Source organism: Enoplosus armatus, chromosome 24 (assembly GCF_043641665.1).
Source record: "Enoplosus armatus isolate fEnoArm2 chromosome 24, fEnoArm2.hap1, whole genome shotgun sequence".
NCBI lineage: Eukaryota > Metazoa > Chordata > Actinopteri > Centrarchiformes > Enoplosidae > Enoplosus > Enoplosus armatus.
In genome coordinates, this window is record NC_092203.1 from 1762482 (window position 1) to 1905510 (window position 143029).

Sequence of the window (143029 nt, forward strand, 5' to 3'; positions counted from 1 at the left end):
CCTGTGTCGTTATTTACAGTATGGTGCAGCCTTCAGTTTATGAGCAGCAAGACCTTTACATTTCGATGCTGCTGTTTGCGACTGGTTAAAAAAAAGCTGCGTGGTGATAAATTAATTGATTTTATATCTGACACTTGTTCTTCTTAAAGTTTGTAGGGTGGGGGGCAAAGCTCTCAGTGCTAGCTAGTCATCAGTTAGCAAGCTTCTGCCTTTAGCGGAAAGAACCAGACAGGCCGCTTGGTCAAGGCAGACTCACCTCCACTCTACAACTCAGGCAATGTGAAAAATAACTGCTGTTGCGACCCTAATGATCTGCTGCAGGACAGGTACACAGTCAGCAGACCCGCAGCAAATACACCGAGGACGTCTAGAGGGCAGAGGACACATGATCTAAATGATCTAAACACTAGACTGGACACTACACAACAAGCACACACACACACACACACACACACACACACATATGCAGAGAGACTGGATGGAGTCAGAGGAGGGAGAAGGTGATGGAGGAGGAGGAGGAGGAGGTGTCACCATGACAACTTTTTGTTCTGGTGTTCATGGCCTGGCGATATTGATGCGCAGCTCCCTGGGTAGCAAGGTTTTGAATTTGAGTACAACCACAGGAAGCCATCTCTCTCTCTCTCTCTCTCTCTCTCTCTCTCTATGCTAAAACTGTCAATATCGCTGTCCACCGGCTTAAACGATCATGACTGGACGCATGCAGCGTCATGTTATATGGCTTGAGGGCGTCTGTTCAAAAGAGCTAAGATAACTCTGATTGGTGCAGACATACAGACGTGTGGGCAAACGCCGTTGATTTTTACAGCACCAGAGCTGACCAGTTTTGCTGTGTGGCAGTGAACATTTTCATTTTGTCTGTCCCAGGATCAGATGATGATGCAAGTTTCCATCCCGGTGAAAGACAACACCTTGAATTACAAGCCAGTGTGTTTTTCATGAAATATTAAAAAGCAGAGTAAGCATTCAAAGGCCAGTCCCACTTTCATTTTTCAAGGTCAGAGCTGTTTATGACGCGGAATAACCAGGAAAGCACTATGTTGTGTCCATTAGCACCAGCCCTTGTTCCCTCCACTCTACGCATGCCAGCGTCTGCGGTTGCCCGAGAAATTTGTCTTGCCAGAGGTGTGGGGGCGGCGGGATTGAAGGCTCACTCACAATGATGCATTCTTGTTAAAAGCATGACTCAAAAACGGCGTAATCTGGCACTCAGCAGATGAGCGTAGCTTTTTCAAATTGTGATTGGCTGCCTTTCGTTGCCATGGTGACAGTCTGTGGAAGTTAGCCTTATAATGCTGAGTTTGTCTCTCTCTCTCTCGGTGTGTGTGTGTGTGTGTGTGTGTATTTATTTCAGGACACATCCTCCCACTAGGCAGGGGGTGTGTGTGTGCTCTCAGTGCACTCTTACGTAACAACTTGTAGCATTTAAATGAAATATGGATTTTTTTTTCTCCAGCGAGGACAGAAGGGGCTCCTTAGACGGACATGTGCCATTAAGACTGTCAAGTCTTAGAGATCAGCATCGGGGGAATGTGAAATGTACTTAGATTAATTATTAACACTGATTAAGTGGTGTCTTATGCGGCTCATGCATCACTTCATATCTTATCGTACGTGTCTGTGTGGGAGCCTGTATGAGAATGATATTAAAAATGTGGGTGTGTTTATACTCCTTGTCTGTGTGTGCCCCTTCTAGAGAACTGATGAGGAGGCAGTGGTGGACCGCGGGGGCACACGCTCCATGCTCAACACCAACTTTGAGAAGGAGGAACTAGAAGGTAACACCCATAAACGACGATTAACATTTACATTACACCTACACCTACATCCAGGGATTTAGTGTTTCACTTCCATAAAGTTAGGGCACTTGCAAGTGAAAACACTGGGTCCTACATTTCCCATAATGCAGCTCAACAGCATCCTTCATTAGACTCTTCCATGCCTGGTAAATGCTCCACACCCCCAGTTTGTAACACCGTCTTCCTGTTCTAAATGTTTAGACTCCAAGCCCAAGGTTATTTCCTCAGACTTTAGGAGCCCCCCCCCCCCGGTGTCTGTTTCTGTGTAGTGAAGCTTAACTGATAGGATGTCACAATATATTTCCAGCCGAGCAATAGCAGAAAACATATCTGATACAGGAGAATTACTGACAGCAGAGCTTCCTGATAGCAGAATGTGTGTCTGCCTAAATCATTACACATTTTGAGAGTGAGTGAGTGAACGCTTTGTTCTCTGCACGTTTGTTTGCATCTGCATTTGAAAGAGACAGAGATGCCCAGTTCTAGCAGCTTGTTCCTAAAACTAGGCTTACTGAGTTAAACCAAGGCAAGCTGAGGAAAATTGGGAACAATAAATCACAATGTTAGATTAGAAAATAACTCCAGGAAAGTGCTGAAGATGACAGATGTATCACTGATGGTGTATATAACTTGAAAGCATAATACGGGAGGAAGGAGAAAATAAAAAGAACCCTCTGGAGAAAACAACATACAAAACATAATCAAGGGGCAAAATGTAAAATAGATATCAAATAATAAAAAGGTGGTGAGTTATAACTTAAGCTTAAGTAGAACTGGTTCCTCCGTCAGAATCCGCTGTACTTGTTGTTGCCGGGCAACGCTTGCCAAGGCAGCAGAGATGTCACTCTTTGATTCTGACACTCTGCCGGTGAGACGGCGCTTTCATCTCAAGGACCCTCATCCTCGGATGGTGGTTGCCGCGATGACCAGCCCTCTGTCTGGCGCCGTGGCAACAGCTGACACAGCGTCAGCACCGCGCCGGAGAAGGAGATCCTCTGAAGTTTTCTCGCTTTAAAGCACACAGCCTCCTTTCAGCCCTGGCACTCACCTTCCTCCTCCTCATTCTCACACACTCTCACATTTCAGGTTGAAAGGGAAAGGTTAGCATGACATGACCTGTTTCCATTGTGATTCCATAGGACTTAAAGTCCCAATCCTTGATTGGTTTACAGTTTGAATTATGTTAGAAAAGAAACAGCGACAGGGGATTTAAAGGATTATTCTTTATTTTTCTGTTGACAAATCCCATGAAAAGACTATCACACTAACAAATGTCTGATTGTCTGTGGAGCCAAAGCCTTATTACATAATATATATGTTCAATATATCTGAAAGAATGATGCACCCTGATAAGTCTGGTGATATTGTAAAAAAACCCAAACAAAAACAATAATATATATGTGTGTATATATATATATATATATATATATATATATATATGTTTTTATTGACAACAAATCCTGTGAAAAGACAGAAACATGTTCTACTAACAAGTATTGTGGATTAATCCGCTGAAAATAGTCCCCAACAAAATGCACAATTTCCTCCTGTTTGGGTAACGTTTGATAAAAACTATAGTGACCAGCTGTAAAAATGAAATATATATATATTTGTGAGTAGTTTTTAAAGATGTATGTCTTCAGTTGGAAGCAATTGGCTTGGGGCTGAGAGACAGGGAAGGGGAGTCAAAAGACGGACTAGCACATTGTTAGTGTTGCTGTTTTCATAGGATTTGTTGACATGCAAAAAAATACAGAATATTGCTAGTCTTATCATCAGAAAATATCATCAGTGACCCCTGCAGTAAAATAAACAACATGGAGGCTAATAGCCTCATAGCCTAATCACACTGGTTTGTAGTTTTTACCTCAGCAGCTTTCAAGAGATCAAAATATGTGTAATGTATGATATTTTAATAGAAATTTTGTTTGGGAACCGTGGTTTTACATTTGACTTTACAACCCAGACAAGTAGGAGCAGCCATAGCCCAGTAACTGCAGCTTTGGGAATTATTTTAGAACAGGGGATTGTGCTGCAATGTCATAGCCAGTTGTGTGAAGAGAGTGCACAACCCCCAGCCAATCACAACCGCTGTGTTCACTTGCCATGGTAAGCGGTACATACATGAATAAGCGCACAAAGACTTTAAGGAACGTGGAGCGCCAAAAACTCAGCGTGCGAATTCAAGCCTTTGACTGACTGACTGACTGAAAGCCGTTGGGATGCGCCGACAGAAGAAACGAGAAAAGACATTCCTATGACATCAGCAGTAGTTGAGGCCTGGAGGAGGCGAGCTATTTTTGTCAAGTCCTCCCCTCACGAGTCTTGACTCATGAACTTTAAAGCTGTAGTGCTCCGTCCGTATGTTTTCCTCGGATACCTTATTGTTCCTGCCCGCTGGAATGTGCCGTTTATTGTGAAATCTTCTCTCTTCTCTCTTTCCTCTGCTCCTGACGTGCATAATTTACAGGACGCAAACAGCAATTTGCTCTGGATGGATGCATCCGCAGCAGCACATACACTCCCAAACGGCAAATGCATTTGGACATATATTTAGTTTTCTCATTACACTCGCCGAGACCTCACTTAACCTCTATCCTGGATTCCTATTGGTTGGGAGGTGTTGAGTGAGTGGCTCTGTTCAAACGCTGCGATGTCACTGTGCTCTTAGGTGATTCATGTCATGTCTGCGCTTTGCTTAAATCTGATTAATGCCCTGTAACGTGATTAGTCATGTCTCCAAGCAAGTGAAAACAATTTAAGACATTCACGTGGGATATTTCCCCCCCCTCAGACTAAAATGAAAGTATACTGAGATGTCTCGCCGTGAGTCTGACAATAATAAACAGAATAAGCTCATTTATTTCTGAACCTGCACAAATGGCTTAGCTTGAGCTAGGATTTAACTTTGAAGGCAAAAAGGGGGGTTCCCTAATGTTTTTTTCTTTCTATAATAAATTTGATTCAAGGGTGTATTTTTGGTTGTGCAGAAGTAATGGAGTAATATAAATGTTATTTTCTTTGTTTATATAAAACGTATATTATCTGATATGATATATAATGATAAATTATTATTAAATTGGCTATCATGCTTTCCATATTAATGTTGGTGTACAAAAAAAGCAAAGTGTCTGCAGTCTTCCCACAAGCTACATTTAGCCCCAGCACCCACTACTGCTTGCTAAGTTTAAAACGCTGTGAGCGCACGGGAATAATTGAAGGCGACTCAGATGAGCATTTCAACATTTTGATCAAGTCAGAGCTTCTCTCAACTGTATTTTGTCATTTGGACAGCAAGAGGAGACTGTTCAGTAATCCTGTTGCAACCTGTCATTGTGCTTTCTTCATGGTAAAAAAACCCCATCAAATTGCCCTCAGTGTCACGTTATGCTGGACAGCGTGGCGCCTCATACGGTGCAGGAGGCAGATAAAGAGAACAGGGTGTCCAATAGTCTTGTCCGTGTCCGGCCATTGAAGAATCGGCCGGGCAACTCGACCGCAATAAAGGAGGATAGAGTCGGCTCGGATTATCTTCACGCTGACCTCGTGTTGTGCACGCATGTGCACAGGCAGGAAACAGACAGACACACCAGATAGTGCTCACATTGTCCTTTCAGAATCCCAGTCTGGTTATTTTTCTATCGTCCTATATCTTTATTCAAGCGCAGACACAGGAGGGCCTGGAGATAGCAGTTGATTCGTTAAGTGCTTTTCTGGTTCCACTCTATCTAACTACATAGCGGGCTACTACCCATTGCTGGGTGTTTTGATAGCTGTTGTTTCACTGCATATTTTTTCCACCTTATTCCTAGCCCCACCTATTCATCGAACTTCTTTTGACTGACAAATAAGTTTTATAGAGCTCCAGAGGTCTCTGCAGTTGGTTAAGAGAAGCCTGTTGGGGAGTCCTTGATAGCTGCAGCACAGACCTTTGATGGGATGTTACGCTGCTTCCCTTTCTTTTGTATTAATCATTGGCACAAGCAGCAAGAACACAGCTGGGATCGGTTTTGTTTGCAATCACCTCCCATGCATATTCATTGTTTGCAATTTCCCGTTACAGCATATTTTCCCTGATGTTCTTCATCTACAAGCAGCACAAATGCGTCCCTGCTAGTTACTCTTATTGTTTCCATTTCCAACTATTTTCAATTATTTTACCCTATTTATATGTTTACATACAAGAAATATATTAGATTGTTGTTCCCTCAAAGCAGAAGCTTTCTATTCCGAGGTCATTAAGGCAAGAAGCATATACAATTCTAAAGAAGTACTCTTCAAACTGTTTTAGTCTTGAAGGACAGAGGATCTTACGTTGTCTGCTGCATGTTGTCTCCAGGTCACCGCACTCTCTACATCGGGGTTCACGTTCCCCTGGGCAGGAGGTCGCACAGGCGTCACCGTCACCACGGACACAGACACAGGAAGAGGTCCAAGGAGAGGGACTCGACAGCTGATGATGGAAGAGAATCCCCCTCACACAGTATGTCTTCAAAATGGACTGAAGCAAACCATATGCCTTTTTGTTTAATGGGAGATATGAGTTCACTCCAAGCCAGTCTCACCAATGCACATCACGTTCTATTTATTTATGTTTCAAATCTCCTTTCCTCTGTCTCCACTCCGTCCTCCGTCTGTCCCATTTGCTGCAGCAGACACACCAGCTCAGAGAGTGCAGTTTCTCTTGGGGACAGAGGATGGCGACGAGGAACACATCCCCCATGCCCTGTTCACCGAGCTGGATGAAATCTGCCTCAGGGAGGGCGAGGACGCGGAATGGAAAGAGACAGCCAGGTAACACCGCTGCAGTCGGCCACATGGGCTGGGTCTGGCCAGCTGTGGTGTCTTTTTTCTCCTGTTGCACCTGAGAGTTTGATGCGGTTCGTGTCTGACTGTAAGCATTTGTGACAGGGGTGTTGTATACTGTTGAACCTCATCATAATTTGCAGCTTTTTTTAGTTTGTTGCATTATTTCTTTATGTATTTATCGAGTTGTGTTTTTAATGTGTGCAGGTGGCTTAAGTTTGAGGAGGATGTTGAGGACGGCGGGGAGCGGTGGAGTAAACCCTACGTAGCCACTTTGTCTCTACACAGTCTTTTCGAGCTTCGCAGCTGCATCATGAACGGCACCGTGATGCTGGACATGAGGGCCAACTCGCTGGAGGAGATCGCAGGTGAACACTAAGGGCTGAAATGTGCCCCGTGGTCTTGCGTAGCTCAGTGGCGGAGTTCCCCAGGGCTCCATTCTCGGGTCTCTTCTTTTCAACATCTGTCATCAGCATCTATGGATGTGCTAAAATCTCCTCCCGATTCAGTGCTCACCTTCAAATGCTAACATTAAAGACCACATGAACTTAGACCTACATCCGCATTAAGACAATGATAAAATCGGGGTGCATTCATCCTAAGAATCAAGGATTAAAGAACTTGTGTGTCAGCAAGACTTAGAAAACCTTTTTTATTTAGTAGGCTCAATCAAGAAAGTCGATCACATCACTCCCGTTCCCAGATCTTTGCACAAGAATTGACTTTAAAATGCTGCTATTAGTTTATAAAGCACTCAATGCTACAACATTCTGAACCATCCAGACCTCTCAGATCATCTGGGGCAGGTCTGCACACTGTCAGCCTCTGTAAACTTGAGGTCAAGGCTTTAATCTCTCACTGCACTGTAACTGTAGTCATTTTAATTCTCCTGTTTAATTTGTTTTATTACACTTTAGCCGATTTTTACCTTCTATTTTATTTGACTCTTTCATGTGCGTGCCTTGTTGTTGAAAAGTGCCATACAAATAAACCTGCCTTTCCTTACCTGTTACTATGAATGAACATGGCTACTTAAAGTGACCATTTCAAATATTTGTAACAGGGCAGAGGCCAGGTCAACGAGGCTCACATCAGAACAGAAGTTCACCCAGAAATCTGGTTTAAAATAGTCTGCTTCTTCATGTACAAGCTCATTTGACCTTGTCGAGGAAAGAATAAGGGATGTGTGTTTTAGCTTTTGAGGGGCAGCTAAGAGTGTTTATCTGATTGTGGGAAACAAAAACTGTGCTGCTGAAGAAGATCCTGTTGAACTTAACCTGGTTTTGTTGCGATTAAATCAGCAGCAGTGGGGCGCTTTTTTCTTTTTTCTTTTTTTTTGTCGGAATAATCAGCTTAGCATCGCTGGCGCGCCACACAGGGACAGACACTATCAGGGGGCAGCCTTTGTGACTTTAAAATGAATTGTTCAAAGAGTAACGTGGAAACCTACATTTGTGTGTGTCGCCCCTTGTTGTGTGTGTGTGTGTGCTTTTACTTCTCAGACATGGTTCTGGATCAACACGAGGTCTCGGGCCCTGTGGGTCAGGATGCCAGGAAGAGGATCCGCGAGGCCCTGCTCAAACAGCACCACCACCAAAACCACAAGAAGCTGGCCAACCGCATACCTATTGTACGCTCCTTCGCTGATATTGGCAAGAAGCAGTCGGAGCCTCATTCCATGGACAAGAATGGTGAGCAAATGGTCTGAACACACACACACACACACACACACCTGTCAATTGACTGCAGCTGTGTATTACTCTCTGCTTTTTCTATGGGGACTGTATATTGTCTTGTATCTTGTATGTAAATGTGTACAGTATGTTTTTATGTATAATCTTGTAATCCTTTGCATGTTTTTTTCCAAAGTGTGTCCATCAGTTGACTTGCTGTTTTACCGCTGTTTGACATCTCATTTTCTCCTCTTGTTTGTGTCTCTCCGTGTTTGTGTGTGTGTGTTTGTTCTCGTCTGCTGTATTCTGCATGTGTGTGATTCACTCAACCAGTAAATGGCCTCTGTTATCAAGCAATAAAATCTCCCAAGTGTTTGCCTGAAAAAACGCTCACCACAATTGCTCCACCCCAAAAGGCCTTTTCCCGCGTGGCATGGCCGCGGTGTGCGTGTTGCGTGTCATGTCCGTCCACCCCTCCGTCACCTTTGAGCTCCTCCGGGCTCATGACCACAGACACGCCCTTTGGCAAAACCAAGGCCAAGCGTCTTAGTGCCCTTCAGGCAGTTGCTGAAGGCTACTGTCCCATCGTTCAGGAAGACGCAGAGCAGGAAATCTGCACAGGCAAACCAGAGCGTCTAAGCTGCTGCTAACCACTAAAAGCCTAGAGTATAGTAGTAGTAACAGTGTAAAAAGGAACACATTAAGGCGGAGAGTATCATCATGAGAGGTTAGAAATGGGTTAGGTGCAGTCAGGAAGAGAGAGAGAGAAAAGAAAACCCTCTGCATTCTTAAACTCATGCAGCTTTCTCTCCACGCAAAGCTCACAGTTGTGATGAAGTGAGGCAATAAAAAGGAAAGTAGATGGTTTTACTGCACTTTTAACATCTTAGAAAAACTTTGGGTAAGTGGTTTCCTGCCAAATTATTCATGTATGTGGATAAACAGTGCAAGTACAGTGTGCCAGTTTTCATGATAATGCTCTCCACTTCTTGTCATTGTTTTGGATGGATAGAAACCACAGGAGGATTTGTGACTGATATTCTGCACTCATAACAGTCACTAATTACTAATAGCGGTAGCCCCTCGCTTTAACTCCATGGTTTAACACAAAATATAATCTTCATTTTGTTGCCTTTGGGATTGTTATTTAAAGAAGTAGTTCAACACTTCAGGAAATACGCTTATTCCCTTTCTTGCAGAGAGTTAGTTATAACACCCTTATGTTTTTACGGTAAATGTGAAGCCAATTAGCTTAGCTTAGCATAAAGTCCGGAAACAGGGTGCAAACGGCTAGCCTGGCTTTGTCCGAGGTTACCAAAATTAGACTTGGAACTAGTTTGTGTAGTATTGTATAGTAGGAGTATTTATGGTAAGCTAAGCCAACTGGCCACTGGCTCCAGCTTCATTACTGTAGCTTCATACTGAACGGACAGCTGTGACAGTGGTATCAATCTTCTCATCTCACTCTCGGCAAGAAAGCGTATACAAGTATTTCCGAAAGTGTTGAGCAATCCCTTTAATGGTAGTCGCGCCACACCTTCACTTTTAGCGTTCCCCCTGTGCTGTGATTTGCTCAAGCAGCTGCAACTGGTGCATTAACATCACAAATTGCTTGAAATTTCAGTTCAAAAAGGAGCAATCTTTGACTTTGTTTCAGCAACAAAAAAGAAAGCTTTTTAAATGAGCACCTACATACATTGATACACCTGAAATTGAAATGGAAGTTAAAGATTGTGCCTCATTTAGTTTACTACTCTTGATTTGGAAAGATTGAGCCTGAGGTCTAACTAAAATCACTATCTCCACTGCATCACTGAGCCTCAGATCATCTCTTAATATTAAGCTTACTCACCGGGTACGCTCTGAAACAAGGTGCAATATTGTATCTTTTGTCGCCAGGGCTGAACCTTTTAAATAAAGGTACGGCACCTAAAAACAAAAGGGTCCACTGTTGTATCATATTTTTCAGAGGATGTAACTGTACCCTGCAGTCACTCACTGGAGACCTTTGTCTGTGTGTGGGAATATTGTGATAGTCCGAGCCTCCGTGAAAATTGACATGATGTTGGTTTCCCCCGCTCTGCCCGACAGGCCAAACGGTCTCACCTCAGTCCCAGCCGGCTAACAATGAGGGCAAACAGGACGTCAGCCGAGAAAACAGCGCTGTTGACTTCAGCAAGGTGAGCAACCCGGACCCACCGCTGATCCCGCTGTTTACCTACGGGCACTGATAGCTGGACACATAACTAGCGCTGTATATTTAACCAAGATTAGGTTACGTGTGAAATGGTCACCGTAAGCCTCTTGCCCTGGGAAATTGACTGGAATTTAACAGGAGCAAAGTTTGTTTTCTTTTGTTGTGTGGACTGTCAGAGTCCGATCCAGCCATTATTTTGGATCTTTATTTAGGTGATTTACTGTACTAACCACATTCGATCCATTGACTTCAAACCATATTTGACTGAACAAAACAGTGACAGTTACTGATTTTTTTTTGTTTTGTTTTTGGTTTCTTTCGGTCTGACAGATCGACCTCCACTTCATGAAGAAGATCCCTCCGGGTGCTGAGGCGTCCAACGTCCTGGTGGGAGAGCTGGAATTCCTAGACCGCCCTGTGGTGGCCTTCATCCGCCTGGCTCCTGCTGTGCTGCTCAACGGCCTGGCTGAGGTTCCCATCACCACCAGGTTATACAAGAACTGCTTGTCTCTGCCTCTCTTTCTCTCTCTTTTTCTCTCTGGATCGATTAGCCGATAATTCCCTGAATGCTTCATTAGAAAAGGATTTTCACTGTTGCCCAAAACCTCTCGTCCTTTGCGTTACACAGGTTTCTTTTCATCCTGCTTGGCCCTCTGGGAAAAGGTCCACAGTACCATGAAATTGGCCGGTCCATCGCCACCCTGATGACTGATGAGGTGAGGCCCCAGTACAGAATTATCAAGGTTCAAATTCTGGCTGTAGTAATGATACAAGGACGAAGCATTCAGATCTCTAATACAACAGTGTAAAGATGCTCCATTGGAAGTCCTGCATTCAAAATATTAGTTAAAAGTACAGAAAAATGTCTTAAAGTCTTAAAAGTGAAAGTACTTGTTATGCCAACTGGATAAATGATTATTATCACTGATGCGTTAATGTGAGAGCAACATTTTAGTTGTAGCCAGTGGAGGCAGAGCTGCAGACTTGAGGCTTGGACTCACTGTGAGACTTACTTTTATACCCGAAGATTCACCTTGACTGCAGACACGAAGGCAAAAGAGCTGACCAGACTTGACCTGGTGGCCCATAAATGTTAGAAGATGCTCTACAGAATGTAGATGTGCCTTTTGGAGCGCTGCCAAACTGTCGCGAATAATTGATAACCAGCAATGTGCCTTCAGTTACAGCTGCTGGCACCAGAATAAAATAGAGGAAACTCCAAATTCATGTAAGAGAAAGTAGCCTTTCAAAATAAAATGAATGAGCCTGTACTCTCTTCATATCCAGGATATCGCCTACTGTGAAAATTATTCAGATTTATTTATTTATGTATTTATTTGCTCGTGCCTCTTTTTAGTTATTAAAAGTTAAAAGATTACCATTTGTCTATTGTATTAATTATGAGAAATGAATAACCACGTCCTGTTTTAAACAAGACATCGGAGGGGGGCGGCCGCCTACTGCGTTAGGAATTTGTGATAAACATGTCTAATAAAATGTTTTTGTATAAATGCTCCCAATGGTGACTGCTGAATAGACCGTCCAACTGTCGCACGCTGCGCTTCATAATTAAAACGGAAGTGGAGCCTGTACAAGTACAAGTACCTCAAAACCATGCTTAAGTACACCACTTGAGTAAATGTACTTAGTTGCTTTCCACCACTGGATGCCGATTCCCTGATAAGTTTATTACTTACTGTAGAGCAAGAGAATCCTAGGATGGCTTCAAACCCAAGGCATCTTATTTTCTGAAATTTACAATCATGTATTCACGGCCAAGCACTCATAACTGTGTCTCAAAACTTGAATATTGAAGATATGAGATATATTTTGTATTTGTTTTTTATGGTTATATGTGGCATTAGTAGCTCTTTGATTCACAGAAACCCTCCTGTGAATCATAAGTCCGCCGACCAGCTCCAGAGTTGCTCTGCTATAACTGAACATGACCTTTTGAGCAGGAGAAGCCTCCGGGGATCAGCAGAGTACGGCGTGAAAACCGTGACAGGGCTTCCCACAGTGCAGCTGTGAGCTAATGTTACCGGCCATCATCAGAGCCAGATGTTGGTAGCGGTCCCCTGGGACGTATGAAAATAGAAGCGTATGGACGGCAACCTACTTCATCATATATGGGAATGAATCGTACCCATCACTCTGATTTGCTTTTCAGCCACCGTGTGCAGGAGTCCATATAACTAAACTGCTATTCTGTTTATCAGAAACAAATGGGATACTTAAGATAGAGCGACGTTTGCAGGGAAAATACAAATTCTTCTGTACATTCACTTTGTATGATAATGTTCTGAATATTTCCCATTGTCATTGTTGTTGTGTTCATGTTATAGATGGATATTTGTATGGAGATAAGAACAATCCTCAGCTGAATAAACCTTTTTATGGCACTGGTATTTGAATTTCTCCTTTGAACTGCTCTCACTGTAATAGAGAAGAGCAGACTATAAAAGAATATGATCATTTAAATCATATTTGTGCCACACACAAATCCTTTTACACATCTCTTTGGCCTCCCCTCATCTGTTCCGCAGATTTTCCATGATGTCGCCTACAAGGCCAAAGACAGGAACGACCTGGTGGCAGGCATCGACGAGTTTCTGGACCAGGTGACTGTGTTACCCCCTGGAGAGTGGGACCCCTCCATCCGAATAGAGCCTCCCAAAAACGTGCCCTCTCAGGTAAACGTCCTATTTTTTGTACCCAGTTCAATATGTTTTGCTTGTGACATGAGGTAAAATAGGAACACCGCTTCCATTTGTGAAGGAATCATCTCCATTGCTGCCACTCACCCACTGAACTAAACTATTTTAGAGACTGTTTGGAGTTTGAGAGTCGCCGTATATATTACCGCTCTTCCATAAAGCATCTGTGAGTCTCCCTCTGCTTCACAGTGCCTGCTGAGTCATATTCAAACATCTGCGTTCTCCTCTAATCTCAATGTGCGTTGTACTCTGCGCTTTGATGCCTCTCCCCGGGGTTCTGCTCTCAATCCTCTCCAAAACACTAGTTATTTTCCCTCCATTAGTTATTTCGGTCTACTTTGAAAAGTGATCAGCCATCTTTTTTAGGAGGGTAGAAATTTTGTTACCTAACAGAGAGCTGCTCCAGATGATTTAAAAAAAGAGACTCTCTCTTCGTCATTAGGCTCATGTGGTGAATTAATGACATACCCCTGTGCAATTAGGTTGCTATGCTGCAAAACTCTGTATACTCTAGATTCCTGCATAAGAGATCATCATTTGGCATTTAAGCTTGGTTAAAAAGTATGATGGAGGAACATCTTTTGACTGATGCTTGTTGGCCAGCAACAGACAGTTGACTGACGGTGATCTTAACCGCACAGGAAAAGCGGAAGATCCCCCCTGTTCCCAACGGAGTGACAGATCTTGGAGAGTCGGAGGAACATGGAGGGCACGGTGGCCCCGAGCTCCAGCGCACTGGGAGGTGAGTACGAGGGGGAAGCGGCGTGATTTGCGATGCGCAGCCCTGAGCTCTCTGAGCTCGTCTTTGTCCCCTGTCTTCACTGTCGCTCGGCTAGCTGCCTCGCTGTCCCCAAACTGTAAATTTAGCTCTCTTAAGAGGCAGACTACCCTACTGGCCCATTATCATTCCTCACACTTCAACTCCACAAAGGCCTTTTCTTTGAGTTTGAATTCATTAGAGATGTCCCGGCACTCCATCCCACACATAAAGTCACATTCTTCAATATTGCAGCATTTATATTATGTAACAACAGCCTCGTGAGTATACTCGCAAATAATGCACACTGCTCCTCACACTGCATATTGCATTCTCTCAGTGGGAGAAAGTAATTAATGCTTTACTTGAGTACTTCCATCGTATGCTTGACAGCTCTGACAGCTAAAGTTACTACATACTTTTCAGATTATGATTTTTACATTAAAAAACTCAAGACAAGCACATAAAATACAATGCATTGTTCAAGATGAAATCAGTGGTTTCATCTCAAAAAAGCAGTGTCTAGTTTGGTCCCATTGTCATGTGTCTATAATCGCACTGGAGCGTCACCAACTGTTTATCTTGATGAGCCCAGTTCCTAATAGTAGTTGATGGGAGCATGCATATTTATTTGTGAGCTGATTTTCTGGAAATTCAGCTAAAACTGACTCAACATTTGGATGGAAACTTGACGTACGAGTTGTTAGCACTTACACCAAAAGAGACATTCTCACATGATTTCATTTAAATAACTGCTGGAGGCCCAAACAGGTCAAATTATCCAATATTTCACACAAAAAATAGAGAAAGGTCCAAAAAAAAAAAGAAGAGATTTGTGTGTCAGAACTTTTTTTTAATTCTTTCCTCCTCTCTCATTAACCACCTCACGACCCCCTACTCCATATTTAATTGAATTTTGTTTAAACATGACACACATTATCACTGCGTGTTGTGTATTTGCAGACACTTTGCTCCTGCTTCCCTCATTAGAATAATCGTGTCACCAGTGCTAATAACAAGGCGACTTCTGTGCTCTAAAAATTAGTCTCTAACATTTCTCCTTGATAAATAAACAGTAGACTTAATTGCATTGATTCATGACAAGACAGACCTAATGAGGCCACTGCTATGCCGTCATTAGACTGTTGGCTCTTTTAATATTGTCTGGTCTCTCTGGTCTGGTCGGGAACCACATTACACTATTTGTTTATTTTATTTTATTAAGCCCTCTTTTTAACAGCTTTCTGGTTTCTTTATTTTAGCTTATTATCAGGGTAACATCCTCTGCAGAGCTAGCACCTTTGATGTTGTGGGGGGGGGTTGGTGACAGTAACTCTGACAAAGATGAAGTCACTGAAGCAGCTGATAATGACGATTCTATTTTGGTGCCCAGTGATCAATCATTTAGAGAGCAGAGCCGTGGACTACCGGTGAAAACACCCATGTTACTATAACACAAGGGACAGTGACTATGATTTGTGATTACTGTGCTGACTAATTAGTGTAATCATTGAGCAGCTATGTGTAACACAGTACAACATAATCATCAATTCAACATCAAGCAGGGCGTGTGCAAAAATATCAATACATTGTGAAAGCAATCGAAATCTGACATTGTACGTTTTTCAAAAAGATTCACAGAAGGGATTAAAAATTAAAACATATCATATCAAGTTGTCATCACCCAGAAATCACCTAAAGGGATCTTTGAACCAATGGGACGACGGGTGTTTTTCGTGCACGTCTCTGTGGTTTAATAGCAGAGGAGTGAGTGATGTGCTGCTGCTGAGCGGTGCTGAGCGGTGCAGGCTCTCTTATCCCAGCTGAGATTGGCCGGAAGCCCAGTCTCAGCTATCCCCCTTCTCTACCACCACCACCTCCCGGGACATCATGGCATCGCTGCCTCCTGCTAGAACTGAAATAAGCATAACGTCCCGCCCACTGTTGCCATAGCAACCCCCTTCCAGCTAGCTCACCACTGTCCCGGCATGCCGCAGCAGGAGAGCCTTTTTTTTTTTTTCCCCCTCCTGTGGCTGAGAGCGGCTCAAAGATGAGATGCATGAGTCAACAAATGTACTCACACGCAACACAAAGGCAGGCTCAGCGTGGGGGCCACTTTTTAATATTTTGTCTTGTGGGTCACATGGGCAACACTGTAACTACACTGAAAATACAGGAGCTAGTACTCGTCCATGCCACTAATCCAGGGATGTCCATGCAAAATGTCCCAGTTAAAATCTTTCTGTTGAGCTGCTGTTCAGGCACATTCACAAGTCCGACAAAGCCAAGTAGAGTTCATGTGTTCATTAGCGTGTGTACACCCTCTGTTTGCGTGCGATTCTGTCATAAATTCCTTGTTTTCGCCGCAGGATATTTGGCGGGCTCATCTTGGACATCAAGCGGAAGGCTCCTCACTACCTTTCCGACTACACCGACGCCCTCAGTCTGCAGTGTCTGGCCTCCTTCCTCTTCCTCTACTGCGCCTGCATGTCGCCTGTCATCACCTTCGGAGGACTCCTGGGCGAGGCCACAGAGGGACGTGTGGTAAGACGTTCACACCTTTACTGCTCCCAAGAGACTCTATGATCTCTATGAGGTTTTGTCTTAAACCTGCAATAACTGATTTTTTTAGGCCACTTAGGGCAGAGCAAAATTAATTTTGCAGTAATGGTTGTGTCCACCTGTAAGTCCAATATTCACTCAGAGCATTGTTTCCTGTGTTTCCAGAGTGCTATTGAGTCCCTGTTTGGCGCCTCCATGACTGGCATAGCCTACTCTCTTTTTGCCGGTCAGCCCCTCACCATCCTGGGCAGCACGGGGCCTGTTCTTGTCTTTGAGAAAATCCTCTTCAAGTTCTGCAAGTACGTTCAATTCTTTTTCTTCTTTTGTTTTTTGTTTTTTTTTCGTACAAATTGTGTTTTTGTTATAGTCGAATATTTCAGTGTTGGTGATGGTGGCTGTGTGTACTTTCTGCCTGAGTGGGGATGCCATAAGTAATTGCTGATCCCTTCACTCCTGTGTGTATGTGTGTGTGTGTGTGTGTGTGTGTCCTGTCTCTCTTCAGGGACTATGGCCTCTCCTACCTCTCCCTGAGGGCCTGTATCGGCCTGTGGACGGCCTTCTTCTGTCTACTGCTGGTGGCCACGGATGCCAGCTCGCTTGTCTGTTACATCACACGCTTCACTGAGGAAGCTTTCGCCGCGCTGATCTGCATCATCTTCATCTACGAGGCTCTGGAGAAGCTGATGCACCTTGGGGTCCACTACCCCATCAATAAACACAACAACCTTCAGAAACTCACACAGTACTCGTAAGTGCTCCTTTTGAAATCCCGAAGTGCTTCTCTTTTTTTTTGTTTGTCTGTTTGGCATTTTGAACTACTTGCTGCCCAAATTGAAAAAATAAAAAATGTATAAAATTGTAAGGGGATTTCTGCTTTGAAGCATAGAACTAGATTATGGTTACAGAAAAATCTGTTGTCGTTGCAGGTTATGTTGAAGTCTACCAAACTTAGCACATTTGCAACACACACGCTCAAGTGTTTTGCTGCATCACCAAACGACAGATGGTGCAAGTGCTATAGTGCTATAGTAAACACACTGTCCACTTATTTCTGTCATGGCTTTTGCTTTATGGTGAATAATCCCGTGTGTGTGTGTGTGTGTGTCATGCATCGTCCATTATCCCGGTACGTACGCTGGCTAGTGGCTACGTTAAGCCAAGAGCTCCTTTTGTGGTTTTCTGGTCTGGTGGAGTGGACAGCAGGGGATGCTGACATTTCGTCTCATAAAATGTCAAGTCATTTCATGTTGATGGCTGAACGTTTTGGAAGTGGTGTGTAATGTTGAGTGGAACATTGCCGGGCTGCAGCTAATCATAATGCCGAATAATAACCTCAATGAATTGTTTGGTCTATGAAATGTCAGCTTGTTCTGGTCTGATTATTTAAGAAAACGAAATAAGGATATCCTCCACAGGTGTGCGTGTGTGGAGCCCAGGGACCCCAGCAATGAGACTCTGCGGTACTGGGAGGAGAGGAACATCACGGCCTCCCAGGTCAACTGGACCATGCTGGAGGTCAAGGTAAGGAACCCCTGACATTTGGAGTCAATTATAGCAAAACAAACGCACGTTAAGTTACATGGGAATAAGGGTTATCTGTGGCCCAGAGATCTGGGGATGAAACTGGCTTTCTTGGGCTCAAGTGGACTTCTAATGATGGATAAAGTATCCAAAGAAGATCTGGATCTGTAAGCTGTTAAGAAATCAGCAGTCCAAGTGTGATCTAGAGGCTAACGCAGACAGAAATAGCACACTTGATTACAGTCGGACTTAACACGCAAACAACATACCCCGGAACGTTTGGGTGATATTTCCTACAGTCTCTGGCACCTCGTTGTGTCTCGCTTACCCCCCCCCCCACCCACCCACTTTGTTTTGTCAAGAAGTGTCATAAGTCTAGGCGGGGATTAAGAGCATGTGGGCAGGATTTCGCAGGATTTAACTGTGTAGAATGAGCGTGGAGATGCAGCGTGGAGGGTGAATTTCTCTCGCTGTCAGACACAAATCAGTCACGCCAGCGGCGGCATGCTTGCGTCACTCCTACACACGTTTGGTAAATATTAGGTAGTTTGGGAAGCATTCTGCAAATGAATGAATCATGCACTATGTCGATATTTAAAGCATAGTACTGAAGAGTACTGAAGAAGCCAATACTGAATGTACCAGATTATTGGTATTCTCTAATTCACTAATGGCGTCATTACCCCTGTCCTCCCCATCATCCTGATTATTATCATCATTGCCATCATCCTCACCGTGTCCTCTGGTGCCAGTAGGAGTGCGAGATGTTGCACGGGGAGTTCGAGGGCAGCGCCTGTGGCCCCCACGGCCCCTACATCCCAGACGTCCTCTTCTGGTGCGTGGTGCTCTTCTTCTCCACCGTCTTCATGTCCGCCTTCCTCAAGGAGTTCAAGACGAGCCGCTACTTCCCCACCAAGGTGCATAAACACACATACACCCACTTATTGCCATCTTTATTTTTTGAAACAATCTTTGTATCAAGTGTTCTTTTGCAGCACACGCACTTAGTGTCCGCAAAACTGAATCTGCTTCATTAATTTTACAGTGTTCCATTTGCTTTTTGTTTTGCCAGTGGGGCTGAAATTACACATTGGTTTGCACGCCACGGCTAAGCCTCCGCCTGTGTCTTAATAATTTGACATCATGCTGCCATCTATTGGCTGTTTTGAGGCACAGCAAACAAATCCTGCAGTCTGTGTGGCCGTTCTGTGTGTGCAATTTCTGTGATTTATCATTGAGATGACACCCACGAGCGTAATGTGTGGCGTGATGCTGGCACACTAAACTATAGTATAGGGGCGCCACCTTGTGGCGATGAAAGCTACACTGCTGTCTGGCTGTGGTACAATATTTAGATGTCAAAATTCAGACCAAAAAAAAGACTTCAGTTCGAATAGCTCCAAGTCAGTTTTATTCAACAGAGCAATCTTTAGCCGGCAGACACAAAGAGGAGTCAATCTCCTCTCAGGCTGGTCCAATCAGAGCCGAGCCTGATAACACTGACTGATGCTCCCACGTAGAAAGTTTTCTTTTGTCTGACTTTTGCCGTCAGCTTGCTTTTCGACATAGCGCATGTAGACGTGGACTCTGTCTGAGGTGTGTGTCTCTTTGCTCCCTCCAGGTGCGGGCCATCATCAGTGACTTTGCCGTCTTCATCACCATCCTCACCATGGTTTTTGTAGATTATGCCTTGGGGATCCCCTCGCCTAAGCTTCAGGTCCCCAACAAGTTCAAAGTGAGTTCCACACTGTGTGCCATGTAAAAAAGCTGCTGTATGCAGCTGTTGTATTCAGAACATTTCTAAATACTCTATTTTACTTTGGATCTTTACATTAAAAAAGGCATAGGGAAAAGAATGTCATTTAGATTTGATGTATTTAATATTGCAATCATTTCTACTTTACTTTTCGCTCTCCCCAGCCCACCAGGGATGATCGTGGCTGGCTTATAAATCCGGTGGGGCCCAACCCCTGGTGGACCACCATCATCACCTTCCTCCCTGCTCTGCTCTGCACCATCCTCATCTTCATGGATCAGCAGATCACGGCCGTCATCATCAACCGGAAGGAGCACAAACTGAAGGTAATTTAAATCATCTTCCTCTAGAAATCACATATTAATAAATCTATTGTATCTAAAATCCCTGCTGTCCCTCGTCTGCCCCCCTTTGCAGAAAGGCTGCGGCTACCACCTGGACCTGTTCGTGGTGGGGGTGATGCTTGGCGTGTGCTCGGTGATGGGCCTGCCGTGGTTCGTGGCCGCCACCGTGCTCTCCATCTCCCACGTGAACAGCCTGAAGCTGGAGTCGGAGTGCTCGGCCCCCGGGGAGCAGCCCAAGTTCCTGGGCATCCGAGAGCAGCGCTTCACGGGCCTCATGATCTTCACCCTGATGGGCTGCTCCGTCTTCATGACCTCTATGCTAAAGGTCGGCAAAATATCCACCCACACTCACACAGGAATCATACACAGAGTTATGGAGAGGATGGGATGAAAACTTTGCCTCATGTAGTCTTATATTTAGTTTTTTGGGAAAGAAAGAAATATATATTGTAAAGCATTTACCATTATCCTGTTTTAGGTTTGCTATATGTATGTTGTGAATATATGTTTTATGTGTATAAATATGAGGGCTATCACTTTTTCAAAACGTCAAGTTTGAACAAATTGGAACAAGCACATTCGTTCGAATTAATTTAACACATATGGCGTAACGTGTCGTAAGTAGTGTCCTAATGTCCTCCTCTTCTGGACCACGAGGACAACTACTTCAAATGGTCTGTATCAAATTCTGAGTCTTTACAATTCGAACCAGTTCAAGTTCAAATTTTAAAGAGAAAGTGACATACTTGTATTATTATATATATAATCAGTTGCCAGTTTATTAGGGCCCCCTAACTAAAACCAGTGCAGTCTAATACAATAGTCCTGCAATACATCCTCCAGTCATGAAGTCCCTCAGTTGTCTTTCTTCCTTAAGGTCATCTTTGAACTTGCTTATACTTATTAATACAAATTTCGTATTGCAGTTCTTTTTTTTCTTCAGTTTGTTTTCAAGCATACGTGTATAAAGAATTATACACATCATATACACCCAATCCTGAATATGTATCTGTCTGTCTCCAGTTCATCCCCATGCCTGTGCTGTACGGAGTCTTTCTCTACATGGGGGCCTCCTCACTCAGAGGCATTCAGGTGAGCTCGGACGCTGCCTGCCTGCTGGATATTTGATTCGAAGCACTAACCGAGAAGACTCTTGAACAGAATGTCTGTTTGTATCCGCGCAGTTCTTCGACCGTCTGCGGCTGTTCAGCATGCCGGCCAAACATCAGCCCGACTTCATCTACCTTCGCCACGTCCCGCTGAGGAAGGTGCACCTCTTCACCATCGTCCAGCTCAGCTGCTTGGTCCTGCTCTGGGTCATCAAGACCTCTAAGGCTGCCATCGTCTTCCCCATGATGGTAACCGGAGTGTATTTGTGTATTCATTATGCTCCTGTGTGCTTAATGCATGCGATTGGTTGATATCTGTCTGTTTCCTGCTGTATCAGGTCTTGGCTCTGGTGTTCATTCGTAAGCTGCTGGACTTCATCTTCACCAAGAGGGAACTGAGCTGGCTGGACGACCTGATGCCAGAGTGGAAGAAGAAGAAACTGGAGGACGCAGAGCAAGAGGTGCAGTGACAGACTTGTAGCGTAGATGACCAAACGGCAACTCTGGTGACTTTAAATGTCCGCCACTCCATGCAGTGTTTTAGATTTCCTCTTTTGTCTCTCTCTTCAGGAGGAGCACAGTATTATTGCAGAGGAAGAAGGCATTGTACAAGTGCCACTGGAGGGAAACTTTAAGTAAGTAGTTTTCCTCTATAATCCTTCTGCATTTTACATGCCCAAGCCTCAAAAAAGCAATTTTGTTAGTGGTGGAAGAAGTATTCAAATCCTTTACTTAAGTAAATACCACAGAGTGAAAACACTCAAGTAGTCACAAGTGGGAGTCCTGCAATTCCTCAAAACCATACGTTCAGTTCACCCTTTATGCTAAGCTAAGCTAACAGTCTCCTGTTGCTTGATATTTACTGTACAGATATGAGAGTGGTATCAATCTCCTCATCTAACTCTCAGCAAGAAAGCAGATATGTGTATTTGAATGTTGAACTATTGCTTCAAAAGCCCTCCAACAGGTAGTTTGGTGCTTTCTCCTCCCCTTTATCCTTGAGCGTGCATGTTTCTCCACGTGGAACTAACACTTTTGTGTCCCCCTGTGTTTGAAGGTGTGACCCAGCCACAGTGAACATCACTGATGAGATGTCCAAAGGTTCTTTCGGGAATGTGTGGAAGAGCGTCAGCCCCTCTGAGAGCACAAAGAAGGAGCCAAGCGCCAAAAGGTTAGCCTCCTTATCCACACCAACCCTCGGCATCTCTGATACATCAGAGGGCTTTAACGCCAAATTCTGCATAGAGACTTACTGATTCCAAATCCTGTGTATTTCTGCAGGGTCAGAAAAATGTCAGTTTCAAGGGGGAAAGTGGTATCTTTGGGTGTTTAAAGCAAGCAGTGGCAGGTGTTTATTATTGAAAAGTTATGGAACATTTATTTTATATTCTTTCCAGGAAACTGAGGAGCTAGCGTGTTTAGATAAGAAGGGTTTATCTAAGAGCAGCCCTGCCCTCGCAGGTTTCCCACAGAGTAGACTAACATAGTGTCTCCTGCCTGCCTTCTCTCATTCCATTCCACCCCTAAGCTCCCCTTCCTAACCTCTCAGAAGCTGATATATAATCCCAAAGGTAAGTTGTTCCCAGTCCCTGTCAGCATGGAGAGTCTTGTCTCGTGTTTACTGCTGTTGACCGTTGCATGATGAAAAACGGTGTTGCAAGTTGTGATTCGATGACGGGCGTTGGACTCAATAAATAGAGAGATAAATCAGTAATAAATGGATGTTGGTGCATGGCCTGGGCGTGCATGTTACCTCAAGGACACATTTTATGATGTCCTTTGCATGAACGTTGTAAAATGAATATCTCTCTCATTAGTAGCCCTATTGTATATTTCAATGTCATGGTATGTCAAGATATTGACGTGTTAGGGCATAATGCTATTAAGCTTCGTGAGACTTTGCATGCCGTGTGATCTGGATCGATTGGCGCTGCATCACAAATTTGCTTTTTAAAGATATTTTGCTCGGTTCATGTTTTCTTTTGGGTTGCTTTCCGTGCAGTTGTTCCAGTGGCGGCGAAAAGCGACACAAGCGCCGGAGGCATGACAAGAGCTTGGACAGGGAGACAAGTTTGTGATGACACATACTGGCGGCGCCGCTGTGCTGTCAATCAGTAGATCAAAAAAGAAAAAAAAGAAAAAAAAACTATACCGTGCCACACTCAACCACCTTTGTACTGTGCTACACTGTGTTTTTTGTCATGTAAGTCTGTGTGCAAGTTGTGTAAAACAAAGAATAAATGTGTTAGAATCAGTATTTACACGAGGAACCGGGACACATTTTGGGTTCTTTTTTTCTATGTATATCAGTGTTTGGTGATACCAGCAACAGAAGGAAGCCAGAATTACATGACACTTACAGTAACTGCTGTGTCAGTGGGCCAATTAAGTAAACATTTTAAACAATTTTTAAATCTACTTTATTTGTATTTTGTATGTTTTTATATTTTTCCAACAATTGCGACTTGTCCTTTTAAAAGAACCTGCCACAGCAAACCGATTTGCAAACCAACGATTCTGTGCGCAGTATTTAATGCCGCTGTTGACTCCATGCGCCTCACAATAGAACAGAGTAGATATTTGCCAATGCTAATCTGTTTCACTGGTATCTAAAAGAGTTGGCTCTATAGCGATTCTAGTCATTTTTTTGGAGGTATTAAATATACATTTTCTATATTCTGTATATCTAAATGTTTTTGTGACAGTGCCAGCTCATATCACTCCAGCGTCTTCTCCATTGCTATTTTACAAATGTCTCTCATCCAGTAACGTTAAAGCACTTCCCCCAAAAAGAGTTAAAGGAATAGTTTGATACTCGGGGGAAATACTCATTTTCTTGCTGAGAGTTAGACAAGAAGATCGATACCACTCCCAAAAAGACACCTTGTGGTTCAATATTTCCTCCTCGGGAGCTAGCGATAGCTTCATATTTAGCGTACAGAGCTGAGGGAGGTATCAGTCTTCTCGTCAAACTTTCGCCAAGAAAGGGAAAACACATATTTCTCAAAATAAACTAATCCTATGAGTGTGCTTTTGGGCGGAAGCTTATTGGAAAATGACATTTTCGAGCTAGCATGGCAACACAGTTCGGGAACTTTCGGCGTCTCTTGCTACTCGGCCTTGGCTTTAAAAAAAAAAAAAAAAAAACTCATCGAATCTGCAAATGCTGAACTTTAGGGCGACTGTACAGAAAGCTCTATGTTTTCCACCTACATACTCTTTGTCATCTTGTCAGTAAGTGTCATCCATGGACATGTGATCTCCTATCCAAATGACCCTCAATGTGTTAGCATCTGAAGCTAATTGTTTAAATAAAAAAAACACAAAAAAAAAAACTACAAAACGCCTGCATGGCGGTGAAACAGACTTGACTGTCTCGCTGCAGGACCACCATGGTTACTTCTAGAGATGCAATAATACCCTTTTCCTGGGAAGGGCAACATGTAATAAACGGTAAAGAGTCTTAACAATGTACAATACATAGTATATTTTATTCATGTAAAATGTTACTAATATATTACTAACATGAAGTCAGTGTTGAAGGCAGGTTTTTGTTGTAGATGTTCTTTTCCCATTGTCTAATTGATGGTTCTTAGTTGATTAGAGAAACTAATAATGGGTCAAAATTATATCAATATCAAATGTTTTGACCACTTCTGTGTGGAACTCTGCCTTAAATTTGGTAGTGATAGCTGTACACTTTCTGTTTAATAATTTAAGTCACCTGTATAGAGATCAGTTCCGATCTGTTGTTACGTTGTGATTTGTTTCATGAGAATGAGCGAGTGAGCGAATGAGAGCATAAATAAAGATGTTAAACAAACTCGATGTGGTACATTATTGATCCCTATGCTTGTCCACAGGGAGGTCAGAGGTCAGCTACTGAGCAGCACCTCAAGGACATGTGAACTCATCTTGTGCTTTCTGACATGGGATAGGCCATTCCATGGGCGTAATTTATGGCAGGGACTGTGGGCGTCGAGAAAAAGAGACAAAAGGTCTTATTTTTTAGTAAATATAAGTAGCTATGTATGTGGTAAAAGGCTGAGTCAGCACACTTGCTTTACATATATCGGCAAATAACATTTGCCAGTAAGCACATGCTTGGTGAGCTGCCTTATTAGTGTTGTTTTGCTAACTGAGAGTTACATTCATTTTCATTTATCTTTGTCGTTAACACAGACATCAGAGAGAGAGAGACAGGAAAGGAAAGAGAGAAAGCCCCGGTCAGGCAGGTTAAAGGAAAGAGGAGTGGACAGGTAAGAATTTTCACTGTGAGCTGTACTGTTCCCTCAAAGGGCACATCCTTCTGATTTGAGCAATGTTTTAAAACACTTTCTACCATTCTGAGTGCATGAACAGAGCGGCCATTTTTTCTTTTTTAAGTTGAGGCGTATCACTTTGTGGTCGTCAGTACAGGTATCAGAGAGAGACGGACCTGTGTGCACATCCTTCTGATGTAACTGGTAAAAAAAACTAAATAATTAATCCCAAGTGAAAGACCAACGCTAGACAAATATAGTCATCATATATTGTGTAGAATTCTAGGAAATCTATATTGTGGCCTCCTTGTCTCCACCTTTGACCCCTGGACTTCCATGTCTTTGGCCTCATGGGAGATACAGAGCAGAGAGCACCCTGCGCCCCCAGGCTGAAGCTCCTCTAGCCTCCGTATGGCAGAGATACAGGAGGTGACTTGTATCTGTGACCCGTGATGCTGCTGTTGATGCTCCCAGCCAGTCCACCGTCCCGCTTTAAAATGGCTGCATAACTCAGAAATCGTGGGAGGAATCTTAAAAGGCCGCTGCGGGCCTGTTTTGAATTGTGCCGTGGCCTTGCCTGGCTCCTGATCCCATGAGAGGTGGGAGACTAGAACAGACTTGGATTACATGAAATGACATTTCAAACTGTAGCTCTGTTAACTTACTTTATTTTGACTCCCACATACACCGTCCCGCTGCAAGAAATAATCTCTAGAGCACCAAATATGGATTAATCCGCAGCTGAAAATAGTCCCCCACAAAATGCAGAATTTCACTACAGTGACCAGCTGTTTTAGGGAATAACTGAGCCTTTTTTTTCTTCAAATAAAACTATAGGGTGCCCTGATGAGGTTTGAGTCCGGCTAGACATCTTTGTTAAAAGACAAAAGATATAAAAACTGCTCAAAAAAAGATTTATCAAAATAATGCCACAAACGCACAATGAAAAACTTTATTTTGCAGAGCGGATTAATAATATGCATTGACAAACCAACTACCACCACATGTGTTTTCTATAGGCCTACCTGAGATTTCACTTTTTGTGTTCTTGTTTTCACCTTAAAAATATAGAAAATAATTTAGATTTGTAGAAAAAATACACCCTCAATTTCGTTTCCTCTCTCTGGTGCACCATAAAAAACGATGGAAGAGTGGTCGTTTGTTTTTTTGCGTCTTTGCATCACACACAGTAAGTACAAAAGACTTCATTTAAATATGGCGTTGACATTACGACATGCGAAGCGGTATGGCTTTCTGTTCCTCCTGGATATATGGCTTTGTGTGCAGCGCACAGAGGGAGTCCCTTGAGGAGCGTCTCACTGGTCCTCTCGTCTTTTCTTGCTGCAACAGAGAGAGAGAGAGAAAATCACAGTCATGCCAAGCCCGGCGTTTCTGGCGCTGATCGGTTCGGTCATTGTGACTCTTTTTTTTTTTTACCTCTCCCCTGACGGCTTGGAGGTCATGACCCAGAGTAAATATTCCTTCGCAGCCATGGAGTCCAGCACCTTGTTCACATCGCTGGTGAAGCTCCCATCTACATGCCTCCTGCTGAACGCTTCACCCCGCCTGTCCGATTCAGATCTGAGTACACAGGCACAAATGTAAACACTGCCCGCTCAGGGGTCAGTAACCCCACCACGTGGAAACCTTTTTATTAGCATTATTCCTCTAATAAGTGAAGACGTCGCGGCGCTGTGATCAGTTCATGATTTGGTTCATTGTCTGCTTGCGTGTTCGTGTCAATAATCATCTCACAGTGTAGTCACATATCAATCAATCAACGCAGTGCAAAAAGTTCAGGTGATTTATTTTCAGCACGGCACACACGAGGGACATCAAGGGGGGGAAAAAAGCAAAGAGGGGAAAAGGGGAAGCAGCTGATTGGCTCTCTCTGTCTCTCTCGTCATGGTAGAATCAGACACGGGTGGGCAGGCGGGCTGGATTTTTGGCACTGTAGGAGGAGGAGGAGGAGGAGGAAGGGGGGGAGGCAGCCTACTCTCTTCTGACTTGTCCAGACTTGAGCCTGTCAACAAAGTCTTTGATTGCCTGGTCCTTGAGGTAGGAGCTCACGTCGCTGGTGAAGGTCCCATCTGCGTGGCGCTTTTCTGCAGCACTGAAAACACACAGGAAGTTAGTAGTTACTTTTAAGATGAATATTTACATTAAAAACACATGATAAGCTTGTAAAATACTATGCATTAAAGGCCCTTAAAACACATTTTCTCAATAAGTGATAGGATCCTGCATGGCCATTTCCTTTCTCTCTGCTTCTTCCCCTCACTGGTTTGAAGTGGGCGGGGCTTAGTTCAAAAACAGGTGATGTCACGTTCTTCAGGGCACCAATCAGACTTCGTTTTTTTCTTCTGTCCTCATTAATCATCTCATGACCCCTCAGATGTATCTTGTGACCTTTTGGAGGGAACCGACCCCTAGGTTGGGAACCTATCTAAAGTAGATTAACTAGCTCCACCTACAGTCGTAAAATGTTGCTTATCCGTGGATTCAACAGTGTCAGCGATCTAATAATGTCATATATGATTACATATCAGTCACGGTATATTTTACTGCAGAATAAGTACTTTTACTTTTGTTACTTTAAGAATATTTAGCTGATAATACTGATAATATGACATCATCTAAGTACTTCTTCCACCACGGCTGTTTAGCCCCTTAAAGGTTCATTCATGAATCCTGATCTTGAACATAACTAGTGTTTCTTTGTCCTAGAAATAGGGCCAAACAAGTCAAAGCTTTTTCGCAGTATGTTCATTCTTTGCGTGGACCGCACACTGACCCGCTCCTCTTGTTGCTCATCAGCCACTGAATGAAGACCTGCGCCTTCCTGTCCTCCAGGTATTTGCTGTAGTCATTGGAGAAAGTCCCCTCCGAGTGTCTCTTCACGCTCGACAGCTCCCCCGGCTCGTCCGCTAACGTGTCGTCTGCCTCGAAGCTACAGGAGGGTGGGGTGACATAGTTTGACGATCACACTCACTTTAAAAATGTTAGATTGCCCCTTTTTTTGGCTACTACAAATTCACATACAATTCCTTAACAGTTACTATATGCTCTCTCTCCTGCACCAACAAATAAGATAAATCAAATCATATCTGGAGCCATAGAAATGTCCATTCTGTTTCCCTTTCGACCTGACCAAAAACATATGTGTTAAGTTTGCACATACACGTAAGAGGATGCAGAAGAGTCATATTTAGCGCATTTATTTTGCAGCATCTGTGTTTTCCAAGCATGTTTGCAGCATCAATGTGGAATTTATTTAGAGAGAAGCTGAATGACCGGATGTGCGGTACATCAGGGAGACATCTCTAGTTTTTCAAATCACGTTATAGCTCTATTATCTTTAGGTTTTTAGAAAAGACCTAACCCTCAGCTGACATGTGTTAGCCTCTTTATTTGGGATATGTTAGATTTCCCCATCATTTTGCAGATTTTGGATCAACGTGCCACTCATGATTTGGCTTCTTTGGGGACTCTCACATCAAACTATGCTGACCCTCAGACTCTCATCACATAAGTGTTGCTGTTTGGAAACCTAAAATCACCTACCTATGCCACAGTTTGAACTGTGATGCAGTCCGAATCACATCCTTTTTTTTTGTCACTACTCCTGAAACATTTGTTCAGATGGGGTTCCTGTACCTTGAGCTGTCATCAGCCTCGTGCAGAGGAACCTGCCAGCTGCTCTGGACGAAGCCGAGGACCAGGAGGAGACCAGCCAGGGAGTGGATGAGTTTCATGGTTATAACCTACGCCACAGAATGGCACACACACACACACACACACACACACACACACACATACACACAGAGACACAAAGAGAAAGTTTGCATATTGGATGAGAAAGTGGTTTCACCATTGCAACAAAACACAACTCACCTTCTTCTGGTGTTCTTCCCAAAGACTGTTAGTGCTGTTAGTTCCTCTGCTTGTCGCTGGTGTCTGTATCTAACCCCCCTCCTTTACTTTGTGCTCTTAAATACTGTAATAGGAGGAGGAGGGACGGATGGATCTGCTCAGGTGGGGCCAATTTTACCACTCCGCCAGGTCCACCTGTTACTCTCAACCCATTAGACACATCAGCCGGATCAACGAGTCGAGCATTGCGCTCAGAAAGGAAAGGTGCCGTTCATGCGTGAGGCCGGCTGGTACTTAGGTGTTAAGATCAAACAACCTGGGCTCATCCTGTTAAACAGAAAGTAAGGGGAGGACGCTTTAATGTGCCACTGTGTCATCATGATGGGAAGTGATACGTGTGCTGCCATATCTGGAGGGTGAATCAGTATTTGTGGATTCCTTCCGATCAAATTTAAAAGATGGGAAATATTGAGCATCAGTGGCAGTTATCTTCATTTTACAGGGGCCATTGTTCAATAAAGGTCGGTGCTCTGTAAAAGGTAATGCCCATATATTGCTGTGTGACGCTCACACGTGTTTTATTTGTTGAAAAAGACAAAGCACGGGTGCGTCAGCATAGTGTCGAGGCTGAATAACAGAATATTTCTCAGTTATTATTTCCAAAAATTCCCATCTATATGATTGCCCTCTCTTGGGAAAATAACAGACCTCGAATAGGGCAATGGCTGAGAGAAAGGTGATGCTGTCTTTCAGTGGAATCCTCACTGCCTGTGTTTCGGCACAGTGGTGTTTTTGAGCTAAATACTAGCGTGCTCACAATGACTGGAATGGAAACACAGTGATTTTACAGGTATAATGTTTACCATGTTAACCACCTTAGTTTAGTGCAAACAATAATATCAATAATATGTGGCATTCCTGTTCCTAGTAATCCAGGAACCCCCCCCCCTCAGACTTTAGTGAATCCCAGATGATGTGTCCCATTGACTTTGGTGATCCCCTGACTTTCCCTCCAGCGCCACCATGAGGTTCACATTTGTGGTTTTGAGTGAAATGTCTCATGCTGGATGGACTGCAGAGATTTATGCCCCCCACCCCCCACCCCTAATTATAATAACTTCCCTCAATAGCATTTGTCCCATACTTTGGTTTATGACCAAATATACTTGAAAAACCGATGACATTCCCGTCAGCCTCAGCTGTACTCTGTGTTTATTGCTAATTAGCATTAACATTAGCATGCTAACACGCTAAACTAAGACGTGCTAAACATCAGCATGTTAACACTGTCATTGTGAACATGGTAGCATAGTGACATCAGCATTTTGCTCAAAGCACCACTGTTAGCACTGTTAGACTCTCAGTTACCTCTTAAAACCACATGAAGCACATGATATTTCAAGCTCATTATTTAATCCTTTTATTATTTTACAAAACAATTATTACATCAAACAGTCAACGATCTCATAAACGTAGTAAAACTGTATAAAATCACTGGTGCGTTACGTTTCTGTGCATAATTTAATACAATACTGTGAATATTCTTCATGTACAAGTAGTACAAGTACACTTATCAACCTTCACATTATTCTATGTATATTCCTCCCCAGGTCAAGACCTCATTAAACAAACATTAAAAAACAAACTAACATTTTAAATGTAGATGTGTTACAAGTAAAAATATCAATTATAATTTAAAAGTCTTTCATTTTTCTGAGTGAAACTAAGGGAACATTTCACAGACACAGAATGACAGTATGACTTTACTCATTAAGGTTAAGCTCAGGGCTTTTTTTTTCCTGACAGCTGGAGCACTAATAATCAAGCAATGTTTGTGTTCACATGAGACAATGAAAAGAGATCTTGGCGATCCAGTGGACTTCACGCAAAGCACCTCTGTAGGAAGTGACTCATGTGGGTGTAGACGTGCTGATAGGCCTGGCCGCCGAGCCCGTGGTCCTTGTCTGTGTACCACTGAAAAGAAGAAGGCAACATGGTCTTATCTCTTCTCTATATAATGACTAAAAAAAGTCTTTTTTGATTTCCAGATTCCTCACCATCGCCTCGAAGTCCACCTGCTCGTCCACGAGAGCTTCAGAGATCTCTGCTGCCTGCTGGAAGTGAACGTTGTCTAGAAAATGCAACAAGCAAATTCAATTAACAGGTCTGTCGAGGCGGTTTGCCCATTTTGGTGTGAAGGTGAGATGAAAGGTCTGGGGGTGGGGGTCACCAAGAATCTTAGATATTGTTGTACCCTGTGAACGATGTAGTTGTATAGTTTCAAGAAACTGCATAACTCACCGTCAGCTGTTCCGTGAACCAGAAGGTACTGCACTGAATGGAAGTTCTTGGCCCTGGCGGTTACTGTCGAGTTCTGCACACAATCAGATATATATATATTAATATATATATATAATGAGACGAGGGTTTAGTTTGGTCACGATATCACTGAGCGTTACACTCACAGCGTAGGCGTGAGAATTCTCCGAAGGCTCCATCATGTAACGCTCCGTGTAGATGGAGTCTGGAACAAACAGACATAGACGATTGCATTTAATTGTGTGTCCTTAAAGTGAGCGGGCCGGGTGTGGGAAAGGTCGCTAATGTGAAGAAGGTACCGTAATATTCCCATTTGGAGACCGGAGCAACCGCCATCCCACATTTGAAAACTCCACTTCCAGATCCCAGGGCCATGGACGTCACGTATCCTCCGTAAGACTGTGAAAGATAACGCAGCTCGTTACTGCAGCTCATCTTAACCCGATAACCCTTATGCAAAGACCACGCACGCTGACACTAGGGTGAAACATTAACTCACTTTCAGAGCCATTTATTGCCCTCTGGGCTATGAAATAACACACTGCGTATTGCTTCAGCAACATGAGAACTGCATCAGTACGTTTCATCTTGGAACATTTGTTGACAACTTACCCAGCCCCAAATAGCAACTCTGTTTTTGTCAACGAAGCCCATTTTGATGAATTCCCTAAAATACAAAAAAAAAAGAGACAATTGTCTTAATTGAGGGCAGTAAATTAAAAGGATCTAAACTGGACAAAGTTCTCATCATCGCTTGGTGATGCTTATGACATTTCCTGTGTGCATGTGTCCACTTTCAACTATAGAAACGAGTCAAATCCAGTTTTATCAAGCCTGTTGACTTGTCCGAGCTGCCCCTCGCCCTCCTTTACCTGGCAGCTGTTATCTGATCTTCCACCTCATGGGTTCCCAGGCCTTTGTAGATTGCGTGCATTAACTTGTCGCCTTGGTAACCGCTTCCTCTGCCGTCGAAGCTGGCGACAATGATTTCCTCCGTGCTGGCCAAGTAGGTGGACCAGCTCACCCTGTAGATGAAGTCGGCTTTCTGACTGCAGGGGCCGGCATACCTGGAGGGTCGGGGCGACATTCACTCATCAGTGTATGAGCCCTCTTTTGAAAAGCATTTACACTTTTTATGATTTCAGTTTGTTCTTACACATCTATCAGCAGAGGGTACTTCTTGGATTCATCAAAGCCTGGAGGCAAAAACATCTGGTACCAGAGATCTGTCAAAAATAATAAATAAACATCCATAGAAAGATGTGAGTTAGCTTTATTAAAAACAGTGGTGGAAGAAATACTCTTTTTTTTTATTTTTTTACTTAAGCAGCTCACTTACTGTATCCGTAAAGTTTAATGCTGCCTCGACGCATGGAGGGCATTCGGACATCAGATATCAGGCTGCTAAACGCAACATTGTCCTCCAAAACATGTAGCTCTACAAATGTAAAAAGTAAAGAAAGTTCATTAGAATTGAAAAAAACATTTTCTCCTGCTTGATATTATTTCACATGTAATTTCACATTTTGTGGATTACCTTTTTTATTCCTGTTATCCATGAGAGAATGGTAAGGAATGCCAGGACCTTTGCGTAAAAAATGACAATAACATGAGTTTATTTGTTATATTTTTAATAAAATAAATACTTATTTTATTATATATATATATATATATATTGCACAGATAGTGGTATATTGCAGAAATCAGAGAGGAAAGGACAAAAAAAGAAAGTATAACTGACCACTGCAGCTCATCCGGTAGAAGGAGGCATTGTGGCTGAAGTAGGCTGAGTTATATTGACATTTTTCCTCATGTAATGCACAAGTCAGACACTCGGTCCCTTGTTCGGTCCACCTGACATACACACACACACAGTAAGTGTGAAGACGTGCTTTTTTTTATCAAAAATGATATAACGGTAAAATAAAGACCCTTACTTGTAAACATTCCTTCCTCCTGGCTTACCGCCCTTTTGGTTGCTTGAATAATATCTGTGGAACAATTGGTATGAATGAGTGGGGAGAAAGACTACCAACCCAACGTTTCTGGAGACGCCAAATACGTCAGACAAAATACTGGGGAAAGTACATATGTCAGAGGGATCCAGAATATTTCCATGTGAGAAACTGTGTGCCTGACACAAAATTCCAACTTACATGCTATCTGCAGTCACTTTGAGGATGTCAATGACTTCCCATTCTCCAGAGGTGATTGCTGTGGCTGTGCCCTGCATGAATGAGTGAGAACAGAATGTGTGTGGGTGGTGATGTGTTACAGAAAAATATTCATGAAGAATAATGTGCAATGTGTGTGTGATATTGCGCAAGACTTTAAAAAAAAAAGAAAAAAAAAGTGTTTTTTTTTGCCAGTGTGATACTGGACTACTGACTAAAATAAATCATTCTACCTACCCCGACCACATGATGGATGTGCTTGTACCCGTTGGTGTCGCTCATCAGCAGGTAAAAGCTGTTCTTGTCTGCGGCAAAAACTGGTTCCGTTGGAGAGAACTGTGAAGAACAAGTTTATTAGCATATACTCTGCCTGTGGCGCCCCGAGCCCTTTGGTTCCTGCTGAGGACTTTAAAATCTTTTAAAAAAAAACAGCTAATAAATATATAGTTTGATTTTTAAAAAAAAAAAAAAAAAAAAGGCCAAATCATTTCCTAAAACAGCTGGTCACTGTAGTTTTTAGAAAATGTTACTCAAACGGGGGGAAATAGTGCACTTGTTGGGGACTATTTTCAGCGGCGGATTAATCCACACTTGGTACTCATGAGCATTTCTAACAGCAGGACGGTGTGTGTGTGTGTGGGATTGAGTCAGAATAATAATAAAAAAGTAAACTATAGAATGTCGCCAGACTTGTCAGCGCGCTGGACATACCCGTCCTATCCAACCGCTGGTACTCTTCACCTCCAGATGCTGTAAGAAATAAATAGAATAGTTTTTTTATGAAATGCTGCATGAACCAATAACTACAATGATAAAACCACTACCTTGTGTTGCTCATAACATCATGTTTTACCTCAACAGGTTCCCATTTGGATCCGCTAAAGTTGTAGATCTGAAGGATGAGGTGGTTTTGTACTCTCTTCAGCCACTGGACAGCGAGACGCTCATCGGTCACCCAAGTCACCGTGGCCAAGTAGTGGTCACTGAGGGCGAGAAAAAAAAGAAAACAAATGATGACGCTCTGGTAAGTTCCTGTTTGTTTCTGATTTCCTTCCCTGATAGTGGGAGAGAACAGCCTGACACACAGTTCAGCGGTCTTATAGGAGCTTTTTCATTACCTCGAGCTGAACGAGGCTGGAACAACAACCTCTGTGATTTTGGTCGTGTTGTCAGTGTCCACAACAAACAGTTTCACGACAGGGTTGGGAGTACCTGGCTGCACAAGAAAAGAATGTGAGATACACCAGATAATAAATGGCGACAATGATCCCAGTCGGACGAGCCCTGAATGCTCCCACCTTTGGATATGGAATGGAAACGGTGCCGGGGTACTGGTTCTCGCCGTACCAGGAGTACTCTATGGTGTGGACCTCGGTGTCATTGAACTCAGCGTAAGCCACGTACTTCCCGCCAGGTGACCACCAGAGGCCCTGATTGGATGAGAACATCTCCTCTGGAAGGTGGGGGAAAGTGTGAAGGTGAGTTATTTCATTCAGGACTTCCTTAACTAATTTGCAAGATCCAATCACAGTGTAGGCAGAATAGAGCTAAGAAGAACTCTTGTTAATAGCAGGTGTAAATGGGACCTTATATTTTTGACACGAATCCCGTACATCATGTGCCTCTTACCCTCATACACCCAGTCCGGGACCCCGTTCAAAATGTGATTCTCGTTGCCACTGAAAGTGACTTGATGTGGCGGCGACCCGGGGCTTGTCTTTATATACACGTCATTCTCCCAAACATAGGCCTGCAAATGCAATAAAAGCATACATAGACATAAGTTCAGGTAAGACAGTCTGCTTTGTCTTCTGAACTCATTTTGAACCCTCTTTGCTCCACTGGAGTGTTTGGGAAAGGCTGTCATCCATCACCCACATCAAAGCCGAACCGTCACTCAAACCTGTGCGCACACAGCCGATCATTTGTCCGTCCGAGCTTACCAGTTTGTTCCCCTCGGGAGCCCAGGCAAAGTACTGGACTTCGTCAGGAATGTTGGAGGGTGCGACAAATGTGCTGAAATGAAGACAAAAAATATATATAAATATTCTAAGATCATCTACTTTGCATGCGTAACATAAGACAGTCCGGTGAATGCTTTTAACTGGAATACATTGCATTATCATAAGTGCGTGAATATAACTGTCCATAGGTAGCCAAATACTTTTCATGGGCGTAAAAACTAAAGAGATTAAAATTCATAATATGGGTACTTACCCTAATTTGTGGTCATAAAGTGAATATGAAGCAGTAAATGAATGCCTCCACAGCTAAAGGGACAAAAACAAACACTTTGATGTACTCTCTCTTCAGGAGCTTTAAATGTGGATCCGATTCATTTGAATAAAAGCTTGGCATACCTTGGAATGGTTGCTCATGAATGCGACATATTTGCGGTCAGCAGACAGCTGGTAATCGTAAGCATCTTTTTCGTTCTGTGTCAAGGGGGGGGGGGGGGGAGGAAACTGTTGTAAGAGCTTCACAGTTCCCCCTGCTCGCCACCTCGCAGACAACACCGCGTTTGTTTGGACGGGCATGCAGTTTATGTTGCTTACACAAAAGAAGCACACATGGGGGAAAGGCGACTTACAAACTTGTCTCTGCTCAAGAACTCTGAGACCGTGTCCGCGGCCACGTTGACGAGGAGGACCGAACCCTGGGACTTGTGCAGATACTCGTGATCTGTGGAGGAAGATGAGGGAAAAATGAATGAAAATAAGAACAGAGTTCTCTTATTCTTTAAAAAAAAAAATGGAGCACGCAACTAAACCGGAACACAGTAGGATGAGGGTTCACAACACATGCTCGAGGTCCTCTGAGGCTCTGAGGGGCTCTGTTAAGTCGGACCCGGATGGTGTCATGTCATCAGGGACTAAAGGTCAGGGTGTCTCGGCCTCTGCCGCGCAGATTTTGACCATTCTCCCTTGAATCCATCTCATGTGAGTCCACTGTACCATCCTAACTTACATTGCCATGATTCTGGATTCTCAGCTAAGTGGCATACAAATTAATAAAGATATAGATTCAAGTATCAAGCAGCTGCCACTAACTGATCTATTAATTAATCACATAAACTCGTCTGTACCAAATCATCACAAGTCTTGGGGATCAATCTGAGTGAATTAGTGACTAGAACTGATGGACAATAAAGCATCCTTAGTGACACATTTACAGATCCGAAGCCAGTGCACGCTTGGCTGTAATCAGTGTCATCACGTCCCACCTCCACCGCCACCATCGCTTCCTTTTTCGAACTCCGATGATAAACAGTCTGCCCACCTGAGATCCACCTCATGTTGTAGGACTTTGGTTTCAGTGAGCTGTTGAAGACGTCCTCCAGGGCGAACGACCTGCGGTTCTTGTTGCCCCCCTGCTCCTCTGAAAACCCCATGTTTAGAGAGTTAGAACGTGAAGGTCACAGGTGACAGATATGATATCACACACACACACATATCATAATCATCATCATCATCATCATAAAAGAAGGCGAGTGCTGTAAAGGCTGTAACTGATAATGGCATGTGGGTGTGTGTTTGGGGGGGGGGGGGTTATTATGGGGACTGTCAACACGTTTGTTTTATTCTAAATATAAATCCCAAGAGTTCAGCTGCTTCACATTTCCCGTCAGCGTTCTGAAGAGGTGCCACCTAAACAGCGGCCCGGACAGGGTCGTGCGTAATGACGCGTGCGTAATGCGCCGTCACTCAGATGCGCGTCCGGCCGCAGGTGATCCAAATCCAACGCCAACAATACAGCACAGGCTCACCTTTCAAATGTATCGCCGTGGGCACCGCGATCAAAACGACGACCACCGCCACCCCAAAGACCCCGAGGAGCACCTTGGCGACGGAAACCTGTTCAGAAGGGAACGGGAAGTCAGAAAAACCGCCCCCCCCCCTCAAAAAAACAAACAAACAAACAAGAAAGAAAGAAAAAAAGGCAACATAACATCGATATGTGAGTATTAAAAAGCAGACCGACCATTGTTCCTGCGCTTCGGCGAAGTGTTGACTATCCCGTCCAGATCACAACTCCATCGATCCGGACCGCGCGGTGAACACCGGAGTTATGCGACACGCGGGGCTTGCGCTGTTAAATATTACCTTAAAGTTTCAAAGGTGGGACAATAAACGGTGCGGCGGTGTAAAGTTCGTCAGGTCTGTGAGGAAGTGCGCGGCTGGCTGCTCGTCGGCGCCGCTCCCCATACTGCCTGTCCACTCTCCGACACATCTACAGGTCCTGCGTCCACACGTGGATGGGAACCCCCCCCCCCCCTCCTGCCATCTCCCTGGACCTGTAAACTGCCGTCCATGTAGAATCCGTTTGTTCACAGCTGCAACACGCAGGCTGCCTGCTGATTGTACTGCGCATTAACAAACACTGTAGAGTTAGTTATGCTGTGTACTGAGTAGTGGTGGGTTTGCACAGCGACTCTGTTTGCTTACTGTCATCCAGCTGTTTCTACAGGGACACACAAAAACAAACAAAAACAACAACACTTGGATATGCAGAAGGAATGTTCAGGAAGTGCGGAAAATACATCTTTAGAATATACAGTGAATACACAAAATATTGTGTATTATATTATTATGATATTAACACCCTAACCCTAACCCTAGGCTGAGAAATGAATGACTAAATTAACTAATAATAAACTAAAAAAAATGACATTAGATTGTTATGAAAATGTACAAATAATTGCAGAAGCAGCGAGGAATAGAATGTGCCTATTGGTGCCTGTTGGTAGGCTATCATAATATAATGATAATGAGGATAATTTAGTATGAATCACATTATTATTATTACTATTATTATTATTATTCCCCTCATCAGTCTACTTCATGAGAATATTATGTGTCCCAGTGCGTTTTCTAAATTCAGTGTACTGACATATTTATGATTTGGGGGGGGGGGGGGGGGGGGGGAGCCCCAAGCTGCCTCAGATGACTTTACACCAACAGCTGGGACGAAGGCTGATAAATCAAGTCTCATAAATGCCAGGCAATGCACACACTGTATTTACATAATCATTAATATCCTTCCCGTTTCAGACCAGCTCCTGAAGGCAGCGTGAGAACTATGTCACTGGCTGTGGGATGAAAGGGCGGCGAGAGGTAAAAACCTTCCAAACAATATTAACATTTTGTAAGAATAACGTAATGTATATTATGGATTTTTACGTGACAGCGTCCAGCACAAATGAATGTCCGTTTTAGTCCACAGACTGTGGAAGTTCTCCTGTTTGTGCATACTCTTAAGTGCTGACCAGCCACAGTAAATGCTAAAAGCCTGTTAAAAGCTTAACAAATATAAAGCCGGGCCTTTATGAGGAATAGACTTCGTATTCTGCACTCGGGCCCTCCCGCCTCCCTCACACCGGACATCCTCGGCAAACACAACAGACAGTGGATGTCTCCCCTAATTGTGGCTTGTTTGAAGAGCGTTACTTCACAGATGCCTCCATTTAGCTGACACTGAGCGCGACTAAAACCCGTTTATAGGTGTCACTTTGGACACATTTGCTCTTATTGGACAGATATGGCGACAGAGAGGGCGAGACGGAGCAGAGGAAAAGACCAGAGAAAGGCCATTTATTGCTGTGACTGAACGGCCAGTTAAACACCGTCTACAATTGTTTCTTGGCAGGTTATTTCTAGTCTGTAAAATTATACCATTTTTAACTCTTCCTGTCCTATGTTACCCTTTGCATCAATGTTATTGTCATTAGTAACTCAAAAAATGAGGGAACACGTCACAAGTGTAGAAGTAAAACACGTGAACAAACCAAAAGGATGAAACAATGGGCAAAAGGTCGTATTCCAAATGTTGCCCACACTAGAGTCAAATGTTGCGCAGTTAAAGCGCGCACCCCTTTGTCATTAGACGTGTTTACATCCTGCGGTGGATGCTGGGAGTTTGCGCTTGAAGGTCAGGAGGTCAGAATGTCCCGTGTTTATGCGCGGGGATAAACAGAGGAGCGGCGTTTGGTGATTTCAACAGATGTGGTGTGACTGTCCGTACTGTAATTGCATTCTTGGCTCGAGGCTGAGCGGCGCTTGGAGTTTGGAAGTTACTGTTTGGGGGGACTGTGAGGGAGTCGCTGCTGTTAGAAATGGGTCAGTGAAGCTGCTGTTAACATCCTTGTAGCACGGCGCGTTGCTGCTTAATGCGCTGTAGCAGCAGCTGACCTCGGCGCTGTCTCTACCTCTGCACAGGGGCACGTTAACCGCTGCACTAGTGTTACTTCTGCTATTTTAAACATATATTTCAGTTTGAAGTTGTGCCATTGAACGTACCCCTAGCAACAGAAGACATACAGATCCAACTGACCAGGCCTAAAAGTGCTTCACTTGTCACTTCATAATAATAATAATATATAATAAAATAATCATAATAAAAGTATGTAGGTGTTTCATTAAAAGCATTTTGTTGACATTTTATCTACCAGCTCTGGCATCCACATGTTATCAGGAGTGTTGCGGCGTACTTACCCTCATAGCTGCCAGCGTGTGCCCTCGTGAACCACCCCAGGGCCACTAATCTGACTGTTACAGCCGCATTTCAGCGGCCTGTGGTTAGAAAGTTACCCGCCACGGATGTTTGGTTAAGTCATGAGACACCACAGAGCTCAACAGGAAGCTTGTGGCACCCTCTGCACCTTTCAGCACCCACACGCTCCTCTGCCCAAATAACCCAACTCACCGCTTTCCTGTTGGGTTTTTACTGAAGGGTGAAATGCAGTGCAGGTGCTCCTCCACTTGCCTCTAGGGCTGTGGGTTCTCACCTTGTAACCTTGGATCAATTTCTCTCACAGATGACTGTCTCTGACATTGAAATCACACATGATTTGTGAGCATTTCATATTTTTGCAATGTGTTTTTTGCAATGTGTTTTTTTTCGTAAAGGTTAATAAAGTAGACAAATGACAGATGAAGAGAGGGAGATATTCCCTATAAAGGGCAGCTGAAAAATATAAATGTCCCCATAAGTTTATTTTATTCTATTCAATTTCATTCCACTTCTAATTTGCTTTATGTTCCTCTTCGTTGTTTTTGTATGTTTAAGGCATTTAAATGCCTCATGTGAAGCACTCTGAGTTCCCTCTGCTTTTTTCTGTGTATTTGGCATAAACAAAAGTCTCAAAAGCACCATCTAGTGGTGAGTGGGAGTCATGCAGGACAGCCAAATATTTTAAAAGGAGAATCACTTAAATATTTAAACTGTTTAAAATATTAAAATGTTTCCTAAAATTAAAAAGCTTTAGAAAGATGTCAACTAGATCTCAAAATATGTGAAAGCAAAAAAACATGCTACGTTACGGATTAGGAGCATTTGTACAGTCAACCTAAAAATACTAGGAAAGTGGAGAGTTGTAACTTTATGGCAAATAGGAACGTTATCTTAAGTTACCACAATATGACATTCAGGGACTAGTGTGCATATGTTTGCTTATCAGCTTTGATGAATTGATCGTTATTGTTTTTAATAACTTATTTATGTGTTCTTACTTTTAAGTTCACGCCCATTTCGACCGTCGTTTTAGGGTGGCTTGAATTTACGAGGAGGACCTAAAAGCCGCACGTAAAAGCAGCACACCGCTGGTAGGCGGATCTTTTTCTGCTCTCCCCTCACCCGTTGGTTGTCTGTGGTATCAGTCAACGCACTTCCGACAGCTCGGATATGATGTAACAAATGTTCAGACTTATCGGAAGTTGCAGCCGTTTAGCAGAGAGTGGCCCGTATTCAGCGTCAGTCACACTTTAAAGGTATTAAACTTGTGACATTTTGCCGCATTTCACCAATGGCCTATCCAGGATACGGCGGGGTGAGTCAATTACACGTAACCGTGACTTTACAGTGATAAACGAGCTGCGTTGGTTAGCATAAAAAGCTAGCCCGGGGCGCTTGTTTCAGTGAATTTCCTGTCATTTGTCACAAGATGTGCGGTTACAGGTTTTCCTGTCTTCCTGTAGCAAGGTAGATATCTACATGTAGCCCACTCTGCAATGTGTGACTTTTATTTCCAGTTTCGTTTGTGAGTTAGGAGCCATATCGGCATCCACAGCTTATTAGAAACTGACTCTTAACTCAGAAAAATGTCTTCCGGGATGTAAATTCCTCAGCATTCAGGGGGTACTCGTCAAAACCAGCAACAACCTTTAGCCTACTAACTGTGAATATGAGAGGAGGCGACAGTGTGACATTCTTAAAAGCCTGTATACTCTTATCTTAAACTGTAATTTCATTTGATAGAAAGCTTACAGAATCCTCTCCTTGTATGGTTAGATGTTTTGTGTTTGTAGGTTCATATTATTTATTTTCAAACTCATCAGAATTCTTGTATTTCACAGCTCAGCTAATGTAATATGTGTCAATATGTGTTTTGTTTTTTATGGCCGGTATAGTTGTATTTAAAAGTGTGTGCATTTTGATTTGTATTCATGATTCATCCTTTTTAATGGTGTATAAATCACAAACTGTCTTTCTCTGAGTGGCCTTACACATGGACCTGGTCTCCTCTCTGATCTCTTCCTCTGCCTCAGTATGGGGCTCCGATGCCAGGCATGCCAGCTCAGGGGATGCCGCCCCAGGGAATGCCAGGAGGGCCCATGGGAGGCCCCATGGTCGGGCACATGGGTGGGCCGATGGGAGGCGCACCACCCCAGGGAGGCTATGCCCCCTATGGAGGAGGCTATCCAGGCACGTACGGCGCCCCACCGCCAGCTGCCAACGATCCAATGTGGAGTTACTTTACGGCCATAGCAGGCCAGGTGAGTGTGGATCAACTATTGACCTCTCTTGAGTCATCAGAGGAGCACATATTACACACGTAGCCTGTATAAAAAAAAACCTTGTTCACTGCAGGCTTGCTTTCACTTTCAAGTGTGGACAAGACCACAAAATTCACTCTGCAGATATTTCAGGTTATATGACTCAGTTCCATAACTTCATGGTTGAGAGATGTTAGGGGCTCTGTCTTAACTTGATTCCACTGCTGCTGCTCACAAGTGTCATCAGCGCAAATTACAGTGAAAGACTTTGGAAGATTTAAAATGCCTAAATAAAAACAAAGTGAAACACAATGCACATTGTAATAATTCTTTCCTTTTTTAGCATATACAGGCTCATAATTACATGCAAAACATGTGTTAAAAGGACAGTTATTTAGCTTTTTAAATGACTTCATATATACAATGTGTGTTGTATTTCCCTTTGTTTCTTTTCTAATGGTTTCTATTTTAAATCTTCCATAGAAAACACGTCCAGGCTGGACTCTTTCCTTCTTGCTGTTTTCCCTCTTGACACTCAGCACAGTGTACACAGTACTTCAGTGGTAGCACATGCAGGGACATGGGTGTGGATGGATGGGTTTTTTTGTTGTCATGTGTCTCTGCTCTCACCACTTCACACTTGACCAGCAGAGCTGCTGCGTAATTCACACGTGACTGACCGTCACTTCCTGCTCTGTACAGGACGGCGAGATCGATGCAGAGGAGCTGCAGAGGTGTCTGACCCAGTCCGGTTTCACCGGCAGCTACTCTCGTGAGTTCACCACTCTCCCTTTCACAGAGGAGGGCGACTGACTCCTAGATAGACTCAGTCAATTGATTATGAGCAGGTCTTTCGTGACTTAAAGGTGGTCCGGACTGCCTCCAACTTCTCACAGGAGCAAATATTAGCTATATTGTACCTTTTCTTTAAATGACCTAAGTTCAGAAGTGACTTATCTGCCTCTGGGACCATCCTGGTAGTATTTTTATCTAGCTTTTAGAATAGAAATTGACTAATTCTCAACATGTGACATTATCTTCGCAGCATTCAGCCTGGAGACGTGCAGGATCATGATTGCAATGCTCGATGTATCCTTTCTGTACCACCAGGGGGAAAAAAAGACTGGAGACTCTGATTCATAATGTGCCCATCATCATCCCCTGCTCTATCCTTTCCATTCATACTCACTGTTGAAATATGCATACAGCAGGCGCGGTTCAACCTTGAACCAGCTCAACCAGCTGCTCTCTCTCCCGCCTCTCTCGCACCTCGCCGCCATGACCCGCGTGGCACAGCAGTTATTAAAGCTTAACCAGAGCTGCCCGCCAGCGGGACTTTACCGGCAAGATGGGTTTCAACGAGTTCAAGGAGCTGTTCGCCGCCCTGAGCGGCTGGAAGCAGAACTTCATGATGTTCGACCAGGACAGGAGCGGAACCGTCGAGCCTCACGAGATGACTCAGGCCATCAGCGCCATGGGTGAGAGTCTTTTCAACAGTCTGACATGATGGATGGTCAACGTGATAACACCTCTCACGCTAATTGGAATGTTTAATGACACTTAATTAGACTTAATAGAAGCCAGTTAGGCGTTGACCTGTGCTGATTGGTGCGATCGGTCTCTGATGTGATCACAGCAGAGCAATGAGGGGAGAGGAAAACATTCATGACTAAATGTGCTCCATACAGATATAAGATTTTCCCTTTATTCCACACTCAAATATTTCATTAGATCTATTCCTCTGCATGTACAATCACTGGTGTCGGTATCATATACACTCTGTTTAACCAAAGGAGGGAAAAGAGAAGACTGACATTTTGTTTCCCCCCACTCTTATCAGGCTGCCGCGTCAGTCCTCAGGCTCTAAATGCAATCATCAAGCGCTACAACAAAGGAGGGAGGATCTTCTTTGACGACTTCGTGGCCTGCTGCGTCAAACTGCGAGCTCTCACAGGTAGGAAGCACTAAAACCTGGATGGGTGTCAGATAGAAGTGTCCACCCTGTACTCCCGGCAGTGCTGCGGCGCTCTGCGAAACCAGTTGCATCTGAAATCGTGTGCGTTTCCTCTCCCTGTTGCAGAGAACTTCAGACGGAGGGACACCATGCAGCAGGGATCCGTCACCTTCCAGTATGACGACGTAAGTCCACCTCTCACACTGTCACATTTTTCCATTTTGCAGCTCTCCGTCAGATAGTTTGATTTTTAATCTATATCAAAGTGTCTTAAGGGACTGGGAGGGGAATGAACCTTTATTACTTATATTTATTACAATGTTCTTTGGGCCCGTCCTTTGAATTTTAACATTTATCATTTAACAGAAGGTTCATTTCCACAATGCTAAACCTCTCTTACTTATTTCTGTGAGGTTTGCTCAGTCAGATTCACCGAACTCTCTTAACTGTAAAACATTAACACAATCCAAGCCGCCTCCCCCCTCAAATTGCCGTCTAAGGCTACATGTCAGTCAGTAGTTTTGTCTCTTTTTTTTGTGGACACTGGTGAGTTTTTGTTATGAGCTCCAGTCTCAGCACGTCAAACATGAGCATGCTGCGCTTGCTGTGTCATTTTGCCTGCATCGGTGCAAGAGCGAGGTCCTGTGGTTGACCCCAAACCCCCCCCCCCTCCCCTGTCAACAGTTTATCCTGTGCACAATGGCCATCTAAGCGTCGTGTGTTGTGTCCCACACCACGAGGTCGCGGCGTCTTTAACGCACCAATCAGCGGTGGATCCTGGACCACCGCCTCACAGGAAGGCAAAAAAAAGGGAGGCCAGTATATTAGACGGAGCTGCCGTATGAGCCGCAACAGGAAAAGTACCCATTGCTTGTAACGCTTGCTGTAACGCTTTAGTCTTGTATGTCACACAGGGAGGTGCTGAAGATGTATCAGGTGTACACACACTTAGAGGGCAACACAATAATACAATACAGCACATTAGTGTCAGAGTAATTTAATAATAAAATGTCCACATTAGGGGCTTTAAAGAGGTTTCAGTGGACTGAATTTACCACATTATCTTATGCTAGTCTGAGTATCGAGCTTTGGGTCTCTTATTTTGAAATGAAACGCTGCCAGTGCAAAGTGAACTGATACTATGAGGATCATCTGACCTGTGAGACACCTATTGTGCCATTATAATCTCTGAATGTATTGTCTAATATATTAAAACCATATATATATATATATATAGAGATATATATATATCTCTATATATATATATATATAAAAAAACTACGTAGTAATGGCAGCATCATGATTTATGATTAAATGGTAGTATTTACAGATAACATGTTGATTTGCTTTTACACTGAACTTCATACAGTTATGGATTTTGTTAGTACATTTTCCTCACGTGCACTGTTTGTTGTGACGACATTTTATGTGCAGGAAATGACGTGCACGTCTGTTTTTTTTATAAGCCTGACTACCGTAGGTTATAGATGCATATTATCTAGCTCGATGTTGAACTTGATAACAAGCCAAAGTGACTGTGAGCTGATGCTGAATCCACACTGACAACCTGTTTATGAATGATCGTTGTGTTCTGAGATTCTGCAGCCTTTTTTGTTTTTGTTTTCCACGTTTCAGTCCAAACACAGCCGGGTTTTGCACTTGTAAAGACTGCAGTGAAGTCGACCTCTGCACACACCCAATGTTGTAGTAAAGATCATATTTTGTTACTCACAATAAACACTTTTTAATCAGTATGCATTCTTGTTTATTAATTTATACAATTGCGCATTGCTCCCCCCCCACCCCCTCCCTCCCCTCAGTCTATTTACACAATATATTTCATTTCTTTAAATATAGTCAAGAACGGAAACATTCAAATTAGCTGTTAAGTGTTGCATTGTATAAAATACAGTGGCAAACATTTAAAAAAATGCATAAAAACAATTGTGAACAGCACTAGATTTAAAAAGTGACATTTATATCCAGTACAGCAAGTTGTTTTTTTGTTGTTGTTTTTTGTTTTTTTGTTTTTTTTTCTCCTAATCTCTGTGCAAAAGTTTGCAAATCCCGTGAAAGTTCAGTGGACGACTCTTCAGGCGCCGGACGCGTCGAGTCCGGCTTTAGCAACTTTTGTTCTACATCTGTGCTCGAGAGAGAAAGCTTACCAAAAGAAAAACAACCCCCCCCGCGCTCGGCTGGGAACGCACCGTCCCGGAAAGCAAAGGTTCCCCTTTTATCTCGTCCGACTTCTCAGTTCTGCAGGAAACGAAATGAGCCTTTTTCATCGTGACCTCTGATGAGACCTCATCATTCCCCCTCCTTTTTTCGTCACTTCTACATGTTTGCGATGGTGTCGCCGGGGGGAGGGGGGGGGTGCATTTTTGGAGTGAGGATGCGAGGCAACACATCGCCCGTCTCAGTGTTGCTGGAGAAGTTCAGGGGGGGGGGGGGGGGGAGTCGATGCGGAATGACATCAAAATGAAGACAAACTACAGTAAATGCAGCACACGGCTGTAAGTGTCGCCTGTCACTGAAGTCTTGCTTGCTACATTGGGCGGCTATGCACTGCGTCCATGTTCCCATCAGCGCTTCTAACTAACAGCGGGGCCGAAAAAGGTACATAGAAAAATAATGACAAACGAAATCCTTTCTTAGAAAAATAGGTCTAACCGTTATTTCTAAATCTCTCTGGGTGAGTTATGTGCTGTACCTTGTTACGTTTCAATACATGTCACACACACAGTTGATTGAGACCTTTTTCTTTTTAATATAATTTAGTCAAGCGCAGGGTCTCCTGCAAGTCTCCATGCAATACATGAGCTCGTGTTTTTGAATTTGTGTTGGAAAACTAAAATGACTAATTCATTTGTTTCGTCATGCAGTTCAGTCTTTTAAAAAAAAAAAAAAAAAAAAATGGTTGTGTACATTTACATGTGTGGTCGGTGGAGAAGCAGGTGTGTGTGTGTGTGTGTGTGTTGCATTGGATTGGTGTTTGTAAAGGCTAGAGCAGGCTTATAAAGCTAAGGCTATTGAAGGCTGAGCTGTGTCCCCCGGCCTAAGACATGAAAAAAAACTTTTTTTTTAAAAATGTTTTTCTTTTTCTGAGGATTCTTTGTTAGCGAGTCTTTTTCTTTTATTATTATTTACGAAATTGTACTTTTTTTTTTTTAAAGAAGATAATGGAAGACCTAAAGCATGCAACCAAAAACTACCGTCAGTTTCCTCCAGCTGTGAACAAGAGTCGGGACTTCCTGTCCGGCAGTCTCACAGTTGCAGGCAAAAGTTTAGATACACTTGTACGGGACATTATGTCAAGGCAGTTTGGGGGTAAAAGAGAGGGGGAGGGGGGGGAAGGGGGTTCTTTGTAGGTCGTCTGAAAATCTGATTGGTCAAAAATATGCAACTTGCGCTGAAATTTCTAAGATGTCGTGAGCAAATTCAGGTGGTTTTGGGATGGCTAAAATCAACCCCACTGAATATACCATATGTGGACTGTCCTGAGTCCATGCAAGAAAACGACAAATTACATGTTGGTCAAAGTCAAAAGGCCCAATCAGAATTCTGCCAGAAGCTTGTTGATGACCACTGGAAGCGGCCGATTTCAGGTGACAAGGGCAACCAAGTACTAGCTGGACTGGATGTCCATTTCCCAATCATTCTGTCACAGTCAACTGTTGCAGAAGTCCCCAAACTGCCTGGGCTTAAATGTCCCTTACGAGTCTTGACTGCAGCTGCAAACCCCACCCCCCACCCCCCTACATGCTAATGTAATATCGATACGATGCAGGTGGTTATATGGTAATAATATGTTTTCAAATCTACTAAATCCACAACTTTAAGCATTCATTTTGTTGTCTTGAACGTTTACCAGTGCGCCACTGAAACGTTCTGCTGTTAGAAGTCACACACAGATCTTAACGTAGCAAGTGAAATGTCGTCATTTCTCTTTGTTCAGGTTGTATAAAATGATCTCCAGAGCGTATTAAACTAATATCAGTTCGTTTCCTGTACCGGCTCACCATTATTGCTCTCAAAGACAAGCGTCTTGTTGTGCTATGGGGTGTCCAGCCTCTATGCTGTGTTCAGAGCTGAACAACGAGTGGTTTTCATCCGCTTGTGGACGATGCTGTGTTCAGTAGGCACGCTAAATATACGGAGCAGATCTCCTCGGGGAGTTTGGAGCCGCGGCGGCCTGGTAAAAGATGAGGAACTTCAAAGCCGCGGAGTGAGAGTATAGAAATGCCTCGGAAAAGTAGTTTCAAGTAGCTTTGTCCCCGCGAGGAGGGAAAGGGCCGTGGAAAAACGAGACTTGATAGCTACAGTGGTCTGTGAGCAAGCCTAGGTCACACGTGATTGCCTGGCGAGTTGCGGTGTGTGTGTGTGTGTGTGTGTGAGGAACATGCGACAGAAAAGAAAAGGACAACATGAACAGAAACATGCATATCTCTTTCCTTTTTTAAGGAAAAGCACATTAGGTGCCTCGTGTTGCTGGCAGTGTTCTATTTGAAGTATGTACACGGTAGATGCTGACTTTACATACGTTAATAATATAGTGTATAAATACCTCTGTATAAATGGACTTTATACATCTAAATCAGAGTTGGTGGGCTGGGGGGGGGGGGGGGGCTGGGAGATTTTTCTGAAAAGAAATGGAAGAAAGTCTACAGTTTGTTTTCCTTTGCATATTCAGTCTCTTTCTTAGACCCTGAGTCAAGCTTGAGAAAAGACCTTCAGTCAAAGTCGAAGCGTGCGAAGGGTTGGGGCGGGGGAGGGGGGAGGGGGGAGGGGGAGGGGGGCCTACTTTCCTGGAAGCCCCGGGTCAGAAACTGGCCTGTGGAGTCCCAACATTCCTGAGCTGCTGGGGACATCAGGTAGGGAGGCTTGTCGGCCTGATGGGAACCTCGGTGGCTGCTGCTGCTGCTGCTGCTGCTGCTGCTGCTCTAGAGAGTCCGCGCTGCTCGGCGTGTGCCCCCGCTCCGTGTCTGCGTCGCGCTCCAGCAGTCCGGCAAAGTTCCCATCTGGAAGAGTCTCTGTGTGGAGGAGGACTGGGGAGGTTTCTTTGGATTTGTTCGGGGCCTTTTCTGGGCCGGGGCTCTGAGGGAGACACGAGGACACGATAGGAAACCTGAAACCTTTACTGTGTTATATGATGGCTTTGGCTCATAATAGAGTCAGTCTTTCTTACCAAGCACACAGATCAGTGAATGAGCAACATGCTTTTTTCCAAACGTGTTTTGGCTTCCCTGGACGCTGTTTCCTGTCTGCCACAGCTCACCGCGTCCTTGCTGAGCTCTGGCAGAGGGACAGTGACCTAGAGGGAGTGGTGTGCTGAAAGGCTTCGGAATACATCCGCTTGATTGGTCTAATTCGGACGGCTGAAGCTTCACAGCAGCCACAGCTGAACTTTGAAATGTATTTTAGCTCAAAATAAGGACTGTGGAAGTTTGGTGCGTTGAATGAAAACAAACTGGTTTTCTCTGGATACCACGCCCTGGATGAACCAGTGTTGTTTAGAAAGGGCAGGGCTGCTGTACCTGTGGCCGAGGCGGAGCCGGAGCGAGGCTGAGCTCCGTCTGGACGGCAGGCGCCGGCTGCACCCTGATGGCTGGCCTCTGGTACTCGGGGCTGGAGGTGACGGTGCTGTAGGCGGGGGGGCCCGCCGCCGTCTGCCTCTGGAGGAGCTGCAGGATGGCCTGGATGTCTGCCGTCATCTGGGACTCCAGTCTGACGGGGCAGACGAGGGACAAAACAAACAATGAGTTGGAATGTGGAATGAGTTGTGCGGCTCCTTGGTGGCGAGACACTTCCCCCGAATGTCGTGTGGATTTGTGGAGACGCTCTGTGCTCCTGATCAAAGCTGATGTACACACTGGTGACAACAGGTGGCGGGCATATGGAAGTGAGCAATGAGCCACCGTCACGCAGGGATACACCTGGATGGATAACGACCCCCGTGGTTTTTGATTGGTTGACAATTAATGATGCTGATCAATACCAATGATGACTGAACCAGGACTATGAAGACCCCAAAGCTCTGGCTGTGACGCCATCAGTGTCACATCAGCACAGTTATGTTTGGTGTTGAATCTGTCGCCAGGTTGTGTGTGTGTCTGCGCTCCGTTCGTCTTGCCTCTGCGGTGACCTGATTTCCCCACAGCGATCAATACTTTCATCTCGTCGCCGCCATCATTAATGCCACGACGGATATTACCTTCCGCCCTACTTCTCCAAGGAACAAAACGCAGGATGCAGACGGTGGATGGATCGATCTGATGCGTCAGTGTTGGGAGGCATGAACATGTATTTTATCTTATTATATCTGTTGAGACATTGTATGCCATTGTACCCCCCCACCCCCCTTATATATAGTAGTGTGAGACAGTGCTATAATTATGGGATGGTGGATGGGTGTCAGTACTAATACCAAACACTAGGGGGAGGCTCAAACCTGATAACTGCAGCTGGTTTCTATGGAGTGTTACAGAAGAATGGCCTGACAGTATCTTATAAGGTCTTTGCGCAAGATGTGTTGAACGAAATGTTCAATGTGCAAAGCACCTATAGCTGTCAAAAAAAAATGTAGTGAGAGTTAAAAAGTGCAATATTTCCCCCCAGAATGGAGCAGAGTAGAAGTATAAAGTAGCAGAAAGTTGAAATAGTCAAGGAAAGTACTGTAGAAGTACCTCAAAACTGTACTTAAGTGCAGAACTTTTTTTTTTTTATGGGATTTTGACCTGAGTGTTGACGTGTGTGTGTGTGTGTGTGTGTGAGAGAGATGATGGTTGGAAGGAACATTTCACTGAGAAGAGATAATAAAAATAAAAGTACTTGTGCCAAAGAGGTGAACTTGTGAATTGAAAGTAAGGCTTTGCTGGAGAGCGGGTATAAATACCAAACACCTGCACTGTGTGTCATCACCTAATGCAGCAAGTTACATCATGGAAGTGGAGTGTCTGAGATGGTGAATCACCTCTTTTCTCCACACACTCCTTTTTCTTTTTCAGCCCATCAGCAAAAATGAAACAAGTAAAAAGAGACTTCCCAGCGTGCAGGGGGAAGCCTCCTTGTCGTACTGCCAGGTGCCTGTTTTTCCCTCTTTAGAGGACAATAAGTGCAAATAAACACTTTGGCTGCGGCCCGCTTCTGTTAAATGAGGGCTGGTGGCGCAGTGGTCGTGACAAAACGCTTTGCCCGAGCCAGCGTAAATGGATGAATGATGACCAGACGAGGGGAGTCTCGCTGGGAGGAAAACGTATTAAGCGGTGAAGGACAGCGTCTTTGCATAAACACCTTTTCCTGCATAAACTTCACCATGACATCCACCATCCTCCGACTTCGCGGGATGACGTCAAGAGCCTTTGCAATGTGTCTGCGTCTCGCTGGCTGCGCGCTATAAATAGACGGCCGCTTGGCTGTCTGCCTGCCCCCCCTCATCTGTATCGGTGCACCAGCGGAGAATCACATGGGCTGCTCACAGCGCGGCTGCAGCGGGCGTCTGGCCTAAAATGTCTCCGCGCAACTTTTCAGCCAATTACAGGAAAGCTGAGGGAAAATAAAAGGCCTAGAAGGAGAGGGGGGGGGGGAGGGGGGGACTGAGCCAAACAGGATCCCAAAGGTGGCTTTAGTTATCTAAAAAGGTCAAGAGCCTCATCTCTAAAAGAAGACATTTTGTGCTTCCGACTGCAGCTCAAAGTTTGAAAATGTATTCCATTTTATCCGGAGTTACTTGATATTGAAAATGGCTAAAATATTATTCCTGTTCAAACGTGTGCGTGTCTATGCAGTAGCACTCCCCAACACCTGGCAAAACATTTAGATGTGTCAAACTGGTGGAGTATGTTACGGGTACAAGTACATGGAAAGTGTACTGGAATATAATCTCAGGGTTATTGTTGTGAAGCATATGTATAACCATGTAAGGGTGTGTGTGTGTGTGTGTGTGTGTGCATCATGACCTTGTAAGATAACCGCATGACAGGACGAAAAGTCTGCAGGTGGGAGGGTGGGGGGGGTGATCACAAGTGTCATCCATGTTGGATAAAGACGAGCACTGTGTCTAATGTATCACAAGGTGCAGGGCGTGCAGCGCAGAGCCTGTTGCCCTATTAGATAAGCAAGAAGGTGGGGTGATGACAGGAGGTGGTGGAGCTTGTGACTTGCTCATGACTTGTTTGTGATATGGTGTGTATATATATATATGTGTAATGTAGCGTTTGTCGGCAGTCTCGCCCATATACATGCGGGGTGACTCTTGATTGCAAGCAATAAAGAATTCTTGGGAAGACGGGTGTTGAATTATCAGGCTTTCCGATTGCCACGACAATGACAATGTATGATATATATACATATATATATATGTATGTATGTATATATATGTCTAAATGAAGCCAGATAAGGAGTACACACACACACACACACCTGTTGAGGTGCTGCTGCAGCAGGTCCAGCCGTTGCTCCACCTCCCCGTAGGTGAGGTCTGTGTCGCTGTCGTCCTCCCCGGCCGGCGCCTCTTGACACTGGGCCGACTCCTCCGCGGCCTCGTCGGGACGCTGACGCACCCACTCCTCTGCGTGGAGCTCTGGAGGGAGAGACGTGTGTGCAAACAGACGCCAACACACACACACACACACACACACACACACACACACACACACACACACACACACACACACACACACACACACACACACACACACTCAGGGTAAATGATCTGTGTTATTAGAACAGCGCCTCGGGGGAAGCATCTTCCTGTGTTGTGCTTTCTCATCATTTAGTTTTACTGAGCTCTGATCAGCTTACCGCCTCCTGAATCCTCGCATCTACCCTGCAGAGGAAAGCGCACGCCTGACCCCGGATGACATCACACCCTCAGTGGGATTCTTCCTTTTGGGTTTCGGCGAGCGATGGCTGGAGACTAATCTGACATTTCCTGTATGGTGTTATCGCCGGGATGTTTGCAGGAATCAATGTCGCCGCGCTCTCTGCTGTGGCAGGAATCCTCTTACGGCTGCGGCAGCTGAATTATGGGATATTACTATGTGACACAATTTCCCCGTCTAACGTGGCAGTTAAACGACAGGGAGGTCCTGCAGTAAAGGTTATTGTTTGTGTTACTTCGCTCGCGCTGGATGAGTTTACGGGGTGGGAAGGGTGGGGGTGGGGGGGGTTTAAGCCGACAGCACGGTTGCGTCCTCTGACAGGAGGTCGCGTGAGGTCAGGCCGCACACACAAACTGGTGTGTTTCCTCAACGCGTAGCAGACGGCAAGTGAAAGTGAGGGTTTCTCTCAGAGCTTGGGAGGGGGTGGGGTAGGGTGGGGGGGGTGCAGCTCTTCGTGTTGTGGAAGCTGCTCAGTCAAGCCCTCTGCTGCCTCTGTCTAAACTGCACTGGGATCCACGGGAGGACTTAGCAACCCTCAACTTGTTTTGCCTGGATCACTGCGCCGAGTCCGATTTCCACGGCCGCCGGGGGAAATAATTAAAACCGACAATTTTATCTCTCACATTTCCTAAAGCGATTGAAATGCGACCTCACTCACCAGATACAGTAATGTCAACAACATGATTTTACCTAATGTTTCCTGTAAATCCTTCATTTGGTCATGACCTACGATCAAGAGGGGTGACCCCGGGCCCGGCTGCTGGATATAATCCTCTTACGTTTTATTACTGAGTGGGTTTTAGGTTTCACCGTAATGACACATAATCCTTGTTTGGAGTTTTTAATAGGTGTGACATTCCTCTCCTCTGGGGCTTAGGGATTTTTTTTTTCGGGGGTTTTTCTAAATTAACTTCTGAGCCAATTACCATTCTGGAGGAAAACTTTAGAGGACAAGCTTGTAGATTTACAGGAAATTCCCCGTCCGTTTGAACAAGTCAGTGATGACGCTGAATGTAGATGTCTCCTCAGTGTTATTTTGCTTGTTTCAATACAGAAGTATACAATAATACATCCCGTGTTAGGTGATGTTTTGTCACCTTTGTACGTCTGGTTCTGCGTGTTGTCTCCGGCCTGTGCGTCTGGAGTCAGCCCGAGGCCCAGGGTGTGGTCCCTAACTACCGGGTAGCCCAGCACACCGGAACACAGGGGCCTCTGCTCCTCCTCCTCCTCCCTGCCTTCCTCCTCCTCCTCCTCGTCCTCGTCCTCCCCCTCCTCGGCGGACTCCCTCCTCTCCTCGGCTGCGGAGGAGGCGTAGATCTGCCTCACTTGCTTGGCGTCGCAGTAGGTGGCCACCGGCTCCTTGTTGTGGGAGCCTACAGGGAGAAATGGTAATCAGGGAGTCTGCTGGGGGAACGCCGACTCCTCTGCCTCGGCTTTCTCTGGGGGGGCGTCTCGGTAGTCTCATTATCTTTGACAACAGGTAGCGAGGGCTTTGCTTTGGGGTTGAAGTGAGGACAAACAATGTTAAAAAGGAGAATTTAGCGGCGAGCCTTTCATGTTCTAAACTGCTTGAGATGTGTGATGTTATTAGTCACTCTAAATGTGTGTATGATCAACAGTAAAAGAAGGAGCGCTCCTGTTCACCAGACTGAACTCTACATCTTCACACCTGATGGATGGAGGCAGGATACGCCGACTGCTGGACCGTGAAATGGACTGTTAGGTACATTCTCTGTCCTCGCTTGTGTTATATCAGGAGATGGTGATGCTGCAGTCAGACAGCCTGTAACCATGGCGACCAATCAGATTTGCCTGAATCGAAGCCAAACTGCTGAGTGCTGCTGTGCGGAGGCTACGTCTCCAAGTCCCAAGTCTCCAGGCTGTTAGAAGTCAAATTACAACTGTTTCCCACGGAGGAAAAAACACTGCGTACTGTCAAAAGAGGGTTTACTGGGCGGCGCCTGTGTTGAATGAGCCCCTGAAACTGAACCAGGATCAGCAGAACCACTGCAACAAACACAACTGGAGGGAATTCACGGCCACTCAGATGTGACGAAAAGTCAAGATGAACTTGAAAATGAAAGTTAAATGATGTGCCGTTTTTTTTTTTAGAAAGAGGAAAGCTCCTCTTTCCTTTTGGAGGATGTTACTTGTTTTGCACAAGTGACAAACAGCCTCCACATGGTGGAAACAACGGCTGAAACACCTTCGGATCGGCTGTCTTGCCCCTGCTGCATTTTTAATTGACTGATCTGTGTCTTTCACTTGATTTAAGGGCCAGAAAACAAATGGTGAAAATGCTGCTGCAGCACAGTCTGTGTGGCTTATCGGCTTTATTTTAGCTGCGGTGCTTTTAAAAGCAAGAACGAATGGAAAGAATGGAAAACGGCGCGACCTCTGAAGCCCAGATGTCCAAATTTGACATGCACTGCGAGTAGACTTGTGCTAACAGTGCAGCGGCGAAGAGGAACCATTGGGGAGATACGCCGCGTTTCAATTTGTCAGATTGATCGCGGCATTGTTTAGGCCTGAGGTGAGGCTGAGCCTGAAGAGGGGTACGTTTCCATGGTGACTTAGGCCCCGACATATTAATAGGCTTTTTGATAACTTGTAAAAAGGTAAATGAGCGACGGAATGAGCTGCTGACACCACGTCATTCATCGACATTTATCCCCATTTTACGCTCCACCTCTTTTTAAAACGTAGGCCCACGCTTACCTGCGGAGGACTTCCTCTTGTAGGACACTCGTCTTCGACACTCGCCGCCGTCCGCATTTGAATCAGCAGCTTGTGCGTCCGTCATCTGGAAGGCGTAGAAATATAATCACGCATACTGCAGTCATGCACATGGACAGAAAGCTGTTGGGTGTGTGGCTGACTTTGTCACCTCTGCTGGTCCGGGATCAAACCCTCATCCTAAGTGTGAAATGAATAGCTGCCACACTTTCTCCATGTAAAGGCAACGGAAACCGCCGCGTGTCGCCTGTTTTTGATGTTATCCTGTCTCCTCTCCTCTGTCTCTCCCTCTCTTCTTTCCAGTCGTCTAAATAAATAACAGAAGGCCAACGCAGAGTGCGCTTCCCGCTCGGTTCTGAGATAAATAAAACAGCCGACTGATGTGGATCCTCGCTCGCATTATGCCGCGGGCCTTACACATCTTTCCACTCCTCTCGATTCATCATAATTACGGCCTACATCATGTCCACCCCAGTAATACTCTCTATCTCTCACTCTTGGCAGATTAAAGAATTCATTCCCACGGCCGTGGATAAGTTGAAGCACTAAAGAGAATTAATATCAAAAAAGCCATTCATCCAATTGAAATGGACATGGCAGAGATATGGTACAAGGAATATATAGTTCCATTCAAGTTAATGGTCTCTACTGGGAGCTTTCTTATGTCCGTTTCACTGCTAGTTATGATCAGGGGCAGGGATCAGTGGTGGCACCTCCGTGCTGCTGACCTTTTCATCCCGGAGGTCAAACGTCAGCTCCAGGTTTCTGAGGAAGTGGTCGGCGAACTCCGGGTACATGTCCAGCACCTCCAGGATCTCCTCCCTCTGAATGGTGTGGAGGTCGCAGTAGCTCAGCGCCCGCACGTCGGCGCAAGACTTCCCCGGCTTGGCGTACATGTGGATCATCTCGCCGAAAATGTCGTTCTTGCCTGAGGGAGGGAAAGGAGCCGTCAGACATAAGTGAGGAGAACTCGTAGTCGGCCGGGCGGTTCGTGGTGCGGTACGTGGCGACCTGTAGGGAGACGGGCCACCTGGCAGAGGAGCGCGAGAATGTTGAAGAGCCTAAAGGCAGGCATCTAAAAGCTATGGAGGGGCCACAGGGTTTAATGAGCTACAACCACGTGTGGAAATTGTTGGTTCATTTACACATTTTACACAATTATCATATGGGGTATGGGGGAGAATCGAGGCATCAGCGGTTCTCTGGCCACCTCCAACTTCAACAGCCGTGCCTCTTGCTCATCGTGACCCTATTGTGTCGCCGGACCTCGCCCGCTGCGTGGGAGCCGTCATTAAAAAGGGAGGCTTAGTGGGATACACCTGCCGGCTGCTGGGGAGGAGAGGAGAGGAGAGGAGAGGAGAGGAGATGGGATTTACTGCGATTACACTTGGGTGCTGTCGACAATGCCGCCAATGACAATTAATGACAATCCTGTCATTAAAGCGCCGCTCTGGCAACCACACGAGACTCTCACCAACTTCCTTTCTCCCCTCAGTCGCTGCGTTTCTCTCCCGGATTCCTCAGTCTTCTACTCTCGCTTGTCTTTCCTTTCCACCCCGCCCACTCGTTCCGCTCCCCATCCCCTCCCCGCTTCTATTGTCATCTATCTCCATTTGAAAGCAATCATGCTCTCTCTCTCTCTCTCTCTCGCTCTCTCTCTCGCTCCATCCACACGGATCCTCTGTTACCCTCGTCCCACCACGTGTCCTCCCCCACTCTTCCCCGTCCTCTCCCTTCATCTGAGGCACGACTGTGAGGCGGCAGCAATCACAATGTTCTTTGAAGTAAGTTACTGCAACATACCCGACGGGGAACCGCAGCTGCCAACCCAGCCATAGCACAGCCCAGCGGAGCCGTCTTCATTTAGCGGGCCCACCCGCGTTTACACTGAGGGAGGTGGGTTCAGGCGAAGCTAACCAGGCTGGAATGACAGGACTATCAGACTTGCTCTTCTGTGGCTGGTCTTGGAAGTGTTTTTGAGCTCCGTAGTGACTCAGCAACAGAATTGACTGGGCTGATTAGAAATGCTGAATGAATGTCAGTATGTTTCTACATGGGGGGGGGGGGGGGGGGGGGGGGTCATACTCCGCACTGACATTCCTTGCATCCTCAGACCTGATATGCCACAGACAAAGTAATGGATGCCCTTTTTTTTTTTAAATGTCTGTGTGTGTAGTAGAAGATGTAGAGGGCCTAGCTTACAGTAGCTTGATTTGTGAGATCTAACGTCAGGGCTAAAAGGGGGGGGGGGGCATTAGCAGGCCTGGACACCCATATGAACCTGAGGCGTTCAAACCCACCCAGGATGGCCACTACGACGTCGTCTTTCAGGATCTCAATGGAGCCGCGGGAGACAAAGTAGAGCGCGGTCAGCACGTCTCCGCTGTGGACCAGGGTGTCACCGGGGGGCGCGTGGGTAGTCTTGAACCTCATGGCCAGGGCCCGGAGGCAGCCCTTGGTGGCTCCGCGGAACGCCTTGCAGCCCTCCAGGAGGACCTTGTTGAGGTGGAGGCAGATGTCTGCCTGCAGGCACTCTGGGAAACCCTTGAGGACCTGCGCGTGAAACACGGGTTAAAGCAGACACGATGGTGGTCAGATGTGACGTGGAAGTGGTCGCTGACGTGCAGAGATTTAGAATGTGTGTTGAATGTTCGGTTTTGGGGGTGAAGTTGCAGGCCGAATGGAGTGGATTTCCAGAGGAATTTGATACAATTGCCACGTGTGTTCTTTCCTTCTTCTCAAAACGTATGAAACCCTGCAGTGGAAATATTCTGCGGTAGAGCTACAGTTGACTGTTTTACTGAGCCTTACTGCAGCTTTAGCGGCAGATGAGAGACAAGACAGAACATTTAGAGACTGAGAAGCTGCAGATCAATGACAGCACAAAGACACGTCCAATACTTGTTATGTCTTATCTCTAGTTTCACTGCCTTTATGTACTGCGATGATGAAACTACTCTGTGAACCACCAACGATATTCAATCTTGTCTCAAAGAATGTCTGTCTATAGAGACATTCTTCAATCCTCTGACCCATAATCTGCAAAAAGAAAAAACTAAAATGAATATTACGAATGTTGAAACTTGACGGTGATCGGCCAAGCATCCCTACACCCCCGAGTTAGCCTGGGAGACTGTTGAAAATACAATGAAAAATATTTTAACATTAAATTTAACATTTTCTATAAATTTGAGGGTTTTCTGATGCAAAAAAAAAAAAATAGACTTATAATACACTTACCCTTTAAAGACAAAGATACAGTGACCACTGACAAAACAACTAATGATCCCCGGACAACGTGAACTGACTGTTAAGGACCACATTTTCAAACTTTAACACCGTAACAGACACTGGAAGGCAAGGGAAGGGGCTTCGAGGACACATAAGGGACAGTCGAAACAAGAGAACACATGTCTTATCTTTGTCATTTACACATAAAAAAAAAAAATACAATGTGCTAATGACACGAGCACAGCGAAAGAAATGTAGCCTGAACTGGGTTATTTCTTTTTTTTTGGTTGTTGCTCGGAACAAAAACTGATCGGCAGATTTGGAAAGGAAAGACTGAACAACATTTGGCAAGCGCAGGTGCCACCGCGGAGCGTGCAGCCAAGCCTCCCACAGTGGGAGGGAAACCTGGCAGTGCCTGGCGAGGCTGTGCCCACTCTCACAGGCGTGATTCACTCTGTCTCTGGTACCAGATTCATATCATGGGGTCGTGTTTGAATACACAAATTTCATGCAAAAAAAAAAAAGGGGTGGGGTGGGGTGGGGGTGGTGCTCGAGGTGGGCCACGTGCACGACAATTAAAGTGGCCTGTGGCGAAACTGTCGGTGCAATCTGTGTCTTCTGCAGTACCCTGCATGCATAAGTCGGTGCTGTAAATCCATCTACGATGTGGCATCACGGCAGCTGTTTACAGTATGGTCATGTGTTCATGTATGTGCAGTAAGATGTGTAACAGATAAGACACTGGGGGAACATCTCCTCCAGTAACATGCATGTTTGAGACAATCATTAAACATGTTAAATCTGTCGTTTTTTTGTGTGCGTCACGCTAAAGGCTAACAACACGGCTAGATGAAGCTCTACCACATTCATATCAACATTAGTTGTGTGAACACATGTACCTCCTGCTCTTACCAGAGTGGTGGGGTCATTCCATTTGACATGAGGCAGACATGGAAAAGACAAACTTATGTAAGTACCATGAACAGTATCATGATGAGAAAAGCAAGAGTTACTGTGTGCACAAGCAGTAACTGTGGCTTTCATTACACTATGATTGAACATTGCACAGTATAACCGTGGTGAAAACATTATGCTATGCCAGTGACATAGCAAGATTGCTTCACAATGCGGTAAGAGCGCATTTCGGGGAGGGGGGGGGGGGGGGGTCGGGGACAGGAGAGTTGAAACTCAGCAGAAATGGTGTTCAAAACATCAAAGTCGCACAAATGATATTGGTAAGAGAGAAGAAGCCACAGAAGGAAGCAACAACAAACTTACAGTTCTACTTTGTTACCATTGTGAGGGAGGGGAAAAAAAACACCCAACTAAAGAAGCCCATCACCTAAATAAAAGACACTATCGTACACACACATTCCCTCTCGTACCATATTCATGTCGATGCCGTTGGTGTACGTCCAGGCGTGTTGGAAGTACTCCTCCAGCCTCTGCTTCAGCGGGTTGGGGATCTGGTGGAAGCGGATGAATTCTTTGACCCGCAGCATCTGGAGGTGGTACCTGGCCGTGCCCGAGTACAACCTCTGGATGATGGCCGACACGTTCCCGAAGATGCTGGCGTACATCAGAGCTGGGAGAGAAGCCAAACGGGTGGCGGGTTTAATCAGTGAGTAAATCTGAATATTCGATGGCTGGTGTCAGTGTGTTTATCTGCGATGGTCTGGTTATAGTTTTCCAATAGCGACAGCAGATACGGCCCTGATTACAGAGGGCTGCATAATAACAGGATTGAAATACTGTGTGTGCTGTGATTCAGCTGTCACTCACATCCGATGAGCATGACGCAGATGGAAAAGATCTTCTCAGAGTTGGTGTTGGGGGACACGTTCCCAAATCCCACACTGGTCAGACTGCTGAAGGTGAAGTAGAGCGCCGTGACGTACTTATCTTTGATGGAGGGGCCCGAGCTGGGGTCGCTGTAGTTGTACTTTTTTCCTGCAATAAGTGACAACAACACAGTGCACACAGAAAAAGTTGCAAAATGTGCGTTTGGCGTCAAGAGTGGCCGTGAATTTGACAAACACAAAAAAACGAGGGGGATCACCTATCGACACCCCCAGGTTGTCCAGCCAGCCGATCTTATGCTCCAGGTAAGGCTTCTCCACGTTGCCGATGGCGTACCAGATGCAGGCCAACCAATGGGCGATGAGGGCAAAGATGCACATGAGCAGCATGAGGACGGCAGCACCGTACTCCGAGTACCGGTCCAGCTTCCGGGCGACTCGCACCAGCCGCAGGAGACGGGCCGTCTTCAGCAGACCGATCAGGGTGGTTGTCTGAGGCGGACGGAGAAATGTACAGGATTCAGTTTAGACACTTGGAAGTACGCGTACAATCTTCACGGGATAAATGCGAGGGGTGTCATGAGATGGTTAATGGGAGACAACCACTCATAGATGCCTGGAACTCGACAAGGGGGGCCCCCCCGACTAGACACGGCCTTTTTGTAAGGGGGCCCCAGTCAAATGGAAAAAACTGGTCCAACCTTAACAATGCGTTGTATTATATAAGCACAAATCAAAATTTCAACGTGTGGGGGACAGTGACAGAGAAAAAAATCCACTTAAGTCACTGGATATGGATGACATTTCCCAGCAACATAGGCGTCATTTGCGTATGAGTCCACCCCCCCCCCCCCCCCCCCTTTTTTTTTAATAAAATAAAAATATAAGTATTGCCCTAGAATGTATCATTTGTGCTGAACTCATTCTTTTCCCTGGGTAAATAAAGATATGTAATGTGCGTAGCCTTTTTTAATATATACGTAGGTTCTTTAACGTAGCTAACTGTATCGACATCATTTCCACAGGAAGAATCCGAGGCTAGCTAGTTTGCGCTCAACGAGCATCGAGCAAGAGATGTAAACGAAAACAAACGTCAGGAAAGATGTGTCTACAGGCAAGTGGGGGCGGTGCCCCCCCCCAACAGTCTAGCCGGGCGGCTAACACTGCAACCGAACCCACAGCTGCGGCTACTCCTAGCTAAACCGCAGCTGGGACGTACCGAGACTTAAAAACCGAGTCGCCAACTCAGCCGCGCCGTGGCCGGTACCCGGTACCCGACGAGGAACGGCAGGCGATGCTTTCCAGCATCCGTTATGAAACAACGTGAGTGGTTGGAACATTCCGCGTCTTACTGGCCCAACTTTCTGTTTCGCTTGCCGCCACTTCCGGAGCGCCGGAGGCTGTAGAGGTCCAAGAAAACTGGGGGGCACTTTTGAGCCGACAGGGCTGGCCTTTTCGCGGCCACAGCGAGGGCGACAGTTCTGGACGTACTTTAAACTGACAGGAGATATGGAGTGTTTTTGGCGGGAAAGAATAAAAAAAAAGAAGGACCACCATTAATGAGGTAAAAGAGGCTAGTTCCTTTTCTATATTGGTAGATGGAACAAAAGATATGCCTCACGTCATTCAGACTCTGTGTATACAGCAGTACAAGGCACACAGTGTTCATTGAGGCTCAGACTCAGTGAAGCCAAAGAGGTCTACAGCTCCAGTGCACACGTGACACCCGCTGGTGCCCGTGGTACAGGACCATTGAGGGCCCCTACATGTGCCACCTCCACGCTCTTGAGAGAATTCTCCAACTGGATGAGTGGAATGGCACATTGAGAGGTGCCAAGGCATTTGCTACAGGAGGGGGCATTCTGGGCGGCGCCCCTTGCCCCATGGAAGGAACCAGGGAGAGCACGATGAGTGTCAGAACTACTTCCTGGGCGCAAGACAACCCTCTTCGAAATCCTCGACTGATTCTCTCCCGAATTCTCTCGGAGGTTCACTGAGAATGAAGCGCTGCTTGATGCCGTCCAGGCATTTGATGGGTCGTCCCTCGAGTGTTTGGAAGTGGACTCTGTGATGGCCCTTGCCGCTGCGTATGAAAACCACGTTGACGCCACAGCACTGCAAGCCCAGTGTCAAGGCGGTCCAGGCCCCAGTCTGGAGGAGGATGGCATCTTGTCCACCTTGAACAAGCTCAACCACCATGCCCAGTGCATTTTCAGAGCCCCCCCAAGCCGTTCCGCATCGCCGCCACGTCGCCCGTGTCCACGGCGTCCAATGAGAGCTTCGTTTCTGTTTCATCTCAAAAACAGCGATGAGTATTGACCCACCTCATGCTTATGGCTGCGGAACCTGCACTGGCAAAGACATTGAACACGGATGATCCGGTGACAGACTTTGCCGAGTTAAGGCCCAGACTCTGCCCCCTCACGGACGAAACAAATAGCAGCCTACAGCACCAAAGGTAAGAAGACGGTCATGTTGTTCCTCCTCTGATCCGCTGACTGATTGCCTCCAGCAGCCCGATGAATGATGATTTGATGAATTGTACTACAGTTAACCACTGTCGGCTTTGTCGGAGCGTATTGACGTTACATTAGTAGCGAGTGATCAGACGTGATTCCATATGTTGGATTGTCCGAGGCTCAGCGCTGACTGCCTGCTTCATTGTGTGCTGTTGGCCCTGTGAACGATGTGGCCCTCGGTGTCTTCTTGAGAGCGCATATTGAAAATATCGCAGTGTACGATCATTGTATGCGCGTATTATTACGATCTACTGTAAGCACACCACGCACTCGTTCAGGCCCTCTTTGTCTCTGAGAAGAAAATAGACCTCTGATAGGTCCACAAGTGAATGTGAGTGTCAGGTGGTGAAGACTGAGATCAGCCTGCGTGAAGACAGCAGCATCTCAGCAGCTCCTCAGAATGCACACACACACACACACACACACAGACACAGACAGACTCGTGTGCATACATTACAATGTACACACACACACACACACACACACACACACACACACACACACGGCCTTCTGTTCGGTTCTAATTCAAAGCACATTCATCTTCCCCCTCTCAATTTCCTAGCCTGACTAAATTAACACACAGACTATGGGAGGGGGGTTGGGTGGGGGGATGGCAGCATACAGCCATGACACAAGTTCCGATCTATTAGTGCCGTGCAATCTGTAAACACAATAAGTGAGACTTAGAAAACGCTAATAGGTGCTACCACTCCCTATCGCGCCTGACAATTATCCTAATATCCTTGGGGAAATCATTACCGGCAGCCTCCTGCAGTAATTGTGCTTCCTCACGTCTACACTTCCTCATTTAGTCCTCTTGTACAGGTGAGAGTAAATGTGACATGGATTATTCAAAGTATTAAAAAGCAGGAGGTTGTTGTGAGGGAGAGTGCGTCTACATCGTGGTGAGGAATAGCGCTGTGGCTCCCAACCTCGGCCCCTAAATCATCGCCAGCGCTGCCCTGCCGCTGACAACTGAGCGAGCAGGGAATGAATCATATCTCGGAAACAGACGAGCCCTAAATTACCCAGCGGACGTCATCCACGAGCATGCTGCTGACTCTCTCCGAGCGGCCGGCACAGATGACGCGGCGCGCGCTGTACGATGTGGCCCACACAGTGTAATGTTGATTAAAATCGGGGCTTACAGTAACTCGGAGGCGTCTGGGGCTGTGGAGAACGGCTAAAGCTCCCATTAGCAACCAGCTGTATAAAACATATCCGCCGAATATCCCTCTGGCCATCTGCCACTGTGGCTTTCCAGGCTCGCCTGCGCTACATGGACACAACATGCTATCAAATACTCGAGGTGCTCTCATATAAAATGACTTACAGTAATACAACATAAGCTCATGATATCCTTCAAAGACGTTGGATTGACTCCGATAAAGCTTCTGCATTTTTTCAGTGTGCTTATTCTTCTTCCCTATAAAGAAAGCGTACTGTGCACAACCATGTTATTGTATGAGTAAACGCAATCTCAAACACAACTCTGTGTCTATTCTGACTGCACAAATCCAGCAGGGCAAAAGTGAGACTGAGGGGGCTGCTTGTTACAATGGACCTGCCTCCACTTTCTTCTTTGTTTAGCACAGCACAGCCGTTGCTGCAGGTCTTGCAGCATAATAGAGTTGGAGCGCAGTTCTGTACGGTCTGCGTTAACCAAAGGCAAAAGCAATGCACATTTTCTGCCCAAACAAAGACCGTTTGAAAGCTTGCTTTAATTTGCGTGATAATGTATACAGAGAAAATCAGCCATAAGAGAGGCTGTGTGCGCGCGAGCTTTATATATTTGTGAGCATGAAAAGCCCCCGCCCAAGGAGATCCAATCAATAACATTGACAGGATAAGCTGACACTGTGGACTTTACGCTAATGTATTACCGAGCACTGACAGCGATTTCTCTCGTGAGTGTTTAGGACCACTGAACCAAGAAGTATACTCATATTAGTAAAATCACACATGCCCAAAGATATTTTGGGTAAGAACTCTCTTCTGAGTTATTTATTTGTTTGCACAAATCCACTCTCCCCTGCCCAGCATGAGATAATATTTGAATTCTGGTTTTGGAGCACATTTTCACACGAAGCCTCCATCCATTTGCAAATTTGAACACAATGCACACCTGGATGTGGACGTCGTAGGCAAATAATCTCGTCTCACCACTGCAGGACATTCATATGAAAATGACAGAAGAGCTCAAATGACTGTAGGGGAATTCAGCACCACACCCTTTCTTTTCATGTGCCAGCCTGCAGGAATCCTACACTGAATATCAAAAAAACTATCTCTCATGGGAGATTTCAACCTGCCATGTTTCTAATGAAATCAGCAACAAACAAAAAACAAAAAGGCACATCTTCACATATTGGAGGAGATGGTTTCCAGGCAACAAAAGGTGCACGAGATGATGTCTAAAAATAGTCCCTGTCTCTGCACAAAGAGCTAAAATAACACGCCTTAAAGACGAGCTCTAAAACTGTACATGGACGTGTTATTTTCACTTTCTGCCGGTGACTGGAGCTAAAAATAAAAAAAAACGTTTCGTCGTTCTGCCCGTCCAGCCACTGTGTGCTTCAGAACGCACGCCGGGGCACACGTTCTGTCGCCGCGCCAGTCATCGAGCTGTGTGACGAGGACACGCGTCGTGCCGCCGTGTCGCTCAGCTGTCTGCTCTTTTCTCTCCACCTGCCACTCACCGACAGCCTCCAGCCACGGACTCCCTCGCAGGAGCACACACCTAATGGTAAATAATGACTCGGCAGGCCAGCAGCTGGACTGACATGGGGGCCTCGCCCTCAACACACACACACACACACACCAATCTGGGATGTGAATTGTCTGTGTTGTGATAGTTAGTGTGCCAGAGGTTAGGTGTGAGAAGTGCAATTGGAAATGAATTTAGTAGTCAAGAATGAAATGAATGTACAGTAGGTGCTAAATACAAAGACAAGCAACATTCTGTGTCCTTTGTTGTCAACGTGTTATATGTCTAAACTGCTCTCTCTGAGCATTAGATAACTTGCAAAGCCATCTCCTCGAGACACACACGAACAAAGTAGTTCCTCACAGGCAGAGCGGTTAGGGAGGCTGAGACCTTTTTAACTGATTTGGTTTGCCCGGGGCCCTCCAGCCTGGCTGTGATGAAAAGAGAGAGCGGAGGGAGGCAGGCGTGACAGCCCGAGCGTCAGGTCGGTTTAGCAGTCTCAACGTTGGAGAGGAAACAGCTCGGAAATGCGACTGCAGGAGCTGCGGCCTCGTGTCATGGCACAGGAGTGACCGAGGAGGGACTCCGCTCTGCTGTGTGTCGCAATTTTATAATAGGGATGTGAAAAAGTTTGTGCACGTAGCCAAAGTTACCTGCCTCATTGTATGTTTCTATTAAAAAAAAGCTGTGTTGCAATTTTGGCATTCATGTCAGTCAGACAGAAAGAAAGACACTGGTGACACTGGTGCCACTGGTATCCATCAGAGTGATAGTACGACAGCAGATCGCCTCCTACAATTTTGTGTAACAAGCGCCGGACTGTCGCAAAGTCATCACAGAAGCATCTGTGCGTGTGTGCAACATCAATCGCGTCCCAATGAATTATTCTGCAGTTTCTATGCTGAAAATCAACGACGCCTGCCAGAAAAAAGGTGAATTCAATCTCTCCACTAATAACTCCCTCAGGACTGTCCGTTCCTGCCAGCCCTCCCCCCACGTGTCTCCATCCAAAACAGCGGGTAACCGGGGCAACAGCTGTGTGCGTCATCTTCTTTTTAATTACTATATAATATATATATCTATATATAGTGGTGTTCCCAGAACCAAAAGACTGTCATTTTTATTTGTGGATCATTACCAGGATCATGTTTCTATCGCAGCGAAGATAAAAAAGATTTTTAAATTAGTTTCCGGATTGTCAGCAATCATTTTTGCCTTAGTTGCCTGTCAACTAAGTAACTGATTACCTCATCTGATCCTGAGCCAAAGATGAGCAGGTCAAACGGGATGGCGGCCACCATGTCTATGAGGAACCAGCCTTTAAAGTAGTGGATGGCAATCTTGGCCGGGTGGCTGACCACCTCCTCGTTGATGTTGACGTACGTGGTCCTGAAGTTTATAAGGATGTCCACGATGAACATGATGTCCACGATCAGGTCCACCACGTTGAGGGGGGAGCAGGAGTAGCCGCACTCCCGCCTCCTCTGCTCCTCGATGTCGTTGAGGAGGAAGGCGGCGGAGTAGGGCGTGAAAATGGCCGTGTAGATGACCAGCAGCAGGATCAGCCAGTCCCACACTGCTTTGAAGGGACTGTAGTGAAGGATGGTCCACTTGTCCATGCGTGGCGTTTGGAGCTTGTACTCGGGCAGCACATCTGCACCCAGAGACAGAACCTGAGGAGGAAGACAGAGAATTGGTCAACTTATCCAATCGTGTTTTTCAAATTTTGAAAGTCTGAGAAAATTACCCTGAAATGTCTCGCAAATTGGGGCTGTGAAGTTCGAAAGGCTGGTCTAAGGTCTAAGAAAAGGCGCCACTGAGTTGCATAATTGGTTTTTGGAACTGAAAAGGTTCGAATGATGAACAGCAGAAGAATCTTAAACATGTCTTCAAGAAAACAGGTTAAATTCATTCAAATGTAAATACAGTTCGAAGTAAGCCAACATGCATTAGCATTGCCGTGCCTTTACGTTGTTGTGCGTGCTGGTATGTGGAATTGTATTATGACATATGGGTGAAGATTAGGTCAAGTAAAGGTCGTGTCAGCTGATATGTGAGTAATCTGGCTGTAGGAGTCGACTGTGCGTGCTGTACATACTGTACAACCCTAATGCAGTCCAACATTATCTCCTCACCAGAAGAAAACCTCGTATGAACCGATTACTTGAGGCGTGAATTCCCACTCCCCCAAATAAATCATTCATGTGTTAAGTGAAGTGAAAACTGCTGCTTCTAGTCTAATTTGAAATTTTAACGAATCCATACAGGAGCGTGTCTGCTTTGGAGCAACGGTTTCATAACCCAAGATTACAACTGCTGTCGTGCGAATAACATCTTTTCATCACGAGCAGTTGGCACAAACACATCTGGATAACTTAGCATCAGAGCAGAGAATAATACCGTTTCAGGTAAAAACACAAACAACAACTACAACAAAAAGAGCATTTGGCTGAGTTATCTCCAGGAAACGACCTCAGAAACATCCTGTTTTGCATGGAGGACGGAGGTTTCATCCATTCCAGCGAGCCTGAATGTCACCGTCATTATCTGTGTTATTGCAGTTACCATATATACCCGAATGGCTTTTAACATCAATTTTACAGCACCGTCATGGACCATTTCGGATAAGAGTCTCAATGACTTGCAGGTAATTATAGGTGCGGGCAGTGGATACATCTATTCATCTAAGTGTCTGACACTTGAATAGCCAGGAATTTTCAGGTCACTGCTGATTATTGTAGCTCTAAGGAGGAATGTAAAGAGAGGGAGATAAAGGGAGGCAGGCGAAGTGCATGAGCTGCAAGGGCAGAGAGACAATTACTGCGTACCAGTGAGCGAGAGAATGAAACAAAAAAGAATAACCTTAAACGACTCGCTTTTGACCTTCACGACCCCTGAGATTGACGATAGAGGACTGGGGGCCTGGCCGGCAAGATGTATAGCGCAAGAAAAGGCTGAAGTGTTAATAATTGAATTGGTTATTAGAAACTCCTGCCCTCTGAGTGATTGGGGGAGGTGGGGGGGGGTCAAACGCTTTTACCCCCTGATATGGGATAACCTTTGAAATCGATCAGAAACCAAAGAACAGACAAAGGGGAATGTGTTCTATTATTCATCAGGCTGCCACTTCATTAAAGGGCGGGTGTTTCAAATGCATGTTTCGTTGCAGTCAGAGCTGACTTTCAAATAACTGTGCTTAGGCTTCCATGCTCCTTAATGGCTTTCTGTCAGAAATGGCGCGGGCAGGCATACGGAAAAGCTCGCACCTACACTTAAGTTTAACAAAGTACACCTCATACCCGTCCGATCCATTCCGCGTGTTAGCGCCCTGCTATTCTCATGCAGTTCGCGAGCAGTAGTGATGATCCAAACAGGATGGTAACTCTGCACTACGCCAAACAGCGCTCAGCGTGCACGGATACATTACCCCTCGGCCTGCTAGGAAGCCTGGCAAAATGACAGCTCTGGATTAACGTGTTGAAGCCAATCTGTTCCTAAATAAAAGATCCCGTCTCAATTATTTAACCTACCTACTGTAGCTATGCGCACTTGGCGCAAATGAACTCTCTCTTGTGGGATAATGGCAGGCTCGTTGTGTGTTTGGCTTGGCTTCAAACAGTATGCAAATGAGCATTAGCTTTCTACCCTTCTCCGGTTCTTTTTGGTCTGCACTGTCGGGCCTGGGCTATTATTCATGGGAGTGGAGTGTTGTTTCATGTTTGCTATGGTTGATCACGTGGCTGCCATCACTAAGAATGCTGTATGTACCGCTGGTACATAACCCCAGCACGTTTAAAATGGAAAGTTGTGTGCATCCGAGACTCATGTGTACATGAGGTGCATGCACACTGGGAGACGTTCAGAATCCAAGAAACAGCATGAGAGTCTGCTTCCTGTCTTAGTTGACCGGCTTCCTGGGTGAACCCTCCATCTGCCTGTGGTAGCTGTGAGGCGGCCAAGGCCAGGAGAGAGCCGTGTCTGTTCAGGCGCCTTGAACATGGCTTCAGATGAACTCGGAGGTGTCCGGAGTCGGCTCCAAGACATCTGCGGTCACTTAGTGTTCCTCACAGTCAGGTGTCTAGAGAACTGTTTTACAGATCTAAACTGTGGAAGATGGATATACGGCGCAACCCCCCCCCCCCACCCCACGGCTTATTTATCTATTTGTTACTGTGATCATTTTAATGCTTAACAGCATGTTGTAAGCAAAACATAGAAATGATGTTGAACACCATATGCTCATTCAAAGAAGGAGCAAGAGGGGACACGCTGGTATCCACAGAAACGTATTTGACAGCTCATTCAGCTCGGCAATTGTGCAAACCAGCTTTTGTGACCGCTTTTGCACACAGCCACTGGTTTCCAGGTCCTCTGGTCTGCCACATGTTACACAAGTCCATTAAAAGCACATTAACAAGCCTGCCCTCTCTGCTGCTTAATAACTTTGACTTTAATGCTGGATGGAGAGGTCAGAGTGATGCACTGCAGTCTGCCTCTGCCTCTAATTCAATTCAGTTTTATTTATGTTGCGCCAAATCACAACAGAAGCCATCTCAGGGCACTTTTCATATAGAGGGGGTCTAGTACTCTGGCTCCAGTCTAAGGCCTCCAGCCGCAGTTGCCTTTGAGTGCGAATGGGTCAATTTCTGAGCTTCTCTATCCGTTACACCACTAATGGGCAAAATGCAAAACTGAGACCTAATCAGCAGTTAGGGGCAGCTTGGGCCTACCCCAGGGACTACATTAAGTTACAGTCCCCCAGTCTGCTCGGTGCTGCCTCTCAGCCCTGTCAGGGAAGGTGAGAATGACCTCTAACCCTGTCCGTAACTCTAGAAATACGGCCTGAGCTGTGGACACTGTCTGGCAGCGGTAAGAGTATCCCTGATTATCCGCCACAAGTGATAGACACCTCTGCCGTTTTACGTATCAGACCCCTTGAGTTTCAATTAATCATCCTGAGGCACACAGAGGGCGGAGGGGGGGGGGGGGGGGGGGGGCGCTGGTGCAATCTGCTGACTCCATCGGCTGCTCAATCTGGTGTGATTTGCGATGACAGTAAATGATGTTATGATGAACATTACTATTGAATTCCAATGTCTCTCCACTCCTGTCTACACAACCTCAGTCAACAAATGATTGGTGGGATGAATGATGAACAAGTCAAGGCATTTATGTCGCCCAGTGTCACAAATCACATACTTGCCTTGACAATCTGTGTCGCATACGACACCTACTGTCCTTAGACCCTTGATTCAGATAAGGAAAACCTTTTAAAGAGGAAAAACAAATGGAAGAAACCTCGACAGCGACAGAGGAGGGGCCCCTCTCGCAGGACGGACGGACAGACAATTGATGCAATAGCTGAAACTCCCTTTTTAATGAGGGATTTTTAAGGTTTCAACATGAACACCATCTGGGAATTAAATCAGCACTCGGAAAGGGAATAAAAGCAGAGCACCTGTGGGTACTGGGAGACTTCGTGAGTCCAAAATGTCGGACCCGATCCAAAACAGGCCGGTGGTGAACCTACCCGAAACACGACCTGCATGAATTAATTCTAAAAAAAGAAAGACCTGATCTGAGGGGGACCCAAGACATAATGATTGTCTTATTTTCACCTCCTGCACCAACAATGAAACATTCTGCAGCCATGGATGGATGATCGTTCTCTAACCAATCATCCCAAGTCCACATAGCGATGTCATTTAACGGACATGACGACATACCATGCGATCAGAGCTGATAGTGAGTACGTTCAGACCCCAAACCCGTTGCAGTAAAACCAGACCCTAGACTTTAGACTGCGTATAATTTGGACTGGTGGACCATTGAAGACCCTTTAGTGGGTACTGGCCTTTGGTCGAGAGCCTCGCTCAGTTAGTGTCTCACCTGCGTGACCTTGTCGGTGACATTGTGCGTGCGGTCTTTGACCTTTGGGGCGATGATGGTTTTCTCCGAGGACGGAGGAGAGGGGCACTTCTTCTCGTTGTTGGCCTCAGAGAAGTTGAGCGTGATGAGGGGGATCTTGTTGATGGTGCTGTACTTGTTGAGGTTGGAGTCGGAGGTGGAGCCGAGCAGGCTGGATTTGATCTGACTGAGCGGCCCTGAGAGAGAAAGCGACAGAGGGAGGGTGTCACCATTAAAAGCTGCCGCGTCTTGTGCTGTGGTCGGGCTATGGTTGTTGATCTAACGGGCGTTCTGAGTCGTGGACATCAGAGAACAGCCTAGTGTTCGTTTGGGGTTGTTGTGACATGGGTAGTGAGCATGGAGTGGCCCTTACTTTTGGAGTGAGTTCAACCACAACACAACACGGAGAATAGAACAGATGCTGAAATGCAAACTCTACACCCGCCGATTGACCCGTCTAGGGTGAACAGGCCTTTCAAAGTTTCTCATTAAAAGATAATGAAGAACACTGTCGGTGAAAGAAAAGAATGATTCGATGCACAATGAAAGAATGCAGCTTCACACAGTCGGGGGAAACCATCTGTCTGTCTGGTGATGCCTGGACATAAATTCACAAAATGTTCCCGCGATGTTCTCGACAAGTTCTCGACATGGTAACAAATGGACTGTAAGAAATGAACTCCCTGGCCTTCTCGTGAAAGCACTTCACACTGCAACAATATGCAACGGCACTGTGACACACACCGACATGTGGCCCGATGAGAGTGATAAAAAGTGAAAAAGAGAGAGTTGCTGATTCAGCCGCGTGAGCCAGCAGAGGGGAAGGTTGCGCTCCCCCCCCCCCCCCCACTCCATTTTCACAAAGTACAGCACAGTGATTGAGAGTCAAGGACAGAGAAACGGACAGCTGAGGATGAGAGACTGCATGCACAGCTTCAATACATGCCACAGTAAGGATACATCATTGCAACAGTGATACAAAAAAAATAAAAAAAATAAAAAATAACTTCAAAAAAAGCTGAAGCCATACCCCCAGCCATCCAGGAGCGAGACACTGGCAAACCGGGAGAGAGAAGAAATAGGGGGGAAAGTGGGAACACGGAAGGGTGGTTGGATTGCAGGGTCAGTAGTCATGGGTATAAACAACTTTACTAAATATATCACATCATGGCATTTATCAGGACACAGAGCACACAGGCAGCTCGGTCAGTAAACATTTATAAACACAGTAACAGTGGCTGTTACGCTTGAATTTTTGGGAACCCCTCATTTGATCTGAAACACAACTAAACATGAATGCATGAAGTCATAATCTTGTGAGACGCATGCAGCATAAGCACTGCTACAGTTCCATTGCAATTTGAATCATTACTTGGGGGGGGGGGGGGGGGGGGGCAAGGGCAAGCATATAGAATTCAAACGGAAACACATTCAGGTTGCTTTTCATTCACTAAGACGCGGCAACGAGGAATCAGAGGTTGCATAGAAGGAAAATAAAATAAAAGGAGGTTACAGACAGTGGGCGGCATCTTGTAAAGCTTCATTGATTTTCTTCAATGAACAAAAGCAGGAGAGAGATTTAATGTGTTGCTTCATGCAAGCGCGTGCATAGGTCAGTGTGTTTTTTTGAATTTTTTTTTTTTTTATGCTGAGCCTTCCCCCTGGGCGACTGGCCCTGGGGCTCAGCAGGTCGTGTGCACTGAGGCTGAGTCATTTAGTGCTTTGCCAGTGTTTCGACGCTCCGGCTCAAGAACTTACAAACGACACCGGTCAGTCATCCAACCAAGGCGTTTGCATTCGACATGAGCCGCAGTCATGTGGGTAAACTCATGCAACAAGCAGGCTGTGTGCAGTATACATGTAGTACACACTAGGTGTGCTGAAGCTGAAGAGCTCAAGAAGCAGCGGGCTGCTGTTTGTTACCTTTAATATTGCGACCATTGTCTGTGATGGCAGCAACACAGCGTTGGAGAGGAAAGAAAAAGAGGGGGGGGGGGGGTGGAGGTGAGAGAAGAATTTCTGGTTTTCTATGATGACAAATGGGGGCTGGCATTAAATCCCCACTACTGGCCCCATGAACAATTCATTACCGTGAAGGAGACGTATTACTGTGTCAGCCACTGGGAGCTATTTGAATGAGGATTGCAGATAAGGGGATGGGGGCAGACTGATTGGCCTGGAGGAAACAGGGCCAGTCTGGGGCACTTCTACCCTCAACCAAATGAGGGCCAAAAGGCTAATGAGTGATTTAGACTCGAGGGAAGATCAATAGGCACACAGTACAGATGGTGACTCACTATAATGCTGATTAACAGACTGGCACGCCACATCTCGCAACTCCTATTTTGGGACTACAGGGACTTTGGTAATTGATATAGCCAAATTATAGTCAGTGTTTGTCACGACTAATACATTCCTTCATAAGTCCCTTATTGTAAAATGTCACATTTGGGTAATGACCACATCTGAGTCGTTCTGATTAGCTGACATCACTTGGCAAATCGTTAGAGCTGTGGTCACCAACCACGCGCCAAACTCCTCCTCAGTCGCTGAAAGATCCAGAATCGGTGAATGTGCAAACACGTATAAGTTGTGTATGGGGCCGCAATTAGGTTTCGAACTAGTTGAGATGTCACAGAGGCCAAAACTGAGATTTGAGGTGAGCGTAGGGAAACCTTCAGCAGATTCATTCTTGTGTCAAACATCCAAGTGACATGACAATAATATAACACATTTCTGAGGGGAGGCAGTCTTAATTAAAAACATCAACTACAACTTCAACTTAGAAAAAAAAAATTACATTCAGGGCATAGTAGAGCAGGAGATTCCTACCTTCACTGGCATGTCTGTCCCTGAACGCCATCTTGGAGTTGGACCCAAAGCCTTCCATGTCATGTACGGAGGAGGCTCTGCGAATACTGCACACACTCTCTCTGGAGGCGGTTGGAGTGAGGCCCGGGATTGACGGAGTCGCGACGAGTGTGTCCTCCTGGCTCTGGTGTTGGGTCTGGGCGACGGCCTGGTCCGGGTACGACCGGTCCCAGGGGCCCTTGGGCGACGAGTGGTCCAAAGGCCCCGACACGGGGGTGGAGCAATGGCTTGGGCCTATGAGGGCGCGCGTGTCGTTGGCGTAGGACGGACTGCAGCTCTCGCGGGTGGCGGGGAGCTGGTAGTCGCGCGTGGCCACCGAGCCGTCGCTGTGGCGAGGGGAGTCCACCATGACGGCATCGGGGTCCTCCTGGGGCAGGGACTGCTTGCTGATGCCCAGGAGAGGTAAGGCCGGGAAACGGAAGCGAAAGAATCTCCCTTTCCCTAACAGAGAAGAAGAGAGCAATGAGACGGTGTTTCTCATTAATTGATGAATCCATCACTGGCAAATTAATCCATACTGATACCCCAACTGACCAATTACGCTGAGTAGGAAGTGCCTAAGGGCCATTGGTATCACACATAAACGTAACTTCTAAGAAACTATCGTGGAGAGAAGTTATTTGACTGCTTTGACACCAAAAACAGCATAAAACAGGGTGTGCTGTGGTTTTTAATGAGCCAGCGGGATCGACATAACCCCCTCTGACCTTGTTTTGTGTTTTCGCGGTGTTTGTAGCAGAACTTGCATTCAGTCTTCAACATCCCCGCTGATGTCTCGCATTTGTTTGCCAATAGCGCTGAAAAGCCTGCCAATGCAGCTATCTTAAAAAGACCCTGGCAGATCAAAACAAACTCCGGTTCCGCCTCAGGCAATAGTTCAATCTTCAATTTCCTTCAATTATTCATGGGGGAGGACATTTGCTGAAATGTTAGAATGGCCGTAGTGCGTTGAGGAGTCAGTCCTATAAAGGGTTAGGTGCAGGATTTTTCATGAGTGATTCCGGGCTCCTGGGGAGACGAGTGATATTTAGGGTGCTGCTGCCATAACAGCAGTTAGTGAGGGAATGTTACGCAGGAAACACACGGTCAAGTTTAGTGTGAAGTCTTGCTCAAATGAATGCATGCAGGCTATGCTATACACACACCCACGCACACATGCGCCACTCAAAAATAGGCACATTTCCGTTGCAACTAACAATATCTGCAAGCATGTCAGGAGAGAGACAGTCACGCTCAGGATTTCACATATGGACCGCAAACCGTGGCCTGCATGTTGTGAATCATTTAGTCGCCTGAACATATGCCGTACATATCAGAACGCCGCCTCGGCCCTCGAAAAAACAAGTCTCGCTGCCATGAGACGTAGTGAAGTCCCTCCATGAAAGCATTAAAAGAAAAGAAAAAAGGATGACCTGAATTTATGAAACAACCACCTCGCACCACGTCACACGTCCTCTTTGTTGATATGATTGAGCAAACTACAGCGCACTGTATTTCACGCATACTGATTCAGAGTGGGACAGCTAAGGACGCATTCAGAGACACACAGGTGGTCAAATAGAAAATAAAATTAACGTTTGAGGCTCAGTAGGGAGGAGCGTGCATCTTTATCTTCCCCATTGCTTCTACTGGGGTGAGACAGGGAGAGGGGAGAGAAAGAAGCTAATTTTAGACACAATGCTCAGCGGCAGCTCGGGTCAGCGTGGTGTGTTTAAATTAAATCTCCAGCCAGATGCTGATGACGCTGGAAATGATCATTTGCATTTAGCCAGTGATTCAGATCTGAAGCTAGCGCTCAACTCGGCGGCGCAGCATGACTAAACAAGTCTTAATGGAGATGAAACGAAAGTTGAATTGGCGTCCTTGCTACCGCGAAAGAGAATCGTGAACAAAAGTTCCGTTTCATCTGAGCTCGGCGCCCGTGGGGCGGATGAGGCCGCTGAATCAAAAATACCATCTGATTCATCAGTCTGAAGCTGATCCCAAACCAGCAAACCCAATTTACATGCCAACGAGTGTGCACATTACAGCAGAACTCTGTTTACTGGGGCTGTTTCCCCTCTCCGAAGGGAAATTGTACCCATTTGCATTCACCCCACCGCACTATTACAACATTTACATTTTTTCCAATCGCTGACAATCGTGCAGATTTAGCATTTCACATTTCAGACAGTTTGATTTGAACACTTGCCTCGACTGTTAAAAGGACTCCTTAGCAAAATAATGAACGGTAGCTCATGAGCATTCGCACGCTTACACTTCTTGTTCCTAATTACCGCGCCTAGAGGGTAAACATATATACGCCACAAATCTTTTAATTAGCTCATCATGCAGTCACGCATTCGTGGCGTGCGCGGAGAACACTGTATGTAGCTATATTTAATTGTGATATTGAAAGAGCTGAACCTTGCAGGAATATGCTGCCCTTTGAGTGCCGTTACTGGGTAGTGTGTGTGTGTGTGTGTGTGTGTACACTGTATGTGTGTGTTCACCCTCACTCCCTCTCCAACCCTCTCATCCTTTCCCTGCAAAAACTCACCAATGGCTTTACACAACCAATGGACGTGCAGTGGCCCTTGTTGCTATGATACCGGATAGTAATATTTGCATTGAATATTAATTGGGCCCTCGGATCCCCGTGTTGGGGAGTGAAATGTCTTTCTGTAATGTGAGCATGATTCAGATGTCAGGGGAGAAGTAGAAAGAGAACAATAACCCATCGTCCTTTGGTAAAAGCGGGACCAAAAAAACTGGCTTTGTGTCCTTTTGTTTCCGTCTCTTGCTCTTGCGATTTTGCTGACGTTAAATGGAAAAAAAAGCACCGACTGATTTGCATGCAGTGTTCTTTTACCTTAAGGAGTGTTCACCTGGGCTCCCAGTCCTCCTATTACTCACCAGCTCTAGAGGGTAACGTGGATGATTCTGCTGTGTCCCCACTTTGCCCCGCACTCATTTATACGGAGAGCAAATTAAAGTGTTATTGCAATGAGCCTGAGTTAATAGTAGTCAAGTTTGAATTCTTCATGGAATTTGTCCTAATTAGACAGTTGCGGAGGCAGCATTGGATGCATCTTAGGCTGCGTCCACATGTGTTGTTTAATTCCCTGGGTCCATACCATGCCGCAGATGGTCTTCGGGTGCGTTAAACACCGTCAGTCGTGCGGGTACATTTTGGTTTGCCTCTTGGAGATCGTACCATGTTGTCTTTGGGTCCTGGTCAATTTTGTGCTTTTATTCTACAGAAACTTGAATAAAATCTCTGGTGGTCACAGACAGGCCTCTTCCAGAGGAAGTAATAGCTCCGAAATGTGTTCAGCTTTTACGTTCATATCAAAGTCACATGTCACACACTGAATTTGGAGTGTACCAATCAGGTTAGGTGTGAACACAGATGGCTGTGGAAAGAGGGGGAAATATTTAGATCTTTCAGTGTTTTGTTTTTCCAATACCCCACTGCACCGCTAATGCTAAACTTTGCAGTTATCTGCCTTTGGTGTGTGGCATGTTCTGCTCCTGGTGCCCAGTTCCCTGTCGTGGATGCCTAAGTCCTCCTATTGCCTTGCAACAGTACTAACAGATATGAATCACAATGGATAGCCTAGTACCTCTGAAATCAGTAAACCATCTCCATTTTCCCCTTTAAACCACTCGGGAGTTGTGGCCAATACGTTATATGTCACTTGCCTTTGTGTGTGTGTGTGTGTAATTGATGGATCTGTGGAATTGGTCCTGCTCAGCCACATCAAAGCAAAATGGGGGAATCCACGATGGTTGCAGAATGGATGGATCTTCGCTGAGCGGCAGAGGCAATCGATAAGCAGCGCCTAAACTCATGGCCGCTCATTACCCTGAAGGAGACTAGATATTGCACCGCATGGGTCACCATCTCAAGGCAGCTGCTCCTGCACATACTCCGTCACAGCGCTGTTCCTTAGAATAATTGTGCCATGGATTTCCCAGAGCTAAATTTACATCTGTCGCAGTTTGTTCATCTGCAATCTCAGAGCCCGTCGGCTGTCGTCTGACGACAGTTTGAATGCAGATACATTAAAAAAAAAAAAAAAAAAGCTAATACAAAGCTAATCTATGGGGTTCCAGGATTGACGAAAAGCGGAATCGTCGTCGGACAACAGCCGACGGGTTCCGAGATTTCTTTTTTTCGGGATTGGCCAACACAACTCGGACTAACCCTAACCCTTCCGACACCGCAATCTCTGCAGATTCTGCATTCATACGCAGATATCTTTGATGCTCTCTCAAATTATGCAGAGTTATTCATAGTTTGCGACCTCTGTCCGTCTGTTGGTAAAAAAAATACTAGCTCTCTAGAGTTGAGCTGAGGGAGGGCCGTGATGAAATAAGGCCAAGATAGAGAGAGAGAGAGAGAGACGGTGTCCAGCACTGAGACTCGACCCTGTAAACAAATCTGGACCTCACCACCAGATTTGCAGGGACGCCCACTTAGATATTCAGATAGGCATGAAAAGACTTTAATTCACAGAGGCCTGCTCCATCAGGGGTTGCCCTTGTGCTCAGGCGGAGCAATTAGCTCCCATAGAAAAGTGAAAGAGGAAGGCCTTATCAGCGACACACGCACGCCTGCACAAACACACACTAACTGCATGGCTTCGCAGGAGTCTGAGCGCACACGCAAACACACACACAGACAACACTTGTTTGTGTACTCAACGCACGCATCGCCACTCTCTGCACCGCGCTCCCCATGAGGCAACGCGGGCCTGTTAGGGGCCTCATCCAATTACAGTCATCTGGAGGTGACCTCTGGTCCTCCATGCTGCTGCTTTATATGTCACAGGCAGAAAGTGGAGGAAGAGAGAGAGACACAGAGGAGAGAGGAGGCATCAAGAGCGCGTTGGAGAGCACCGCAGGGGAATGGCATTATACACTATTACGCCGACAGCTCTGGGAAGCGGGAGTGCTCTCCAGCGCTTGCTCCAGTAGTTCATCAGGCCATCCTGGCAGGCTATGAGCTATAATTGGGCCAGACCTTTGAGATGACGGCAGGCTAACGCATCAGTGTCTGCTAAACGCTGGTGTCAACATGCCAAAGGAGCTGTCTAGCAGGGATTTCCTGCGCTGCACCGCTGCAAGTAGAAGTGAGTGCGCGAGCGCGAGATGGCTACAGGTCTTGTGTGTGTTCGAGCATCGCGCTGCAAAGGCAAGCTTTCCAGACAGCATTGCATCTAGCAGGGCGTGCCCAACTAATATCAGGGTCATGACAAATTCTTAAGACGCAAATTGATGTGGATGTGGGAAAAGGTCACGAGTAAAAGGTCATGGCTGTTACGTTACTATCACTCCTTTTCTCCCTCCTCGCTCTTCCAGTCGTCGACCTATGACGACTTCATCCTTCGACGGGAGTACATTCAGTGCACGTGAGAACTACATTACTGCCAATACGTCGCGCTAACCTTCTCTCCAGCCCTTTCAGTTCTCTGTCTTTACTCACGTTGGTCCGCTTTGGATGGCGAGGTGTGGTTGAGCTTCTCCAGGGAGTCACTGCTGCCTTCGTCCAGGATGTAGTCGAAGTTGAGGATGAACATCATGACGACGCCCTCCTCGTTCTTCACGGGGATGATATGGGTGGCGCACAGGAAGTTTGAACCTAAGCGAACGGGACATTAAAGTTAGAAACTTGGCACACGAGTCACTGCAATCAGTTCCACAATCCTGAAATTAAGACCCAATCAATCCAAGAGGCAAGCTTGCCTGATTTAAAATTCATAGCTTCATTATTTTCTGTGCAAAACAAAATGGTAAAACTTGATCAAAGACTCAGAAGTTAACATAACAGCTTTTGAACTAAAGTACAGTTTGACCCTGGAGCTTTCCATTAAACACTCTTTGACATTCAAACATCTTATTCCAGATAAAGCTGTGTGTGCGGAGAGGCCTGAGAGAGAAATTAGGGTGAAAAGGTCAAGGGATCCACGGAGAGGAAAAAGCCTCTGGAGCTGAATGATTTCATAAATCCAGACGTGTCCCGAGTCCGTCCTGCTCTGGGTACAGCACAGTACAGTGCAAACACCCATTCACCTCAAGATAACGTTAATGCCTTATCCAATGACTTTCACACTGCATCATCCTGGGTGACAGGACGTCCACATTCATCACTATGCAACAGGAACAACAATGTGCACACACACACACACACAACTTATGCTCCAAGTCATAGCAACCAGCAATGTTTTTCAATTCCTCTTGTTATTGGAAAAAAAAAATGAATTGCTCTCAGTTCATAGATAGCAATTATTCGAGTTGCCGATGGCTCCACAGCGGGAAGTAAATTCAATGCATAGATGTTCCTAATTTATCAAACAGCAGACAAATGTTTAACGGAGATGATGCACTGTTTATACCAACTGTCTTGTCCTGGCTTCAAATTAAATACTATCATTCAGACAAAAAAAGAACAGTTAAGATAGTTTCGATCTGCCTGACTTCTGCTTTATTGGTGCTGTGGGATGTAGAGAAGCTATGGCCGGGGATTACTGGTGTAGAAAATGAATGTGTATTAATGTATATGAAGTTTTAAATAATGAATGCGGACATCTCTGGAAGATGCTCTCCCTCACATTAGGCTCTAAGTCCTGCTGTCACCAGGAGGCTATTTATAGCTCACCCAGCAGGCACCCAGCCTACAGCGTTTCTTTTCTGGGGGAACACAGAGACACTGCTGCACAAGGACACTCAACCGCAAATCTGACTGCTACTCACAAAATGTGAACGCATGCCATATTGCGGACCCGCGCAAATAAAATATTTGGGGAATTCCGGTCGTCGGCCGTTCTCTCCTATTGTGTCGATGGGCTCCAAAATCCTATCGGGCAGCAGCATTATGAACCACCTGCTTCACTCGGACTGGGGTTTGATTTATGTAATGGGGAGCCTGGATTCCACTGGGCTAAGCAGGAACCTGCCCCTAATAGTACATCAGTGTCACCGTGAGTGGATGGAGACATTAATTTCAGTCAGAGGGAGCGGGGGCAAGCTGCATCACGCCTCCTCTGCCGTTAGTGACAACATGCAGAAGAAGCCCCTACTCCAAGAGGAGGCGCCTCCTCGCTTTCATGGTTTCCAGGAACAGTCTGGGTGGAATACATTCAGAGGATCTTGTGTATTGACAAATGATATGAGTACGCCTAACCAACAATTCCGAATTCTTGTATTTCACAACAGCAGACCTTGTAAATAATAAAAAAGTATGTTTATGTCAGTGTTGAACCCATCATCGGCAGGCAATTCGTAGATATGAAAGTGTAAACGTGTCTGTTTCATCTCTTTGCAAATTGACAGTAAAAAAAGAAAAGAAAAAGAAGATCATGTCTGTCTCCATGGAAACAAGGGTGCACTCTCCCTTTTGCCAAGTGGGATATTAGTTTCATTTGTCACCAGCGCAAAACAACTCCAAGATGCTTCTCAAATGAAATGAGTTCATCTTTGTTCTGCTGAAGACTCGCAAAGTTACATTTGGAGTGAGTGCAGCTTCAGCACCAGTACAATACAAGGCGAGGGGACGGACGAGTTGGGATTTGGGCGGCGTGTTCACCGTCACGCGGCAACGTGGGGGCAGTTTCCCCCGCGGCAACGCTGGCAGGCACCGTACAGACGCAGCAAAAACAGCTGTAGCTAAAGAGGCTAAATTCATGATGACTGAATGTCTCCCCCGTGCTTGAATCTAATGGCAAAACAAGTTCCTCCAAAAGTAGAGACCTTGCACACACACACACACACACACACGTCATTGACAAAAACACACGTGCAGAAACATGGGTCCAGTACACACACACACACACACACACACACACAACCACACACACACTACAGCGTGCTCAGTGTAACCTCTGCATGCCTCTGGAGGGGACGTAACCCCAGCTTTGTAAAGCAATCTGCGTGTGTGTGTGTGTGTGTGTGTGTGTGTGTGTGTGTGTGTGTGCATGCATAGGGGCACGCATGTGTGCGCTCTAAAAATAAGCCCGCTTGGAAACCATAGGCATTTATAATTCATGGGAGCTAAGTATTATGTTCGAGAAAACATAATGGTCGGGCTTGTTTAGGCGATATAAGAATGAGAAGAGGCTCGACGGTTATGTGTGTGTGAGACGGGAGAGACAGGGATGGGGGGGGGGCTGCTCAGTCATACATATGAGAAATGTGTTCCTGAAATTGGCTGGGAAAAACCCCCCCCAAAAACATAATTCAACCAACGAGGTTGTGAAGAGTAAATGTGTGGATACATTCATTATATTTTTAAATTATAATTTGACTCATGACTGTTATTGATTATTGTTATCTGCTCGTCGTCGGGCCGATCAGTGTTCTGTGTGATGAGGGCCAGAGTTAGAGTGGGGTATACGGTGCTGTATGCGGGTTTATAACACGGGGGATGACGAGAGACCAAGTGCCAGGTGTGTGTGTGTGTGTGTGTGTGTGTGTGTGTGTGTGTGTGTGTGTGTGTGCGTGTGTGTGCTCTCTGTATTAACCTCCACTGTGACTTGCTTGTCTGTTGTCTATCTGGGCTCCAAGTCTGCATCCAAATGTAACAAACGACAATATCCGCTAGCGCTGTTAGCTGTATGACTCCATTACTCTCAAAGACATGCATTAGTGTGTGATGAGGCACAACAGAGTGAAGTAAAATAAATGTTAATACGACATATTTTCCATTTCCCTCTCTTTCTCCTCCATTTTTTTCCACCCACTATCTGCCTCCATCACCCTCTTCCTCCTTCACTGTTATTAAATACTGTTACAATCCTCATTTGTTTTCTCCTTCTGTTGCTGTTTCCCTCACTGTCCCTCCAGCCTCGGCGTGCCCGCTCCCTCCCTCCCTCCCTCCCTCTCCCTCTCTATCTGTGCAGGTCTCTCTCCCTGAGAAATGAGATAGCTGCCCAGGTTCTCTGCAGGAAGGCCACCTGACGTGTTATAAGTGGACAGATCAAACAGATCCCCGGTGCTGCTGCCGATGCAAATTTCTGCCAGTCTGCCTGCACATCCTGCCTCAGCGGAGGGTCAAAGACAAACACACACACACACACACACACACACACACACACACTCACGCAAACAGAAATAACATTTACATTTCCCAGTTGCACACTGGCATAAAGACAGACAACCGTGCGCGCAAGCAAGCACGCACACACACAAACACTAATGAGGCTCACAGATCTCAGTTCAGCACACTCCGAAGCAGGCACAGACAGACGCTTGGCTCACACTCACACACACACACACACACATGCGCGCGGGCACGCTCACACACAGCCTGCCGGCAGCATTAATTAGCAGAATGTTCTCTGTCCAACTAAATCTAATAAGCAGGCGATGGAGCTGGTTTACATGGTGCAGTGTAATGAGAGAACGCACCTTTGAAAGGCACTAAAACAGCTTTCGTATCTCTGACCTGAATATTCATACGGACCTGCAAAGCAAAACATAGTTAAGCATCCTAATGTGACACATCAGGTGCCGGCTCCACTTCCTTAGAACCCCCCCCCCCCCAAAAAAAACAGCATTACTCAGCATTCCCCATCCCAAACTCAAATCTACAGTCATGGGTGGATGGACTAGAACAGAAAGTTGTGCTGTCTGGTCTCTAATCCTCCGAGGACAGAAAGGCTGGAGGAAAGTGCTGACTCCCAATTGTGTGAGCGAGGCAAACAGTCTCAAACTCTGGCAAGGTGAAAGTGAGCTGATAAACACAGAACTGCCAATCATCCGCGTAAAAAAAAAACACCACGAAACCCTTGAGCCAAACCAGCGCGAATCCCATATATATATATACAACAGCCTGATAAGCCTGCTGCGTTGCTAGCGCATTGTTGCGCTAGCCTGGTGTGACAAAGTCCGGCCGTAAGCCTTAAGCCTGAGTGGAAACGTGGCGTCTTATCGATTTAAACATTTTCCACTCGGCTTCATTTCCTCCCTGACGCGGCGCGGCCCACCTGGATTAATAGGGCTACCTGGTAATCTGTTGCTACACAGATGGCTCGGCAGGATGACAGCACAGTGTGGTACCAAGTGCGAACACGGGATACGCCAGATTCACAGTATGCCGAGGGGCTCTTTAATGTTTTCAGACCAAAGCTGCATTGTTTAGTGTCACCTCTTTCGAACACGCCACTACTACTCCGGTACTGTGGGGATTCAGTTCCAACTCCAAAAGATAAAAAAAAAATAAAAGAAAAAGGCAGGGCCATGAACAGAGTCTCTTTCACGCCAGGCTGTTTTGGACTGGGTGTCTCTCTAATAAACTACTTGGATGACTGGTCCAACCAAAGACATTAGTCATGGAGTAAACACAATTACAAGCGCAGGCAGACGGATAAATGTGGCTACTCATCCAAAACGCACCAGGGAAAGGTTGATATTCTGCATAACAAACGCACACAGCCAAGGTGACTCTAAGATCTGCTTTTCGGCCCATTTGACCTTGAGTTTTTTGGACCGACAGCAGCACCACTGTTGGACATCAGGACAGAGTTCACATGAGGACAGTCTGTAGCACGGACACACCACTCACCAACTGTTCCCACAGAGTTGGGCCTTCATTACGCGGAGCTCTCCAACACAGCCCCACCCTCTGTTCACTCACCCTGTGTGCTTTGCCACCTCCCCCATTCTTTCCCCAAAGTTATATTAATTACGCTCTATCAAGGTTACGTCGGCTCAACCTAATTTTAAGCTTGAGGGCTCGCTACTCCTCTGTGGTTAAGGTGATGCACTCCCCTCGCATCATTTGATTCTACGAAACCAACGGTTCTGCAGTGATGTGGTAGAAAGACTGCAGGTTTGCCACATGCTTTAATTAGACTAGGGCACGTTTAGCCTAATACTACTATTCCCATCCTAAAAACACAGATCATCTTGTGCGGCAAAATAAAAACAAATCTTTTCAGAACGTCAGGGGCTCTCCTGTCAGTCGTTCGTGCAGGAAAAGTTACAACTTCCTCAGCCGTATTAGTACGTGGTGACCTCACAAATCCCAGTACACATACAGTAGCTTTCCACAAATCCAACCTGAGCAGGTCTAAAATCAGCCACAAAGCTCACAACGCCTGTGTGGACGAGCAGGGGCTTTAATCTATAATAATGTTTCATGAGTTGATCACATGTTTTGTGTGTCCTGTTAAGTAAATACAGTGGAGAAAGAAGTGTGTTTCCTGTTTAAAACAGAGCGGACTTCAAAATCGTACAGAACTTACTTTCCACCATTTAGAGGTATCCCTCTAAAGTTCTGCTCCGTCACTTCATCGCAGCATATTTCTTTCGTATGTTGTATTGTTACTGCTGCATTTTGCTCGCTCCGGAGGAAAACTGAAGTCCGGAAAACCGTAAAGGAATTGTTGAGTGTGCGAGTGTTGGTGCAGCGAGAGGAGTTCTAGTTTCAAGAAGCTGGAAATTTCATTAGATTCTATTTCCACTATCAATAATTAAGACAATGCAGCTCAACGTGCGCTCGTTCACGGTGGTGGCGTGGCTGAGGAGCAGCACACACACACATACACACACACACACATACATACACATTGATGTGTACGTCGTCTGGCTGCCTTGCGTCTGACAGTGACTGTGGGATAGCGGCGTATGGGAATCTTGATAGCCCTCACTTGGAGAAACCGCTGCCAAAAGCATCGCAGTCAAAATCATTTTTAAATTGCAGCATGTGCTTTTTGCCCCGGCCTAATAGACATGGTGTGTGTGCGGAGTTCGGTGTGTGTGTGTGTGTGTGTGTGTATATGCGAGTGAGTGACACTGATGTGAGCTGAGCCTCCAGCAGCAGGGAGCTACTAGTTGGTGCTACATTGCTGGAGGGGTTACGGTGACATCTCGCTTGTTGTCTCCCTGCCTCTCTCTCTCTCTCTCTCTCTCTCAAAACCTTAGCGGGGAGCCTAATTGTCATCAAATCAATCTTCTCCGGGTCGCTCTCTGACCCTGCGCCCGCATGTTCGGCATGTAACGCCGCTGCGAGTCAATCTCCGCCGCGCTACCGCCGTCCCCTCTTTGACCTTACATCAGCGGGGGAGCAAAAACGGCATCATTTTGCGAATGGCCGCGGCGTGTGCTCGCCTGGCAAGCCTCTCAAACTGGTGTCGAGTCTTGAAAATGAGGTAAACTCACTTGTTTACAATTTAAAAAAAATATATATACAGGACTTCCATTCACTTGTGACTGCTTTGGCAAGACCATCAGGGCGGAGAAAATAACGAAGTTAAATATGAGAATTGACCTTTCGGAGGGAGGAAGGCTTATTTTGTTTTTTGCCTTCCATTCTAGGGAAATGTGATCCCTTCCCCTTCTCCCCCGGGAACATTCAGTTGCACTAAGAGCTGTTTAACTCGGACGCCAGCCCTCTAATCCAGGAGGGAGAGCGCTACCTTATCCTCGGGGATACAGTGTCATCAGCGGTGGTGACCTGGTGGTTCGGGAGAGGCTGTTGCGTCGCCCGCAAAGGTCACATGACAAATCACTGTTTGTCCATCAACGGGCATAGAACTGTGGAAAGTAAAGCGGAACGCGTCGCCCCGCTTCACTGCTACAAATGAAAATAAGGATCCAGGTGTTGCGTGTCATGGCCGTTGAAAAGAAAACGGTTTTTGCTGCGAGTGATTGCAAAATCTTTTTTCATCCACACACTAGCTGTAGATGTTAGCGCTCCCGTGGCAACGCGGTTCACTCTTGTAACCTCAGTGCTCAACACCACTGCGGTGCCATGGCCAATTACACTTTAGAAAAGGCTGCATAATGTAATCATTCATTTGATGAGTCTCTCTCTCTCTCTCTCTCGAATATGGACACAGTCCCCAATACGAAAAATGAAGACAGTGTCATATAATTGGTGTGTGTTACAAGAACTAAGGAATTATAGAAAATCAATTATGGATCAAAAATCCATATCAGTGCATCTCTGCCCCCATGTGCCGTTGCGCAATTGCCTTGTCTAAACTGATAGGACCTGTGGGCGTTACACAGTGTTGCACTGCAGCCTTTTGAGGATGTGGAGGCAGCCAACGCACCAGAAAACTAGATAGACAGAATCCCATGCGGAGAGTGCACGGGGGGAGGAAAGTCCAGGCAGCAGCTCTTCGCACGCCGTGGCCGGATGTTGTCAGTGCGTAACGACTCTGCACGGGGCTTTGGGAGCGTTGGGGAGGGAGCCTTATTATTTCGGGAGACGGCCCTTTAAATAGAGGACCACATGTTTGAGTCACACAAACCTCAAGGTCACTGCATCCGTGCGTGAGACACTTCCCATTATCGGAGTGCGAGTTGCATGAGGTAAGAGTCCACTAAATGATCAGATGACAAGATGTTCGGGTGCACTCCGAGTCAGGCAAGGGGCTCTGATTTCATTCGGAGATCGCCTCATGAATTTAAAACCACTTTCAGGTAAATTAGTTTTGAAAGAAAACATAAACTGGCGCTGTCTTCTGGCTTCCCATGTCGTGCATTTAAGTGAAGTCATCTTTAATGCCTGCCCTTGATTGTGGAGATCTTGTTTAGGCCTCACTCTTAAAGCCAACACATTATGCTGCTGTTTTTTCCACGTTAGCCATCGGGCGCGTCCCTGCGTTCTCTCTCAGGACAGAGCAGCAGCGTTTACTATGCACATATCACTATCAGGTTATCTCTATTGTCTGCAGCATTAGCTGCCGACCTCATGGTGAGGAGCAGAAGTGTAAATGGAGACTTAATATATCAGATTAAGCTCGGGGAAACTAGATTACAGTTCCAACCATTTTATTTGTTTTAGCAATCAGAACAAATTGCTGATGATGTTTTGCATCTTTTGTTTGCCTTTGTAATATTATTTTTATGCCTGATTAACAGGAAAAAGAGGCTTTGCTCGCGGTGTGCGTTGCCCCTGCTAATAGAAGGGCTTGAATGTTGAGATCCTATTATGCCTGGAAGTAAAACACAATTGCGCTTCTTGTGGACTGCCGCCTCAGATTTGTGACGGTGATTGAGGAGATAATCTAAAAAAGGTCACGACGCAAGTCCTGAGCAATTCATGGAATACAACAAAGCCTTGCATAGCAGCATTAACAGGAATAATCTGTCAGAAGCTGTGGGCACCGTGCGGTGTCACTGCAAAAGGTTATCTGGGAGATCATGGTGGGTGATGGAAGGCTCTGCAGACTCCGTCAAACACAAAGCTGTGATGGTGCCATAAATACACTGTTTACTATTGTGGATGTGGAAAACAAGTCGGGCTTGACAGATGGCGCAGCAAAGCAAAGTGACTTGTTTGGACGTGTTGTTGAATTTTTTTTTATTTTTTTAATAGAACTATGACTCTTTGGTCTCTTCAAAAACAGATGTGCACTTGTCTTTTATATGCTAAACATAGTCCGGATTTATTTGTGGTCCCGGTCGGACAGCAAAAAAACGCAAGATGCATATTTGGGATACAGAAATGCACGAGTCACTCTCTCCTAATGACTATTAGGTTTGTTGTTTTATTTATTTTTTGCACAGAAACATACAATTTTGTCCTTAATTGGTTGTGAAGTGGCTGTGAGCGGTCGTCCTCTCCACATAGAATAACATCGGCGTAGACACGACCTCATATTTTTACATTTATAGATTATGTTTCCTTTGTTTGTCCTAATAAAATGTTGCCGCAGGTCAGTATTGACTCAGTCTTAACCACGTTTCTGTGTTTGTGCTGTGAATATGCATATATAGCTGCTCGTCTTGACGCGCAGGATGTGTAAAACTGCAGAATACTGGCATACTGTCCAGCCAGGAGACGGTCAGGTAAACGTTCAATGTTTGCTCTGGAACCTTTTTTGAACCATTACCGGACATTCTCGTGGGGCGGTTCAGACAACAGACAACGCGAGGTTGCAGTGTTTGCTGGGAAAGACGCCGGACTTGACGTCTGGAAGCTGTGACTACTCTGAAGCCCGCAACATGCACATTTTGCTCAAATGCAGTTCTAGATCCAAACAATATACAGCTTATCGAATCTTCTGAGACTGAAATTGACTGAAACTAGGCTGAGAAGAGGCCATGACACACGCACAAGCAAAAGCAATTACAGCGTCACTGGGATACACACTGCGGGTGCTCCTGTAGATGCTGAAACAAACTCGATTAAAGAGCACTGTAAAAGCACGACAGGCTCCAGTTCCTGTCCCCCTTGTCTCCTCGCAGCACCGCAATACTGAATTACTTCTGTCAAATTGTCGGGCGTTCAGCAATCCGAATATCCGCCTGCCCGCAGCGAAAAGGAAGCTCGCTGATTCCATCTCCGTCAAAGTGGCCCCGCAGGCGCCGCAGAGGGCTGATCCCCGCCTGGCATTTAGTCGGGGGCTTCTAAAAACGGGCAAACTCACGAACGCTGGCTTTCGCCTAATTCGGGTGGTAGAAAGAAAGCTTTGAGAGGGTCAAACGCTGGGCGCTGCGGGGCCTGGGCATGAAGATACTGCAGCATCGTCAACATGTAAGTGACCTTGCCAAGCACCGGGTCTGCCGCTACGCCAGGAAGAACTCTATGGGCTATTTCTATATACTTTCCTGACCGAATGCTAAACAGCGCCCACGTGAATGAAAAGGACCGGGCGTGATCTGATGAATGAAAGAGACCCATGGGGGGAGGGGAGAAGAAAAAAAAAGAATGGCTGTTCATTCACAGATGTGCTCATATCCAATCTGTGAATGAGAGAAAAGAAGGGATCATGGACTGAAATCACATACTGGCAAATATGAGTGGTGGGGGGGGGGGGGGTTGAATCAGCTCATGTTTAGCAATAAACCTTTTAGCTGCACTTGCGTGAGGCTTCTTAACATTGGAAAAAAAAAAGAGAATATATAATCTGGGAAAATAATCTTTCTTGCCACCATCCGGCTGGGGGGAGGGGGAGCTGCAGAGCGAGGCGTTTGAGCCGGAGCGGGTTAGGGGAGGGGGCTGTCAGACTGTTTACTGTCTGTTTGTGGTAATGCCGTCACATAATGGCAGCGCGTGCGGGCTTGATCCATAGATCCAACATCAGAATGACCCATATTTATTCGCTGGCACGCTGCCTGCAAACCGTGGCTGTGAAATGGATTTCACAAGCTGAGGTTAAACTGGTATATGCGCTTGATACTGGCAATCACAAAACGTTGCGTGTCATGGCCGACTGCCGAGGTGATGTCCACAGCAGTCTGCACAGCTTGCGATAAATCAAAAAGGTTTTATGCTCTTGAATCCTTCAATTAAAAGCCTAATATATCAAAGTGATCCCCCTGCCTCACAAGGCCGCCTAGATTTACAATTTCTGTAGAAAGGATTATTCTTTGATACATATCAATGAAACCAAAGTGGAATTTCAAGTCATTACATAAACACAAAATCCCAAATTTGAGTCTCAAAGAGCCATATTTGGTATTCGTTTTCAAAATCCAAATTAGAGGCGTCCTGGCACAAACGGAGAGGACGTCACTTACATTACAACGGAGAAAAGTGCCCGATTTCTTCAGATCTGAAGTGAAAATGATGTCACGGTCTGTGACGGTGAAGAATGACTCAGCAGGGAGAGCAGTGGGAAGGGGATGGCCACTGAAGGAATGGGTTATTGATCCGAATGACCCAGTTTGTTTTATGGCTAATGTTTCATGACCGTCAACACAAACAGGTGGAGGCAACAGCGAATCATAGGACATGCTACTATGCTCTATACCAGCATCACTAAGTGCCATTCCTCCGCATCACTTGTACTCGGCGAATGACTGGCTCACATTCGGCCTCTGCGTGATTGTGGGACTGGCTCCCAGTAGTCGGCTCTGTTGTCTCCAGCTTTGAGCCCCACAGGCGAGACACGCCAGGATGAATTTGAGAGCTGCAGTGATATATCGTAGCTCTTTCAACAGTTGCCAGGACAACACTATGCTGTACTGACAGGAGGAAATTCGTCTGGATAGTGGGCCGGGAAAAAAGTACAGCAGGGGCATGTGTCTCCTTTACAGCCCTCCACCTCGTCTGTTTTAAAAGGCACTCGAGTTTATAACGGCAGCAACCAAGGAGAGCGACCACAGATCTGATTTTCTTCTAAATGACCAATCCGTAATCCCGGAGCCTCTTCTTCTCGCCGGCAGCCCGGAGAAGCCATTGAAGACACTCGTTATAAATGAGATCCACTGTGAGGCATGAACATAGAGGAAATCGAAGCCCTTGCTGCAACATGAATCTATCCGTGTCACTTTAGATTGAGAGTGGTGGGTGGGTGGCTGGGTGGCTGGGTGGGGGGGGGGCTTGCTCATTACAGTGCTTTCTCTCTCGGGCTCATGAGAACTGATGAGGGCGAGCCACACAGCCCGAAAGTCACACACCAAGCGACTCCTTCATCTCCACCTTTATGGGTTCAGTTTATGGTGGCCACTACAATAGCTGACATTTTTATACGGTGGTCAATTGAGAAAAATTGTACTTGCATAGTCCTAAAGAGGTAACACCCCCACCCCCCCCACAGAGAGACAGACAGAAGGTGTTGGAGACAGAACTAGGGCCATCCATAATTGAAGCAGCTCTCAAGCTGCTGGACTGGATTCAAAGGGGGCGTTCCCGCTCTGGGAGAAGCCATCTGATATTCTGCTGCACCTGATTTCTCTCTCTCGCCTGCTCGCTCGCTTCACCCCTCACAGTCGAACCTAGTTTGGGACGAATGCTCCTTCGTACATCCCCACACTCCCTCGCTCTCATTTATGCGCCTAATTTTGTCTTTGTGCCCCCCCCCCCCTAAACTGCTTCTCCTATCTTCCCTCATGCATATGTCTTTCGCAGACACAAGCTGTCCACCGAACGCGCTCAAACACGGCTGAACCTGCGGATGTGAGGGAGAGAGAGGCTGCGTGAACAGAATAAGGGCTTTATCTTGTTTGCACAGCGGCGGACGTACAAGAATTGGTTTAACGGAGAATGGTGTCCATTCCGGAGGCGCGCCATCAAAGTCAGGGCAACCCGCTTCAGGCAAATGACCCAAGTCATGTCATCACCATCACTCATCATGTCTGGCTTCCTCCGAGGCTATAGAGCCTCATTCACTAGTTATTTACTAGTTATTCTTATGAGAGTGGTTCACACACAACACACACACACAAGGTGATGGAGGTCAAGTTTAAAAATCAGTTGGCTGTGTCTGCTATCTAAAAGCCAACGTCTGAATGAAAAACTGGGAATAATTCCGCTGGTCTCCGTGGAGTTTCCCCTCGTTTCAGTGGCTTTGAACTGTCAGCCTAAGTAGCTTAAAGGGAAACTCCACACAAGTCTGTTCCCAGGTGTTGGGGAGTACTACTGCATAGGTGAAAACAAAACAACAACAAAAAAAAGTTGTAGAAAGCCTTTTGTCTCCAGAGGGAGCTGTGTGAAGTCTGATGAAGAAGATTGCATGCTTATAATGCATCCGTTATGTGACTGTAATCATTAGTTGGAGCGTAACAGAGTGAGGTTTTCTTGTAGTTTTTATTTTTCATTTTAAAAGCGAGCTAATTTCAGCGAGCATCACTGAAGCACAACCAACTTTAATCTATTCATAGCATGACATTTTCAGTCTCATTTGCAAGCGAGAGCTTTTACCATGTACTGAGCCTATGGATTTCTCCTCCAAAGCAAGGCGCTGCCTTCACTGGAATTGTTTGAATCGCGGACCGGAGAGGCAGATAGAGCAACTGTTGCCGAGTAAACACGAGCTGCGCCGTGATTTTTGAAGCCGCCGTGAAGAGAAGGAGGTTGAATCTCTGCTTAATCTCTACTTTAGAGCGCTGAATGCATTCATTAAATAATAACAACATTGTAAACTAAGAAGTATTGACTGCAGCCTTCGCTGTAGCTACTGTAGCATTAGTTGTAGCCACTCTCTGCAGTGCTGTGTTCAATGTAAGGTCTGAAACAGTCGGCCTATGAAAATAAAGGGTTGTGCTCCCTGGCCAGCTATTGCTTTATCAGTTGCATTTGTTTTGGATGAGAGGAGGTCATCTCACCTTGCCAGTCCAATTTCTCCCCACTTTATCGTCTAATTACACTGCGAATTACACATTAGCATTTAAACAGGCCCTGTGGCAATCTTTAACAAAAGCCTGCCAGAAGAGAAAACAAATCCATAATCTTGCTCTCTGGCAACATTCCAGTACATTTACTGTAAGGCCACATAATGGAGCGACCCCGTCGAGGGCTAATTGAATGGAAAATGATTACAGTACGTCTTGCGGTTTGAACAAATGATGCGCCACATGACAGTCCCTCAGTGGTCATTGATTTTTTTTAACGACATCTTTGGCTCGGACCTGCGGCGTGTCTGGATGGGACAATGTATCATAAAGAAAGTGATCTCCCCTCATTTTGGGGCCAAATATGAGGTTTTTTTTTAAGCTGTGTTTTGCTATTTGAAAAGCCATTGCTAGGAAAAATGTGTGAAAAATGAGGTTTAATAAGATTATCCTGTCATGGTTTATATATATATTGCTAAAGTGAAGGGCTATGCACATGTATCCCATCTAAGTCTGTTTGTACGTTTGTCCTCAAAATAATTACGGGCTAATTTGTTCGCTCGTGCTTTATGAATCAGACGACTTGCCTTTGGTTGGCAGAGTTTTTGATTTTATGTGATTGTAATTGGGTGAAAAGCCATCATTTGTCTTAAACACACCTCACATAGGACACCAAAACGCATGCAGCGTGCGCACACACACACACACACACGCGCACACCAGTCCGCATATCTTACACACACACACTACATTATGCATAGTGACAACTGCACTATCCTCTTGTTCCCTCTTGTTTTCTTCCATTGGTTACGGATGGAAACTAAAATGCACGTGGGATGACAACAGCAAGGCGAAGTGGCGCTGATGTCAGTCGCTCTGTCTTTCCAGGTACCGAATGAGTTCAGAAGAAAGACATAAAAACACAACTGTCACTCACATTACCGCCGTAAGCTATGGAAAATAACTTACACCGCATCTACAATAATATCTTCGTATTTCTACTGTTGGGAAATCACATCTGTCTACACAGTCATGTTAAAGATGAGTAATAGCAGCACGGGACAACACTTGAGGAAAATACGTAGAACCGCTCCCCCCACAAGACTTTAAGAGACTGCTCTTGCAGCAAGTGCTCACAAACAGCTCAGCATCTAAATGTCAAGCACTGGAGTAAACTTTTGCCACTTTAATGACAGCTACTTCCCCTATAGAGGCCGTCGAGATGTGCGCACTGGAGGTCAAAGGGACCCGCGGCTCGGCGAGGGCACAAATCATAAAGCATTGAGGATGTGCCGCCGGATTGTGCTGACGAGCGGGATCTCCTTCACGGACTGTAAAGGACAGCAGGCGAATGCGTTTATGCAGACCCCGGGTCAGAGGATTAAAAAGAAGAAGATTGCCTCGCCTAAAAACCCCCAGTGGTCCGCCACCAGGAAGAGCAATCAGCTCGCCCGCAATGACATTTCCCCTGGAATTCCAACACAGGAGACAATAGAGATAGGGGCTGAGGGCTGAGTGTGCTCCTGATGGATAAAGGGGGAGGGACAGAAGTAGTTACTGCTAAATTGAAACTATTTCTTAAATGGCCGCAACCTGAACTCCTTGATTTTCAATGTAATAATATCTTTCAGCTTACTGGTTTTCATCGCAGTGTTGCTCTAAATAAGCCCGCTGGTGCGGCCTCAGTGTCACTGTGGTCCGCCCTTTTTCCAAGTTTTTGACATACAACGACATGCCAGGGTTTTAAAAAGACATAAAAGGCGTGTCAAAGGATGATCCACGGCATGATTGACTGTACACCCGCACTCGCTTGTTATAAAAAGGGGGATTATAAGAGCAGTCTGCCTTGTTGAAGCAGGTGTATGACCTTCCCTGGAGAAGCTCTGAGTCAGGTGAGAGGAAAACACTGAGGTAATTAGAAGCACAGCATACTGAATGGTAATGAGGCCTTTTCCCCAGTCGCAGGGTCCGACAGTCAGAAGCCCTCCAGCTCTTTTTATTCAAGTCTCCCGTGGGCCGGCCAGCGGAGGGAGGGCGTTCGGCCGCCATTGATTTCCCCTCTCCAATGCACCGGTTTTGAAGATCAATGCAACATGAAGGTATTTGTGTCCTCATTAAAGCTGTTTGCTCAGCGGATCGATGCCGACTGAACCCCCCAGCTTGCTTTGGCTGACAATATACCAGCCTACAGAGGCATCAGGCCTGTTATGGTCCAGTTTAAAGTACTTAAAAATCCCTTACCTCGCTAATAGCACAGTGTGAAAATACTCCCAATATGAGGGAATGTCCTCCATCCAAACTAAGTTAACTGAAAGTCACGTATTTGCAGGAAGAAGCTTGGTTGTTGTCTGTCAACATCTCTTATAGTCTTCAAAGAACATTTTCGTTGGGTTAATTAGTTCAACAAATATTCCCAGAGGGTTCCTACATATACATATCTTGTGGTTACACAACACTGTTCACTCGTGGTCCCTGCTGCGCGCTGATTTTTAAAACGTGCCACGTGCCACAGAACATCTGGGAAAGGTGCACCTCTAGCACTGGAAAGCACGGGGGGAACTGTAATACATATAAAACAAGGCTATGGGATGCATATTGACAGTCTCAAGGGGCACTGGCTGAAGCCCACTCAGAAAATAAGCTGACGTCTCCCTCTGCCTATTCAAGCATTTTTCTGCAACTTTATCTCACTCCTTCGACCTTTGACCCCACACATCTGCGTCTCCAAGGACACTATCATTTGCAACTGTCCTGTGAATCGTCTTTGACCTAATCTACGCCACCTCTCACCCTCTGGGTTTAGTTCTACCTGAGTATGAATTACACACACACGCGCGCGTAGTCAATCTGCATCATCATCACTGACCCAGAGCTCCCATCACACATCAAATGTCAAAACAAATCCCCCCCAGAGATATATTTTAATGGATCATGGTCATGGATGCTCGGTGGGACGTTCGGCGGATATTCGCCAGGCACTGCCGACGCTCTGGTCGCTCTACGTAGTGCTAACTCAGCTGGTGGGAACAGGCCCGAAGCAGTCTTTAGAGGAGTTTGCTGCAGCCATCGTTCAACCTGATGGGGAAAAAAAACCCCCAAAAAACTGCTGCGAAGTTATGAAAAGATGCTGCATCCCATGGGCTCAGCTTAAGCGTGGTTGATTGATTTTCATTTGATTCAAAAGAACTCACACACTGCAGTTTTAACAATCATTGAGGATGAAACGCAAAAAAAAAAGCCTCTGGCTTATTTCCGCTGGGGTCCTCCAACATACAACAAACAACACAGCCCCAGACACGCACACATGGGCGATCACCACATAGGTCTTATAAAACTATTAATCCTCATTTGTGCCGTAATAAAACCTCCCCGGTCCCTAAGCGTTATGCAAGGAGGCTTAATCATCTGAAAACATATGTCATTGTTGGAGGTCGCCACGTGAACTCTCCCTGAACCAGCGCGGTCGACGTGACTGGTTTAAACTTTCACTCGGGAGCCCGCCTTGTAGCTCATCAAAACAATGCCAGCTGTCACGCCAAGTCATGATCTGCATGCAAGTATTCACAAGCAGCGTATGCGCGCCTGTAGATCATCTAAACTATGGTAAAAGCTCGACAGGTACAGTCAGTCACGGACAATAGTCGGGTCTGTGAGAGCCAGCGGGATGGTTATGTGAAGCTGAAATGTAAGTTGTCTGTGCACACTGTGCCGTACAACAACGATTCTGTTTTTTCGGAGGTGAGAACGGAAACAGAGAAACCACACACCTCACTACCTTCACATGAGTCTTTAGGGAAGTGAGCTACATCCTTCCCAGGGTGCCCTATCCAGCGCAGGCTAATGAACATCTTTCCCAGCCACCCAGCGCCTGCATCGTTTCAAAACTGGACTTCACAGCAAGAGGAAACCTTCACAGCTGCCCCCCCCCACCCCCCCCACCCTCAGGGTTCTAAATGGGTGCACTCAGTGATTTGCTGCTGCAAAATGCTCCAGATAGAGCCGACTCAGAACTAAAAATTACCCACCGTGTACCTCGAGCGTTAGACATTGTAAAAGTCACCTTTTGCACATTTATCCCACATCTTGCAGTAACACTGCAGGTGGCTCTGTTTTGTGCAGCACGCAACAAAACCACGTTCAAAAAACACATTTGTGTAAGTCTAATGGTGGAAAAGAGACCACAGCATGATTTGCCTTTGTAGGCGTGGGGGGGTGAAAGAGCTCCAGTCGTGTGCATTTTAAAGTGAGACGAGCAGCTTCGTGTCATGTGCCGCACACGGCACCTGAGGCAGCCCACAGCACTCACCGTCCTTGCGGTGGTAGGTGATCTCCACCTTGCGCTCCTCTGAGCCCAGCAGCGCCTGGGCCACCTGGGCCACCGCGTGCCGGCTGGTGAACTGGCCGTGCAGGAAGTCACACGTGCACGGCTTCTGCATGACGTCCGGCCTGGAGAAGCCCGTCATCTCGCAGAAGCCGTCATTACAGTAGATGATAGCGCAGTTCTGCACCCGGGCATTGGCTATGATGAATTTCTTATCTGTGAAGGAAGGTAAAAGGGAGAGATTGGGGGGAGGGGGAGGGGGGAGAGACTGTTAATGTGTTCATGGGCAGAATATCACATAAACAAGACCAGTGCTCCCTTTACTTATTTAGTTATTAACACATTAAAGCATCACACACATGTTAACAGGGATATGGAAGAGTATGAAAACATTCCACAGAAGCAGAAACACATGCAGGTGGGTGTCATGGGTTTACATGGGGTCTTCACAAACACCCTGGGTTGCTTTATACTTGTTTAACCTAATCACGCGATCCTGAAAGCTTGATTATTGTTGTATTATTATTTTTTTTTTGGGGGGGGGGGGGGTGGTGGTATGATCTGAAAGTGATTAAATCCCTTAATCCTTGTTTCCTGACATGCAGCTTTTTTAAACTCCAGTTTCCACCACAGCAGGAGAGCGTGCAGCGCCACAGAAGTGCACAGCAAACCCGACGAGGGGGCAGGTTGATGAACTTAGAAGGACTTTTAACGGAGCCCTGACTGCACCGGCGATCTAAATCACCGGGCAGAATGCAATTAGTCCGCCCCGCTTGTTGTTTCAACAACAAGGCCTATTAGGCGACTTCCTAACGACTGAGTGATTGTTGTCAGGACGCAGCAGGACGGACACAAAAGGCGGCGGCACGACACAACGCCGCACACCGGGCGAAGGTACTCACTTTGTCCTTCGAATTTCCGGATGATGACTCCCAAAAATGTGTTTTGAGGCGCAACATGACCCCTCCGGACAGGCATGGTTCACACACACACACACACACACACACACACACACACACACACCCACCCCCCTCCCTCCCCACCACTCGCCAAAAAACAAAAAAAAGATGATGAATAACAAATCTTTGGCTGTCCAAGTCGGAGCGAGAGCCGGTCCCCCGAAACGCCTTCCGTCAAGTTCTCGCGGGTGACAACCGAAGCCAGCGGGGCTCCCCGTTTCCTTTGTCACCAGTCAGTCATCCTCGTGAGAAAACCGACCCCCCCCCCCCACCTCTGCTTTTGTTTCTCTCCTCTCCCCCCCCCCCCCCGACCCCTCGTGTTTCCCTTATTTCAACTCCGTCGCGTCCCCGCTCCAGCGCACCGCAGAGGCTCCCCAGCGCTCCTCGCCGATGTGAGGCAGGAAAGAAAGGAGTCGGCGAGCCGCAGTTTAACCAACATTTCACCGCCGCTCCTCGAAAGCACCGTGCGCGTGTGTGGATGAGCGTGTGCGCGCGCATAGGGGGTGTGTGTGTGGGGTGGGGGGGGGGGTCTATTGTTGTGAGGGGAAGACTGATGGTCTCTGAGGCCAATGGCTGAGAGGATGGTGGCGGACCGAGGAGAGGCGCAGCGCCGACACTGCGAAGGGAGAAACCCTCACGGATGCGCGGACAAAGAGAGAGAGAGAGAGAGAGAGAGAGAGAGAGCAGAGGCTGTAACGCGTTACAGTTAACTTGGACCTTTTAAATGTCTCCTCGTGTGGCCCCAACGTTTCCGCTTTGCTCCCCGCGCGTCCGTTTTTTTTGTTTTTTTTTTTGACCACAGAAAAAGTGATCTTTTTCGGGAGGAGAGGCCCGCCGCCGCCGCCGCCGCCGCCGCCGCTCCCCCGAGCGGGCGCTGGCCGTGGTGCTGTCGAGGCATTTCACTCTTCCTCCCGCCAGCGGGATCAGCCACAACTCGGGCATTTTGTAAAGCGGCTTACGCGGAGTGAGGAGTCGGGGCATCGGCTCAAGGCGCCACATGTTGTGGATGTAGAATCAATCCGATTCTGCCAAGCAAATAGTAACTGTAGCTGTCAGATAAAGACAGACACTATAAAACAGCATAGTGGAAAGTGAAGGAGACCTATCTCAAAATGAGTAGAGTACTTGAGGAAATGTACTTTCCACCACTGAATATTTTATGGATTCCTATCGGGGACTTGTCATTGTGTTTGCCCCGTCTATTGATCAGAGCATTAGATCATTTATTGCACAGCATGGAGCTGTAATAATACCCAGCGCCCAGCCGTGTGCTCGAACCACCGTCCCAACAAACCAGCAGGCCGACAGAGACGTGGAATCATTATTTAGTGCAAAGACAGCCCCGTTTTGCCGTGTTAAAACAAGGGCAGGTAATCTGGACTGAAGGTTCAAACGTTTTAATACTCTCTCCCTTCTTCTCAATTTACCCCCCCCCCCCCCTCGTTCCACTTTCCTTTCAGATTCAATTTATTTCCCTCCCTGTGGTCTTTGTCAGCGTGTCACTCGCAGATGCACACACACACACAAGCAAACAAACACACCCAGTTTCTAGTGAAACATCTGTCTTGGTCTTACACTAGCTCTCCCTCCATCTGGTCCATTGATAAAACGACTCAATATACATAGACATGAGGGAGGAGGGTGGTGGTGGTGGAGGAGAGAAGGTGGCATATGGTGCTTTTACGACCTTTTGTTTTTAACAATGACTACAGTAGATTTCCACGTGAAGGCAGCCTTTGTGCAGCACTTTTTTCACCGACAGCTTTCTTTGGATGCAGCATGTGTTGTTCTTTCCCTGCGGCCCGGCTTGTGGCCTGCCTCCTGCAACGACTCCATTCGCTGCTTTCCCATATTTGTCAGCACTAATCTGCATTTTGTCACCCACATCCAATTTCTCATCACAGTTAACACTCGTAATGATATTTGAATCCATAAACAAAAAAAAAAAAAAAGTTAATCCACAACACAAACCTCTTTCATTCACCCCCCCCCCCTCTCTGTCTCTGTCACACAGCGAGCACGACTCACCGACTCACGGCGGTGAAACAGTAAAGGGTAGGCCTGCCCTTGAGTCATATTCACATTAAAGGGAGTGACAACATTCATTAGTTGTGTTTCAGCTCATAACATGCTCACTGAATGGGAACAGTAGCGTAGTTCAGTACAGCAGAAAAAGATGTCGTGCGGCGGCGGTCCGAATTGGAAAGGTGGACCAACAAAAGGGTTAGGGTGAAGACTGATTGAACAGACAATTTGGAAAGCCACAGAACAGATACGTTCGCACTGAAAGCCTCAATTTTAGACTTTTCAGCACAGCGGACAGCTCCCTGGGCTTAACCCTGTAATTGTCCCACCTATTTGGGCTACTATTGGATGGATTGAAATTTGCACACATCTATGTCCCCCTCTGGATTAATTTGTGATATTTTCTGATGACCCCCTCGACCTTTCATCTAGCGCCATCATCAGGTCAAAATGTTAATGCTTGGAAAAGTTGCTTTGCATGTTGTTAGCATGCTAACACACCAAACTAAAATGATGGACGTGGCTTACAAATCTCTACATGATCACCTGAAAGTCCACCGTGCCAGGAGCAGGGTTTTCTGCTGCCAACTTCCTGGAAACGAGCCACGTGAAAAGGTCTGGTTCTGAAAACCACCGTGCACCGTGGGGCTCTTTACTCGGGTCGGGTTTCAACGAGGTGTTCGCGACTCAAAATGTGCTCCACCAAACAGTGGGCAAAAACCTCAAGCTTACTGGAGTGACGGCAATACCAGTGTGCTCACGTCGTCTTGTGTGTGTGCTCCTTGAACATCTCATACCAGATGCTATTGGCAAGGAGGCTCAGCGGTTTATGGGAACTGATAGCTATAAATAGATTCAACTGTATTTACTCTCCATCTATCTGGAACATCACTTATCTGTTTATGCCCTTTATGAGGCTGCATCATGCCGAGCCGGTTTATGAGTCACGGCAAGGGGAGGAAATTGGGTTTCATCCCTAAGATGCTGTTAAAGGTGTAATGAATAATTAAGTGGAAATTAAACGGCGCGAGAGGGACGTGGGTCGTAGCGGCAATACGCGAGGAAGGTCTGAGGCAACGCTGGAGGGCCTGGGAATGTTTCAGAAGAGATATTTGCTGCGGTTATGAGTTCCGCTGTATTCCATTAAGTGCAACCAAGTGATCATTCCTATCAGACAGAAACATTAAGACCCTTTGCCTCTCGGGAAATATTGTCTGTCAGGAGAGTCACTTTGTCCAACAGTTTTATGGCCAAACGAATCTATCCGGCGATTGAGTTCTGCAACCGTAATATTAAAGCTTCACTTGTAGACACTGAAGCGAGTGACACAAAGAACGAATAATTTGGGGGATAAATACTAAAGTCGTTACATAATATGTTGTTGTGGAAGCTCGGTGATGCGGGGACTAATCATCTCGCTAGTGCTAATCTGTTGTAGCTGCCGAGCTAACGGATAACACACTGTCAAGCCCGGTAGCATGATAGCGCTAGTCGTAGCCTTGCCAGCTTATTTCTTATTTATTTACTCCCCCTGGCATTTCGCTCTCGGTAATATACCTAATTTCACTCAATACAGACTTAATGACGGGGGACAAAAAGCTTTCCGAGCTAACGAGTCGCAGAAATGCCGACAAATGATTCCACTTCCAGTTTATGCTCCGACAGAGGAGGTAAAATAAAAGTGGCTAATAAGCTTCAATGCCTGCCTCCATTTTGGACTCCCCAGCTCTCCATTCCCTCAAAGGTCTGCTTTTTAGTCAGTGGCGCAGATTTTGCGTTTCAGCCATCTTCAAATGCTTCTTGTGAGCGGGGCCTCAAGGGTCAAAAAAAAAAAAAAAAAAAAAAAAAAACGACAAGCAAAGGCTTCGTTTGAGCAAGGATGGATGTTATTCTCGGGCTTTTGGTCGGACATGCCTAAGTTGAAAAAGGATAGAGCTGAAGCCGCCTCCAGATAATTGGAGCTGAGTCAGCAGGTGAATGATTACAGCGTTGCCCTATGGGATCATCACCATCATTATGATGCATTGGAGAAAGAAAAAAAAGTCGTGGTTATTACTGTAGAGCGGAACCTTGCCCTGGGCCCTGCTAATTAGATAGACTAGTACCAAACACTGCAAGCTCCAGACAGGCTGTCACTCTTGCAGCAAAGAGGTCCAGATTCGGCATTGCGTGTTACAGTGATACAGACGGTGTGAGTTGTGAGTAGGGAGACTGTCCTTCAACCTGGGTTCAATATACGACATTGCCCCCCCCCCCCCCCCCCCCCCACCCACCCCTCAACCAAATAGGCTTTGTCTTACGGAATTTAGGAATGCTGTCCGCTGTCAAATAGCCCCCGTCCACTTTATGTGACACAGGATTTAAAAGGTTAAGACCTGCAAGGGGTTTATTCTCCAGATTTTGTGAGTGTAAGAAAGCTAACATGGTTAATTACATGGGCCGCCATCAAGCCAGCAGTGATTTCCCCCGGTGGTTGTAAAGGATCTCCATTACTATGAGGCATTTTCTCTGACCTCAGCCCGTGAGAGAGGCTCAGTGTACTGTAGCCTGTGCAGCAGTCATTAAATAAACCCCCGCGCGGCCTAATCCACTCAGCATCAGCTTCATTCGCGACCGCAGAGGGGGATGAATGGCAGGCGTGCGCGTGAGCGTATGCGTATTTGTTATGTATCTGGTTATATCTGGAGCGTCTGGGTATCTCTCGACTGCATGCATGTCATGATGATGAAGGCCGGGGGTTTGTAAACTGAACTCTTACAAAGAGAATGGATCGTGTGCATAACACTGTCGCGGCGGTCATGAAATGAAACTGCCGGTGGTGATGATGATGATGAGGAGGATGATGTGCGTAAACATGATGACAGCGGCGACAAGCTTGACAATGATGATTTATCTTGACGGTGATAATGGTGCTAAAATCAGTGGCATCAATGAGGGTGGGCCCACGCGAGTCATATCAGTGCGCTCCTCCATGAGAAACTAAATTCCTCTCTATGTTAATCTCCCAACTGGCATTGGCCTTTAGCCTTCTTGCTGCCGCCTCTGCTGCTGGAGTGTTTTTGAAGGGAGAATATCCCCCCCATAAGCCTGACTCTATCAGCTCGGTTGGCCCATTCATTTTTAGCTTAATCTGTTCAGTATGTGGAGCAATTTAGACCGGGCAGCCAGGCCTTGGCCCCTAATCCACGGATCACTCCGGGGCAAATGGCTGCCTACACCCAAGTATGACCCCCACGGTCTCTCTATTCTCTCCCGGTTTATTTCTGCCTGTTCTTGTTTTTGTTGGCCCTTGATCTCCGCTCTGGCTGGGAGCCAGGAAAGGACAATAGAAGGAGGCTGAAGCGTCACAGTTCACAAAGTTAGGTAGAACAGAAAAGGAGGTAGACAGAGTGGCCGTAATGGAAAGGTAGGTAGAGTTAAGTTATCCAGTGTCGCTGGTTGGACTGTTTTCGCTGCAGTCACCCATCCAACTTTGTCCCAGACTTTTTCCACCGCTGGCCCCCTTCCACAGATAAATGTCTCACCTTTCCTCATCTGTCGTCTGGCTATCTTTTGGGAGCCGAGCGGTTCTGCTCAGCGGTTCATGGGAAATACGCGCCTGGGGGGCGGGGGGGGGGGGGGGGGGGGGTGCGCGGTGTTGGCGTGTCGGCGATAACCCACGTGTCACTCGCAAGATACCGCCGGCGGCTCTCCGCGAGCCCCGTGGCTTTGTCTTCTGTCAGTGTCGCCATCGCAGCTAAATGCCTGTGACTGCACAGCTCGTCGCCAAAGAGAGGTGTCATCCCCGAGATGTATCAGCATGCACATGTCCCTGTCTCTTTGCTAGTCCACTCGAGGTGCCAAAGTGGAGTGACTCAGGGTAGTGTGTGTGTTTATCTGTTTGTGTATGTGCTGTCCCTGTGATAACAGTTTTAGCCCGTTTGAGGGAGACCATTTTGGCCTGTTCTCACTTCTTAATGGAGTTATGACCCACGGCCAGGGCCGCAGGGCAGAAATTGGCTGCCCAGAAATCAAGCAGTACTCCTCTTCTGGAATATTACCTAGTTCCAGTTTTAGTAACTCGATGAGACTTCCACAACAACACTGGGTTTTTGACAAGAGGCCCCTGTAAAGACTAGGGCCAAAAGATTGCGTCATAATGAAGGGAGCAGTTTATATTTGACTTTAGCGGTGCAAATTATCGAGAACATTTTTCGATAAGCCATGACATTCGTTCCAGCCTCAGTTGTGTTGAGTGCTAATTAGCAAATGTTAGCATGCATGCGCGCTAAACCAAGATATTGAACATGGTAAACATTACCTGCTAGACATCATCATGTTCACTCTGTTATTATTATTAGCATGTTAGCATGCTGATGTTAGCATTTAGCTGAAAGTGTAGCCTCAGGGAGCCATGCTAGGCTGTAGATTCTTAGCGTTGTTGTTTGAGAGTTAAGGTTTGGGTTAAGGTCAGGCTGATGCCGCATTTTATATCAGGCTGATTTCGGTCTTTACTCAGATATTGGCCCGCTTTTGCTCCCACGTATGACTGCTTATGTGTGAGAAAGCTTGCCGGAAAAAAAAAGGCACGACATGCCTCGCGTCCCCTTTCTGGATAAATACAAATCCAAAAGAGCTTATAAAGTTGAGGGTTGCTTTTCCATCATTAGCACAAATCCCAAGCCAGGACTCAGATCAGCTTCTTGTGCCAGTTCCTACCACCAAACCCATGAGCATATAGCACTCAGTCCTGTTACTTCATTTAGCATTTCTTTGCCCTACAATGACTCCTGCCGAGAGACCTCAATGACATTCTTTGTCACTTATGAAATTACAGCCGCCGTGCCAAAGCTCAAGCTCAAGCTCTGTCTTCTCTTCACGCACAGCTCGCCTTGTGAACATGTGTAAACACCTGAGATTTGCACTCACCCCGCACCTATGTGAGTACTTAAATGAGGCAGGGATTGCCATTACAGATGGTGACAATTGCATCTATTTATGAGAGCAGCTGGATGCTCCCCAGCTACAGAATCACAAACAAGCCACATGAATCATCTTCTGGCAGCAATAGTGAGTTGGCGTTTGAATCTAAGGAACGATATTGGAACAAAGTCTTGTAAAAAAATATCACTCACTTGGCAGCAGAACTACTCAGGGCAACATTGCACTTCAAATATAGCCCACTTTCTGCAAAATCAAACAAGAATAGAGTTGTAAATGTGAAGCAAAATATGCAGTGTTCACACCCACAGTCATTGTAGTGAACAATGTGAGCTCCGGCGCCATTGTTTCCCCCCCCCCCCACCTTGGAAACAGTTTCATCTGAAAATTAGATGTAAACGTCACAGCGTTCCGGGCGGCCGAAAAAGGATGGAACAGCTAAAAATTCACGATTGTCCGAGGGATCAAAATGAAGTGAAATCATATGGCTGCGTGCTCTCAGCACAATGCACACAGACACGATTAGACCAACATTATGATTGCCTCGCGTTTAGTGTTGACAGAGCACACAGGGACTGAGGTATTTTTAGACTTTGTTTACCTATTGAATTACTCTCTATCCCCGTAATCCCTTGTATTTCTCCGATGATTTGTACGGAGTATGGTAGTTGATCCAAATCCAGGACAGGACAATGATGCACTATGTGAGTTAATAGACACCTCTCTCATCATGATGGCTCACTCTTGACCCGCAGCAGAGAGCATCCGTGTTCGGTGTTTCAATACTTCTGTGTTTGCATGTTTTTAATTGTATAGTATGTCCCAACGCACTACTGTCTACTTGGAATCTGAATGTTATATAAATGTGTGTGTGTGTGTGTGTGTGTGTGTGTGTTCAGTCTTGTCAGTTCATGAAGGGTTGATGGTTTCAGATGGCCTAACTATTAAGAGGTTATCCCTCTGGAGACCCGGGCTTTCTAGCGCTGGCTCCATCCCTCCTGTTCATTACCGTGCTGTTGTCAAAACCTCTGGCAGCTCTCCAGCCAACCAAAGCCACCTCGCCCTCCCCTCCTTCCCTCTCCTCCGGTCTGTCTCTCTCTCTCTCTCTCTCTCTCTCTCTTGCTCGCTTGCTCTCATTCTGTGCCAGCTCCAGCCGGTCTTGGGGATCAGGAGCCAGGGTTGCCGTGGCAACTTGTCCTATCCCTATCGCTGCGTGGATCATCCCTGGATTGTGTTCCCCCGGCCACCTCCAACTCCCCACATAGCACACACAAAACAGACACACACTCACACAACATCTTCACCTCTGCCTCTTTCGGCAAGATTTGAAAAGACAATAATTTTGATTTCTTCTTTTTCTTTCTCTCTTCATCTGTCGCCATATGTTCCCCTGAGTCAGCCAGGTCGGGGGAGCTGACGTTTTGTTCCAGAGTCACATGAAATAGCCTTTATCAATGGCTTGTGTAAGCGGAGCTTTGGGGTCAGTTATGCCTCCGTGGGGTTTCCCATCATGCCTCCTCCACTGGCAGGGCGTTTGTCTGCAGTCAGTGGCCGGCAAGCTTCGGATTCTACAGGGAAGAATTAGACATCCGCAGCTTGGACAGCTGCGGAGAGAGGGGAAGGTTGCAGGATTGATACCGTGTGCCGCGGCTCCCTGACAGGTAAATGCTGCATGTGGACAGCACACAGATGCATGCGTGCACAAGCAGACAAGGATACTGCTGTGCATGCCGATGAAAACCCCTGTACACACACACACACACGCAGCAGGACAACAGATAAGAGACATCTCTTCGAGGGAGAGCTGCACTAGAGGCAGAAATAATCTCGCTGGATCGGTTAAACCTCAATGGATGCAGCCAAAAAAAGTAACATTAGACTGCACCGAAGCCAAAGGCAAAGGGTAAAACAAGAGGTGCTGTAGCTGACATTATGAAGTTACTACCTGCTGCTTATATAATTAGCAACTTCGCCCTACTGCTCTTCCAAGTACAAGCTGCCGTACTGCCAAACAGTAATTGCATCTAATCTAATTTGCGAGACAGCTGACTTTTCAAGATCACGGACTGCTTCGGCACAAACGGGTTGACAAGGGTTTACAGTCATGCTAGCAGCTCTGTTAGGCTTTGAACTGAAGTGCTAATGGCAGCACGCTCACAGTGACAATGCACACTAGCTGAAATTTAGCTGGAGTAATGTTCAACATGTTCACCATCCCACGTCACGGTGGTGCGACGGGAAAAGGTCCAAACCAAAGTCATTAGGACGCATCCAAGAAGTTGCCAGGTGACGCTGTTCATTCGCACGCGATTATGTTCGCTGCAGCGTTCGGCTCTCCGAGGACACACAGGCCTGCGCTGTGTATTAAAAAGCACCGTGATCACCGCGTCACTTTAGATTAGACGCACCAGCGCTGCAACGCGCTCTGGCACCGGCCGCACCGATTTTACCACCGCAAGCCAAATAACACAGCTAAATTGCTTTCTCCTGACAAATCAAGTCAGATGGGGTGCCTGAGAAGTTGCTTAATCAAGTAACATTTCCCTGCCTCTGAAAAGGGTTAGAAAAACCCAAAGTCTAATTTGCCAATGCACATTATTACACACACACACACACACACACACACATCATTGACCCTGCCTAATGTCTTGACAGGACAATCCATTTAAAAGATGTCATACAAGGTGAAGTTGCCCACTGGTCAATCTCCTCCATTGATTTATGGCTATTGACATTGAGAGATGACCGCAAAAAAGCTCCCACATTTAGCTTATTGACACGCTGTATCGAGTGACAGATAGCTGACCGAGAATCAGTTTCTAGGATAGTGAAGCTACCCGCCAGCTAATTGACAGTACAAAGGGCTGAATATAGAATGTAGCTTTAATCTACGAGGATATTTATAGCCTCGCTACTGAACGTCTCTGTAAAATGTAATCAGGGACTAAGTTCAGTGCTTTGGTGTCTCCAAATGCACGAGTTGGAAAGTTGGGACAATGAAAAGGGATACTTCACAGGGGTATTTTGTCACTTAACATGTTCTGTACACCTAACAACATGTCATTTCATATTTAAAAAGTGCCTCTTGTCACTACGTCATGAATACCAGTCTTCCAGTACTGTGGCTGCAACAAGAAGAAGGGCAATATTGCAATATTGGTATTAGTTTTCTTGTCAAATGCCGACATTTTTCAAATACTCGCATGATGTGGAGCGAGCGGAAAAAATGACATGTGGGAAAATGTGTAATTGAGTTGTTGAACTCCGGACTGCCTCTGCTTCTGTTTCTCGGGGTCCGAAGATCCAAGACTGGAATTACTATTTGACAGTGTTCAAATATCATCTCAGCCAGCGTAAGTCCACATCCATCAGAGTTAATAGGCTCTGTGAGAGCGCAAACAACTCCCCGGCCGAAACACCCAAGGAAGCCATCACCGAACATCAACACTGATTAAAGAACAGTTTTACATTTTGGGCTTGTTTGCTCTCTTGCAAAGAGTTAGGGGACCAGATGGGTATCACTCTCACATGTTGGTTAAGCAAGAAGCTAGGACGAGGAGGACTAGCGTAGCGTAGCATAAGTGACTTCACTGTATCCAATTAAGAAATCGTCAAAGCACGTAACTCTCCACAACCTGACATTTTTGCATCTATGGAGCAAACAAATGAGATACAACATGATAATTAGTGAGAGCTGGAGGTGTTGGTAGGGGGGTTTTGCTTTAACCTAGCTCTCTGGCTAGCGGCCCACCCTCAAATGTTAAAATTATATTTTGAATAAAATATTTATAGCACAACAAAATCTCTCCTGCAGCAAGATTCAAGCTATTTTTTAAGATTTAAGATATAATTGTTAAGATTAAATTAATTATATCAAATATTTTTTTGCTTGTGATTGATGTAATTTTAGACCTATCACAGCGTCGCCTTGTTTGAGGGTGGAGAGTTAGGAGCCAATAGAAACGCAAGAAACCTCTCTTAGACCGCCAATTCACCAGACGCTAAACTTAGCAAACTAGCTAACTTGACAGTTGTCTCCAACAACAAAAACAATGAACACAAAATGGTTGAAAAATGTCGAAAAAAAAAACGTAGTCGCTCTCGGTGCCACTATCAGCCTGTGAGCCCTCCTCCATTGACCCTACGCCGCCGGCAGCAACGCCAGAACTCCCGGCCTCGGCTTCAACAGTAGTTCGGACTGCTAGCTCGTCCCGACTGCTAGCTCGTCCCGGCTGCTAGCTTTTCTAGCAAAGTGCCGCAGCCCCGGACAACACCGGCGATAACTTGCCCAACCAGGTAAAACTGGACACATTTCCAGCTCACTTTGTTTCTGGGAAGAAACGAAGGTTTGCAAAAGCATTAACGAACACCTTAGTGGGAGTTCAGTACGGAGGCCAACGCGTTATGGCGTCAAGGGTCTTAACTGCGTATGAAGTCTGCTGTAAGCGTCAACGTTTGGGGCCTCTTCTGCCACCCGTGAGAACTCCCTTTCTGCTTTGAAAAGCGTCTTCAGCGATCACAGATGGAGTGTGCTTCACCCGCGCCAAGCTCGCCGGATTTAAAGAAGTTTTGGAAAGGGTCTGACTTAAGAAATTCAACGGGGGGGGGGGGGGGGGGGGGGTGGAAAGACTTATTTGCGGAGGAGATTCGTCGCCGCCGGAAAACGCCGCATCCAGCGCCATTAGGGTCGAGAAACGGCACAGAGGGTGCGTAGACTGCTTTATTTTCATGTTTGTTGTGTCTGCTGCGTGGTAACAATGTTTTTTTGTTGTTGTGTGTGTAGCTTATTTGTGCAGAGTGGCAACTTGCTTAATGATAGCAATAATATATTGCAATCATAAAAAAAACCAAAAAAAAAACAGTTGCTTTTCATGAATGAAAACCGGTGTCACGGGCGTGGCAGTGCGTTTTATGAGATGGCCTGTTGCTTGAGTGGATGCACCCGCCGTGGTGACTTTGTTTTGGTGCTGGTCATGTTGTCACATTGCCTGGATGCAGTGTGTTATGTTGCCATATAGCTTGAGTGGATGCACCCGCCGTGGTGATTTTTTTTTTTTTGTGCCCCCTCATGAAAATCGAATGCCCTGTCAAGTGATGTTAACTCTGGGGGGGGGGGGGGGGGGGGGAATGCTGTGTTGCATAGAGCCAGTCAGATCTTGCGCATGCTGTGTGCTATGATTGGTTGGTCATCAAATTCGAAGGACTTCTGAATGAAGCCACCATTTCACGTCTAATCACTGCAAGGCCAGTAAAGATGTCTGGTTGATTTCTAATTGAGTGAACCAATTATACTTACTGTGCCAAAATGACACTGCTGTTTTGGTAGTGGACTATTTTGTTTTGTACATTGTACTTCCACTGCAACAAAGTGAACCGGTGTCAGTTGAACAAGGGTGAAAAACAACCAGTAGTCTGTAACCAAAGACATTCACACTGAGTGTTAGTTTACTCAAGTCATAATGATGTAATTAAACACAATTAATTAGAGCTGCCAGCAGCTGACGGCGTGACGCCATCAGTGCACCTTATATGGCCTCTGTGTAACAGGAGTCTGTGCTTCAGCCGCTGCCTATCGAGGGCAATGGAAACTATAGAGGCGCCCTATAAACTTAGACAATGACTGCAACAGCGCCAGCAGGATTCAGTTTCTCCTATAGGGCACCTCCGAAAAGCAGCTGCCCTCATTAGATGCTGCAAAGTTGTGTAGAGGTAAGGAGAGATGTCACTCCCTACACTTTTAACTTTTAGTTTTGGTTTTTAAACGGCATGGTTTTGCAGGGACGTGAGCTGCAATCACACCAGTCTTTATAGAACTCTCAAGGTGGTGATATAGGTGACATCCAGTATGGTGTTATCCCCATGCTAAATATTTTATTAATTATTAAGTGGTTGCCTTCATACATATATGTATATATGACTATATATGAAGGGGAAGCCAGAGGTGTCATGTGAAACCCAAGGCTTTTGTAGAAGATATGATCCAGATGGAAGGGAAGCGTTGTCATTGTTACAGGCGAATGGAAATGTTAAATGTCAGTAGTTAAAAGGACTTTGTTCCCTGTAATAATAGAAATTTGTTGCTGATATGATTTCATATCATAAGTACATATCGCCCTCTGCTGGCGATATTATTTGAACACACCTATCGCATGTCTGGTGTAACAGTGTGACATCCATAATCACCAGCTCCATCTGTTAGATTAGAAATCAGTCATTCTCTATGCACCGGGTCTCCATGGGGAGGTCAAAGGCCAGCTGCTGCAAAGCACTGTTGAAACTTAATCAGTGAAACTGTCACAGGTTGGACCCATGCCAACTGGGTGGCTTGAACCCTGGTGGGTTCCAACACCAGGCAAGTAGTGGTGAAAGAACGACTACCATCAGATTTAGTTTAAAGGTCCCCTCCAGATGTGTTTTTGGACATATGAAAATACTTTGGTTTGAATAAGAATTTGGGTCTGATATGGTTTTTCCACAAATTAGCATGTTAAAATTCTTACAATGACATCTCCTTCTCCCTCACCGAAAAACCCAAAATCTATGAATATGTAAATATTGTTTGTTTCAAAAGTTTAACTGCTGGACACAAGATGTCTCCTACTTCACTGAAAAGTCTATTCTCAGTGTCTGTGGACCCGGAGGCTTCAAGTTTCCACGTCACACTTGTGTAAGGAGGCATGTTGGACCGTGATTGGCTCCAAAATAGTTGCGATGTCCCAAAATTATGTTGGGACGTACACATCGTAAACTCAGAGAAACATTCCCCAGTCAGCAGATTAATCACAGTGAAGTAACAATAAACGCAACACAGTTGCAGGGGGACTTTAAGTAAAAGTAGTTAATTGTTATTATTAATGCATTAGCAGGATGAAGCTGGCAAAATCTGCAATCTGCAAAGTAACTAGGAACAATAGCTGTCAGAAAAATGTAGTAGAGTAAAAGTGGCACAAAGCTAAAAAAAAAAATTGTACTTAAAAGTTTGACATTTTAGGAAATATAGATTAGATCAGATTGACTTCATTAATAAGCTGATTGGCTTTCTTGCTGAGAGTTAGATTAGATTAGATTGATACTATCATGTCTGCCCATTAAATAATAATAATAAGTAGAAGCTGGAGCCAGCAGCTGGTTAGCTTAACTTAACACAAAGACTGGAGGCAGGAGTGTGGCAAAATATACCTACCAGCACCCCTGAAGCTCACAAATGTACACGCTGTATGTCTTTTACACTTCAGTTTTTGTACGGATGACACAAGCAAGATGTAACATGTTCATTAGCGAGCTTTGGAGCTGCTTGAAGGAGGAGTTTGTTACCTTCTGACAGGGCCAGCTGTTTCCTCATGTTTCCAGTCTTTAAGCTAGCTGTGGTATCACTCTTCTCATATAACTCTCAGAAAGTGGATGAGCATGTTTCCCTAAACTACTACTGAAGTACAGCGCTTGAGTAAATGTACTCAGTTACATTCCACCATTGCAGGCAACACAGTCAGGAGAAGTCAGAGTTTTTCACCCAAATGCCTTTAAACTTTAAAGCTCAGCAGACTAGGAGTAGCACTGTGAAAAAGTTCTGAAAGCAGTCAGTAATTGCGATCATTTACAAGTCGTGTTCTCAAAGGGAGGGGGGAACTGGCTCTCGTGTTGTCTGAAAGGGCAGGCTGCACGAACACCTAATCACAGGTGTCGGTTGACCTCGGCTGTAAGGTCAAGGCTCATCGCAGGGCTTGATTTCATGATATGACTTGTGTCTCGATCAATCATTTACCTCACCCTGTCAAAGTGGACCTGGTGTCGGCCCGGGCCCGCTGCCAGTGTAGCGGAGTATCACTTGCTGCCATTAACTATATAGCAACTAAAGTAAGAGCAGGAGCAGAATGAAATTGGAGGAGTGGACTTCACCAGCAGAGAGAGTAATACACCTGCCAGATAGATACCAGTCTATCTCCCTCTGCCTGCCTCCTTTTCTCCATTACTCAGCCTGAATCACATGTGTGTGTCTGAGTTTGTGCGTCCGCACCGTAGACCCCGGCCAGGACCCAGCCGAGATGAGAGGCCTTGTCATGTCTGAGGGGATCTAAACCATTTAGAGGATGAGCTGTGGTCTGAGCTCCCGTCAGACATCCTAGCGCAGCATTCTGCAGAGAATAAGATCCTGGAGTAGCCCTGTTTAGCCACAGATAGCAGCTAAGTGCCCTGTTAGTTCACTCTATCTCCAACCCTTCAAGCTCGATTCCCAAGAGCCTCTTAAGAGACGCTGTGCAGCCTTTTTTTTTTTCTCCTCTCAAAAAGCAGCTGAGCTCAGAAAAACACATTTGTCACACTGGGGAGCTTTACAGGTATCAACGCCTGTTACAGTCCATCAGCCTCCTCTTACAGTGTAGGTTTATGGACACAGGCTGCATTTGTTAGGCTATTAACGGCAAGTGTTGGCTTTTTATTTTCTCAGTGTCACTCAGGAGACCATTTATGAGCATTCTGTATTCCCATATCAAGTCAAGTTAAAAGATAACTAGTAGTATTCAATAATATTCTACATTTTGTCAACAGTATGCTATCCAATGTGGCTCTCAGCCCCAAGCCCATTGGCCCTTTTTAACAGGTCCCTAATTCATACTTTCATTTTTTAGAAAGGCCCAATAATGTCCTAATATACCTGGACACGTTAGTCTTTCAGCAAATGTTTCTAAAACAGGAGGAAATAGTGCATTTGTAGGGGACTATTTTCAACTGCAGACAAATACACATTTAGTCCTTTAGTGAGTATTTACATGTGGGATTGACTTCAAATAACATAAACGTTTTTCCCTTTATTAGTGAAACATGACATAATAAACAGAGGCAGACACAACAGAACATGCAAACAATGAGAGAATACACACATTGATATAGAATGTAGTGTGACTTTGCTGGAGGCCATTTGTTTGTATGTAAAATATGGCGATGCAATATTACCTTTAAAGGGAAAAGCTCTTGTTTGAGGCAGTTAGAAAGTACAGATTAAGCGACCTCCTGTAATATTAAAGTTCTTTTCACTTGGAAAGTGAACAAACTGTGCACGCTCTGTGCTGCACGACCATCTCACCTGTCTCCGCCATGTAGGATAACCCTATATGGGCTATAGGTTTACAGACACTAATACCGCTGGGTTACGTCCAGGTGGCCGGGGGTTAAAGATTTCAAGAAGAATGCTTACTGTACTGCACTTCGTAACATCTCCACTTTCATGCCAGGCTCGACTTTAAGAGACGCGCAGGGCACCTGTCAATCAAATTCTCACAGGGACGACCTCTTTCCGTTGATCCGAGGTGGCAGGAATCACTTTCAGGCAAATGGAGCGGGGTCTGGCTCGGGAGACGGAGGTGAAAGGCAACCCAATCTGGCATCTGGCTGGTCACGTGGAGTTGTTTGGGTTTCGTTGGGATTCTGAGACTCTGCTTAATGAGAAAAGCGTAGGGGTCAGAGTCTAAACTGCAGGGGGGCGGGTCAATATTTTGATGGACACGAGAAGTTTTCATTTCGGTCTTACTTCCTGCTTGTCTGATTTTGTCATTTTTAATGTGAAAAACAGTTTTGCAGGCATTTAACTCCTGCTGTTATGGAACACATTTGTAGATCCGTGTGCCATAAAGAAGGCGTTAAACTAAACGGAAAAGAACTTCAGCAGCATGGTCACACACACTTTCTGCTCCATATTTAAATATTCATGCGTCTACACTACTGGGGAAACTCTATAAGGAGAGAATGGCCAAGTTTCCTTTTGGCCTGCCTGACTTTATCAATAAAACACCCATATTCATCAAATTACAACTCCCCCACGTAAGCAGAGTACAGCACAGGAGTCAACACGTCAACTAGAATCTGTTCCCGTATCAGGGAAACTGTTACAGCAGGTACATCTTGTTCACAGCTCGTGTTTTAGTTCAGTTTTGCAGTCATAAAATCATAAAAAGTGAAAAATGATGATGATGAAAGCAGAAATGGAACGAAGGCAAAAGGTTATTTTGTGCAGGTAAGATAAAATACATCAAGGGTTTGTATAAACCTATGAAAAACCAAAGGCTATCTAATATTAGCACAACACCATGATACATGTCTTAATATTAGCCTCTTTCAGCAATCACATACTCTCCATCACTCAATATTTGCACAGTCAGAAGGCAATTCAAAAGGTGTATTAGAATGTATTTTAATTCTGATGTTAATGTCTGATGTTTAAATTTGACATCAGACATTAAAAAAGGCATTAAGACAAGATGTTAATGGAAAACAAGGCTATATAAAAGGCTATATATGGATATGATTTAAATGGATTCAATAAAGAAAGAAGCTAAATTGAATAAAAGGTAAACCAATGACAGAGCAGAGTGAGATATGAATAGATGTGAGACTGTCCGTTGTGTTCAGTGCCAGCAGATGGCGCTCCTTCCACATAAGTGGCACAACACAAACGATGCCATCTTGTAACAGACTTCCTTCACTTTGTATCTTATCTGTTTCTGCCTAAACTGAACATTTGCACCACATTCAATGATTCTTTTGAAGTTGTTTGAAAAGAAAAGCATTTGATGTCCCTCCAGACATTTTTCCAGACATAAAAATACTCCGCTTTGAAAGATCATTTGTCTGATTCTTTCTCCACAAAATGAAGTTTAATCAACTACTGATTAATACTTCTAATCGCATCCACTCCTTCTCCCTCATTGAAGTCCATCCTCATTGTATGTGAGGCTTCAAGATGCTTTGTGATTGGCTTCCCAACTGACAGCAGTGCTATCCAGAGTCGAGCTGTCTTGGGCGGCACACATTCACAGTGGGCTATTGCAGGGGACACGGGACGGGATGCCATGTCCTATTAATAATAGCAATGTTATTGAACCACCTTGTCCAGTTGCCAGGGGAAAGGCCGACCAAAAGGATCTTTAACTGGGAGTGAGCGCACGATTATTATTGGTTGAGAGAGGTCGCTGCAAAAAACTTTTTGTTTCTGATTTACATTTTATTTCCAGGAATAATTGGCAATGTAATAGAAATCTAGTGTATAGTATACAACAACAAAAAACTACTAAATAACCATTCGGAACAATGGAAGGAAAACATTTGGAGCCAAATCTTACACTCAAACCAGAACCATGTATAAACTGTAATTTGCTCAGGTAAGAACCGCTGGCAGCTGATGGAGGCAGATATGAAGGTGTTATTTTTTTTTTGTGTGATCTTGGTGTTGTTGAAGATGAATTTCAGATCATGACGGAACACGCCCGTCTCCAAGTTACTGAGCTACTGAAGCTTAAACAACAAACTGAATTGGCAATAATTTACCATTCTTCCGGTTATCCTAGCAGCGTATTAATCATTCTATTAACTGAAGATTGCAAACAGCCAAAAATGTTCTGCTGCTACTGCTGCTAAAATCTGCTATTTATGCCCACAGCTGCATTTACATTTTTCAGCTATAAATAAATACAAATCCAAAGAAACCAAAGACATTATGAAACAAAAACAAAAAAACCCACAGGAAAATATGAAACTAATTAAATGAAATAAAATCATTAAATGGCTCGTCTAAGAGAGTTAGAATTGAAAGACCTTATTGCATTAATGGCATCATTACAGGACTCCGCCTCTTTTGTGATTTGCTGCGTCTCATAAAGTGCCCATACCTTTTGAATCATATTTGTAGAAGAATCGATCATTTCACATCTTTTTTTTTCACAGCAGACATTTTGAGCGGCCATAGCAGGAAATAGGAAACAAATGTTCTATCCGAGTTCCCCGGTAAGCCACGGCAGTGAGCCAGCACGCATGATACCAGGACCCGGGAAACCGGCTCACCTGAATGGAATGCAGTAACGTTTTTCAATCACACCTGTTCTTTTTCCTGCTATGCCAAAATGTCTGCTGGCGAAAAAAGATCCAGAAAAAGAAGAACTACTTTACGAATCCCCCTGGTGAAACTCAATCTGTAGTCGATAGAACACTTCTTTAAGTGCATCTGTAGGAGCTCATCATATAATAAAAAAAATGGCTCATGTAATAATACAAATGTTGAGCTAATAATATAATAACCTTCAGCACACAATGTGACAGGTTGTTACAGTTTATGCAAGTTGTTACATTATGAGGTTTTTTTTTTAAATTAAAAATGTAATAACTTGACATATGTTAATAAACAAATCCCATCTCAACCATTATTATTCGTTTTTATGAAATGATTTGTTACATAATGTAGTTTCTACAGCATCAAACACCCAGTAATTACTGAACATAACAAAGTGATAACGGAATCTTCTGGTTATCCTGGTAATCTGTTCATTATTCTGTTAACTGAGGATGTTTTTGTCTCAAAAAACAAAACAACACCTCCCATTAATGGCCACTAAAATCTGTGCTTTTTACCTAGACAAGTAACTCCCAGGAAACACTGCTTACAGGGGTTAACCTGCATCTTTTCTGATCAAAATCTGATTAATAGTCCTTTAATTCCCCAAGGAGAGATTAATGCAGCTTTGTTTAACTCGTCGCTCCTCTCAAGAGCATTAAAAGCCTAGCAATGTGCGGCATTTTGAACATCTAGTGTTATGTGAGCTTCTCTCTGAGAATCTGTCCCCCACGTATCGCTGCATTTATCCACCTAGAACGATGATACTTTGTGTGTGGGGGAAAAGGCCTTTCCCACCATAGCTGAGGTCTATACCCAGCACGGCCTCAGGGTGGCGATAAAAATCAGGAAACAAAAAAAAAAGAATACGGCTGCTTCATTTCTGTTACATGTAAGGAACAGGGGAAAAAAAAAAAGAAAAAACGGGACCTGATCTCTTCCTGTGTGATTAAGGAATGGATGAAATAAGGAGCCGTTAATACTTGAGTGAAATGACACCTTTTTAAGTCCTCCTTAAACTGTAGCAGGGTGTGAGAGCGATGCTTTCACAAGGAGGGAAAAGGCCAGCTCGTTCACCTGTGGTTACGTCTGAATTATAAAACAGGATGAAGAGCAGATGATGAATATTTTAACCGGGAGGGTTTTACAGAGTTGAGATGTGACAGTGTAAATATGCTGGTTGGCTTTGTTATTCCACCACAAGCCATTCAAACCTCCTCTTTCACGCCCAAAGTCCGTCACGTCATTAAAACTTTTTTTTTTTTTAACAACGTGACATGTTAAATGATTACTACCACGGTACACATAATTATCCCCACCCTAATGATGGTTGGGAATGATCCACTCGTTCTGTCGTTTTTCTCGCACGTCTCGCTTGATGGTGTCCAAACAGGTGGGGTTTGACGGATTCCTGTGCTCGTGCGAGGTCACCGAGCTGATTGTCTCTTTGTCTCTCCTTTTTGTTTTTGCGAGTCCAAACGATTGGGTGTCCTGCATCAGTGGCGGTGGTGGGGGTGGTGAGGGTGGAGGGGTGCAGGAGCCTACAGGTGGGCGCTCTCTCCCGGGGGCGTGGGAGTGAAGTGGGAAGTAAGGTAACTAAATCAATATCATGTGAATTATTAAGAGCTTCCTCCATTGTCACGGACCGTGAATCCCAAGCTCACGGAGATACACTCCCTCCTTCCTTCTCTTGTTTTCTTTCCCTCGTCCTTCGTTTCCCTTTTTATACATTTCCTCTTTTACCATACTATGGACCCTGTACGACGCACATTACCGCACCATCTCCGCACACACACATGCACTGGTCTTTAAGCTCACCCTTGTTGGAGTGCTCATTAGTCAGTGCAGTGATGCAGAGTAGCCCTGTCATTAGCTGAGAGCTCTGTGTCCTCCACTCCCTTCCCTCTGTTTTATTCTTCTTCCTCTACTAAGGATTCGTCTTCATTTTATCTCCAGCGCCAAGGGGCATTCCAGAGATCTACATGACAAAGATCTCCCTAATCCCACCGACGTCTAAATACCCTCCGCAGACCGTCTTTATTAGCCGAATTGAGATCAGGTACCCTAATTGCCTTTGCCATGCGTGTCACTTGTTACTGCCGGAGTTGAAACTGTTGAGGAAAGAGTTTGTTTCGACTTTGCCTTTGTTTCTTCTCTGTGGACGGTCAGAAACGGTTTTCTGCTTTGGTCCAAATCGCTCCACCTGTTATGTGTTGACGCTCTTACATCCGTACTGTCCTAATTGCCTGCTACTACTGTAGCAGTACCAGTACAACAACGTTAAAATACTCCATTACAAGTGAAAGTCCTGCATTAAAAATCTGGTTATGCAGTTACTGTTAAATTACTGTCGCTAACACATTATTATACATGAGCTGCTCTTTTAACTACTTTATATACAGTCAGCTAGTGTAGTCCAGTGGTTCCCAACTTACTGATCCTCACATGTAGCACATGGGGGAAAAAATGAGATATACTATATAGTGGACAGCCTGGGAACACTCCACAAGACCTGAGTGTTTAATACTGTTATTGTTTCTTGAAAAGAATTGCACTAAATGTGTATATGGATGGGTGTATATCACATTGTTCACTGAACCTGGTTTCTGCAGTACCTCTCCCTGACATGAACACAGACTTGTTCCTCTCAAATGAATCACCTCATGACCCCTCAGGTGTATATTGTGACCCTTTGGACACATTGATCCATCAGTATTAACAATCTAATAATTCCATATATAATAATATCAGTCACAGGGGACATCTTACTATGGAACGGGTACTTTTACTTGTGATACTTTAACTGAGTACTTCCTCCACTACTATATGCTGATATAGGGCTTTAAATGTGATGTGTACACTCAACTGGTGTGTTCAGCACTCACAAGGCGGGAAAATGTAAGGATGAAGTATTTCAGTGGGCAGCAGGGATGGCAGGTGTTTTTGGAGCAGGCCGTCGACTGTATCTTCACCGCTGCCGTCTCGCATTTGTGTTTCCCTTTATTCCTGCAGACACCCGACCAAACGCGGACCTCGAGATATTTCCAGCACAGCTATGATGGATTTTATTTTGCATCCGTCTTAACATCAACAGTAAATGTCAGGTTTGGGTGTCAGTCCTTCAGAATCAAAGACTTATGGCCCCTTTCATCATTTCGCAGCAACATTCAACAATTACACAGGGAGGAATACATCAGAGAGGTGGCGGAGTGCAGCCTTTTGTGAGGCAGCATGCAGACTCAGAACACCGAGATGTGTTCCGAGTCCTGGGCTTGACTCTTGCTTCTTCTGCACTATTGAGGACCTCTTGCTCTGCCGCTGCAAACACTATAACTAACGCTATTGCTCTCTGCACCTGTGTGTAGCGCGCCGCTCGGCGCAGCAAGTTCAAACCCATTATATGTGAATGGCATTCTGGGAAATGGAGGAAATCAATAACTCAAGTTGAATTGGAGAGGCAAGGAAAAGAAGGAACTCCCTTCCCTTTCCGTGGATATCACTGGATTCGTGAGGTGAAAACTTTATTTTGTATGATTTTAGTTAAAAACAGGTCACAGTGTAATATTCATAATGCTCATTGCAAATTGTATGACAGACAGTGGAAGCTAAATTACGAACACAGTGTCTCATTAAAAACAACTACATAGCAGAATTTTACTCAGAAAACTCAACAGGTACGTTACCATCAGCTGCAGAAGCTTCAGCGGTGTCCTCGAAGAGAAAATACTTTGATTGCCGCATGATTTAAAGTCTATTGACTTAGTATTGTGTGTATCCAAAGCCTGATATGTTTTATTCCTCTGTGCCACAGAGCTCCGTTGTTGTCCAAAAACGATTAAAAACATATCAATTCTAAATTATTTGTTGGGGCTTTGAATGCCTTTATCAGACAGCAGACAGCGAAGAAATTATGGGAAATAAAGGAAGAGAGAGATGGGTTGTGATACGAAACAAAAGGCCCCCAGCTGGATGTGAACGTTTAACTGAAACCTTAACCAACCACAGGTGGGACTCGGGAGTCCTGCGCTTTGTGCTACATCAACCACCACCGTACGATGTTCCACAATAAGGTAGCACTCGTAAAAACGTTTCCGTGAACAAGTATTTGGCAAAGCTAATTGGTAGAATATAAACGTACAATCTGGGAGACAGGGTTGGTGCACACACAAGAAATAACACAACTAATACCTAAATAAGGAAAGTCAACTTCAACGTTCTCCAAACAGGAATCACTTTGTAACCCCATGATTTGCACTTAGTCAACCAAAATAGAAACCTATTGTAGTGTATCACACCTAATAATAAGAAGAACCACCACCTACACACACACACCTACACACATGCACAGTTCAGCTGATCACCATCCTCCATCACTCCTCCCCTTCCTCCTCTCCATCCCTCCTTTACCTCTCATGACACTAATGCTTGCTCGTCATGTGTAGACCCACGATCCATCACAAGGAGAAGATGTATTTATTCTGTCTCGGGATGCCCACCCCACGTCCCAAATCCTAATTTGTCTGAGCGGCGACGGGTGCGACGCGCGCAGACTGATGGGAGGCGCTGCTGCGCGCCTGTCGTCCTATCGGTCTTCCTCCGGCTCTCCCTTCGTTTCTTATCTCTGAGTCGGCCTCTTGTTTACCGACGCCATCAGTTAAACCCAACATGCTCTAATATCTGCTCGACTAATGACTGCGCTGTAAAATCTATCAATCTGCCGGCAGCGCAGGCACCCAGGGAGAGAGCAAAGCTGTCGAAACCAAAAAAACTTGTTGGAAAAGGTAAATCTCCCATCAGACATTCTTTACCAACACGACTCTCGATTCCTAGCAAAACCAAATTTGCCAGAATGTGAGCTATTTCTGTCGCGCAAACACTCATCACATCCGACCTGCTGTGTTACCAACTACCATCAACAATGCAATTAATGAACACAATAATGATAGCACCGGGAGGACATTCCTCTTTGCTCATCATGCATTCCGCGCCGCATGCTATTACAAATGACCAAACACTCCATATAATAGCACATCATTTAGCCGATGTCCTTCGCTGGCTTGGCTCCCCACATACTCCGCACTGGCCATCAAAATCTCTGTGATAGAGCACATTAATTACACCCATCCAGAGACAGCTATGATTACAATTTCACACGTTTGAATGGACCACAGCCATTTGCCACAAAAACTGCAGAGGCAGAGCAATGACTTTGGCAAAAAGGGAGGAGGGAGGGAGGGAGGGTGGTGGGGGGGGTCGTTCGTAATTCTCTGGAGAACTGCAGATGCAGGATATGTGGACGCATGGATGCTGACAGCCCTGGCGTTTAAGCAATGTGCTGTAATTGCATGCAAATGGACCTGAATCTGTATCTTAACACATCTTCATTAGCCAGTTCACACAAGTGTCTGCGGCTTAGATGGAGGGACAATGGAGGGTTGAAGTTAATTCTTAGTAGGCTGGTCCTGTTTTCATATTGGACAACTTTAATTAAGCGATAGATTAAGTTTTGAAGGGATGGTTTAATGCATTGAATCCCATGAGTGCTCTAATAAACAGCAGAATGTAATCAGTCGGTGATATCTAATGGGGTAGAAAATAGACACAGGCATCTATATTTTCAACTCCAAGAGCCCTTTTCCCTTATTTTAAATACATCTTAAACATTGCACAAAATGTTTGGGTGTATTTCAGCTGGATTGCATATTGCTTCATTGGATGTTACTGGTAGGCCTCTATGCAAGAAATGCACTTTGTCCTCCAGTTTATGTATAGGTACTCCTCAAAGGTATAGGTTTTTACGCTTATTCCCTTCCTTTTGCAGAGAGTTAGATGAGAGTTAGATATGAAGCTACAGCCAGCAGCCGGTTAGCTTAGCATACAGCATACAACATTTGTCTTGGTTGGCGCCTAGAAAGCTAATCCAACCAATTACAAATAAGAGTAATTCCCCCAAAATATTCCTTTAAACCTGCAACAATTATTTTTTGTCTACTTGGGGCAGCGCAACCATCTATAAACATAACATTTACATATTATCACTTTATTAGATTGATATGGCTCACGTGTTAGCGAACACTTATCTCTAGATCTCTAGATCTGGGGGGAACTACAGAGTCAGGGGATAGTTCTGCGGGTGACACCGTTCACGTTACACATTTGATCCATTGTTAATGTTAAGATATCGATTGGTGCAACACCAAGGGCACACATTTTGTCGTGAATAACAGCTTTGGTGTGTACCAACCGCTGATGGGGATGAAGCATGTGGCAGCACATATTATATTCATTCTCTGTAGCGAAGGGTGTCTCAAATCTGTTTCTTTTTTTTTTTTTCTTCTTGTGTCTGGAATCGTTTTGACCTGTAATCCCCAAGATTATAGTGGCTAAACTGCCCACTGTGTGTTTTCATGCTCTTTATCAACTCCTGGAATGCTAGGCTGAGAGGACTGCTGGCCTCTGGATGCCCTTAGCCTGACATTCAGGGATCACAGGGGTAGCTCGCTGTGCGCGTGTGTGTGTGTGTGTGTGCGTGTGCGTGTGCAAGTGTGTGTTTGAGTGTGTCTGCATGAGCACAGGCGTCTCCGATGCCCTTGGGGTGGAGACCATCTCCTAGGAGGTAACAGTAGGTCAGGGGGCACAGCAATTAGGGAACAGTTGGAACCATTAATTAGCCGATATATCACTTCCACTATTGATATAGACTGTGTACTATAGGCTGGAAATAACCTCTGGACAACTTTCCCCTCTCATCATATTCCTATTAGGCGTAAGTTGTGCTAATAATTGCCACCGACGGTTTTAGTCCTCCACCTTAAGGAACCCAAAAACTGGACAAAAATGACTTAACACTCTTGGAAATGATAATGGCAGAAAATAACAAATAAGTACGTGAACCTCGGAGACGATGCCTGGCATTGAGAAAGACTTTTTCAACTCTGTGCCCCGTCTTCAGGCAACGTGTCTCCTGAATTTACATCAGGATTTCCCCCCCCCCCCTTTCCTTTTTTTTTTTTTTTTTCGCCGAGGGTTTCACCTGTGATCCGAGTCCGCCTTGAGCGGTTTGATTTTCCTCTCTGTGCCTCCAAGCCAGGCTGTGAACTTTCAAAGGCTGCGAGTGAAGAGATGGTGAAAACTCGGAGGGGGATCTGAAGCCTGAAGAGCCCGGGAGCTCTGCGGCTGAAAGGGGATGGTGGATGGGCGGAGGCTGTGCTTGTTTAGAAACCATAGAAATGTGGGCTGGTAATGGTGATTGACAAGGCCACCCACGTGAGGAAAGGACAGTCGGCTGAGACAGACGGGAGACGGTTAGACGAGGAGGACATGATGTGCGCGAATGTGAATTGTCCAAGCGGACCTCTCGATAGAGACGTCATCCGACCCCGTGTGTGGTAAATGGGGCGATATCCCGGCGAACAACACAGCCCTTCAGTTCAACGATAAGGCTCTTCCTGCTGTTGCCGTACCCCTCTAACCCACAACCAAAGGATAAGCGAGAACACAGTGGCAGCTCCTCGGGGGCAGCAGGGGCCATTTTTCCAAGCCACCCGAGTGATTGACAGGAGCTGACGATAAAGGGAGAGAGGAGCGGCGTTGAAGGATAGCGGCCTCGGTGATGGAGTGCTCATGGGGAAGAGTAGCTATTGAATCCTCTTTTTAATCTGTCTGTCAAGGTTATTGAAAGTGCTGTCTTCGTTATTGCATGCCAGCCTTGGACTTGGAGGGGCCATAAGTATGAGAAGACACCCTGTTCTGGTGGGCAGATAAACAAGCTGTAAGCACACACAGCAATGGACACGCTAAAGACACAAAAATGCATTGCAATTTAGGGTCGCATTAAGAAAGTTGCAAAACAATGAATGTAAGGTAATGAGGGGGAGGAACAGCGAGCACTACATTTGTATTGAATCTGTGAATGTACAGGCCATTAATCCCGTCGAGCCCCGGTTCTCACACAGGAGAGGATTTTTGATGCGCTCCTCATACAGATGGCTGTTCTTTTTGCCCTCGGACAATCCGCGCCCCCCCGCCGCCGCTGTTGGAGCTCAGGTTGCGCCGAGGGGGCTCCACTCCAAACCAGACCCCTTTTTTTTTTCCCCCCCAATCAATGTTCATCAGCGAGTCTGGCAATAAGTTGTCAATGGGATCCTCATTAGGATTCAAGTATGCTTTTGAATAATATTGTATAGTACTGAATCACACTGACAGATGACTGGGTGAGTGGCAGTCGAGAGCTTGTCATGGAGTGAATTTTAATCAAAAGAGGGGATAGTGTCAGGCAGAAATTGATGTGTCTGTATCAAACCACTGGTACTGCACATTCCTGTTTTTGTCTAATAATCTTTACAAGGTTTAGCACACCATAATGAGGTTTAAATAACCTTCTTGACGCTTTTAGTAGTAGTTTAAAGGATAAGGCTGCCGTTATTCTTATATATATATGTTTTTCTTACTGCTGAGAAGCCCATAGCTGCCTGTGCGTTGGTCTGTCTCTCAATTCTTTGCCCAAACACATCCCGTTGAGGATGTAAATCTTTAAAAAGTGGGTCAGTAACAACATAGCCGACGCTAACGCAGGAGCTGGCTAGATGGTGCTCCACTTGCCATAGCAACCTCCCATGCACATGAGTTTACTGCACTTTTCTCACGTCACTCCAGATGTATTTACTTCATTGTCTTAATTAAGTTTCCTGTCAGTGCTGTTAGCGATGTTAGCCAGCTGGCAGCTAAAGAAAGGGAGACTCTGGCTGTAGCTAGCTGAGCTAACACTGTCCCTCATGAGCTAACCTGCTAGCAGTGCAAGCTAGCACTATGCTATCTAATAGACCACACTGCACTGACTGTTGTTGTTGTTTTTTTTGAATGGACAAAGAGCTCCTTTGGAAAAAAATAGACATTCAGACATTCTGAACAGAGCTGGAAGAAGTGGACGACAGGGACACACGTTAAAGAATTTGAGAGAAAATCTCTACGTTAAAAGCACTGTTATACAGAAATGAAAAGGTAACTTATTCTGAAGGGGTGCTGAAATGGTTGGCTTGCGACAAGCCTTCAGAAACAAGCATTAACAAGCTTTACTGTGCTCCTGTCATGAGTTACCAAGGACAGTTGTATTATATGCTTCTCAACTGCTTACCTTCTTCTACTGTACAATCACACAAGCCATGAAACAAGCTAGATTAGCTCCCTAAAGATGCACCTTTTTGAAGGCATTTCGTACAGGCCCTGTAAGTTGACTGTCCTATCAGAGTGCTGCATTTTCTTTTTTTACTTAAAAAATCTGTGATTGTTATTGTTGGCGTGTAGTATTAAGTGTTTGTGTAGGCATATAATACTTGAAATGATTTTTCAAATACCACAAGTGTGTGTCTAGCCTTGTTTATTCTGTATTTACTATAAATTCCATAGCCCCACTAATAAATATTTCATTCCCCAACTATCCCGAGCAAGAAAATCTATGGCGCCAGGGGTCACAAATATATAGTGTGGTTTTTAAAAAAGGCAAAATAATTTCCATTTCTCTCTCGGGACTATTTTCGGCTGTGGACTAATACACATTCAGTACAAGAGCAAGTAATTCTGGCAGCAGGACGGTGTATGTGGCATTGAGGATTGGACACACACACACACACACACACACAATACTTGTTAGTAAGATACATTAATTGTTGATTTTGATATTTTCATGGGATTTGTTGAGTGATTAATGATAATAAGAGAGATGTAGATTATCTTTGAGGACTTGTTCAATATGTCAGTTTGGAGTTGAGAACTAATACAATGAGAGGAAAGCAAACTTTGTGAAAAAAAAAAAAAACCAAAAAAACACAACACATCCCCTCTGTCCATTTGTAATATCCTGAGCTGTGTGAATTGCATGACCAACCAAATGGAACTAAATGTAATTAAGATCTACGCAAGGTTAATTTGGTCAGTAATGGTATTAAGTATGTATGGAGTAGCCTTTTTTCTAAATACCAGTCCATTAAATCTGCGTTATTAAAGGATGATGCTGAAATGAGACCAAGCATATACACATTAAAAATAATTAGTTTGTTCTGTGTGTTTTTCTTGAGAGAAAGATGAGAGTGTAACTAAGGTTGGGTTTTTATGTTTATTATCACTAATTGTCTCTGTATTAAAACATGTTTTTTTTCCCCACACTTTCTTTTCACGTCATTCTGTATGGAGCAAGTTTTTCATGTGCTTTAGTTAAAATTGATTGGTCGCCGTCCGCTCATTTGAACTCCATTCAAACTACTAATAAAAGACAGTCTTTTAGAAGAGAGCTTTGGTAAGCAAGGAGTGCTTCTTGAAAACTGGCATCTATCCAAGAGAAACAACCTTCTGTTCTCTTATTCATTTCATTTGAAAACTTCGCCACAGATTGCCCTTAAACAGAATAATTTTCATATGCCAAAAGCGTTGCTTTGTTATCCCTCGCAAGGCTAGCTTCTATCAACACAGTGGTCTGAAATTACCAAATAATCCATCAAGAGCCACTGCTTTTCAGAGAGCTCTACCTTGTATCAAAGGCTTACCTTGCCTTGTATTCAAATTTCCCTGCATCATTTGACCATTCATTTAGAATAATAAATCTCTGGAAGATATAAAATCTCTGAAAGATGGGGCAAAATCACTTATTTATTTATGAGAAGCCAGCCATTTGTGCTGTCCCTGAACCATCAATGGCTATCAATCAATAACAAAAGCTACTGCATGTGAATACGCTCTTAGTCTATTCAGCTCTTTCAAAATGTCCCAGATTAATATAATATATTAATCCGCTGTTGACTGTTTCGAGTTGGAAACAAAATACCTTCCATGCCATGCAGTGGCCATTAGTGACTGTGTGTGCACGAGCGCGCACATGCATGGGAATATTTGTTTAAGAGAGAGATTGTTATGACCATAACATTATCAGCCACAGTTTACACTCCAGCGGCAATTAGAATGTCTGCTCGTGTGTGTATGTACATACAGTGTGCATGTGTGTGTGTGTGTGTGTGTGTGTGTGTGTGTGCAGTCACAACATATGCTGGAGTCAGTGGGGAATAGTTTTCCCCAGAGAGTATTCCACACAGCCCTCCAGTCAGTATCTCAAATTAGAGAGAGCAGCAGCATAGCTGTGCCTCATCCACTTTAATAGCATTTTAACTGTTATTGGAGCTCTTATATATATGAGCATTCAGTGATGCTGGTCATGCCGGCATGCCTATGAAAAGGACAGTGCCACAATAGCCTCCAACTGAACTGTGACAGGCCAATTAATGAGCCTTCATTGGGAAACAGTCGTTACATAGGTCACCTAAGAAGTGTAATTAGAATGCATTGTAGATTCTTATTTTTATTGAGAGCGTTAAATTGAAAGAGGGAGCGCAATCAATGGCAAGTCGTTATAACGACGTAGGGTGATAGATTTGGGTAAAAAAAAAAAAAGGTGATTGTTTATGGTGGAGATGCAAAGCGGCTGACATGCAAGAGTTAGCGCATGTATTTGCTACCACACACACACACACACACAACACACATAAATGTCGCCCATGAGGCTTGATAGATGTGTCACAGTGGAGACGTGAATGGGAGCCAATTACATTTATAATGTCAAACGTGGAGCAGAAATTAGCTTCAGTATTATTATGTGAAAGCTAATTGCAAGGAAATGCTAAAATGATTTAAATCACCAGGGCTATTTCAAGACATTAAGACATTTTGAAGATAGCCACCGCACTAACAATTTGTACCACCCATTTTATAATTACATTTAATAGGTTGTCTTATCAGTGCTCTAAAAGTGGATTCGGATTATCGCAGGCTGGACCAGACCGACAGAACAAAATTGTATTTTTTTTTTTTTTTTTTTTTTTTTCTTGAGTGATGAGTGCTGGCCATTCTGCTCATAGGAGAAGGGGAGAGAGATAATATTCTGGGGGTTAAACTCTTGGATTGCCTCTTCAAAAGGTAAAATGGAGCAGAACGCCATTGGCGGGGCCATGCTTTGTATTTTCAAGAAGGCAGTCTGGAAGGTCTGCTATTGGCATTCACCGCCACTTAACTTCCCACCGCAATAGATTTCCTACAGTATGCAAAGACACATACAGAGCGTGTTGCCAAGCCGTCCTCAGAATTGACCCCATCCAGCGGCACTGACCTCACCATTGTCTGCGCTCTCAGCATTCAGATTTTATGCTAATAAGGGCAGCGGATGGAGGGAAGGGGAGCCAGAGACATGCTTTGTTATTAAGTGTACGCAACACTTGAGTTGCTGCTGCTTATTAATGTTCAGGGTCCAACACTTCAACAATGCTATGAATTGTGTTGGCTTTACAGAGAGAAACAGTATGGAAGTATTGTCCATGAAGGGTGATTGTGAAAAAAAGGTCAAAGGAATTGAATGTAGTCTTTAGGAAACAACTTGACACAGATGTTTTGTCGCCAACATTCATTTCACTCACCGCAAATCGGTTTTAAGGACAATCACCACTTGGTTTAGAGCGAGTCATTGTTGAATTCAAGATGGTGAGCCCTTGCCTCCAGGCTAGCTGCACTTTAACTCGGAGTCAGGAAAAAGAGCTACAGGAGATGTGATGGCGGAGAAGAATTACGGCGTGTGAGGCTGATGAATGAAGGAGACATGATCAGGAAAGTGTGTGATTGTGCGCAAGTTGGAAAAGAATGCTGGGGGGGGGGATCTCTATTCTGTGAGCGTAGGCGGCCGCCAAGGGCTTAGGGCTCCCTGTTCGCAGCACCTGAAAGCCTTATCCACAGGTGTACAATCAGCAACATAAGCAATAGGCCCTTTACCCTAAGACCACATCATCCGCGGGCCAGCCATGCAGACCCGGGGTGCCACTCGGAGCTTAGAAGGAGATTAAGGTCTGGATCGCGTGAAAGGCAGGAAACGTATCATTCATAAAGCAGCGTTTCCTAATGGTGTATGATGTCTACAGCATGTCTTAACCATTTAACCTCTGGCTCAAATGACTTCCCTTTCTCGTTCCTCTGGAAGGATTTCACAGTATGTGCCGGATTTTCAAAAGAGTCAAACAAATCCATAAATTTATCTCCAGTTGATTTGTTGTTTTTTTTAAATTGTGTCAGTTTGGCAGCATATGCCAATGGTGTTTATTCCCTCTTTCAGATGATCTACAGCAACCTTTTTCCTGCGATTGTGGTTGTTAGGTGGCGCGTAACCACCAGTGTTAATGGTGAGTCTGGTGATATTCTGCACGCATCTTATTGTCAACAAATCCCAAACCAACAATGAACAGGTATTGTGTGTGTATCCAAAGCCTGATGTATCTCACCCCTCTGTGCCACAGAGCTCCATTGTTGTCCACAAACTATTATAAACACATCAATTTGCCACACAGTGGCACTGGGTGACATGTTCCTTCATTACCATGAACACACACACTGTAGTTTATTTTGACTCCCACACACACCGTCCTGCTGCAAGAAACACTCATTAGAGCACCAAATATGGATTAATCCGCAGCTGAAAGTAGTCCCCAACAAATGCGCTATTTCCTCCTGTTTGAGCAACGTTTGATAGAGACTACACTGACCAGTTGTTTTAGGAAATTACTGAGCCTTTTATATTTATTTATGTCTTGAACACATTGTCAGTTTTGTTCTTTTCCTAGGATTTGTTGACTTTAAAGGCCCCCAGAAAACCTATTTTCTTTCAGTTTGGGTTATTAGACACGAAAGATTTTTGTTTTGCCAGGTCTGTGCTCTTCCCGCTGGTTTGAAGTGGGTGGACTCATTTCGAAAAAAGGTGTTGTCAAATATTTCTGTGCACCAATCAGAGTTAAGCAATCTGATAACAGTGGGGGTCTTTGCTTATGTTGCCAGGCCCCTGTTCACAAATCTTAATAACTTAAGACTTAAGATGTGATCTTAAGACCAACTTTGACTGTTGCATGTTTACCAACATGTATTTTATGTAAGAGAGATGTCCAGGGGCTTTAGGAAAAACATAGAATATGACTAGAATGACCCCTTTAAAAAAAGCGACCCCCCCCCCCCCCCGATAATTTTATTAAGATGTAAAAGTATTCGTTAAAGATTAAAAAGTCAGAAAAATAAACTCAGAGTTTTGCTGTTTTGCTATTTCCCATACCAGTAACCATCTTGCGACCCTTGTGGGGGTCTTGAACCCCCAATGGGATCTTAACATTGAGTACTTTCCTGAATGAAAACATGTTTATCTGTTTTTAAACAGCTAATTCATGAAACATTTCTCGTGTTTCATGTACTGACGAACATTCCTCCTGCTCAGCTGATAACGACGTGCTGTTTTGTCGATTTGAGTCATGTAATCTTCTATATGTGCTACTTTAAAATGGCTAGGACACATTTGCCTTTTGAATCCCGCGTTGAATACTTTGTTTGAGCAGGTTTAAGAGAAGGAGGAAAATGCTCCAGTGCTGTTTTCCCACACAGTCTGGCAGTGGCTTTGTACTTCCTGAACGGCGCATGCCATCATGAAACCAACCTCAAGTGTCATCCAAGTTAGTGTTTTCGCGACAGTCTGTGGCCAAAACCTGGGCTGGCTTGGACTTGGCCTTGATTTGAGAGTGGCGGTAATCAAGCCCTGTGTGTAGTTAATTCTATGTTCCATTATGTGCTTACATGCATAGGCACACGGTGAATGATTGTGCTCTCGCACACACACACACACACACACACACACACACACACACACACACCAAACAGATAGAGCTCTGTATGGGAAGCGTCTCTGTCTCTCTACCTCGCTGTGAGTCATTAGCCATTCCAGACGCAGGGTGATCAGCAGAGCCAGCCTGGCCTGAGACAATTAGAGACCCCAGAGGTGGCTGCACATCACAATGAGCCCCGCGGCCATGATTAAAACATCAGCCACTCTCTATGCAACGCTGACGGGAAGAGAGAGAAGGGGGGGGGGGGATCACAAAACAAGATGAAGGGATTGAGTTTTTAGTTCTATCAGCTGCCTATGTTCCTGATTAAAAGAGGGGTTTGTACATCATTTTATGAGCTGGATAAAAGGGGGGGGGGTTGGGCTTCATTTATTCTTTATTGTGCATAATATTCCCCTCCCCCTTTTTACCACCGCACACCTACTGTACACACATTAGGGAATATTCAAACTCGTAAGGCCGAGCGTGAGATCTCGAACCCGCAGACGCGCTTGCGTAAGACTGCAACAGCCAGTGGATTACCACCGCTGCAATGTTGCTATCTCCTTTGACATTTGTGGCTTTGATATGTATCTCGGTGACGGGAGATTTAGATAGCAAATCCCTCAAGTGCTTCAATGAGCCAAGGCGCATACTATTCAAAAAGCTTGCAGAGGAGGTCAAAATAGCTGGAACACCACTTGAAATAGGAGCCAAGCTTTGAAGTAATCATAATAACAAAGGCAAGTCAAACTATGTTCAATGCCAGTCACTGAAGTTCTCAGGTCTTTTAAAGGCCCGTATGTATATGTATATGTATATGACCATATACTCTTAAGGCATATTCACAGACATAAGTTGCAGAGTTTGAGAGCTACAGTTTGGCAGAATTGGCATATTGTGTGTGTGTGTCTTGTTTCTCAGAGGAAGTGGAATGGGACGGCAAGCAGGACAGAACAATGACTCCTGGTGAGGTAAAATGACTTTACTTGAGTTAGTATCACAGGCTGAGAGATTTCAGAGGACGTGACCTCAGGGTCGTCAATGGCTACTGCCCAGTCCCCATACGGCTGAAGTGGATTTAAAAGTTAAAAAAAAAATGTGCTGACATTTAAATATTGGCAGGTGTTTCTATTATTCCGTCCATCTTTGGCAGCTTTACAAATCGTGGTGTTGTAGTGACAAAGAAAAATGTTTGATATGACATTTGAAAACAAAATCCTACATCAGAGGCTGAACGAGTCAGTGCAACATTCAATTATTACTGCGTCGCTCAAACGTGCATAAAAAAAACAAAAAAAACCCACTCCTGAATCTCAAGCTGTGGCTGTTATTAGCCGGCCCGAGCCCACAGTTACTGTACCTGGCTCCAGTCAAAGAAAAACCAACCTATTCACTGCTATTCCCACTGTGATCCGCCCTTGTATCCCCAATCCTCACTGCCTCGGTCAACCCCCCCACCACCACACACGCCTCCGACTCCTGCCACCCCCACCCTGCTGCTCCTCCTCCCCTCAAGAGCCTCGCTGTCCTCTGATCTGGAGCGACACCACCACTTACCCAAGGCAGCGGTCCTCCCGGAGAAGGTTGAGCTATCCCAGAGTCCCTGTGGTGTGCAGCCCTCTGTCCCTCTATTCTTATGGTTCAGTCACCATTGAGCAAAGCCACATGGGAGCTCCACTCCACTCCTGCCTAACCCACAGTGGTCCCACTGAAACTCCCAGCGCGCTCCCACTGGGCAGCGTGTTGTTCTTTCGCGGAAACTAGAGGGGATGAGGTGTCGCGAGGTGGATAGAGATATAAGCCAGACTGAACCATGGAAGGTCCACCATGCTGTCTCATGACTTCACTTTTCAAAACCACCAACCCTAACTAAGAAAAAGCAACAAATGACTCACAATTAGACAGAAGCTTGCTGGTTAAACCTAAATGAAGGGAAAACGGCGCTTGTCTGACGCAATATCGTATCTAATGTGTCTAAGTTGTGGCTGCCGATGCTGTCTCATTGCATTTGAGATGTTGCCGCGTCCCCTCCTGTCCTGACACATGCTATAACGGCTAATTAAATGTGATGGCTGGTATTATTCAATTCGGAAGCAGTCGTACCTCAAAGAGCAAAGAAAATTACAAAATTGATTTGATGACAGCTAAATTGCAAGAGAAGGCCTTGATTTAACCAGCCAATGTAAATGAGTCCAATTTAGAATCGTGTAATGCGGCCGGGCGAACGTGGCGGAAAATGATCAGGCCCGGCCAGTCACAGATATTAAAATGAATTATATCTAATCGGAATTTTAGTCACGCTACATTAACTAATAGAAAGTTATTAACATTTCAAGAGCGTGGGGTGGAGGGAGGAGAAAAAAAAAAAGACGGGAAAAAAAAAAAAAAAAAGCTTTTGCCTGCAAAATTAACAGTGGCTGGGCTGACCCCGCAGGCCTGCAGATGTGAGCACTGTAATGACAGCATAATGGCATATTTACATTTAAAACCTCGCCGGCTAATATTCAGATTCGGAATTAGACGCTAAGTCAAGGAATATTTGGTTTGCCCTCCTGGCCTCTGCGCGGAGGGTTTCTCTGATTTCAATAGTACAGTCTAACTTTTAATTTCCTTCACTATTTCTGCCTAATCTCCACCCCCCCCCCTACCCCACCACCCCACCCCCTCCCTCCACTTGTCTCTGGCGTGTTGTAGCGCGTCTTTCATCTAGCATGTTACAGTAAAGTGCCAACTCCCTTCCCTTGTTCCATCTTTATTTCCCTCCTTTCATCTTTTCATTAGCGTATATCTATAGAAATATTGTGTCTCCACCTGTGTTTGTCTTTGTCTTCTCTCTCTCTCTCATGATGAGCCCAGTCTGTCATTAGGCTAGAAGGCCATCCCTGACAGCTATTTTACCTCTGGCAACAGAGTTTTGTATTTTAAGTGTTTTACTTTTATATTAATTTTCTTTGCTCACCAATATCACTCCAGTCATGTACGCGTCTTCAAGCCGCTTTTTTCTTTTCTTTTTTTTTTTTTAGTTCAAGGGCTGCGAAGAACACAGAGGAGCGCTTAAAGACACAGCTTTCGAGACTGTTGATACCTGCCAGGTTTTGCTAATTTACAGTGAATAACAGTGAATAACCATAATGGAACAGCACCCAACAGTCAGCCAAGGACAGCGCGGCATTCAAAGATGTTTCATCACTCATCACACACTGCCCACCGAGCCATTAGTATTCACAACATATTAGAAGTTTCATGGACATCATACAAGACGATTCAGATGAACTCAAAGCTTAGTCAATCCTTAATAAAGGCATCAAAATCTTTCAGTATTCACGAAGTTTGTTTTCATGACCGGGGGTTATTCAAATTTCTGTGTTTTTCAGTAAGTGAATAGAACAATTTTCAAGCACACAATGTGAATCTGTGTCTCTGTGTGTGTGTGTGTGTGTGTGTGTGTGTGTGTGCGCGTGCGTCTTCGTGTGTTATTGTTTCTGGGTTTCGCCGGAGTTGGGCTGACCTCTGGCTCAACACGTTCAGCGCCAGACATCACCGCTCCTCTGCTCTCCTCATTTCCACTCCTCCGCTTGTCTGCAACTGCTCTGTTCATCCGCAGCAAGCGATGAAATTTTTACATAGGACAGACTGTCTTTTTTTATAATTTAACAGAGCGCGCGCGGGGGGGGGAGGCAGGAACGGATAGCTAGGACTGTAGCGTGGTGATGTTTTTAATGTTTGATAAAAAAAGAACCACGCTGCATTCCGCGAGGTTGTCGTCGTGGTTTTAAAAGCATTGAATGTCTCTGTGCGTGTGTGTGTTTGCGTCGAGGGACAGACAATATCTGGGTTCATGTGTGTCAGGGTCGACTCATAAAATGTTCCCTTTGCAAAATGTACGATGGTATTTGAGGAAAACGCCAAAGCTTGCTTCTCTGTGTCCTTTTAGGTTGACACTTTTAGCTTTTGACATTCATATGGTCTTTGTGTGTGTGTGTGTGTGTGTGTGTGTGTGTGTGTGTGTGTGTGTGGCACTGTACTGTAGGTGTCTGTATCTGTGTACGCCTTGCCTGTGCCAGCGGTGGTCTGTTTAAAAAAAAGCAACAAAGAACGTCTTGGGCTCTGACGTCCAGCCAGCAGACCTTCCTCTCAGCTCACCATCTGCTCCCCAGGTCACCAGACCCCCCCCCCACCCCGCTGCCTGCAAGCTTTGTAACTGGTTTCAATATGCACTGGTGTGTGAAGCGCTTAGAGACTGAGCTCTGATTTTCTGTCTACTACAACTTCCCCCAACTGCCGTTTTTAAACACATCGCTTAGTGCAGGAAACTCCACTGTGCGGCTATTTCCTACATGCGTGCGTGTAGAAACACCTCACACTAACCTTGGAAGTAGGCTTTTGACGTTTCACATTCCTTCCCAAAAAACATAAAGGACAGAAAAAGATGTAAAGCACCTCCACGGCTCCAGCTTTGTGGCAGATTGACCGTTCAAAAGAAGCAATGGGTCCTTGATTCCAGACAGAAAGGGACAAAAGCAGCTCCCCATTTTAAGATTTTGACTGTTGATTTTGCCTGTGTAAATGCTGTAATTAGATTGTAGCTAGCTCGTGTAAGCTAATGCTAAAGCTTATGCTTAAACACGTTAGTTGAAAAATGCAATCTTTTTAACGTTTCTACCAAGACCCCTTTAAAATCTTCTTATATGTGTACTCCATTGATTTAGCATTAGCACTACCCACATTAGCACTAAAACACGATGGACTGTTCATTTTATCCTTTTTTAGTCCACACGTTCTTCTTCCTTGTCAAAACCTGGTGCCTACATTACCCACCATGCAACTCGCCCCCCACAGTTTGGTCAGAGATTCAGGTGTGCTATGCCAGTAGCGGCTAATGTAGCGTAGAGCAAGCTACAGAGGCCAGATTTTTGAATTTTCAAACGTGTTCACCGTAATAGTCAGCCATGCTAGTGGCTCTGTGAGGCTGTACTAAGGCACAGCGGTGCTTTGAGCTAAATGCTAACACAACGGCAATGTAGTGCAACAATGAACATGCGAATCATCTTAGTTTGGCGTGTTAGCATGCTAACATTTTCTGATTAGTACTCAAGACAAACTACAGCTGAGGCCCCATGGTGGCACGACAGGAAAAGTCATGGGATCACCAAAGTCAGTAGAATTCATCCACATGGGACCCTGATCCTCGGACGACAACATGTCATGGCAACCCATCCAATGGATGTTGAGATATTTCAGTCTGGACCAAAGTGGTGGATCGACAGTGCCATCCCCTTTTTTAGCCATGCCACTAGCCTGGCTAAAAAATATAGGTGTCAAATGTAGTAATACTACAAGTTTACCACCACTGTGTTTTATTCACTAACTCTTGCAAATCTAGTTCTTGCAAGATTCTTTAATGAAAGACGGCTGACAAGTGAGTAAAACGCTGGACTTTGTCATAAAAGGACTTGCTGGAGAAAAACAAAAAACTTGACAATAAGAGTCAATATTTCTGGCAGCCGGGTTTCGGGATGCGTCAGCTACTCCGTTGCACAGGTGATGAATGTGCAGACGGAAAAGGACAGCGTGTGTCAGGCGCTCTCATATTTCGCTGCAACGGTCCGCCTCGCTGAGGAGCCGCAACAGCTGAAACGTAAAGTGTGAAGTGCAGGGTACAGGTGTCCTCCAAGCAACCGCCCGCATGAGTCTGAATTTGCCAGCAAAACATCTCTCAAGATGTTCAAAGTGAAGATGTGTTTGAGGATTGGTGCATCCTGCAGTCTCTGAGGTACGCCGAGCAATTTAATTGTTGTTTTCTTAATACTCACCTTTTCGGCCTGCAAAGAAAACACTGACTTACCAATAATTCTTCTTTTGCTGCCTCGCTGAGAGAGTTTGAGATGTATGCAGCATCATGTAGTTACTCTATATAATTAGACTCCTTGTAATGGCAGGTGGAGGGGCTGCAGAGAAAAAGACTGTGGTGAAAGTCCGCGAGAGTGTGGGCATCTGCTGATCTATTTTTTATGCCTCTGTGTGTGTGTGTGTGTGTGCGCCTGTGCATGCTGGAGACCAAGGTGAGCGGCGGGGCACGTATACAGCATGAGTGCGAGGCTGCATGTTTGTGTTTTTGTGTGCGAGCCGAGGTGTCTGCAGCCCAGGCGCTGCGTCCGTTAGCACCCTGTGGAAACGAAAAAAAAAACAAAAAAACAGTTTGTCTCCCCCCACCACTTTACAAATGAAATCAGTGCTGTGAGGCGGTGGATTAATATCATAAGGAAGGCCAGAGTGGGCCATTAGAGTGGTGTAATGTTGCTCCGGGGCCTTGTGATGGATGGCCATCGGCGCTACGGCCCTATTTGCACACAGTCACCTCTGTGGTGGCCACCATTAGCAGGACATGGGAGGTAAGGGCTAAGGGATGGTGGTGAGGTGGCTGGACCAAGGTTTTATTAGAGAGGTGTGCGTGTGTTTGTATTTCACCGTATATGCCTGTGTGAGTACAGTGTGAGTGTTTGCGAGCATGTGTTTCTGGAATTCTGAATGTGTGTTCGTAAAAGTGTGTGTGTGTGCAGACAGATGTTGCGCTCCCCGCCCTCCACTCTATCTAACGTGTCTGTCTCTCTCAGTGGACGGCGGTGGTAGGCAGCAAACACACTCAGTGTAATTAAGACAAATTAGCCCGGATGGCAGCTTGCAATAACAACAACATATGTTGGGAGGTTTGTGTACAGAAGAATACAATCAAAATCATCATTAGCGAATCACTTATCATAAACAGGATCACATTTTCCACCTTGGAGCTCTTAAGATTAATAAGACGCCTTGATTTCTTTTGATTTATGTATCTCATTCGCTGTTTCCACTTTCTTTGGCTCGTTTGCTCTCTTTGTTTCTCTCCCTTCTTTCCATCGCTCCTCCGTCTCTCTGTCTTCCTCTGTCGCTCTCCACATCAAGCTTTCCATTCTCACACCGCACATGGTAGTGAGGAAAACTTAAAATGGTAGTGGAGTCGTGGATTTTTGTTGGATGGAATGGCAAACGCCGCCAACAGAATTCATCAGCTGTAGCTAGCGTAACTCTCCCCGGCTGACTTTTTTTAATGTTTTAAATCAAGAACCTGGTAGAAGGTTCTTAATATACACGTGGTGGATAATATACACGACATAATGCTAAAAGACTGAGGCTATTTTCCACCTTGGAACTAAATTAATAAGACGCCTTGAGATTTATTTATCTCATTCGTCCCTCCAATCACGTTTTTTTTTTTTTTTTTTGCTGTCGCCACTTTCTTTGATTCTCTTTCTCTCCATCTCTCTGTCTTGCTCTATCGCTCTCCATGTCACTCCCCTTCTCCTCACTCCTCTCTCCATCTCCCTAAACATTTCAAAAGAATGAATTACTTTGGGCTGTCACTTGGCCCTGGCCAAGAATTCATTTTTGTGGGTCAAGTGTTTCAAACTGTCATCTTTGACGGGAACCATCTCATACAATAACTACATGGATGGACCTTGACTTGGAGTGCCCCCTCCCTTCTCTCTTCATATACATGCTAAAAAGATCTCAGCTATTGTTGGTACAGGAAGATGGGAGGGATGGAGAGATGGGAGAGGATAGGTGGTGGGTGGAGGGTGCAGCTGTGAAAAGGGAGGCAAAGCAGAGATCAATACTGGATTAATAGATTCAACTCGACCACATGCAAAGTTATATGAGGAGTGAAAATATCAAGGGCTCTAGCTGAGTGCTGGAACGTTCCAGCGAGAGGACAAAGGAAGTCACTTGACACGACAGGGATGCTACAAAATGTAGCTGTGCCAAGGTCTTTAATACAAGTAATTCATTAAAGAAAAGGGAAATGCATAAAAAAAGGTTTTGGCACAATGTGTATGATGGGGACATTGAAGTGAACATAAAGCCTGTGTGTGTGTGTGTGTGTGTGTGTGTGTGTGTGTGTGTGTTTGCGTGTTTGCTGGGGACAGCAGGGCTTCAATGGCATTGGACTTGAGCAGACAATCTATTTACAGTGTGCTCAGGGGAGCTTATAAACAAATGTTGAGTAATTTCAGCCAGGAGTAATTACCCTTGCCGCTGACAAGGAGAGTGTGTTAGCACTCCCCTTCACCCTCGGCCCTGTCCAGAAGGCTTCGAGCTGGTGCGCAAACACACACACACACACACACACACACACACACACCCATGCACGGATATGCACAGATGCACATCCACACAGTGGAGACCTTCCTGGCACACGTGTGGCGTTTGTCCAGGAGTCGATACCACAAGCACCTCTCCGGCCTCTCAGTTTCGCCCTCATATTTGAGAAGGAGCTGATGAAATATTCCTGCCTGCTTGTAAAAAAAAAAAAGCAAAAAAAAAAGCACTGTGGAGCCTGGGATGTTCTGCCGCCGGCAAAGTTTGTCGTTTTGACCAACATAAGTGATGGTGGTCAACGCTAGGAAAAAGAATGAGAACCCCACTACCTGATAGTTGTAATAGAAGTTTGTCCTAAAAAAACAAGTCTTGGTTAGGCTTTTCTTGCCGAGAGTTAGATGACAAGATTGATGCTGCTCTCATATTTGTCCGCTAAATGTGAAGCTACGTCCAGCAGCTGGTTAGCTTAGCAAGGGGAAACAGCTAGCCTGGCTCATTCCAGAGTTTACCGTACACACTTACATGTCTGTTTGTGTTTTGATTAAACAAATGAAATAACGTGGTAATTGGTAAAATTTGGAAGTGCTTGCGGGCACATATTTGTTTTATACTTTGGACAGAACTGGGGTAGCCGTTTCCCCCCTAGCTGCTTCCTGCCTGCTGGCTCCAGCTACATATTTAATAGAGTAAAATATTGTATGGATTCAGTCTTAGTGAATGTCTAATATGGATAAAGCAGATCCACTTAATCCACTTCTGCTCTTTCAATGTTTAGTTTGGGAAAAATCCATATAATTAGCAGGCAAGCAGTCTCCGAAACTCTAAAGAACTTAGCTGCAAACAATTCCTGTGTCACTTTTGGGGATTTAAAAAGGCCCGGAAAAAAACCTTTAAGTCTAGATTTGTCTGGGGACTTTTGACTTAGAGTTTTATCCACTAAAATGAACCTCCTACATCCCAAACATCTGGTTCAGAAAGAACATTTTTCCTCCTCTGAGGTCAAATTTGGAGCTTTGTTGTAAGAATTGCTGTCAAGGAGAAATTAACTCACATACTGTCTCTGAGAACAACAAAACAACAATTCTGTAAGCCATCAGCAGCTCACTTGCCTTCATTAGGATTCTGAAAGCACGGCCATCAGGCCAACAGATCATGTTATCGAACAAACAAAAAAAAATCAAGCAATCAAAGTCACATTCATTGCTCCATTGTTTTACATTTTAATCATTTGCAGGACTTAATTACGGGATTGAAATGTAACTAACGAACAAGCAAATTAATTTTCACCTTAACCTCTGAAAGGCAAGCAGGCCAGATACAGGCTTCATCCCATCTGATCGATTATGATCTCTCGGCTCAAACGGAATGGATTCCCATGCAAATTCAGCCGGATCAATCCGCATTCCCGCAGAATCGATGGGACAGCTTTTTTTCCAGACCTTCCATGGACAATTGTATGATGAGGAGATGAGATGATAACCACTTGAGAAATAACGCAGGATCAGAACAGATTATGTTAAATCAAAAACAAAGGGAGCAGTGTTGCACTTAAAGAATGAAACTGCAGCATCTCAAGGCAGTGGCAAGAGTGCGAAGGAAAAGCGAGAGTAAAACGACTCCTTGTATTTAGCTCCTTAAATTCCAAATACGGGAGCTTTCAAAGCCTCAGCGGAGGCCCTTTCCTCCCTCATCCTTGTCTCTGTTCTCCCTGCCTTTGATTCCTACTGAGCGGGGTAAGGATGTGAGGGAGGTGGCTGCTTAGGCTGGGTCTCTTGACAACTGGGCGTCACATGTATTCCAGAGTCGAAACTATGAAACAGCAAAGGAGGCGCCGTGTGTGACATGCAAGCTGAACAAAAGCTCTGGGAGTGGA

General features: G+C 45.4%; 5 protein-coding genes across 8 annotated transcripts; 2 read left to right on the plus strand and 3 right to left on the minus strand.

Annotated features, from left to right (window-relative positions):
• The first annotated feature begins 1720 nt into the window (after positions 1–1720).
• Positions 1721–23337, plus strand: LOC139306484 (sodium-driven chloride bicarbonate exchanger-like). 3 transcript variants are annotated; one of them, XM_070930353.1, is made up of 24 exons: positions 1721–1796; positions 6157–6300; positions 6470–6611; positions 6831–6991; positions 8126–8314; positions 10388–10476; positions 10824–10981; positions 11122–11209; positions 13040–13186; positions 13852–13952; positions 16337–16511; positions 16695–16828; positions 17032–17277; positions 17945–18050; positions 18806–18967; positions 19672–19785; positions 19971–20132; positions 20224–20475; positions 21174–21242; positions 21335–21508; positions 21598–21720; positions 21830–21894; positions 22317–22430; positions 23262–23337. In XM_070930353.1, the coding sequence occupies exons 1-24, from the start codon at positions 1760–1762 to the stop codon at positions 23335–23337; spliced, it is 3228 nt and encodes a 1075-aa protein (XP_070786454.1). In that variant the 5' UTR covers positions 1721–1759. The 3 variants fall into 3 exon arrangements, with proteins under 3 accessions (XP_070786454.1, XP_070786455.1, XP_070786456.1); XM_070930354.1 differs by having other exon boundaries at positions 1727–1796; positions 23271–23337; XM_070930355.1 differs by lacking the exons at positions 21830–21894; positions 22317–22430; positions 23262–23337 and having other exon boundaries at positions 1727–1796; positions 6473–6611; positions 21598–21729.
• Positions 23338–26837: 3500 nt separating this feature from the next.
• LOC139306755 (glucagon-1-like) lies at positions 26838–29525 on the minus strand. Its single transcript, XM_070930706.1, has 6 exons — positions 29409–29525; positions 29179–29285; positions 28316–28471; positions 27518–27634; positions 26959–27102; positions 26838–26862 (listed from the first exon to the last, which is right to left on the minus strand). Exons 2-6 carry the CDS (start codon positions 29274–29276, stop codon positions 26838–26840), a joined length of 540 nt encoding a protein of 179 aa, XP_070786807.1. The 5' UTR covers positions 29277–29285; positions 29409–29525.
• A 1361-nt stretch (positions 29526–30886) lies between these two features.
• On the minus strand, positions 30887–40384 carry LOC139306976 (dipeptidyl peptidase 4-like). The gene is made up of 26 exons (XM_070930938.1): positions 40379–40384; positions 37654–37741; positions 37167–37265; positions 36478–36569; positions 36248–36322; positions 36105–36157; positions 35831–35903; positions 35517–35637; positions 35186–35340; positions 35006–35103; positions 34741–34870; positions 34599–34637; positions 34125–34223; positions 33870–33940; positions 33651–33704; positions 33455–33567; positions 33251–33298; positions 33053–33151; positions 32870–32939; positions 32586–32780; positions 32326–32380; positions 32013–32112; positions 31860–31918; positions 31696–31768; positions 31452–31525; positions 30887–31368 (listed from the first exon to the last, which is right to left on the minus strand). Exons 1-26 carry the CDS (start codon positions 40382–40384, stop codon positions 31276–31278), a joined length of 2232 nt encoding a protein of 743 aa, XP_070787039.1. The 3' UTR covers positions 30887–31275.
• A 1204-nt stretch (positions 40385–41588) lies between these two features.
• LOC139306550 (grancalcin-like) lies at positions 41589–46366 on the plus strand. Of its 2 annotated transcripts, XM_070930444.1 has the most exons (9): positions 41609–41712; positions 42431–42503; positions 42579–42658; positions 43361–43430; positions 43704–43747; positions 43989–44136; positions 44499–44612; positions 44739–44797; positions 45297–46366. In XM_070930444.1, exons 1-9 carry the CDS (start codon positions 41689–41691, stop codon positions 45321–45323), a joined length of 639 nt encoding a protein of 212 aa, XP_070786545.1. In that variant the 5' UTR covers positions 41609–41688; the 3' UTR covers positions 45324–46366. The 2 variants fall into 2 exon arrangements, with proteins under 2 accessions (XP_070786544.1, XP_070786545.1); XM_070930443.1 differs by having other exon boundaries at positions 41589–41712; positions 42431–42658.
• A 3043-nt stretch (positions 46367–49409) lies between these two features.
• Positions 49410–99553, minus strand: kcnh7 (potassium channel, voltage gated eag related subfamily H, member 7). The gene is made up of 18 exons (XM_070930879.1): positions 99478–99553; positions 98561–98791; positions 80732–80887; positions 75223–75702; positions 74314–74334; positions 73421–73444; positions 72373–72587; positions 67731–68156; positions 61518–61749; positions 61241–61408; positions 60844–61043; positions 58528–58780; positions 56941–57155; positions 56210–56294; positions 54589–54864; positions 53031–53190; positions 50147–50336; positions 49410–49706 (listed from the first exon to the last, which is right to left on the minus strand). The coding sequence occupies exons 1-18, from the start codon at positions 99551–99553 to the stop codon at positions 49410–49412; spliced, it is 3705 nt and encodes a 1234-aa protein (XP_070786980.1).
• Between the last annotated feature and the right edge of the window lie 43476 nt (positions 99554–143029).

What these genes read in the sequence shown, in the direction of transcription:
- LOC139306976 (XM_070930938.1), bottom strand. An exon ending in CTTTATGACCACAAATTAGG is followed by an intron (nt 35,904 to 36,104) that starts GTAAGTACCCAT and finishes TCTTCATTTCAG; the next exon opens with CACATTTGTCGCACCCTCCA. An exon ending in GAGTTGCTATTTGGGGCTGG is followed by an intron (nt 32,113 to 32,325) that starts GTAAGTTGTCAA and finishes TATCTTTCACAG; the next exon opens with TCTTACGGAGGATACGTGAC.
- LOC139306755 (XM_070930706.1), bottom strand. Translation starts at nt 29,276, where the DNA reads ATGAAACTCATCCACTCCCTGGCTGGTCTCCTCCTGGTCCTCGGCTTC. An exon ending in GAGGCTGATGACAGCTCAAG is followed by an intron (nt 28,472 to 29,178) that starts GTACAGGAACCC and finishes ACCCTCCTGTAG; the next exon opens with CTTCGAGGCAGACGACACGT. An exon ending in TCCAAGCCGTCAGGGGAGAG is followed by an intron (nt 26,863 to 26,958) that starts GTAAAAAAAAAA and finishes TCTCTGTTGCAG; the next exon opens with CAAGAAAAGACGAGAGGACC.
- kcnh7 (XM_070930879.1), bottom strand. Translation starts at nt 99,553, where the DNA reads ATGCCTGTCCGGAGGGGTCATGTTGCGCCTCAAAACACATTTTTGGGA. An exon ending in GGACAGACATGCCAGTGAAG is followed by an intron (nt 74,335 to 75,222) that starts GTAGGAATCTCC and finishes CTGCCATCACAG; the next exon opens with ACAATGGTCGCAATATTAAA. An exon ending in TCACCGACAAGGTCACGCAG is followed by an intron (nt 68,157 to 72,372) that starts GTGAGACACTAA and finishes CTTCCTCCTCAG; the next exon opens with GTTCTGTCTCTGGGTGCAGA.
- LOC139306550 (XM_070930443.1), top strand. Translation starts at nt 41,689, where the DNA reads ATGGCCTATCCAGGATACGGCGGG. An exon ending in TCAGGCCATCAGCGCCATGG is followed by an intron (nt 44,137 to 44,498) that starts GTGAGAGTCTTT and finishes CACTCTTATCAG; the next exon opens with GCTGCCGCGTCAGTCCTCAG. An exon ending in CAAACTGCGAGCTCTCACAG is followed by an intron (nt 44,613 to 44,738) that starts GTAGGAAGCACT and finishes TCCCTGTTGCAG; the next exon opens with AGAACTTCAGACGGAGGGAC.
- LOC139306484 (XM_070930353.1), top strand. Translation starts at nt 1,760, where the DNA reads ATGCTCAACACCAACTTTGAGAAGGAGGAACTAGAAG. An exon ending in TCATTCCATGGACAAGAATG is followed by an intron (nt 8,315 to 10,387) that starts GTGAGCAAATGG and finishes TCTGCCCGACAG; the next exon opens with GCCAAACGGTCTCACCTCAG. An exon ending in CCACTGGAGGGAAACTTTAA is followed by an intron (nt 21,895 to 22,316) that starts GTAAGTAGTTTT and finishes CTGTGTTTGAAG; the next exon opens with GTGTGACCCAGCCACAGTGA.